The sequence below is a fragment of the Epinephelus fuscoguttatus genome, linkage group LG19, assembly GCF_011397635.1.
Source record: "Epinephelus fuscoguttatus linkage group LG19, E.fuscoguttatus.final_Chr_v1".
Classification (NCBI taxonomy): Eukaryota; Metazoa; Chordata; class Actinopteri; order Perciformes; family Serranidae; genus Epinephelus; species Epinephelus fuscoguttatus.
In genome coordinates, this window is record NC_064770.1 from 17,320,733 (window position 1) to 17,464,911 (window position 144,179).

The window sequence follows — 144,179 nt, forward strand, 5'->3', positions numbered from 1 at the left end:
CCGGATGGGATGGCATGTCGCTGCAGGATGCTGTGGTAGCCATGCTGGTTCAGTGTGCCTTCAATTTTGAATAAATCCCCAACAGTGTCACTCAGCAAAACACCCCCACACCATCACACCTCCTCCTCCATGCTTCACAGTGGGAACCAGGCATGTGGAATCCATCCGCTCACCTTTTCTGCGCCTCACAAAGACACGGCGGTTGGAACCAAAGATCTCAAATTTGGACTCATCAGACCAAAGCACAGATTTCCACTGGTCTAATGTCCATTCCTTGTGTTTCTTGGCCCAAACAAATCTCTTCTGCTTGTTGCCTCCTTAGCAGTGGTTTCCTAGCAGCTATTTGACCATGAAGGCCTGATTCGCGCAGTCTCCTCTTAACAGTTGTTCTAGAGATGGGTCTGCTGCTAGAACTCTGTGTGGCATTCCATCTGGTCTCTGATCTGAGCTGCTGTTAACTTGCGATTTCTGAGGCTGGTGACTCGATGAACTTATCCTCAGAAGCAGAGGTGACTCTTGGTCTTCCTTTCCTGGGTCGGTCCTCATGTGTGCCAGTTTCATGTAGCGCTGATGGTTTTATGACTCCACTTGGGGACACATTTAAAGTTTTTGTAATTTTTCGACTGACTGACCTTCATTTCTTAAAGTAATGATGGCCACTGCTTTTCTTTAGTTAGCTGATTGGTTCTTGCCATAATATGAATTTTAACAGTTGTCCAATAGGGCTGTCGGCTGTGTATTAACCTGACTTCTGCACAACACAACTGATGGTCCCAACCCCATTGATAAAGCAAGAAATTCCACTAATTAACCCTGATAAGGCACACCTGTGAAGTGGAAACCATTTCAGGTGACTACCTCTTGAAGCTCATGGAGAGAATGCCAAGAGTGTGCAAAGCAGTAATCAGAGCAAAGGGTGGCTATTTTGAAGAAACTAGAATATAAAACATGTTTTCAGTTATTTCACCTTTTTTGTTAAGTACATAACTCCACATGTGTTCATTCATAGTTTTGATGCCTTCAGTGAGAATCTACAATAAATAGTCATGAAAATAAAGAAAACGTATTGAATGAGAAGTGTGTCCAAACTTTTGGCCTGTACTGTATATATAATAAATTATATATATATATATATATATATATATATATATATATATATATACACATATGTATATATATATATATATATATATATATATATATATGTATAGCAAGCAACACAAAGCATGCCTGCATCTCCTTTAAATGTGGTAACTGATGCTTTGTGGCTGTACATTTGTCATCTACCTACCATAACCGCATATCAAGGCTGGCCATAAACATTGTCTGTGACCCCAGTCATGTCCTGAACACTTACTATGAACTACTGCTGAAGATACAGGGTCCCACATTTTAATAGGGTTAGACTGAAGCACTTGTGTGAAAAAAAATAAAATAAATATGGAGCTTAATCTCAAATCAAATGCATGTTGAAGAGTCTTGAACGTTTTTAAATATATGGATCTTTGTCTCCTGTCTTAAATTTTTGTCCTTTTGAAGTTGCAAACAGAGTTGCTTGGGGGCAAGAAAATTTTTAGACTTGAGCTGATTTTTTGTTGTTGTCATCGTCTTTAGATATCTCTCATAACTAATTTTAATTGGCAATATTGCTGATGCACAGCTGTTTTTATTAGTCTGCAGTTTTCATGGTATAGTTGTTATTTACAGATTTTTATGTCTCTGTTGTCAGTTAACAGAATGAGTATGTAAATACAGTAAATCTATCAACACAGTGTTGACCAACAGTCATCACCAAGCTGCTGAGCTACAACACTGTCAGACAGAACAAACAAAAAAGGCAGATACGTCTGGTTCCTCAACAGTTTAAACAGATTTCCAGCCATCCTGGCCTGGGTCCAGCCAATCACGGCCATTTATCTGATATGGAGTGGGTTTGATATGACTGACTTGTGGAGTCTTAGTACTTATGCATAATATCTAAATTATTTCATTTCTGGCTTGCACACACTGGCACCAGGGATGCTACAACAAGCATAAACCTAAGGAAAAGCACTGATGAGGCATTTTTAAAACAACCAGCATGGCTGCAGCTGGTGTGGAACTTTCTGTTGCAGTGCTATGATCAAATTCTGATGGCAAAAATGGCAGCACATGTGTACAGACATATTAGTGCTACACTACGATGTCGTCTCTGCACGCTATAATGTGTTTACATTTGTACATTGCCCAGTGCTACATCACATTTCGTTGCTCTGATTGATTGTAGGTCTATCCAGCTGCGTCAAGAGGCGTTTTGGTCTATGGCTGTTGATAAGATCAGAGGCAAAGGCGAGCTACAAATGCAGTGTTTTAATTGAGAAATGGAATTCACAGTATGGTTGTTCATTTACAGATTTTTCTGTTTCTGTTGTCAGAAAACGGAATGTGTTAAAGCCAAAAATGACATCATAGCGTGTTTTGCATGAAGTGTGAAATCTCTGCAGATATTCAGTCATCCTACCAAACCTGCCCTGTAACAGATAAATAGTCATGATTGGCCTGATTGGGGCCAGGATGGCTGGAAATCTCGTTGAATGGGATGGGGAACAGACGCTTCTGCAAAAGCAAATACAATAAAACATGAACTAGCAGATTCGTCTGGTTGCCAGGCTGATGTATTATGATCACAGAGAGCTTTCTCCTTACGTCCCTCTCGCTTCTCTCACTAACTGCAAACAGAGTAAAATGATAATAAATTTAAACATCCATATACATTCTAGGGGTCAATATGAACAGAAAGGAGGCATGAAGTGTAGAAATAATATAAAGGTTTGAGTTAATTTGGTAACAGCGTCTCTATTACATAGTTTCTCCACCACAGAGCACTGATAAGTTGTTTTAAGCCTCCATGCTGGTGATAGCCGTAGCCACAGGCATAATGTTTTCGAGTTGTCCGTCTGTTGTATTCTCTTAAACACAATATATCAAGAACGCCTTGAGGGAATTTCTTCAAATTGACCTGATTCGAATTTGGTGGCCGTAGGTCAAAGGTCAAGGTCAGTGTGACCTTCCATCTGTCTCATTCTCATGAACAATATCTCAGTAATGCCTTGAGGGACTTTCTTTGAAATTTGGCACAAACATTCACTTGGACTCAGCAGTGAACTGATTTGATTTTGGCGGTCAAAGGTCAAGGTCATTGTGAGCTTGCATCTGTCTCATTCTCGGGAATGCCATATCTCAAGAACACTTTGAGGGAATTTGGTCAAATTCAATACAAATGTCCACTTGGAAAGAAGAACAAACTGATCAGAATTTGGTAGTCAAAGGTCAAGGTTAATGTGACCTCACAAAACATGTTTTGGGCCATAACTCAAGAATTCTCATACTAATTATGACAAAACTTCACACAAATGTCTAATAGGATATGATAATGAAGTGAGGACATTTTATATCAAAAAGGTCAAAGGTCAACTTCACTTTGCAAACATAATATTCTACATTAAACACTTTTCTGGCCATTACTCAGCATCATATCTTAGGAACAGAACTCAAGATGTGCTCAAATAATCAATTGACGACATTCATTTTGGGTGCCCTCCTCGAAACTGTGAGCATCTATGTTTTTACAAACATGGATGTAAACTTCTGAAACTTGGCTGATGCACAGAGGCATACAACCACAGAGCGGTAATTTTAGTTTGACTTCAAAATGGTTTGCTCATTATGTATCTTAGTAGAAATTTAAAAAACACTAATATAAAAGATTCATATCAAGATTGTTGAAATGTTACTATCAATTCATACATTGTTATTAATTTTTTAAAAACTGATATCAGTATTGGCCCAAAAAAATCCAGTATTGGTCGGGCTAAAAACAGACCCAGCTCATAACTGGCAGAATGGTGAAAAGAGCAGTGAGCAAGACAGTCATGTCACATGTTGATGGACATTTCCACTCTGGCTGGGATGGCAGCACATTGTCATCGGCAGCTGAGACGGAGCCTGAAGGCACCGCAGCCAGATTCAGTGGTCAATGGCTGTTAGCCTTTAAGTGATTCTGGCCAGAAGTCATAATAAAGATGCTGGTGTATACTGTATGTGCACCCTTAACTTTATTTCACAGTACTTTGTCTGAAAGCAGATAACATAGTATTTAGAAATAAAATAAAAAAAAACACACATTTTTGTGCTCTTGTTTGTTTTGATGCACTTGAACAACAACTGTTGATCTTTCTAAAGGTTTTATCAACACTCTTATTAGACACAGAAGTGCTACAATATGCAGTATAAAAAACATGTTGCTAAATAGCTAAATGAACTAGAAACCTGACAGCTCTCAGAAGATACTGAAATGCTTTTATAAAAATAACAACAAATGGAGACTTGTCAACAGTATCAACATTGAAATGAAACAAAAGGAAATTTACACTTGTACACATATCCCAAAATCTTAAGGCGGTTGAAATATTAAGTCAGACAACCAAGTTAACACTTTATAAGGTGCTTACATAACAAATTCACATCAGGCTCATGAATGCTTCATTTCACATCAATGAATAATATCAGCGCCATGACACACTTAGATGAAATGGACGCAGCATTATGACACAAAAAAAAAAAAAATACAAATGGGCTAACCAATGCCTGCAGTTATACTTATATACTCAATGTCTAATGTGACAAAAAAGAGTTGATGGAAAAAAAATGATAAATTCACTCCCTCAGGTCAGCTCTGCTATCAGATTGCAGAGTCTGATCCTCACATGAACACAAACTACAAAGAGTATATTTGCCCTACTTTTTTTCATTTTTGGATATTGAAGCATTTGTTGTTTATTTACATGCAAAGGACTGCACATTTTTTTAATGTGCAAAATATGCCATGTGACCAAAACTGGCTTTATTTGGGAAAATGCAGCAAGAAATAAAATTAAAAAGAATGATTTGCCCAATTCTGGAATTATTTTAGCTCTAAAAAGTGGATTATCATCTTTCATCTGTAGATACTGGATGTGTTTTATTTAAAGCACCACAGATTCCGGACAAAGTCATATTAGGGTAGCAGCTTTATGCAACATAATAAAGTACTAATTGGTTTTATATGAATTTATTAATCAAGGATGATAATAAGAGTGTCTCTGTCCACCTGTTTTTTAAATGCACTTCAGTTTGGACAGTATAAAACCTGAGGGGAAATGTTCTTTTAATTATGTCATCTAGTTGCACCCTCTGCTCTTATGCAACAGTTTAATGCAGGGGTGTCAAATTCATTTCAGTTCATGGGCCACGTACTGTACAGCCCAATTTGATCTCTAGTGGGTTGGACCAGTAAACCCGTTGCATAATAATCTATAAATAACAACACCTCCAAATTGTTCGATTTCTTTTAGTGTAAAGAAGTACAAGTACATTCTGATGATGTTTCCATTTCAGCAATGTGTCTCAGTTTTTCTACGTTCAGTCAGTCTACTAATCACTGTCATTACATGTGCAGTTTTCCATGCAGTTCCATTCCTATATAGTAATGTAACCATGTCAAACTAAAGTGGTAGCTATTAAGGGAGGAGGTTAGGTTATCTCTTGCCTTACAAACCATTTACAAATCAAGAACATTTTGTATCAAAGCCGCTGATTGACACTGTTTTGCACAGTGTTTATTATCTTTAAATATGACCACAGTCAGTAGCCTATTTATTATTTTTTTCAAAGAACAGTATTCTGCTAGTTGTAGTATTATCTGGACAGTTTTAAATGATTAATGGTACATGGACTGCACTTATACCTTGTACAGCACTTTTCTAGTCTTTCGACCGCCGAAAGCACTTCTACACTACATGTCACATTCACCCATTCACACACACTCACATACCGATGGAACAGCCATTGGGAGCAATTTGGGGTTCAGTATCTTGCCCAAGGATACTTTGACATGAGGACTGAAGGAGCCAGGGACTGAACCGCTAATCTTCCATTTAGTGGACGGCCCCCTCGACCCCTGAGCCACAGTCGCCCCTTTTATGCTCCATCTGCCAGACTTTGCCTGCTTGCTGTATGTTAGAAAGTGGTGTTAGACTTCACAAGTGCATCAATATTAGATATGCAAAGTCATCTAGAGGTCTGGATTGGATCCTTTAGTGTGCTGTATGTTTGACACCTCTGGTTTAATGGCTCTTGTCTGGAGATTTAGTATCACCAACTGTTAGTGTGATCTAATATTGGCTCATCAGTCGTGGATGAATACATGGGCTAAATTGCATTTTCTTTTGAAGATTTTTCTGGTAATTAGGTTAATTTTTTGCTAAATTTGGATGGAAATTTGACAAATGAGAACATGAAAGTAAAAAAGAAAACCTGCTGCTGCTTGGGAAAATTGTTAATTTTGTTAACTTAAATTAAGAATTTACAGTTCAGGATCTATGATTTCTTAATATCTCTGCAACCTCAGAAATGTATGACTCAACTGTTTAACCTGCTGTTCTCTAATTTTGACATTAGGGCTTACAGTATTACGAGTCTTAAATGAGTGGGAGTGTTGAAATACAAATTTATTGCTCATTCATGAATATGCAATGAATCATCATGAGCCCATTTGGAATAGGTTATATAAACGTCTTACAAAGAAAAAAGCGTTAATATTTACTCAAAAAATTTCATGATATACAAATTCACAGCCAGTAAGTCAGAGGATTCAGTTTCACATTCTCAAATTTTACTCTAGCACGTTGATATTCGTCTGGTACGTAGCTTTCATAATATACAAAAAGATTTAACAGCCTAGCAGTTAAAAATCAAATGAAACCTCTCAGCAAGCAACAAGGCCCATCTGAACAACAAACTACTTTCCTGCTTTATCGGATCAGACATTATGCAATATAATACACTGGAAGAAATATTAGCAAAGGAAAAAAAACACAGTCGTTAATAGCATTAAATAAATATTTCCTCACATAAAAGCTGCCATAGACAGATCAGAATATGTATCTGTTACATTCATCCATCGGGCTCTCTTGCAGGGAAGAACAGCTGTCTGTACCTAAACAACAGGTGACAAAGTACAGCTGCCTTCCCTTTTGAATGTTAGTGATTAATAGTAGGCTTTCAATACCATATCCTGCATGTGGATATTATTGTTTCCCAATGTTTCACTTAGTAACCGATACAATAAAAAAAGGAAAGAGAGTCAACATGGACCTACTGCTGTATGTTTGTACGATTCCCAGACCGTGCAGAAATATTGTAAACATTTCAGCTTTTTCTACTTTGGTACTAAAGATACAAATGATGGTTCATGAAACTGATGATTGAGACTTTCATTACAGCATGTAATATACTGCATCTTGCCTGCATGAAGTCTATCAGATTTCATCCAGTGAGTACTGCGTTGTGTGATTAAGGGGACATTAAAATGAAGTTGTCTGTATCTTTTAAACGCATGTAAAAGCTTTAAAAAAAGAAAGAAAAGATTTTTTTTTTTTTTTTTAAAAAAGCAGGCGGTGATGGTTAAAATGACAAAGTGGCTGTTTTTCAGCAACAAGTTATTCTAAATGAACAGCGCTCCATTTGATAAACCTGATTCATCCACTAATACTTATCCATTTACACAGCAAACATTGCAAATATAGATACCCATATCTGTACATAGTTTCGTTGAATTAAATATATGCAGGGAGGGAGAAAAACAAAAGTTCTTTTTGAATGAAGGGTCCAGATAGTTCCTCAAAAAAATATTGAGGCTTCGGTAGACATATCTTCATATAATAGTTTCATATTACACAACAGCAAATCCACTGTCACAGGACTTGGCCATGCGATACCCAAAAACCTATAATCCATTGTAACATATATATTATTAATTTGCAATATATTTTCTCTTTAATAGATAAAAGTTTTCCCGATGAATGCTTTACATAATATGACAAATTTAAAGACTCTTTACCCCATTTTCCTCACAGTCAAAAGAGAATGTGATACACGTGAGTGAGTAGTTGATTATAATATGGAAGTATCCATTGATTCAATTGTCAGATGAGGTTCTTGTGTCATTTCTGCAATGTGTGGTCCATTTTAAAAACACCTAGAGAGGTTATGATTTCTGTTGGGATGATACACCTTTCCAGTAGTCTAAAATATCATGCAGGTCCTCATCCTTTGCAAACTGGACTTTCTTACGCAGTGCATGGCCCGCAGCCATGTACTCCTCATCTTTGTGCCGCTTCCGGTGGAGCTTGAATCGCTCCCAGATGCTGTGTGAAGGTTTGCAGTAGTATTCAGGACTGGAGGAGTAGCTTAGATTATGATACTGAGATGACAGCTGGGAATACGCTAAGTCTCTGGAGCGGGAGTGAGTGAGAGGCTCCAGCATGGAGGACTTGTGGCTTTCAGGTCCTTCAAGCTCCTCTATCTGGGCGTCAGGATATGAGTGCCTGTGGTCACTGTACTGACGGATCTTCTCTGCCTCAGCCCTCAGGATGGCGGCAGCAGGTGTTACAGTGAGGATGGTCTCTCCTGTTGGGGAGGTTTTCTCTATGTACTTAGATTCAGAGCGATAAGGCCTGGGGCTTCGCATGGGCCCTCCAGTGGCAGTGCTGGGCCTCTTTGGCGAGGCATCAGAGGACCGATGCCTCTGCAGAGAGTGGTGATAGCTGTCCTTATACACTGGGGACAGAAGGCCAGATTTACTCTGTGGGTGTTCTGATATTAGTACGAGCTGGGGCTCTGCAGTGGACACTGCTCCAGATTTCCCTTGGAAAGAGGTGGATTCTGACTTAAGAGCATCTATGCAGTTGTTAATTATCTGATTGACTTTATCTACCTCTTTTGCAATGGTGGAAATCTCTGCCACTGACCCCTGGCTATTCCCAGCCATTCCCATATCACACTCCCTGCGTTCATGGTGATCCACGCTTCGCACCTCCATGTAATTTCCTTTCATCATTTTAGGAGTATCACTTATCTCTTGAAATTTGTACTGCTCCATTTCAGCTGCAGATGGTAAATATGGCATACGTGCCATGCTCTCCCCGGCCAACAGCTGCTTCTGTGACATTCGAGATATAGTCCCTCCCTCCAGTTCTTGCCCATATTTGAGTTCTATTATATTTTTCTTCAGGCTGCCTGCTTTTTTGTGCTTCTCATCTTGCTGTCGCTTTCTTCGCAAGCAATAGTAGACCACACCCAGGAAAATGACCATGCTAAAGAGGCAGCCCAAAATTGTCATAATGTAGTGAGTAGCAGTTGCGTTGTTTACAACTCTATCCTTTCCATTCCAAGGGCCAGTAGTGATTGTCAGACAAGTGTGGTTGTGTCTAAGAGAATTACGTATTGAAGCGACACAGTATGTGTAGTTAGTGTGGGGTTTAAGGTTTTTCAGTTCAATGTCCTCCTTTATATCTTTCAGGTTTTGAATATCTGTGAAAAAGCTGTTGTTGTACAGAACCAGGATGTACATCTTCTTGTAGGGGTAAGGTATCTGAACCGTGATGGTGGCACCTGTATTTGATACTTGCTTCAGTTTCATGAAAGGGTTTACTTCCACATCATTGTAGGTTGTACTGATGGTAATGTCTTCTGGTTCAGTGCCTGAGGGACAATCTTCCAGCCCACAGAGTGTGGAGTCGGGTGGGGGCGTCGTGGGCTCAGTGGGCATGGGAATAAATGGTGTCACATAGTCATCCGTACACACAGTGGTGAGCATGTGGAGCGCATTTCGATATGTTGGATTGTTTGGATTCTGGCTCAGTAAACTATAACCAGAGACGCCAGGTGGGGAGTCGCAGACCATTCGCTCATTCGTCCTGTTGGGGAAAACTGAGAGCCATTTGACAAAACCGAGTAATTCACAAGAGCAGTTGAAAGGGTTGGTGTACAGCTCGCAGGTGGTCAGTTTAGTCAAACTGGTAAACGTGGACCCATCTAATTGCTGGATCCGGTTCATGGAGAGGTCGATGTTCTCAATGTTGGGGCATTCCCAAAAGGCATTGGGTGTCACAGTCTCAATCAGGTTTGCCTGGAGGTAGAGGTACTGCAGCTTTCCTAAACCCCTGAGGATCCCTTCTGTCAGGTTCCGCAACTTGTTGAAGCCCATCTGAAGGACTTGTAAGTTAAACTGAGCAGAAAAGGCCCCATCCTCTATGTAGGAGATTTCATTCTTTGTCAGGTTCAGGTAGGTTAAGTTGGCAAAGCGACTAAGGGCAGAATAATGGATACTTTTGATTTTATTTTCATTCAGACGAAGGTCCACAATGGTGCTGTTGATATGCTGTGGGATGGCCTCATAAGGTGGTTGGTTTTGGCTACAAATTGCAAGCCATACAAAGCCCTTTTCACCCTCAATTAACCAGCAGTCTCCGCTGACTCTGCCAATATGAGTCAAATATACAATGGCTACAGACCAAAACAAGGCACTCATCACCATGCCTAAGCTGCAGGCCATTGGTGCTTCTCTGAGAGTCATGTGCAGGGCCAAAAAAATGAGGAGGGTGATACCGCTGTGGTTTCAGTGCAGCTGAGATGATCCTTTTGGAAAATCAGCTGGATGTTCAACTGTTCCGGGCCAAAAACAATCCTTTTATTTGTCTCCTCCTCATTGATGGATGGTATTGTCCCCATGTACCAATCAAAAAATAGTTGAGAATCTGCCCTTACACTGAGTTTCTTTCATTGAGGTTTGCCTGCAGTGAACTTGTGGTGAAGCTTAAAAGAGATTTCACCGCCTCAGGTTGGCTTGTGCTTTTCTCCTTAGAGGTTACCATCATTGAATGGTCTCATCTTATTGTTCCTGCCACTGTCTTCCTTTCTGTGTCGTTCTCATGTGCACGGAGGAATAACCTGCAAAAGACGAGAACACATAGTTGACATTAATTACATTTTATCAGAATAAGAAGTACAATGCAGTTTAAAAGCTTGGGATCGCCTATGACAAAAGCTCCATTCAGTACAGTCAGATGTCTGAGAGGACAACTCTATACCTCTGAATAGTCTTTCATGCATTTAGATTGTAGAAAGTACTCTTTACGAATATATGTTATTTTGTATGAAGGGTTTGTTTTGCACATGGGGAACAAATCGCTGTATGATCCAACCAGACTGACAATTGAAAGGGCAGGCAGAGGCAAAGATACTTCTGAACAACAGTTCAGTAAGACATTGGTAAAAGAAACTGGAAGCTTGACATCAAAATGTGTGAAGGTTTAAGTAGGATTGAGTTCCTTTTTTACTGTCAAGTGCACAATAATACTTATAAAGCCCCTTTTCCATTGCACAAAAAAAGAAAAAATACCCGCTAACAGCTGGCTTTTGCATGTAATGGGAAAGGCTACAAAAGGCATTCACTCCTGGGACAGATGACTCTGCAGTAATTGTAGAAAGTTATCCAGCTCCAATGGGCTCCGATTGGCAGTGATGGAAATACGACTCTCAGGTGAACGCGCTTCTTTGATACAATGGCATGCTGCCACCTAATTCTGTCTACCCAAGCAGCGCTCAAACATTGTTCAAAATTAGTCTGCACAGAGTTTGAACCACCAAACCATTTTCACTAGTCTCTATGCACTTTCTTATATTTACGAAACCTGTTTTCCAGTGTGTCCATGATGTTGAACGTGACATACCAAAAAGAAATAGAAAGGCAGATTGTCTACTGCTGCCTCATGTATACTGTTCTGATCTACTGGCAATGTGAAATCAGTCTATAACTCGTTTAAGTGGGTTTTTCACGTTTAAAAAAAATCTGCATATACCCACTAATTTTGGTGGAATAAGGGAATTAACAGGTGTGCTGCTTTAGCAAAGTGATTCTCAACACTTAACAATAGAAACAGAAGGTTGGTGTAGCACTGTTGGAACTGGATCAGGGAATATCGCCTGAACATACTTTGGACTGACACTTCACAGTTTAAACCTGTTCAGTCTAACCACTAAGTACACTGCGGAGAGCTCAAAGAATAATGGCTTCCCAAAATATTCAGAACCCAGTTGCATCAAAGTGGTTCAGTAATGATTTAGGGTCACTTACAGTTTTCTGGGGTGGAAAAAAAAAATTCAAGTTTAAGCTCCAACAGTATTTTCCTCTGTCATGCCTCACTGTTGGGACTTTGACTGAATTTAAGTTTCAGTCATTAAATTCATCTTATTCTGGGGCCAAAACAATTTCAGATGTAATCACAGCATTTATTGTCTGAATTATACAGCTTTTTAAACCCTGTTAAAATAGCTATCATCAAAGTGAAGAGGAAAAACATAAATATAACAGGTGATTCCAAACTTTTGAACGACAGTGTATATCGCTTTTGTTGGTATTGAAATGTTGCATTCAAAGCCTGAGATTCATGTTTACCGCTTGCCCTCCTTGTTCATTCCCCACCAATTATTTTGTACACAATTTAAGAGGTGTTTGCAGTCCCTGTGGCAGACTGCAATTTCAGGAAACTGTTGGCCAATTACCACTTGACAGGTTGGGGAAAGCAGGGTCCCTGTTTTCACACCATTAACCTGAGGACTGTCAGACACAACTGAGGCAGGCCAATGTTAAGAAGCTGCATTAAATCAATTATAAAACACTACATGAAATGACACTTTGGATCAGTGTATTAAGGGTTTTCCTCCAAAAACCTTCATGTGTAAATTAAAATTCTTTTGAGCAGTGATTCTGCAAGAGAAAAGAGGGGAAATTGAGCACAAGGTGTGATTACTGGATCATCCTAAATTAAATTAAGATCTTTTGTGAAAGGGAGGCAAGCCATGATTGTAAAAATGGGAGCAACAGCGCTTGCTCTCTAATCTGCAGAGGCCACTGCAGAAACAAATTCCCCAAATTGTATTTTCTTTCTTCTTTTTCTTTGGCTTCTCATTAATCTTGCTTCTCGAAAACAAAATACAGCATATGACATCCTTATAAAAACTTTGTTTGCTTTCCAATACTCCATCTGTTTTTGCTGTTTGGGCAGTTTCATTCAATAATACCAGTTTATCCACTCAGTAGTATAGTCTGCAGTAACAGGTAAACTGTTTGGCTAGGCAGAAATCCTTTTTTTCTCTAAATATTATATCTAAAGCAATTCTATGTAATTTTTGCTGAATAGCAGCCACTGTCGCCACCAGTGACAATTACATAATGGTAAATAGTCACTTGTTATGCATATTCATGTTTCCACAGGAGGCTACATTCCTGTTGCATTTCAACTTTTCATTCAGCTACAGATTTCTATCGCTTTACTTCATATTTATCTGTTACATTTTATTGTTTATTTAAATTTGCACTACTTTCAACTTCAACTTACACTTTATTTTTGTCCTTGGTTGTACAGCAAGTAAAAACACATGAAGAGGCATGAGTGAACACATAAGAATGTACGTACAAAACAATCAGGTGAGCTTAAACAACAGTGAACACGAAGCAAATTGAATCATGAGCAGTAACTGAAGTGAACAAGGGTAAGTTAAGTGCACTGTGACCCTGCAAGATGGATAAGATGGGTTACGAGACAGCAAGGCTTTTTGTCCCCCCCCCCCCACTTTCTGTGCACACAAGAAGACACTATGGGCTCAACTATTGTGAACCAGGCGGCGCGGCCAGATTGCAGTCAGGTGCACTCTGCCAATTGGGAACGCCTGTGGTCAGGCTCCCTTGGTGCTCCTGTGGCACATTTGGACGCAGGGTTGGATCAGAAAGAAGGTAACATTATAAGTGGGTGCATTAAAAGCTGTGACAATCACGGCTTGTTACATTCACTGCTTTCTCCCCTTTTAATCACTGAGCTCTCCCCATTATGAGGCACTGACAGTTTGGGAACCCTGCACGGAGTTTTCCTCAGAGGAAACTTATCATTGTGTGGGATGTGGATTGGAATTTGTTTTTAAGACTTTAGTTTGAAACCCATACAATCTCTATCACATCATTTTGCCCATCATAGCCTCCCATTCACCTCTATTAAAACTAAAAATATGGAGCTCCAGGTGACATTTTGGCCAGTCTCATTTAAAAAAAGATGACACACAGCCATTACGCCGCTTAAATGGTGTTTTGGATGGATTCACCCGGGTGAAAGACTGACAGGAAAAGACAGTTCTGAGTTATATGCAGAGTGAGAAGTTTTTTTGTAGGTGTGTGAACTGTTTTAAATGCATCCTGTCTCCAACATGCCTGTTGATATGCAGAAGAAATTGTGGAGAATTATTAGTCAAAATAACGTGTTTAATGCACACATTAAGCATGAGGGGTCCGTGGTTATTTTTCAACAGTCTGATGCTGGTTGCAAAAAATATAACCAAGGGATCTGCTTTGCGCAATAGTAATTTGACAGTATTGGTAGCACTAAGGCACACCAGACAACAGGAGTGTTGATATTTACATGTTTGAAGAACCCTTCCCAGCACCTGCAAGCTATTATAGCGATAATTACCAAAAAAAAGCCCCAACTCAGTCAGAGCATGCAATCTCTGACGTGATGTCAGCAGACGTCACCTACATTTTTGCCCCTCCCCCAATATTAAACCCAAGGTGGCACCTGTGACAACTGCTCTTGTAATTGTTGTATAGTTGACTATAAATGACTTTGAACTTTGCTGTTAAAATGTATTGAAACAACAGAAACAACAGGAAGTTAAAAAAGAGGCAAACCGGTTGCACAGTTGCACAAGAATATTTATTAAACGTTTGCTAACATTAGCCACTGTAAACTCCTTGTCATACCAGGCCAAGTAAGGCCATAGCAGTAAAACTCCTGACTGTATTAAACTTAACGGGTGTGTTTTATTGCTTAAGCGTTCAACTTTAAATTTGTGAAAGAATTGATGTGCTATTTCATCTTTCAGAAGTTACATAGCGCTGCTTTACTTCAGCAGAAGTTGTTAAAGGGTCACCATTACGGTGACCAGACATCCCCGATTTCCGGGGACAGCCCGCGACTTGGGTGACCTGTCCCTGGTAAAAGCTGTCCCTGAACATGTCCCCGATTTTGACATTGAATGGGGGAAAAATGCGTGCAGACTCAAACACCAGTTATTACGGTAGTCAGTAAACGCATTGCCAGAGAAGACATCGTATGACTTACAGACGTTATCAGGAAGCACGACCAGATGCAGCAGCATCAACAACAACAATCTAGAGGCGGCAAAAAGAGAAGAGGAGACCAGCGGCCGTGTGTGTGTGTGTGTGTGTGTGTGTGTGAAGTGAGGTAAAGTAAGTATGATTGTAACATACAGTGCGTAACATGCAGGAGAAGAAATAGAAGGAGAAACTGGCTGAATGTAGTCTGTCCCCCTGATGAGTGACTTTTGTGAGCGCACTTTATAAATGTAGGCTATTTTTTATTTTAATAAAGTAGCATTTTGTTGATGTTGTTTAGCCTTGCTGATGCTGTTGCATGGGTGATACAGTTATTTTTATTGTATGAAAAAAATAGAGCAGATAAAAAAGAGCACAATGACTAAATTATATAAGTATATTACCAAAAGTGATGTTATTTCTTTAAGAAACTATTGATGTCACCCATTTTTTTGATTGCCACCTTTTGTGTCATAAATATCAGTTCAGTATTCAGGTATGAGTAGAAAACTTTGACCAAAAAAAATCCATCCTCAAGTTAACAAGATTAAGATATTTTTGTCTTCCTCCGTGGATGTATGGTTGGTGATGTCACTCATTTGTTTGATTGCAACCTTTTGTGTAATAAAAGCTGGTCAAAATACATGAAAAAGTACTTGTCCCCGTTTTTTATTTCATAATGACAATATTTAATGATTTTTCACCGCCGCACTGAAACAATTTTCATTTCAGAAATCTGGTCACCTTAGTCAACATACTGCTACCGACATGGACATGAAACAAAATATTTCATGCTGCCTGCGGCTCAGGTACGCAGCAGTGCTTGAAAGACTGCCCTTACCATTAATAATGTCTTTTGAGGCAATTTGTTGGATCAGTTTTAAAATGCGGCAAGGGGATGTTTATACTAAATTGCGGGGTGAACTATGTTTGTGCAGGAAAGTAGTATCTGAACTTCAATGATTGTTAGAGGAAGGATTTTATCCACAGAGGAGTTAAAGATGTACTGTCATCACAGTGGAGTCTTCAAATCAAATTGGATATTTCTCTATTATAGTTAGAATACAATTAAGTAGACCATCCTTCCTAAAGGAGAGATTTTTTTCAATTATTTCCTGCACTGTTTAATGTCATCTTCACCATATTTATATTAGTTACATATATTAGTATTTACAGTGATCTTGTAATAACCATTCATTTGTAATTAATGAGATTATAAATCCTAATGTGCTTGAAATGAGCGCATCAACCCAGAGATATCGATATGTGAATTTTTCTCTTTTAGTTCACCAGCTCTGCCTCTGACACAGTCAGAGTGGGTTGCCTTGTGGGGGGGACACAGGGGGTGAGGAGGTGCTATTGTGTGTTAGCGGTCATGGCTCCTCACAACAGGGATAATCACTGTTAGAATAGAATAAATGTGACAGTTTGTGGCAGAGAGAATATACTTCAAGTTGAAAACCCCACCTGCAATCATGGACCTAAAGGCCACTCCTGCTGTCATATGACCTTTTTCTGAGTTTAGTTTATCCCATTACAATCACGAGTGTTGTGGTTTTTCTCATCTTACGTACGGTTGTGACACTGGAACATAATCACTAATTTGTCAGCAGTCCAGGGGCCAGTGCCTCGAGGTGCTGCGTCCAGTCTGAATTTATAAGATTTCTGTAGGAATACGAGTTGGGAGTTTCCCCTGTCCACCTAATGAGGGTTCAATCCCAGGATCCTCTTGCATTGAGGAGACACTGCTAACCACTGATCCACAGTACCATCCAATAAGAAATCCACACTTTATGTTCCCAAACAAACCATAACACATTGACAAAAACCTACAGAATGGCATGCTACGTGTTAAATCAGAATTACACTTTAACAGAAGAATAATAGCTGTAACAGAATGATTCTACATCATGCTATTGGGGGGAAAAGGCATTCAAGCTCTCAATCTTCTCCAACAGTAAACACTGTGCTGTGTGCTGATAAAGTGATACATTGGAGCACTGATAGTTTAATCTGAAGCTTTGCATATGACACATAGATTTGAGTTGGCCCAGAGGGTTAGGTTATATGTGAATCTATAGCTTAGCCTATTTGTGATTTATGTTCCACACATTTACTGTAATTGGGGAAGCTGGTATGTCTTCATTGCCAATTCACTATCGCCGCCTTCCAATTCCCACTCTATACCAAATGTGGGAAACAAATGTGCAGCACAGCAAGCTGTTTTGCGATGTGCTGTATGTATGTAAACTCTGATAGTTTGTTTAGTGGCTGTTAGCATGAAGATTTTCTTGGCAATATGTGAGGGATATATGTTCCACAACTGATGGCAGACCCTGTTACTGAATGTCAGTCCTGTGCAACTACAGTGAACTGCAAGGTGTGTCCATTAGGGCTGCAAAGGGTTGGTAAATAGATATATATATATATATTAAAAAAATAAATTAAAAAAATCAAGGGAAGTTAAAAGGATACTTTGCAGAATTTCAACCAGTTTTGCATTATAAGAATGGGTAATATTTTAGTGCATTGTTTAACTGTAATATGAGAATTTGTGACCAGGAAGTGGGTGGCATACTGTTTCCTGTATTGTAAAAACAGAGACTTAAAAAAATGAGATCCCAGGTACAATTAAGAAGTGCTGAGTTTTACATGTTTTCAGAAACATATTTTAGCTCACTGTTAAACTGCAATTCGAGAGCGTTTGTTACCAGCTGGCTGCCATATTGATTCCTTTGTTAAAATCATAGGTGTGTGAAGAGAACTGGATACAGTTTTTGAGGCGGGGCCCCATTTATTCCTGTCTGAGTTGCTCAGTAGCACATGAACCCATAAACATTCAACTGCCAAGTATAAAATTAGAATTTTATAATTAAAATTATAAAAAAGACTTGTGTTTTGCACTTTGCTAACTTGAACTGGGTTGAAATGATTTAATGGTGCAGCGCTTTCTTGACTTTCCAAATGTTTTAAACTGAGCAAGGTATGAGTAAAATGAGTCATTCAAGGTGGTTGTGACGCTTGAAAAAGTGTATTCACTTATTTACAGATGTCTCTTTCACAATGTAAGTTCTTGGAAAATGTCTCTTTAGGCCTAGCGGCATCACATAACGGACTCAGAAGTTGTAAGTCCACTATAAGGCCACTATAAATATTGGATTTAAAGCCCAGCACACTCCCTGGGGGCCTAGTCAAAATGGACAAGCTCACATTACATCACCTACCAGCAGTCTGGTGCGATGCAGCACATTCTGGTAGTCGTAGGTTTTCTACCCCTTGAGTGAAAGGTCATGCCCAATGCACAATGTGAACTTATTTGGGAGGAAAAGCACATTTAGAAATAAAAATTACTGGGTGTTTTGGCACGATTTGGTTAGAAATATGTCATTCTAATTGAATTATTACCGTGCATTGCATTCAGTAGCGTACTGTTTCATCACATATACTGATTATGTGCCAGCATCCCATTAAATAGGAATTCAGCCAAATTACAACCCTCTGCACACAGGGAGCATTCTCCCTTCACGTTTAAGCTACTCCACTGCCAAAACTCCTGCACTGTCTGAGCCAAAGGACTACATACTTTCATGCAAGTTTTAATTATATTACTTGCTATTAATTGCAGATAGTAGCCTAAAGGAAAATACACAGTTTATAACCTGCTAATTGTTGCTTGCTGGCTGTGACCATGTGGGATGTAGCTTAAGCATGCTGATTGAGGAGTTTTAATCAATCTAATTAATACAATTTCCATTAACACTTTATTGTCAAGCACTTAATTTCATTTAGTTGTTCAATTAGTTGTTTACTTTGAACCCTAAGTTTGCACACAGCTCACATTGTCAGCTTGAATTTTTTTTCCAAAGTACTTTTCTCCTTGGTAGATAGCTAACTCCCCACGATACATTTCACATTGTATGTATGTAACAAATTCATGATTTTATTTGGCATATTCGTGGATTTTTTGTCTTCAAAAAGTGTTCTGTTCACGAACATAGGGCTTGGTCTTCAGAGGGTAAATCGACTGATTAATTGGCTTTTTCTTTTCTGTTAGACGGATTTATAGTAATGTCTGTATGATATGGTAGAGAGTTTGTTTCTATCTGCATATGTCATGGTAAATACAGTGTGAGCCAATCACCCCATTAACTCACCCATCACTCCCATGGTCAATTTTCAACCTGAATGGCAATTTTGCAGCCCCCATGTGCATCCATGCTTTAAAAGTGCATGGTCCCAATGCCATTCAAAGGTACATACAAGACAGTATTTTAAGGTACAAATGAAGGGAGTTTTTGGCGCATAGACTCTGTTTTTAAAATTGCAATTCTCCTTGGGTCACACAATGCTAACAAATGATCTGCAATCAGGCTGAGATGATCTAGTAAAAGCATTGGTCAGCTATTCAAGTGCGGATAAAGAGGAAAATAAATGCTGTGGTGGAGGACACAGCAACAGAATGCCAAAGGCTGCCATTACGAAACCACCTTCATGACGACAAAAGAGCAGCGGCAGAGGAGCATTGAAGAAAAGAACACTCTCACAGCCCCTGAGAGAAAAGAGGTTCCAAATCAAATGTTCCATGAAATGAATATGAAAAAACACAGCTCTGCAGAATATCTGGCAAGGCAAAGGATTTCTTAAAGAAAAACGGTGACTTGTTATTATTCCCCAGTCTCTGACCTTTATCACAAATACCACATGGCAGAGAGCGAGCTCATCTGACCAGATCTCCATCCGCTCACAGCGTGGCGCTGGTACAAGATCCTTTAGCAGTTAAATGGAAGTTAAAGTTAAACCGGAGAAGTCTCGTCTCATTTACAATGCATTGGCTGTGTTTTGTTTGTCCACAGTGACTCACTCTAGTGAGCCTCCAACTGATTCACTGCCTCACCACTGAAAGCCATGCATAAATTACAGCCAGGCTAGTTTCCTGTGTTAGGGTAAACACAAATACACAAGTATGCTCACAATGATAGGTGATACCGTAGTTTTGGCATGCCGATTTTGAATTCAAACACTGTATCTTCACTCTTGCACTCGCGTCTGAATGAATTCGCAGCATATGCCAACAACAACACCTGTGGCGCTAAGTTGTTAGGGGAAAAAACAAAGCAACCAACTACATTGAAATATTTTTTTTGTGCTTTGCCTTCATGCAAATTACATTGTACTGTATATGCAGATCTTCAAATGAGCCTAGGCATCCAGCGGGGTGTGTTGCCTTATGAGAGCTTAGGTCTATTTGCCACCACAGACCCACTTTCCATAATGGTAGCAATCTGTATGGTCCAGTGCTAGCCCTGAGTGCAGCAGGCCAGAACACCCAAGGCATCAGAGCTGAGTATATTCCCCTATCAGACACAGGCAGCCATTCCGCAGTCTCTTTTCCATTTAGGCTTTATGCGCTGGGTAATGAAGGCTTTTCTTTTTCTTTTCCTCTTCTGTGGATAACCTATTGAAACCCTGCTCTTGAAGAATGATTCAAACACTGCCTTGTAAATTCTGTTCCAGCTGCTCAGGGCCTGTTCATACTTCACTTATACTCAGTAAATCATCGGGTTCTTTTTTATTTATTTTTTTTTTCCATGAAAAAAGACTAGAGAACATCACAGAGACTGTAAATGTTTAGAAACCGAGCTCTGTCTTTATTACAGACATTTCTGGTTGCACGCACCCATACTACATTTGAGTCAAGAATCGTACTTTTTCAGAGTTGTTTACTAAAATTCACATAAGCATTTGAATGTTGATGCGGCCTTTTAAAGGAGAGGGTTGAAGCAGGTGTTGTGATAGTGACAAGTTGGATCGTACTTTAAGGGGAATCTTTCAGATGCAGTGGCTCTCTGTGTCTGGCTGGAGTCTTTAAATGTGATGTAGAAGAGTCGTCCTCTCTCACACAGAGCCTCAGGAGTGCATCTCCGCCACAAGAACCCTTGCTTCAAGGCAAAGTTTGACAGGAGCTGCAGATGCCACATTGAGAAAAACGATCTTGAAACTACTTCGTCTCCCTCCCCCGTAAACAGCCGTATATTGTATGCAAACCAACCAGACTGCACCTCCACGCCCTCTCTGGCTATCTCTGCCTCTCAGTCCCCTTCTGTTTGTCAGTGTGTCCGTCCAAACAATTTCCTCGTGCATACTAAATGAATATTTTTCTGTTCTATCTCCAAGTGTCTACAAAAGCGTGATATCAAAGGATCTGATTTTTTTTACAGTTTGAGTCCCTGCTTTTTCTTGTTTCCCCCCGTGCTTCCTATCTTGTTCTTTGTGACGGTGAAGGTGCCTCAATCTCTATGGACCCTCCTCATCCATACCAATGACTGCCCTTTATTTGATGTCATTGAAAATGCATGCGCTTCTTGCTGTGAAGAATGAAAAAGAAGTAAAGATTGGAAACCAGGAGTGGAGAATCAATTGAGTTTAAATGGAACTTCTTCTCTTGGGGAAGGAAAACATTGTGCTCATTGAGGTACTGAATTGCTTTGGAGGGAAGGAGAACGAGGGCACATATGCTTGAGTTATATCAGAGGATATTAAACTCATACATTAATTACTCTGAGAATATTGCCCAGAAAAGAAGTGATGGTCCAATCTGCATTGAGTACTGTTTGCTCAAAGTTCTCTTTTAATGCCATCACTGATATACTTGTTGGACTTGGTGTGTGTGTTTTTCAGTAGACAGGAGCTCAGCAAATGTAGTTCTTAGATAGAATAACCTAAGTTTTGAGTGAGGAGTATTGCATGCCACCTTGATGCACTGAATCCATTTGTTTTCTAGACAAAGCCTTTCATTCCTGCATGACAACTGGAGTTACTTCCACATATAAAACAGAGCTAGAGAGCTTTCAGCACCTCCTGAGGCTGAAATAAAGTTATAAATGTAGTGATAAAGTCCTGTACTTGGAGTTACATAATAGAGGTGATTTGAGAACATTTGACAACACTCATTTCCTAAGAACTATTTGAATGACAGGGTTTATGAGTCGGCCTAATTCCCTACAGTAGAGTGACAGCAATTCACAGAAAAAATGAATGTTGTTGGAGGCATCGGATACAAACCAATATGGCAAATAGTTGCTTATTTAGCAGTTACAAAGCAACATTATTATTCTGGTATTCGTAATTTGGTATCAGACGTTTTCTGTTTTCTGTTTGTAGTTGGAGCAGTAGTGATCAATCATGTTTGAGCGACAGGTAAACAGGTCGTGTGGAGAGGCAGAATGCATTGGCCAAAATTCAATCTTAGAATCCATCAGCTATCATTTAACAACAATTTAGCTTCATGTCAGCTTTTTTAAAAACTGATCTCCATTCATATGTAGATATCTTTGTGATAGAGAATAGCTGACAGACTGGCACCTAACAGAGAAATCCCCTGGCTAGACCAGATCTCCAGTAATATTGTCCCTAGAGGCTCATCGTCAGACCGATAGCCGAAAGGTTCTGAGATTGGGTCTCTACCAATTTATGGGAGAAAAATCTTTCTCTTTAGCTTCTAAATGCCCCAGTATGTCCACCAGCTAGTCACTAAATACAGTTTGTCTGTCTGCTGTGTGATGCTGAGCAGGTAATGTACAGTTTTTAGAACGTTTTCACTGAACCAGCCGCCTGCTGATGTTGAAAACAATGCTAAGAGATTCAAACAAACCAGTGAAGTTGCAACCAGACAGCTAAACAAGTGTATTGTTAGTGTGTCACCTGCAAATGTATGGCAACAGTTATTATAGTGGTATTGTTATTCAATGTGTTTCGTGAAATTGTGTAAAAAGAAAAACAAAATATTGATATAAGCTTAATTTCTCAAATTGCAATTCCTGAAAACTACCACAAGGGGGAGTATCCAACAAAATGAGCGCTAATTGTAGTTTCTGAATAACACTCAGTAATAGTTAAAGGTTTCTTATCAGAGAGCAACCTGCTGAGACAACATAACTGACTTTTCTTTGCCATTTCCTGTCAAACAGAACAAAAACAGCTTTTGCAATGTGTATGATATCATCACAACAAAAGCAAAATGGTTTCCTTTCTCTCAGTATTTTGATCTATCATCACTGTAAAGGCTCCTTGACATCTGTGCCCCTAACACATCTCTTTACCAAGGTTTGTGTAAATGCAACAGGAAAAAGCATGTTTGCTTGAGTGAGTGATTTTGTGGTTGTGCAGAATTGTGCAGTGTTGGATGTATAAGAGAATGGGCTACAGTGTTGGAGGCGGGGCCCTATTTATTCTAATGAAAGGTGCTCAGTGGCGCATGAAGCCAAAATGGTTTAACTGCGGTGTATAAAATTACCTGAATGACAGGCACTGCTCCTGCACTATGCAGGCCATAGAGCAGACACTCTAGAAACGTATGTTGGCCAAGCCGCCTACTTTGGGTTTAGCGCTCACTTAACTTGAATGGGGATAAAATGTCATGCGGCTCCTCTGGATTTTCCAAATGTTATCGGACTGAATGGTTAAAGTCCTGATAGTGAAACGAGTCATTTGCAGGGTTTGTGATGCTCAAAAAATGTACCCACTGATTTACAGACATCTCTTTGTCATGTAAGTCAGTGAGAAAAGTCTTTTTGTGCCACAGGGCATCACATGATGGTGTAATTACACTGTTTGGCCACTACAAAGTTTGGCTTTAAAGCCTGGTGCACTTCCTGCATGCATCAATTTTGTAACTAATGAATTTGAGCTTGAGTGTCGTTCAATCTTGCAACAGTTGCTCGTTTTACAGCAGCAAAGGATTTATGGCAGAATAAACAGCACAATTTTCCCTGGTTCTCCTGACCATCATAGGAGCCTATTCGCCCATATCCGAAGAAAGGTTATACAACATGAAAATTACACAGCATAGCTTACTGGTGGCTGGGAGCTGTACTTTTGGAGTGGAAAAGACACAGTCCTGATTGTCGTTAGCTTGCAAACCCCTGGCAACCACCTGGCTCCAAGGCCATCCCTCCCCGTTAGCCAACTGCAATACACCGGCCGGAATATGTTTCCTGGAGCTTGGCTAAGCGTGTCCATTTGAAATAGATATCATGGGCCATATTCACAAACATTATGAGAGTACTCTAAGAGAGCTCCTAACTCTCTCTCTCTACTAAAACTTTTAGTAAGGAGTCTTAGCTTAGGAGTGATAAAGGAAAGTTCTTGGAGCAACTCTGACAGAAACGTTTATCTTAGTGAGGGGGTGTGGTTGACCTTGTTGCTAGGTGTGATGCTGTGTTTTAACAGATGTGATTGGTTGTCACAGACACGCCCTTTTGTGAGCTACAGGGTGTGGACACCCACTGGAAGTGAAATGAACTGCATCACAATATGAGATTAACAGTGTTGTCATTGTTAGTGTGATCACTCTGCTGATGGAAGGTTGAGACAGACCCAAGTCATCACTGCTGCACTGTTGTGTTTTTTCAGTTTTTCAAATATCTTAGTATTGTGATAATTTTATTTCTCGTGTTATAGCATTATTTTGTGAGGTGGGAAATGTGTGCATATCCAAAATGAGATCGACCACAAATATTATCCCTGCACAATCTCATCTGTAGCATTCCATTTATTCACTGTCATTTTTTGTTTGGAGACCATTTCTCCGACCTCTTTGTATTTCCACGATTTTCTCCTCAGCTTAGAAAACTCTTAAGCCTCTTAAATGTCCTTCTCCCTGCTCCTAACAGTTTTTCACCTCAGGAGCTCTTTTAAGGTCTATGATGCTCTGTGAATAACTTGTATTTTTACAAGGACCTAAAACAACAATTCTAAGAATTTTCTTAGAATTTTGTCACTAGGAGCACCTCGTAGTGCTAGGAAGCTTTGTGAATACGGCCCCATGTTTTGTTTTTGTTGGACACATTTTGTAATAAGTGTTAAATTGAGTAATTCTGGGCTACTCCTATGAAGGTATAATGATTTTACTTATTTGTTCTTGTATATATTAACAAGTCTTAGTTTTTAAAAAAAATATGCTATATATTATGTTTTAATGTCTGAATACTCTTGAGAATTGCTTTCTCTAAATCACATACTCTGCAGAACTGAAATTATAACCCATTTTTGAGCTATAGTGACTGTAATGAAGCCAGTGGTAGAGCCTTTACCAGCTTGCTTAGAAACATATGGATATATTCTATAATTTTTTAAATGGCTGCATAATTTGGCTAATTTTAAATTAAATTTTATCTACAGTTTACCTTTACTGCACCTCTTTTCCTACTATTTTGCATAATATGACACATTGCTTAAGTGGTCAAACATATACTCATTTGTTTTTCTTGGCTTTTGAAAATAATCTCTATCTCTAATTCTGTAGTACTGTAAATAGTAATTCATTTAATTTGGGAGGGGGGAAATAGGTATGAATGAGTAAGGGGTGGTTGTAAAAAGAATAGCTTGAAGCAGCTGATGAAAAAAAGGGGGAAGAAATGGACGTTAGTCATTTTTTGGGGCTGTGAACTCAGCTCAAAATTCACATTGTGAACTATGAACAAGTTTATTTTAATCTGTGTGAACTGAACTTTGAGCCAGCTTTTGTGAAATTTGATTTTCCACAACACTGTTGGTGTATATTACAGTATGTTATTTACATGTTTACAGTCAGTCAGTAAAAACATTTTATTATAGTCATGCTGTAAAATGGATCACAGCAACACACTTTTGTCAGAAGTTCAAGTCTGCTTTTATATGTGCAGCAAAACGGTAAATCGGTCAACAGGCTGGCATAGTAACAGTATTAAAGTTACTGATACAGTCAAGCTGTTTTCATGGACCGTTTTCATTTTCGTTTTCCCATTAAAAAGAATGCATTAAAATTTAAACATATTCTACGTAACTTGAGCTCGTCAATCATGTATATCCCACATATTTGGGAAGGCTGTAATCATGTGTCCACTGAGCTGATGGGAGTAAAGAAGGGTGTGATCTCAAAAGAAGGCAGGTTGGGATGCTGGATAGATCACAAAACATAGGACTTTCGCCCGGGACTTTCCCCTAGGGGAACTGTGCGAACTTTGAGTCATTTTAAGGTATGTCGCCACCATGTTTCTTTTCCTAAACTTAACACACCTCACTTGCTGTACCCTAATAACTTCACATTAGGCATGCAACTTGACATTAGTAAATAACGTCATTAGTGGGGCTCTTATTTGTAGGATATCATACGAGCTATTGTATGTGGACACATAGATATAGTATATTTTTGTTGGTTAAAACGGCATTAACTGAATTTCAGTGTACATTAGGACTTTACAGCAGCACTTAATTAGACTTTGGTAAACAAACTTGTGTATTCAGAAGCTGTTAGTCGTTACTCATCTCATCGGTTTATTATGTGACCACCTCATGTGTTGCAAAGTAGAGAGAGACATTACTGTAATTGTTGAAGAACAAAATCTAAAATAATACATATAAATCTTTATTTTTGTTATCTTGCCCTGTAATCAAACATGCTAGATTCATTGGAGTTTTGCAGAGATAAAATAAGGACAGCTAATATCTTCTTGCTGCCAATTAGTACTGGGCCCTGCTAATTAGGTGCAAATTAGCATCAGGGTAATAAGTATTGCTGGAGTGTGGATTGATCTCAATTAATGCTGATGATACATTTGTGCCAAATGTCAAATAACAGATCCTTTTTGGATAATTAAGGTCTTGAGTGCAAAGGTTGGGCTGATACAGATATGCACTGGCTGAATTTGAAACTGGTCTATCAGAAAGTTACATTCAGCCCACTTACTACTTGGTATTCCACACAGGTGTCATACTTTGTAAAACTTTAAATGACTTACTGCCCTGCCATCTCTTGTAAATTCCCAATATCTCACTCCATTGTTCTTCAGTGTATCAAGAGTCCTTCAGCAGGCTCATGACCTAGTATGATTCAAGCTTAGACGAGAGCAAAAAATCTCATTACAAACTAAAAGCTCTACTTTGGGTGACACCTCTTATAAAGATGATAAGCCATGGAGAATGGTGTGGAATCACACCGCACTGATGGAGACAGATGCATCAGTGAAACCCTGCAGGAGAATTAAAGCAGCCCGGCGCAATAGTTAGCAGGACACTGGGAAGCAGAAAAGTGCATCCGGCTCAACCTTTCACAGTTTTTTTCTTTAAAATGAATGCTGTGATCTCTGCACTGTACCGAATTCTATAACAAAACCATAACAGTTCAGCTCCACGGGACGCATACTGAGCAGGGGGAAAAGGCATCTGGGCTACGGAGAGCATTTATCAAAAGGACAGGAGCAAAGTAGAGTTTAATTTAATTCGGTACGTTTGAGAGTAAGATACAAGTTGGAATAACACCTGAAGGTTTAAATGCAATTTTCCAGGCCATCAACTGACCATCAACTCGGCACGTTATTTTGGCCTCCAAGCCAAAGCATCTGGCAGCAATGTCTCTAGCTGCTGACTCATGACATGTCGAACCAAAGTGGGAGCTACTGCGCAGCCCTGAGTGTGACAGGAAGTTATGGAAAAATTACTCAGGTGGCTTTAACAGGACTGCTGGGTGTCAACTTCTTTATTTTTTTTTTTTTTTATTAATATCTTATATTTTTTAGAGAATTGATAAAAGTTCACATATGCTGATAAAATCTGTGATAAGACTCGCTTTCCTTATCTTTCTCAATTACTCGCCATGCTGAGCCAAGGTTTCCCCACCAATTAACCTTCAGAAAGTGACTGCAGCTAATTCAATTATGTTGTACTGCAGGACCGTGTGTCTGACTGACAGGTCAACCTGCCTCACTGTTCTGATTGACAGGCTGCGAACAGCGAAGCGGCTGTTCCCTGCGCAGAATGTTTATATCTGTCCGACCCGACGGAATATCTGACACATTTAGGCAGAGGACATTATCACTTGGAGATTATCTCCACAAAGAGTTTAACTCAAATGATCTACATCTTAAAAGAGTTAACGTGGCTTCAAGGGAGTTTTACATTTTTATCTTCCTCCCCAGATTTACCCTAATTCAGTCAGGACTCTCACGTCGAGATTTTAAGCATTTATCGCAGCGATCTGCATTTTGGTTTGGCAGTGTGGCTCTGCTCATGCGATGCTCTGGGACAGGTTTGACGCAAAGGAGTGAATTCACAAAGAATGGCTTGTGGCTGCTGATAGTGTCATGAATTGCACATGGTCCAAATCACAAAAGATTCTGTGCTAAAGACATTTCAGTGCAAATATTCGCATGAAGTTTTGCAGCTGAGTGCAATTATCCATTCGGCATGAGTGTTGCCTTCACACCTAGAACACAGTAGGCAGAACAATGGCAAAGAGGAAACTGAAATTTTTAGGCCGCGGGCATCCCTTAAAACTTCAGGCATGGAATTTAAACATAACAGAGAGACCGTACTGGGGATTTAATTTCCCGATCTATCAGTGCTGTTGGTGCTGCTTGTGGGCATGACACCCCTTAAAAATGCACTTCAGTTACCACCAACTCTATGAAGACGCTAATAATTTCACTGTAACTGCATGTGGCTGTTAGCGCCTTGTGAATTGAACTGTTTTGCAGTGAGGCTCATTTCTAAAGATGCACTGAGTCTGTCCGATGTTTCTGATTTCACTCTATTCCAAATTTCTGTCTATCTAAGAACTAGAATTTACAGCATACAAACACATTTTTGTAACTTTTTGAAGCCACAGGAAACTTGGCTTGAAAGAGTAAAAAAAAAAAATCCATAAATGATATCAAAGATGAGCGACTCATTAAGCATCCAAAAATCTGAGTGAAAATAAATGTTGATAACTAGAAAACCTGATTCAAAAACAGCTCATTTAGCTGCTCAGACTATTTCTCAGGATTGTAGGAGAATGATCAGATCACGCTTGATTGACAGCTCCATCTCAGCTCGAGTTATTTTACCATTTTATTTTCCTGTCATTCACTAACGTTATAGAGTTTTGCTGCCTTGGAATAGAGCACAATATCTATCAAACAGACCCTTCTTGGGTAGAAAGCCAACTAGACTTAGTATCTTTAACTGGGCATCTCAACTCATTTATATAGAAAGGGGCCCAATGTATGCATATTACCTCATTTGAATACATGCAAATAGCACAGTTGGAAGCACAGTTAGGGGTGCATTTCACTCTTTGCGGGTGCTTTGAGAATTAAACTGATCCTTTTTGTCATATTCATGCAGATCTAGCAGCTGTAAAAGCCACGCAGTCCTCTTGTAAATTTGCACAAGACTGTCTCTACACTCACAACCCCCCTGACAGAGATACACACTTAACATTTAATGGACGTGCAATAATCAGTTATCTATCCATGGGTGGTGCTTTGAGCTTGTGGTGGTCAGTGACAGCAGATCGGAGCAGCAGTAGCAACAGATTCATGAAACAGGAGTTCAGTACATGAGTTTGCTATGTGAATGTGTGTGTGTAGGTGTGTAGTTGGAGTTCAGAGAGATGATTATCTGATTTTGGGGGGGATAATGACTTTATCTTGCTCTCTGAACCTACACTATGAGCTCCTTTTTACAGAGCCCAAAAGGAGTATTAGAGTTGGACAAGGTGACAGGAAAGAAAAATCAATCGGTGCTAGCGAGGATTTTAAGTCCCGACTTTCCTGGCGCTGCAATTTGATCCATCTATGATGAGTGCTGGAATGAAAGGAAACAAGGGGGAGGCAAATGGAAACAACCATCTTGTGTGATGGCCATGTTGAGAAATAAAACTGTCTCTGCCTTTGAAAGGGAAGTTATTGTTTCTGACAGGGCAAATTCTCTCAGGCTCTATAAGGGGCAGAGGATACAACAGAGAGCTCGTGCTTGACTATCACAGGAGTGAAAGGTTTTTTGGTGCGCCACAGAAAGCGAACTGTAGACTTGAAGGAGATCTCAATGCGAGATGACAGGTACACCACTGGGAGGACTTTTATCCCAGTTAGGTTAGAGGATGCAACAAATAAATGCTTTAAATGCTAATGGACATTAGTGGAAATAAACGGACATAAAATGCTCAGATAACTTTGTGTCAGAATTTGCATTTTTATTGCTGCTGTCCATTCAAATTTTCCTCCACAAATGCACATTGGGGACAAAGGAAGTATTTGCTTTGCTTATTTGGAAAGAAAAGCTACAGTTTCTTCACAAAGGAAAAACACAGCATTCTAATGCGTATGCTGTAAACAGCAGTTAAAAAAAAATCACCTTGTGCTTGAGTAGCTCTCACGTGTAATGCTATAGTGGTCACAGCCATAACAGTGCCATTCACTTTCTTTCACACATGCCTTCTCCCTGGCACAGATTTTCTTAGAATACATCAGTCTCTATTTAAAGAAGCAGAAGCTTTTAAGGAGGGTTTTAACAGCAGGTTCCATTACCAGCATGGATAATACAAGTCCTCCATATAAAAACAACAGCCTCTGTTTCACAGATGCTCCTCATCTACATTTCCTTTTTGCACACTTCTTGTAAAATACTTGTACAAGGGTGTCTAGTCAATAAATGTCATCTGTGTCATAACCCACTAAGGAGATGAGGCAGAGGCAATTATCATTCTACAACAAAGTCGAAAGGTCATATGACAAGATATATTACATAGTGGACAGATGCCTTATGTGATGTGATTAATCATTGTGCAGATAAAAAGCCTTCAACTTCTACCGAGCCCTGTTGAAATGACTGCTGTCAGTGTGGCCACACAAATTTTATTTTCACTGTGACACATTCAGACTTTAATGTTCTGTTAAATAGATGCATCGTTTAGTAAAAGGTGCAAGTTTGAAAGAGAAAACTGTTTAGCAATGACTTTTGGAAGACTATTTCAGCTGTTTATACATACATTTTAGCTTAGTGTTTAGACTGTGTGCTATGTGGTTTCCACATGCTCTTAAATGTGACACATAGTGACCAGGTGTTACAGCTGACTCAATATGTGCATAATACAAGAGTGTTTCCCAACAGGTGGGTGGGATCATGAACTAATGGCTAGGGAGAAATCTGGATGCCATGGCTGCACCAGTTGCTGCCCCACAATATTTCCATATTCACCTTAGCAACTGCACAGGTAGTCTGGAGTACAAAGGTACAAGTACCCATCTGGGATACAAGGGTATATGTACCCCTCTGTCCTCGGGCTCTCAGTCAGATCCACCCCTCACTCCTCCACAGCTCCTCTGATCCAAATATGGCCACTTCTGACTCCAAAAATCAAAAGAAGGTGACGGCAAAAATGCCAAATTCAAGGCTTCAAATCGCATGTCTACAAACCAACAATTGATGTTCCTGGGAAACTGGTGGAAATGCTGTGAAGGCCCACCAACAAACAATTGGTGGTGTCGTTTGTTGGTGTTTAACAGTGGTCTACAGCTTGGCAGGTGTCTCACCAAGGTGACAAGCCATCCACCGTTCCCTCCGCCTCCCGTTGAAGAAGTCAGCTTATATATAACTTGACCTTCGAAACATTTTAAGGATATGGATGAAATGTGGAAATGTTACACATTCATGGTTTTCAGAAGTACAATGCAAACATTTTCTTCTGGCATCCAGGCTGCTCTATACTCCCAATTACTGGGATCTATTCATTTTTAATTCGTCCAGTATTGTTTTATCGGCCTTGAAGGGTTAAAGATACCTGTCATCACATAGCGTCAGCATCAGTTACTCTTCTCATCAATGCCATTTTCCAGTAGCCTTGCCACCTCCATGTGATGTCACACTCCTATGATTGACAACTATTCCATTTATCTAGACGTCATTAAAAAATATTCACTAACTAAAATGTGCTTGTGGTTAAATCAGCAGTTTTGTATGTGTTCGTGTCAGTTTGTTTTTTGTTTGACACAGTAACCTCATCCTTGTGGAAATAATCACTATACATGAATGTCAGTGGTCTTTATTCACGAAGCACCCACAGCTGTGTGTATTCAGGTATCTGGGTATTACAACCAGTACATCTGTTGATTTAATTGCTCCATTCCCTCTCACTTGCTGAAGGTGAATTAATAAGTAAATGCAGCTGCTGTATGGCAAAACTGGATACACATTCATCTTAATCACATACATTTGGAGACGACTGATGTCAGTGACACGGATAAATGAAAGTTAAACAGCATTACTAACTCATTTACTGACATCACGCATATCACTTATATACTGTTTTAATATAGTAGATGTATTACACCTCCAACTAAGTTTCCAAAACACACTGGATGAGTAAGTCTTTGTCGCGACTGTGCCACAGTCCTGACACATTACCGCCCTAGTTGGACAGTTAGACACTGATACTAATCTATAATCCATTTGAGGTGCAATTTTCAGCTGTAGAGCTATCTTTCCAAAGGGATAAGTGAATAAAGAAGCACGGCGGCGATGGAAAACACATAAATCAATCCTGAAACAGTGAGGTCACTTCCTGTTAAACAGAAATAACCAAACACAGCATATGATGGGAAATACAGATAATGACTTGTTTACTGTCATTAAAAAGTGATGGGTGAAATAACATTGTAAAGGAGGACGTGTGGCAGGCAGATTAAAAGCTAATAAAATGAGTGCCTGCAAATGGTTTATCAAACGATACTGTGACAAAACTGATACTCTGACAGTTTTCTCATTTGAGCACCTCACCTCCTGCAATCCTGTTATCTTTTAGAGCACAGAAAACTTCTTAAGAGAATCACTATACAATATTCAAAGTGCCATAGGCAGCCTCTATGCCTGAAACACTTCAGTTTTAGCTCCTTTAATAAACAGTGAGTCATTTAACATTTACTTAATTCAAGGAGGTGAACAATTGAAAGGCAAAGTCATCAAATGTATTTTAAGACAGGTTTATCACCTTCGCTCTGTTATATTAATAATCTTTAGGAAATCTAATACTAGTTTAAAGGCTTAGAGACAATGCATTTTGGAAAACATCTTATGGAAGAAATAAAGCGGTAAATGTAAGAGATTTGACAGAAATGACGAATGGCGTTTGATAAGACGAAACAAAAGCAGATGGTCAGAGATCCTTCTTTAAAGGTGCGTGGCCTCAGGTTTGTAATCCTGCTCTGTAGGCGATAAACCAAAGCCTCAATTATCTCCTCATGTCTCACTCAGGAACACGCCTAACTCTGTGTTTTTAAAACAACACGTGCATTATACATGGAGTCCCTGTGTTTTATTGCAGTCATTTTTCATTTCGACGACACAGACAAGCGGCTTTGCCTTCTGCAGGTCTGACTGCATGAATGGCACGCAATAAGAGGGAAGAATTGAGGTGTCATGATTTGAGAAAAGTCCCCTGTCACGCTGGGAAAGGTGCTGTGGCATTTTATCAGCGATGTGGAAAAAAAATCATTAGGGAGTCTGTAATGAATGGCTGACAGCTGTCTGTCAAATCTGTGTAGGCCCATTTTAACTTTGATTCATTTTCTCCATGATTGCCTTTCTCATCGCTAAGTCACAGCCTGGCTGCTGGTGCAAGTCGTTATTAACAAAATAATATGGGATTTGATTAAAGTAATGGAGATGACATTATAAGAACTAACCCTGTGTTGACTTGCTTTATAGGTTTTATGTTGGATCCGTTAGACAATCACTGAAGTGTCTTTTTGGCTTCCTTTACATGTATTCGTTGTATAGATATATGTGTGGGCTGTAATGGTTTTTAACGTAACCCTTTTGTTCCATTTGAGGTTCTTGAGACCCCAGACCCACTTTATCAGCTGACAAAACATACTTAAACCCATTTTCCACTGCACAAAACAGCGCTAGCCTCCATTAACTTCTGTTGTTTTTTTTTTAAAAATATAATACTAAAGGTTACAATTGGCATTCACACCTGGGTCAAATGACTCTGCAGTTGTCACGTGTATTTATTGGCTCTGGCTCCGATTGGCATTGATAGAAATACATCATCCAGCTGAACACACTCATTTTAGCCTCTTTACCCACGAAATGTAATGACATGGCACCGAAAAATACTGTTCGTCTCCGCCCAAGCAGCGCTTACACATCGTTCTAAATTAGTCTGCACTGAGTTTGAAAGACAGACTGAATAAAATTCTCTCTGCGCATGCATGAAATCAAACACATACTTTCCAGCAGCATCGTCTGTGGGAACCATTCCAGACAATATACAGGCGTGAGGGCACTCCTCATAGGTACACATAACTTTTGAACAAAACAACAATTGTCTCTCAGTCAAGGTTAAGTTACAACTCTGGACTAATGCAGAATGTAAAATAATGGACTGACATTGACCACTGATTAAATATTGAATTTAGAATGTTGATTAGCTGGGCGTGCTGGGCAATACAGACGCATATCTCTCAGTAAATAATAAGCATCATGTATTCAGCCAAGCAACAGATAAATAGCATTTTATATTTGATAATGTATAAAAAAAAATCTCGGTGAGTCAGAGCAGCTGAGGTGATAATGTGATATTGTGAGGACTAGACTAATTAAAAGACAGGAAGGCCAAAGCTCAGTGTTAAATTTAATTAAAACGTTTCTTATTTATGTTGATGTTAACACTAAACACTAACTTTAAATATGCTATGGAAAAAATGCTTTAAAAATGCTATAGAAATGTTCTGTTCATTAAAAATGGTGTGGTTAAACCTTATTCTGTTCTTCTGACTTTTTTAAAGGAGGGAGGATCACAGTCGGAGCAGTGGTGTCTGGTGTGACCTTTGGCAGTGGCAATGCTTTACATGGCTCACGGCCCAGGTCAGGTAGGAGGGCTCTTTAGCAGACTGTTACATACGGCCTCAAGGAGGTCACTGTATTTATATTTACATTAGAGTTTGAGTATACATTGATATAGATCTGATCATGACTCTGACAACGCTCTAGTTGCCAGCTGTCATTTTGCCAGATATTTGTGCCATCTGACTAGGGATTTGAAACGGCAACCATCAGGCTACCAGTCTGCTTCTATAACCTCTTGGCTGCCTACCGCCTCAAGTTGCCCACCATAAGGGCCTTGACACTTCAAGGCAACAGTCGGCCATTGGTCAATATCTGGCCATCGGTGAGCGTCCCTAGTTTTGGTGGTGTGTCCTGCATTGCTGTCACTAATTGGCCCCTGTAGGCCTAAATTCAGCTGATTCAGCATGTTTATTCAGCATCTGTGCCAGCAGAGCCCATCGGTGAATCAAATCGCTGTGACTGGCAGTTCAATTCAGAAGACAAGAAGAGAAACAGAAGTGAGGGCGTGAAATTTAAACAACTTGTTATATTAGGTTAGATTGTTTTTAAGCCATTGAGCTTTCAACATCTGGGTGTGTTTTTAATGTGCTAACAAGCTAACTAGCATCTTGAATCTGTCCTTTCAGTCTTCCAGTTTCCCTTTTTGATTGACAAATACAGGTTACGGCCACCTGCTGGTACGAAGAGTTATGTCTTCTTACACAGGCGAAGAATGTACATGCTAGTTGGCCATTGGTTGTAGTCTTAGCACTGTGTTTACCTGCAGCTTTTTGGCCAAGACACAAGCAACCTGAGGCAACACAACAGTCACCTTTTGTCACCACTGATTCTTGATATTAGTTCGATGTGTCTGGGCATTTATATAGCAGGCTAGAACCGGCCCAGTCTGTGAGACTCCAAACAATGGGGAAACAAAGCCAATGTAAACAACGCAACAGTTTAGCATTTCACCACAAGAAAAGTGTATCATGTAGAAATCTGAACTACTTTTTTTCAAATCTCAGCTTCTTTTTCTTGAATTAAAACACTCCTAACACTGAGGTTTTCACACTGACCAATGTGGAGAGAGCTGGGCATGCACAGGATGTTTACTGGAGACATTTTTGGTCTGATTTAGATCCGCTCATCTTTTACAGGGCAAAGACTTTAATATTATGGCAGCCATATTTGTGATAGATGTAGCTCTCATCACGGAATTAATGGACTGAGGGAGCATCAAGTGAGTAAAGTGATCACTAAAAATTACAGTACATTAGGACTGATGACAGCCCAGGCAGGGCAATTGGATGAGTTCAGTTCTGGGAAATGCACCAATACAGAACCACAACAGAACCACAGAGGAGGCGCTATGTCGGATTCTCTTTTACTCTGATTGAGCACTGCAGTAATAATGTAATCACATGAATCGTTAATCAAGAAGTGTAAAACAGCCATTTAGTCTTTTAAGATGGCTTGTGCTGCCATGAGGGGTGTTGTATGTTGCACTGATCTTGCTCAAATGGATAGGTTGGTTTTAGTCACTATGTGTTACCACCTTGTAACTAAGTCATAAATGGAACTACAAAAACCAATGCTATATTTACAACTAGTTGTTTTCCCACCCTGAGGGCATTGATCATTGCACTGCCTAGGCACCAACAAACACCACCGCAGCCCACGTGAGATATAACAGGCCAGAGTCGAATCGATGCATTGAGCAAACTTGGAGGAAGGGTTAAATTCCTTTGATGAGAAGGGAGCCCAATAATTGCCAACCATACGGATGTTTTATAATCACTTTATGTGACCAATTTAAGGCTCCCTCGGGATCCATGTCTCTCTCAGGCTAATCCATGATGCTCTTTACGGTAATCCATTCAAATAACTCTTCTCTAGTGCCATCAATTAGGAATCCAGGTTGACGGAGGAGCTGGCACTATAGAGCTTGATGGGGATAAAGCTGCTGTGACCTGGTCAGGAGAATGATCATCACAGTGATCAATGGCTTTATGATATTCTGGATCCCAGGACAAATTTTCGACTGCCTTGAAGGCAAAACTGAAAACCATCAAAGTGAGGGATAAAAACAAAGTTGCTTCAACAGTAACACTTTAGAGGCCGTAGCATTTATTTACAATATAGCGTTTGGGCCTCATGCAAGAACTACTCAAATGAGCATGTTCAATATCATTTGGTACATACATGTGATTTAGGAGAATTTGTGTTCACCTGATTTGTCATACGTTTTTGTAACAGTAGGTATGAATGTCATTTGTTGTATGAGTCATGCACACGCCTAATATACTGAAATCAAGGTATACGTATAACTACATGAGCCTTAATGCAAAATAAATATTCTGCTCACCAGATCATCATGATGGTTTACCTATTCACTGAGAAGCTTTTATCATCTTTATGCCTATGTGCCGGAGATAGCAGTGGCCAAGGTCAGTGTGACCTTGAGTACGTCTCTAGTGAATGTTATATCTCAAGAACACCTTGAGGGGATTTCTTTAGATTTGGCACAAACATCCACTGGGACTTAACAATTAACTGATAGAATTTAGTGGTGAAAAGCAAAAGGTCAAGATTATTGTGACCCCCCCAAAACACACTTTTGCCCATAACTCAAGATATCATGCCCTAATTGTGACAAAATTTCACCCAAATGTCTAATATGATATAATGATCTAGTGATGTCATTTTATACCCAAAAGGTCAAAGGTCACCTTCACTGTGACATCATAATGTTCTGCAAAAACACTTTTCTGGCCATTACGTAATGTCATAACTCTGGAACAGAAGGGGAGACATTTGGTCAGATACTGAATTGGTGGGAAAATTTTCTCATGTCAAAAGTTGTGTGTTACCATTGTGGGTAAACTCCATAAAGAAATATCTGCATGTAAATCCTGATTAAAAAAAAAAAAGCTAATGTAAAGCTGCATTCTTGTCAGACAATAGCTGATGGGTTCTAAGATTGCATTAAGGTCTCTCCACATGGACTGTTTAGCTGCTGCTCAAATGTGATTAGTCAATGCTACTCAGACTACAAACAGAAAACAGACTGCTTCTGATACCAACATCTTGTCTGCTTACCTACAGATTCTGCATACATATGCAGATATCTGTGGAGATTAATATCACTGTGACAGTCACAGCCCCTTGACTGGTTCTCATATTTGCCATGTACCAGTTTGCTTTAGACGGACGTTTTATAGCATCTAGAATCATGTCAAACCCTATACTTCAGTCACAGTACAGTGCTGCTTTGATGATGCGTCCTTGGCAGCTGTATTATTAATGTTTGTTTAAATAGCCTATTTTCGGGCCCTCTAACACCGCTACTGACACTGCTTAATTTTTTATGGTTTTGTCTGTTGATGTCTGACAGCAGGGCCTGAAACTTTTGTGTGAAATTCTTCTTACTGTTAACATTTATGCGACTCAAACTTTCCGACAAATGGAGGGGAAAAGTTGGCCTTATTTGGCAACTCTTATGTGTATTGATTACGGTAATGCTGAAATCTCAGGAACACACACCACCTCGTGAACAGATGGCACTCATTAGATGGAAACAAGTTTGTGAGGTTAATGCTGGACCTGCACCAAAAACTTTGCAAGCAATTTTACTGTCACAGACAAAATCCTGAGATTTTTCCCATAGTTAGTGCACACTCCCATGATCTTGATCATTTGGTGCAGGGTGGTCATAAAACTCAGCCTGAGCTATCTTACATCAGTCTTTTCAATGTCTTACTCAAACATGTTGAGTGTTGTAAATTTTTAGCCCTGGCACATGTGATAGTTGAAGAATAGGTGCACTCTCTCCAGCACTAAACAAGAAGTAGCAAACCAAGGAGACAGTAAACATGGAGGGGACCCTGGGGAGGCAAGAGTGGTAAGAAGTCTCGACTGTTTGTGCTGTGGAAAAGGAGGAGAAACTGGTGGAGTTGTGGAGTGAACAAGAGCTGATGTTTAATTTAACATGTATCTCGTTGTCTATCTGTTGTATTCAGGGATTATGCTGAATTGACAAGAATACTGTCGACTTATGACGCCTTGTATCTTATGTGTCTAGAGTTATGTGTCGTAATCCCGACATGTAAGAAATTGTGAATATGTAAAGGGAGTTTGGCATAATATTTTCCCCCAGGAGCAGGAAGGCAAGAAATCTCAAAAGGAATCTTGTCGTAGTCTTGAAAATAGTGACCCTGCAGGATCCCTGGTCTTTGCAAAACCTTGTGTGAGACTAAAATCTCACATTAGCCTAAGATGTGGGACGTCAGACTTAAGTCTCTAAAGTCCTCTAGTGTATAGTAGGAATAAGAGTGTCTAGTAAATCTGACTAGGAACAAACTATCAAGCGATAAGAATACAAAAATATTCCTGCCTCTGGCCCTGTGTTTCAGTGGGCCGGACTTTTCCTCTTGTAGTGCACATTGCACATCCTGTATAAATCAGTGAAGTAAAAGCACATATCTCTGCAGGGAAACTAGGAATTATGGGTCCCCTTAAAGAATATTGGTCTGGACACTTTTTTTAAAAAATGAAATAATTAAACTGGGAGTTTTGTGGTCCCTCTCCAGCTCTGGGCTTACAGACTCGTCACTAACTTTCACCAGCGGCAGCAGCAGCAGCAGCAGCACATCTACAGTTTTAATGACAGTAGTTAAAGCTGCTACTCTTTCATGGGTTGCCAAACTTGTTTTAGGATGGCAATAAATAGGATGTATATATCGGCTTGTTGTTCCTCTCATGCATAATGTGGTTTTATATTTATACCCTAAGAATTGGTGTAGCAGAAATATTTCTGGACAGTTCGACATAAGAAAAATCCCTCTGGCCGTACTTGAAAGGCAGTGAGGATTAAATCAAAGTCATTCAATTGATCCAGCACTCGAACACATATTGGATGTGTCCAATTGGGGATTTTATTCTTGAAGTCTGTCCAAACCTGCCTTTCCTTATATGACGGACTAGAATACATACAAAGGCTCATTGTCTCTCAACTTCTAGTTTAATAAAAAAAAAGCCATAAATAGCTGCTCCCATTTAAAACAAAAAACTGAAAATGATGTGAACATGAAAAAGATAGATGAAAAAATACAATAAAGAGGATTTCTTTGGTTAGTGGCGGCACTAAAACAGCACATTCAATATCCATTCAACTGCTCTCTGGTAGATCTCTTACACCAAATGCCTTGTTGCAAGCTTATTAAGATGATGATATACAGCAAAAAGCACTGAATATATTATCTGCACGGTAAGGAACAGTTTCCAAACTAAGTCTTTATTATTTCTGTATAGCTTTGTTTCTAAAGCATGATCGTTATTATCATTCTTCTCTGGGGCCCTCTCCATTTTTAGATTGCATCTCTATGTTTGGTGTTGTTTAATTTTTCTTTAATGGGCACTGGGACTTCAGCCCAGTCAAGTACAAACAAGTAGGTCTTTTTTTTTTTTTTTTTTTTAAAGACCAGAAGTTTATAGCTACACTAGCAGCCACATGAGGTTAAAGTTGTTAGATGCATAGAAAATAAAGAAACTTTCTGGTCTTTAGGTCTTTATACTTAGTGCGAGGAAATGCTATTATTCTTTGTCAGCCCCTCAGGCTCAGCTGGGCTTTAAACCTAATGCTATTAACATGCTAACGGTAATAGAGCTAAGGCGTTGACATATTTACCGGCTAGAGTTTTATTTAAATACATTTAAGACACAGAGAGCTGTAAGATTGAATTTCCAAAGCTTAAAATTTACTTTTTTTTTCTTCTTCTGCTACAATTAAATCACAAGAGGAAAGTGTTAAATTTAGAACAAACTCTACTGCTGCTGACATGTGCCTTAATGAAGCCATAGGGCACTTCCCATCTGCTCGGCTTTACATGACAGACTAGCTGAGTTACTAGTGAGCCACTTGAATAGAAGGTTTATGCAGGTTATGAAAATGTATTCCAAAAAAGTGAGTCAATGATGATTAAAATTCTAACGCCACGTCCCTTTTGTGAATGGCCTCTTAATCAGCACTAATTGTTCAGTGTGCACATACTCTTCCTGTCACGGTACACCCTTGCAAATTAAAGTACTCATTTGTTGTTCACAGGTTGAGAGAAAAAGGAGATAATGGAGCAAAATTAAAAAAAATCCATATTTTTAAAAAGACATTTAAAAGGATCATATGTTGGGTGGTATGTGAAAGATTAAATGTACTTATTTATGCCAATATGCAGATGTAATAACTGTCAGAAAGGTGGTTTTGCTCTTTTTTCCCGTCATTAATATTTGGGCATTAAATGAATACTTCACCCCTCAAATGACCGGTTGTATAACAGTTACTCACCTCGTGTTACAATGAATTTGAAGAACACTTTGTATTTCATGTGTCCTAGGGTGAACGAAGAATCCAAAAACTGAGAAAGTTCTTGATGAATTGGGAGTGAAAGTGGGCTACGTATAACAACAGCAAAACTGTATCAAATATCTGTTTACAAACTCTCACACAACTTGTGCACAGCTCATTTCTCCAGTTGTATACTCAGTACTTCTGAAACAGACAGCTGTTTTGATGGAGAACTGAACTAAAAAAGCCAGACTCCATTGACCAAAACAATGATACTAATACGCTGAACAAGGCAGCTGTTGGTCTACCACAGTTGGTTTGTTTGTGTTATTGTGTGACTTTACTGATTCTGAACCAACCCTTTAACACATCAAAGTGACCCAATAACACAAACAAACTATAGACTGAGGCAGCGGTAGACCAGCAGCTTCTGTGTTCAGCAAGGTAATATTACTGTTTTTTTCAGTGGAGTCTGGCTTTGAAGACAGCATAGACAAGTTTTACTATTAGTCCAGTTTCCTGTCGGATAGGGCTGCCTGTTTGAGAAAAACTGAGCATATGACTGGATAAATAAGACTTGGATTATACTGAATGAGTTGTGTGAGAGTTTGTAAATAGATGTTTTGATATAGTCTCACTGTTGTTAAATATGGACCCCTATGACTTCAATTAATCAAGTATTTTCTCAGTTTTTGGATTCTTCTTTCACTGAGGAGGCATGAATTTTTCATTACTTGTGGTGAATAACTGTTGTACAAATGATCATTTTGTGGGTTAAACTGTGATGAATTCAAGTTTAGCTGGTGAATAAATCATTTCAAAGAAAGATTACAGCTATTAGGGGAGAAATAGAATTTTTAACATAATGTTTGTGATAAAGAATAAAGTCATTTGTCCTCTGACCAGGTGGTTGGAGTTGGGTTATAAAATCAGAGCTTGGTAACAAACAAGACATCTATTGATGTTTTATTCTAATACTCCCATTAAGATTGCATAAATAACAAATGCATTACCCAAAGCATTTAAAAGACTCCACCTTCTAAACCCTATAATATATATTTTAGCTTTTAGTGCTGACATGCTAGTGTAAATAAAAAAGCAGAGGCAGAAACAGGGGAACGTAAACACAACACGCATATACACAGACTGATACTGAGACTGTCCACTCTCAGGATGACATGTCCTTTTGAGTGACTTGTCTTTGACACTGTACTCGTCATGTGTATTGACCAGTGGATTAGCGATGGATTCTCTCTGATCCTCTTAGGGGGCGTTTGCTCATGCAGAGCTGCAGTTGACTCAAGCTAGAAGCAAAAATACCTTCACTCACCTCTGGAATCTAGGTTGAAGTCCTCACTGTGCATCCCTGGTGTCCTCCTATAGCAGTGCAGATGTTCACTGATTTCTATTCTTGAACTCTGAGGATCAAAAACAAGATAGTGACAGATGTGAATATGTAATTTCCAATCAAGTGGTTTGTTTACTATTTTAAGCATGTGAATGGATTTTCAGTATTAAACACCTTCATATAACATACAGGTATTTAAGCCAACATGTTGAATCCAATCCATAGAGGCCAGTGTTAATGAGGCATGCAATAAGAAGCTGCTTCTTCAGAGGATAACCTTCTTTTGGCATTGCAGTCGTTCCTTTTCTTCCTTTTTTTTTTTTTTTTTTTTTTCCAAAAATCGGAACCACCTCATTAACCTTATCTAGCAAGCAAAAGCTAATGAAATCCTCTGTTTCAGTGTCCAGTCTTGCCAAAGTTAGTTTTACTAATTAATCAAACATCATTCCCCCCCACCTCCCCCCCCTATCATCTTAATGACTCCCTGGAAAAGTGAATGAGAATGTGCTGCACACGTCGCCCGTAGGGAGGCCGCAATGCATGGACACGTCTTCATGCATTTTTATTGGAAGTTAAAATAAAAGAGGATGAGAAGCTTTGTGCTGAAGAGAGAGATGGATGTTTTGTATTCACTACAATAAGTGACACAGAAATGAAGCATGATTTCTTCATCTTCTTTTAACCATGTTTCGTTCCTTGCTTTCCTGATTCTGTTTACCGAGCCTCCACAGCATGCAGCGATGCAAAGCTGCAATTTTCCCACCTACATACATATTAATATCTGCCTAAGACGAGGCCCAGATTACTGCACAATCAGTATTCACATTACTCCTCTTGCTCTAATGAAACAATTCTGTGTTCTCATCCCTTGTGATTCAGAGTGTATGACATGCTGTATCAGATAAAAAGCACCGGCAAAATTCAATCTCCAACAATCAGTAATGGAAATCTGCAAAAAGGCTAGATTTTCAGTAAATGAGAGGACAATAGATAATGCAATTCAATTAGCTGCTAAGGCTGCTATTTGCATCCCAGTGAAAGGGGTGATAGTTTAAGTGGCCCAAGGCAGCTGCCTTTCAGCAAAGGCCCTGTGACAACACAAAAAGCAGCGGAACCAAGAGAAAAGGCGAGTTTGGGAGTCTTCAGCAGTATTCTTTTAATTACTCATCATAATGACTCCATTTAGCTGTTCAATGACCCATTTTACGCCATTGAACAGGCATGGGAAGCTCTCTGTCCTTGGCAGGGTCAGTCCTGCAGCTGCCCCTGCCTGCCATGCTTTAACCAAGAGGGAACATTTCTTCCCCCCCGACCACCGGGCTTTAACAGACAGGTTGAGAAGTTTGTGCTGTGCTTTTACCTTTATCAATAAACAGCAGCTCTTGCAATGAATCTTGCACTTGGGCATGTTGCAATTTCGATAACATTTTGATTTATTGTGTGGCCCTACTCAAGGCACGTTCACATGTTCACTTGAACAGGGAATTCAATGCAAAGAAGAGCTCATTATAAGACAAGGAAGACAGTTATTATTCCTCATGAAAGTTGTTGTGCATTAGATAAAGATGGGTTTGTCACTTTGGCACCTACCATTAATTTGGCACATGGAAGCCTCTAGGTGTAAGATGTGTCATATAGTGCTAGTAATAATTATGCAGGTGTTGCTGCAATAGCAACCTCACTCAGGTCACAGTTAGAGAAAATCCATTCTTATGTGAATTTACCTTATTAGAATCATTTTTCTGCAACAAGCTACCTTATTTTGTGACACTCTTTAAAACCACAACCTAATGGCACATAATTTGAAACTGTTTCCTGTAATAATCCTTTACTCACACTGACTAGCTATGTACAGTGACTCTTAAACATGCCGTCTGTGAAGTATTCATGTTTTGTATGGAGACGAGGAGCAGCATCCGTCCACCATGCTCTCTCTTGTGAGCGGAAACAGCATTACTGTCCAAAGACTCTCTTCGTCTTTGTTGCTTTTCATAAGACATGATGTATGTGAGGACAGGTCAGGTTGCAGCCCTGGAGTAACGGGTGCAGGAGGGGAAGAGTGGAGGTGCTGAGAAGAAACAGACCCCATATGGTCTTGAGGAGCTGGAGTTTCTGGCACATCTCCAGGATGCTGACCCAGAGCATTGAAAGGTTGAGCGCTGGCACCGATCTGACTGATTCTGCCCAGCTGCTGACGTGCAGAGGAGCACACATGGATATGAGGACAAAAATAGCTTGCTGGGATCCACAGCTTGACGCAACTGTCCGGAATTTAAATCACTGCCAATTTATTCTGTCCCACGTCAACTTTCTATGAGACGACTACCATCACAGTGTGGCAATATTTAGTTATTGTGCATAAAGGGTGTTACAGTTAATGTGATCTGTGCTATTACTGTCCTAAGTGGATGATTTAGAGAAAAAAAAAATCCAATTTGTAACACATTAGGAGGGTGATTTTAGATTTGCTTTTCAAGACTGGCAGTGTGTAATCTATTTAAATAAAGAAAGCAGTTAAAATATTCAGTGAGTGTGGTGACCCCAAGTCAATTTATGTGCGCCCTCCTCATCTTCCTGTGTAAAAAAAAAAAGGCAAACCATCTTGTTGTGCCCCCTCATTAATTGAAGAGATTAGTGTGCTTAAGTGGTTTGCAGAGTAAAGGCCTCCACATTTTAAACAAAGATAGGAGAGAGTGAGATTTTCCAAATGAACGTTATATTTAAGTGTTGAGAAAACAATCAGGAAGTTACATTCACCTCATTGCCCTGCTTTACCATGTACACCAGTCTGCACTAACTTATTTTACTGTTTGATACATTTGATAAAATTGGGCTCATTAACAGCAGTGCGCATAATGTGTGTAACGTATTATGGCTATAATTGTTAGGAGGATGGACTGGTGTCATTTTGGCATTAACTAGATCATCTTGATGTTATGTCATCTGTAGGGCGGCAACTAAAAATTATTTTCATTATTGATTACTGTTGGTTGTTTATCAATGAATCGATTAATTGTTTGGTCTAATTAATACGAGAAAACAGTGAGAAATGCCAGTCACAATTTTTTTTACAGCTTAAAGTAACGTCTCAAAATGTTTTGTTTTGTTGGATTAACAGTGCAAAACCCCAAAATATTCAACTTACTATAATGTCATCTTTGAAAGGCTCAAATATTCAACAGATTGGCTAGAAAACTAACCTCAATGATTAATTGATTATCAAAATAGTTGTCGATTAATAATTGTTCTACCATACCTGCAATGCACACATTTGGAACCATCATGGTGCTGACTATTACTTGGAGTTTACCAGCCTTTTGGGGCTACAATCTCAAATTGCTCATATGGCATTAGAAAATTGTTTGAAGCACAGCCTTTCTCTGCCTCCTAGTTTAAAACATTTTTTAAATCTTTTTTGTTTTAAATTACTTATTATTCTTTTTCCTTGTCCTCTCATTTTGAATGTCTGATAGCCCCCCACTAACATTTTAGTTGTATCTTGTCGTGTCCACAAAAACAAAGCATACATTTTGTTTTTGTTTTTATTACCAGTGGTCTTTTTTTTAGCTCATCATCTTGTCTTCATCATGTATAAAAGGTCGTTGACAAACATTTTGCATCATGTTGTTTGTCAATGAAATTAACACTGCTCATGATGTGCAACCAATCACGTAGTGGTGTGGGCGGGACATTGTGCAGAGAGGTGACTGCAGATAGATGGATGCATCAGAGCCAGAGTAGCACATTTTTAATGAATTTATTATATTTGCCTGGAAAAAATATGGTGGTGATGGTGATGACGTCATCGCCACGGTAGTGTCACATGACCATGGTATTGCAATAATGTAGTTATCGTCACAGCTCTGGCAAATATGCACATTTGAATTATCTTCCAGAAAGGGAAGCAGCCACAGACTCACACATTTCTTCAGAGGTGAAGGAAAGTTAAATGCAACATTTTGAGCTCAGCTTCGAGGAAACTATCTTGGAAATGAAAGCGGTTTAAATTTACTGGATGCAGCTGTGAAGCCGATGCAAAGTGTTTACATAAAGACATGATTGCAGCTCTCCCTCTACCTCTAGTGGAAGTCATCTCAAGTGTTGTACACCTGGGCGAACCCAGTGGACACCAGGTGCTGCCAACAACCATCAGCAATTTGGAGAAAACGTCCTTAAAAATGTATTGACCTTGGCACCATGGGCTATTTCATGCTGAACACAGCTTCCTGTGGTGTCCAGCTTCAAAATGTATCTAAATTCAAATTACTCTATTTTCTGAACATGAGAAAAAAAGAAAGCGTGGCATCAATCACAACGGTTTTGGTACAGTAACTTGCTTAAAAATGAAGAATGAGCCCCACACTGATGTCAAACACATCATTCACTTTGATTTCTTATCTCCGTCTCTCATGATTATGAAATCAAGTTGTATAAGCCGAAAATACACTGACAGGGTTATATTATCTTCTAATATTATGCATTAACTTCTGCTGGCCAGTAACCAAACCACAGAAATAAATCTTGGTGTTAAAGTGTAAAGAAGTGACAGAAGTGTTGATTTTACACATGGTTTGCTCTTTTCCTGGCACACTTCAGACAGAGTAACTTGTATGGGAGGATTTTGACACGATGACGAGGTTTAGATGGTGAATACACCTCCTGTTATGCACTTTACTGATCCTGAGCTGCCAATCAAGGAGTACCTCACTTTGGAGCACTTAAAAGCATGGCAGCTGGGGTGGAGGAGGGTGTACTAAAAAGCACAACCAATCTTTGTAGCATGCTGAACATAGTCACAAGCAACAGACTGCAAAGAGGGAGCAGCAGACCGGCTGAAAGTATCACTGCTCTTTCAAAGGTCCACTCTGATGTCGAGTCATAGAATCATAATTACTGACAATACTAGATAAAAAACAAACATAAAAACTGTTTCTATGTTACACAGTGAAATGAATCACTGACTTGAGTTGTGCATGGTTCCATCTGACCATGAAATAAGTAAACGGGGGGTAAAGTTATTAGATTTACATATTATTCGCCAATACTCAAGATGTGAAGTTCCTGGTTTTACATCTGAGTGACTCAGTCAGACTCTCAGTTAAGCCTGAAGGTATGGATGTGGAGAGCAACACAGCTAGTTCCCCCTATGGAGAATAAGAGAGTATGTGCTGCCTGTTGAACCCACAAACAACAAGCCCTGAGCAAAGCAACAGACACACACACACACACACACACACACACACACACACACACACACACTCACAAGAACACTTCCATTTAAACACTTGGCCATGTGCATGCGTATGCACACAGTAAACTTTGAAATTGCCTTTCTAAAAATAGACATGCAGCAATACTTACTGTAGCCTCAACCATAGCAAATGCTATCTACAGTAAAAAACACATTTGGAGACAGAATGGGTTTCCTGATAGCTTCATGAAAGCAAGATACTGGTATGCTATTCCTTCACTCATTCAATATTTAAGTAGCATGGCATGCTTTCTAGAGCACACATAATGATGTTGTAATGGCTCGACGGAAAATAGAACATGGCTTGTCGTAGACTTTGTTGTTAAAGTACAAAATGACCGCACTGCTCCGAGTGTGTGTGGACCCTGCAGCCCACAGAAAGCCAATAAACAAACAAACCAAAAAAAAACATGACACATTATGAGACGTTATTGTTCTGCTGAGATTTGCTTTGCTTTAAATGTTAAAATCACATACATCTCGGGTTAAAATTGTACATGCTACCTTATATAAAATTAAATAAAATAAATGAAATATTCAGTTTAATGGCATACTGCGAGTTAACATGCAATTTATTTATGATTTAAATTGTACGATCCTGCCAACAAGGCACCAAATAATCATATTTTGTATATTCTGTATAAACACATAGTGACATCACATATTGCTTGATCATCAGTTACATATTTACACTATTGTTAGATGCCTTTTCCTTTTTTTTCCTGATTTAGAAATAATGAAGGGACAGTGTGACAGTTATTGGTGTTGAATCGTATATATTTTATGTACAAAAAAAATAAAGCTCTTCCAATTGTTACTAATATTTTCTATGGCCTCACTATTCACACAAAGAAAAAACTGCAATACCTTCCCACTAATATGTCTAAATAATTTATTTATGCGAAAACTGTAACAGAAGGGTGACAAACAGATGTCACAGATATTACAGTCTGCTGTAAGGTAGCTGGATTCGTGATTATGTGAGAATAGAGCCCTGATTTGCTTCATAGCTTTCCTCAAATAGCTCCCAGGGTTGAAGTCATATTACCAAATCTCTACTGGTGGACACATTCCTACAGTCACATGGCATATATTGCCATAGTATCCAATCCTACCCCACCCTGTATCCTCTGCATTTGCTAAAACTCACATTTTCATCCAATAAATATCACAAATATGAAATAAATTTGAAAAAATGACTGTAAGAAAAACTAAAATACCCTTCCCTAATCTTCCGAAAACTTAGACTACCTTCCCTTCAACAAAAATAAAAATAACAGTACCTTACCCCTATTCTACACCCCTCCTCCCCTAATAATTTTTACACAGTCCCTATATTTACTCTGTAGATGACCAGAGTAGCTTGTTGTACTTGTAAAATGCAAAGCTCTTTTCTCATCTGCTCACCCTAGTTCCAAATTCAGTCACTACAAATTTAACTAGTTAATATTTTCTTAATTATTTCTAAAGAAATAAACATCTTGCTGTATATTTCATAACATTTAACTCCAGTGTGCAGTGGTGTAAAAATCTACAGCCTTTCCTGATCTCAAAGCTGAGAAGTAAACATGCTTTTGCAGACAGAGACCCTGAACTCTGGAGCAGCTCAGTGAGGAAATATGGATAGCAATCAAGGCAGCTTAAATTAATTTGGCAACCCATTCCTGTGTAGATTGGATGTTTAGCGCAATTTTCAAAGCAGTATTCCCTGTCAGTATTTTTATTATGTAATGTTCTATTTAAGAGCCTGACACTCTTAAGTGCAGTACCTCTGGTGTTGTTTTAACATATAAAAGCTGTGCACTTAACCTTTGCCTCACTGAAGGAAACCCTGCTGTTGACACTTCATTTCAGAGGTGCATTCATAATCTTTTGTTCGAGCCATTTCTGTGCTCTGTGAACAGACCGGACCCTGGGGTACAGAGGCAGGAAAGCTATTAAATGGCACAAACTCTGGTGCTGTATTGTTTTGCCTGGGGAATCATTCATTTAATGTCTGATCTTTGCCTCATACGGTAGTTTCTTCTGCTTTGCTTCCAGGCAAGCTCTGAATAGTAATGAATAGTAACAGAATGGCACTCTGTGATGAAGAGTGGCCTGGCACACATGCATGTGACAGAGACATTAATGTACTCCCATGTCTGTTTTTGCTCTCCAGGATTGTTCATCAGGAACATGTTGTGAAGAACCATAATGACTTTTATTCTCGGTCAAAGTCAGATCTCTTGAGTGACGCGGGTAGTAATTTGTTATTATCTGGAATAAGTGGGGTGGAATGATAAGGATGACAAGTATAACAGGGGCTCTGCGTGGTTTTACTCCACTGCCTTTATTGCTTTTAGCAGCTTTTCTTCGGGGCAGGACCAGCTAAAGAGGGCATTGTATGCTGGTATTCTAGGACTGACTGAGAGGAACAGTTGCGAACATGTGCACGCTGAGAGCAGACTAATGTACAGAGGCTCTTTTCAGGAAAAGAAAGGATTCATGCTACATTGTGCACTTTCAGTACAGAGATTCATGAAGTCATGTAAAACACGTATTGCGTTTCCTTTCAGCTCAAATAATGTTCAATACCTTGGAATGTTTGAAATTGGAACAACTCGTGCCAACAGTATATAGGCCCTTTGCTTTCACAATAATTGGTATGTGTAGACTGCGGCGAGGTTGCTTCGTGTGAAGCGCTCTCTCAGACATTCTTACGAGCAAACGTTAAAGACATCTGGGAAGACATATGGCGCAATGAAACACTGATGTTACCGTGACACTCCTGTCCAGCGGCTTTCTCTTAATTCCAAATAAAGATCATATCAAGAAACAGTGGCAGAATATTCTCAGCACTGCTGCCACAATTAAATTAAGACCCACAGCAGAGCAAAATCTCACCAGCTAGCTCCAGCATTAATTTAAAATGAGTCCTGTCATCAGTGCCATCATGAGACCTGGATTCAAACTGTGATTCTGAGGCTTGCAAAGAAGTCCACAAAGCATCCCACGGTTCACTCTGGGCATTTCATAGTCTGCCTAATGGATATCATCTTTGGAAAAATCAACATTTTACCCAGAATAAAATGGACTATTCTTCTTCAAATTGGTTTATTTCAGCATTTAATAGTAGCCACTCCTTACTCTTAATGTAGTTGTAAATAGAAACACTCTCATGTCAGTTTGCTGCGATTGACTCAGTCGCTGTCAGGTTATATGGATAGCTTTAAAGGCAGGCTTTACTGTGTAAAGGACAAAAGGTATAAGTCGGCCATAAAGAGGAGCTTGCAGTTTAATTGATGGGATCAGAGGAGACTTAGAGGACTGTGAGATGTAAAAGCCTGGAAATGCTGCATCCCTGGTGAGCACCCTTAAGGCCTTAAAGTTGTTTGCAGAGGTTGTCAAGATGACAGAGTGCTTTAAAATACTTCTGTTTGAGTTTATTATTATCCCTAAACCAGTCTGGATTGAATTTTTTACTGTGTAGAACTGAGTGCCTGCATTATGTCAGAAATCCAAGCATGAGATGGGAAACACACCCTACATTTACTGGTAGGCGATGCATATCTGGGATATGATCTGACATGAAAAATGGCACGAGTTATCTCGCCCTGTTTAGCTCACGAAGCTCAGTGTGCGCAGGGGAGGAGTGTCGGAGTGTCCCATGGCGCTGCACTATACATATGTTAACATGGAAACCTGCGAGGCCGCAAACCAGGGAGGATGCAGTGTGCAGAGTGCCCCTTGCACTGAGTGTGTGTTCAAGCAGTTTACAGGGGCACGTCCCAGCCACTCAACTGAATGTGCAGGAGAGAGATAGACCTTCCTCTGTACACATTCCCTCTGTGTTCATTATTTAGAGAAAGTGGTCAGCGCTCTAACCTCCTGCACACTTGCTCTTGTCCATTCATATATTCAAGACTGGTAAATGTTAAGAATCAATTTGGCGCTGCAGACACGATTCCTGCGACTGTTCATTCATCCTCTCATGAATATGGAATCACTCAGACCTTACTGGCTCTTTTTACAGTAATGTGAGTTGCAAAGCCTCGGAAAAAAATCTCTCCTGACCACAGCGAGCCTCACTTTCCAGGTGAGAGCACTTTATTCTCCCAGCTTCCCTCTGCAGTGGGCCCACTCAATAAATCACAGTACAACGCTCCGCCTTTACTCTGCAGCCGCTAAGACACCAATGTCAGTGGCTGCGAGGATGTATTGTCATGACTCAGCAAACTCTTGGCTGAAAGAGACCTGCTTTCACTTTCTATTTCAAGAATTCTCAAGCAAATAGGTACAGTACATCAAAGTTAAAATCCATATAGAAAATGACCACGGAAGGGCATTTTGACAACCAATTCCTGCAGTATGAGAGTAAAGTAATTGCCTCCTATGACTGAATTGAATAATTAAAAAGGGAAAATGAACAGACATCATCTATAATACAAAGAGTAGAAAGTAACTTGAGATACGGGCATGTACAGGTATTGTTGTCGTGAGAGACCTGGTCAAAATAAATAAATAAATAAATGGTGTAGTATTTCATGATTCAATTTCCACTGTTCTTTTAAGGTTCAGTGAGTTTGATTTAGGGGGATATATTGGCAGAAATGGAATGCTACATTAATGATGTTTTCTTAAGTGGAAAATAAGCTGAAACTAGGAATTGTTGCATTTTCATTACGTTAGAATGAGCCATTTTTATCTACATAGGGAGTGGGTCCTTGTCTATGGAGATTGTCATGTTGCACAGCCGTGTTTCTACAGTAGCGAGAACAGACAAACCAAACAGTGGCTCTGGACAGGGCCATTCTATCAGCCACTGTGGTTAGCAGCCCCTCCGAATCAGCAGTGTTGGCAAAATACAGAAAAACCTCCTAAACATCTGGTTCTTAAGTTATTGCAGAAAAAGTGTGAGCACACATTAGCAGATGCTGGGCTAGCAGCTGGTCTGCAACAGGCTGAACTCTGTTGACAGGCACTGATTTGTTACCTGAAACTGCTTTTTTCACCAGTTTTAATCATCTGGTCTGTTTGTTTTAGAGAGGAAGAGACCTCTGTGGATAAATCAGCTCCTGGTAAAAACCTTCTGAACACTGAACACTGTGGAAAGGCAATCCTCACTGCTAGATGCCACTAAATCCCCCTACATCTCACACACTGCTCCTTTAAAGAAGAAAAACCTGATTACGAGTGTTGCCAAAGCATTTTATGTTACACTGTTGAAATGGCCACACATTGCATGAATCAGACTAATTCTATTAACCATAAATGCATTGAACGTTGACATCATAAATGAGTCCAACCTGTGCACTGCAGCTATTTCCCCTGTTTCCTCAATCAGCACTTATAGAATGGATAGGGTAACAAGCTAAGTGTCTGCACTAAAGGCATTATTCAGTGTCTTCATATTGATGGGCCTTGCCAGAGTTGATTCATTAAAGGGTTTGAGTGCAGCTGGTAATGCACTTTGGGGTCTGATGAAGCTACAGTGTCAACGCTGAAGCCAAGCAGTCAGTTCATGTCTTTGCATTGTGCATTCTGCTGTGCAGTGGAGAACGTTCATAGAAATGAATTGGTTGAAACGCTTAAACAGTTACCTTATATCTTAATAGAAACAACTTGTAAATGTACAAAAGTGCTTCAGGAACATAATGATATCATATATTTTACTGAACACAGTATGTAGAGAAATTGCATAGTGTACAGTAATAAAACAAAAATAGTTCTTGCTTAAATTACCTACAGTATGAGTCATCCAAGAAGTGAGGTTATTAAAGTCTGAGCAGCAGCCAACTCATTGCCCAGAATTATTCACTCAGTTATTCAAGCAGAATTTATTCAACCACTAAAACTTTTTTGTAAGTGCTTATTATAGCACATTAACTTCATACACTTAAACTTACTTTGTATTGTTGCACCATTAAATGTAGCCCACACACTGTTGTTTTTATTTTAGAGATTGTCATCAAGTGCTTGTCATTAATGTAGCTGCACTCTAACTCTGTTACTGTGAGCTAAGACATAGCGTTCTATAGAATATGCCTAGAAAATTAATATTAAAGAGCCTTGTTTAGTGACCAGAGTGATGATTGTGTCAATTAAAAAGTGTCACATTCTGCAGTATCTGCAGTATATCTGAAGCACAATTAACTGACAGTATATATGTATGATAAAGGCCAACATATGCTGAAGTCCAAGCTTCGCTGTTACGCTGATGACGCTGTAATTTAATTTTATGTAAATTATTAATGCTTCTATTAAAATGTAAGTTTAATATAGTTCAGCAAACTTTATGTCAGTTGAAACTTGTGCTGAATGTTGATTAAGCTAAACTTTTGGTGTTTTCTAATTCTGGAAATAGGTCACCAAATGTTCCATTTTTTTACTACTTTCAGAGTAATGCAGTCAAGTCTGTTCCACAGTGTGAATATCATAAAGGCCCCCTCCAGTTTTTCAACCTTAACATGCCCATATGCTGTTTTTTATATGCCATAAGATTGACATAGGGAGTCAACGCCATGGCTGAGCATTTTCACCCTAAACCTGCAGTGTACCAATGACAGTCTCAAAAACACAGATTTAGACAGCCAGGGTTTCATACGTCACTTATCTACTAAACCAATCATGTCCGCTTGCGGGGAGAAGCTAGGTGTAGCTCTTTGACTTCAACTTGTCAGAGCTGGCTATTGGGAACAAGGTTTCTCTAATACTGGCAACACATTATCGGCTGTTTGACATGGTAGCCAAGCCCAGAGATGTTCCGATACCATTTTTTACAGTGTGGTTTTCGGTATCAGCCGATACCTGAACTTGGAAATCAGCCAATACCGACAACAACAGCTGTGTACTACTACCTTGGTATGGATGTGAAATGTTATCACTGTTGTATGGCATGGCTCAGGTTAAACCCTTTGTAGAAGGTGAACAAATACACAGAGAGAATGAATACCATAGAACTTCTGTCCAACAAAAATAGTAGCATATTTCTAACATTATGTTTACGACTAACATTGTGCTATTTACCCCAAATCATTGCTTTGTCACTGCACTAAAAAAACAGTGGTCGCCAGCAGCTGCACAGTGCAACCTGCTGTGTATGGTACTGTTTTTTAAAAAACTGCTGTTTTATCCAGGTATGAAAGTAAAGCATATTAATAAATAATTTGTTATTGGATTGGTGTATAGACCCACAACGTCACTGATACCAGATCCAGCATTTTAGTCAGTATCGGAGGCATTTCAGTCGCTGGTATTGGTAGTAGTAGAACAATTCTATACAGGCCCAAGGCTCATGTTATTTATTACTGTTTACAAGCAGGGGTTTGTGTGTTCGATGAGCAGAGTCGAATGGGAGCAGGTATGCTTGTAGGCTTGCAGGTAAGGGATGGGACTCATTTGCATATTCATAGATTTGCGCATCCAAAAGTTACGTCTAAGCCATTTTTTTTTTATTGAAAAAACTTCTAATATACTATCTAAATATGTAATTTTGATGAACGTAGATGAGTTCAATGCTAGGACAGGAACTTTAAATGATGATGGTCTGTCTTCAAAACTGCATATTTAGCAGCTTATCAAAAAACTGCAGTTGGGTTTTTATTCAAGAAACAAGGCTTTGGTTTGTTTTTTAAACCAAAATGAGACACTTGAGCAGACAGTTGAGCAGTAGAGCTGTTTACTCAAACACTCATCTGCCTAGTGTCTTCATTTTTGTCTTTTGACACTTTTCATACATCAATTTCCTGGTCTGATTTATTTGTATTGTTATTATTTGCTATACTTAGGTCAAATAAATGTCAAAATAAAAATTTGGGTGCAGCTTAGTAAAATATTTTGAGTGACAAATAATCACAAAAAAGATGATTGCTTTATATTCAAAACCACCATTCGCACTGGAGTCAAGTCCATTATTTTTGTTTGTTGTGTGCAGATTATGTTATTTGTTGTATTTATTGGTGTTTTACCATGATGTGTTTTAACCAGCCAGTGAGGCCAAAGGCAAATTTCCACATTTATTTACAATAAAAATTATTATTATCATTATTATTATTATTATTATTAAAAGTGTGTCATGATCCTAGCTTTTGAGTGGCATTGCTGCTAATGTGTCAACTTCATTAGCATGCAAGAACAACATTACTATACTACTAAATAAAAGATGACATGCTGTTCGCTGTGATGGATTGCCCACCTCAAGTAACATAAACACAAAGACAAATCCACCTGAGGGCTCTCACAAAGATGATTAAAATCACTGAATTTAAAGAGGCAGGCAGACAACATATACTCTCTGTCTCAAGGCGTAAAATTGTGTGTAGCTGTGTGGGGATTTAATCATCATTAACTAAAGTCGAAGTACAAATATTACTGCATAACAATTGCGTTGTTTTCTTAAATTTCTACATCACATAAGGGATGTTTTGTCACATGTTTTATATTCTGTTTCTTTAGACTCATTCGCCAAGTCCCTTAAGACATTACAGGTGTCATTACTTTAAGAAATTATGTGCAATAAATCAAGCAAAATTTCTCTCTCTTAATTTAAAGTAAAATATAAAATATGAAAAACTGATGCTCCAAATCTACTCCTGATTCACGTGTACAATTTGTGGACATGCAGTAATATATTCTCTAATCTTTGATTTCTCGCCAGCATAGATGGTTATAAAATTTGACACTGAAGGTGTCAGACATCTATAACATCTATAATTCTTTATCAGGTCCCTAGTTACTTGGGTTATCTGAGGGCTCCACGTACATTGAGGCTAATGTCTCATCACTAATGCTCAGGCGCAGAAGCAGACCCAGTTTCCCCCTGCTTGCCTCCTTCTCTCTCATCTCTTCCTGATTTTGTTTTCCCTCAAGAGGGTTCACTACCTAATAGGACTTGAGTGGTAGTGAGAAAGGGGGAACAGAAGTGTGATATTTTGTGGCATACCTTGACCTTGGACACCTTACAAAGCTATGTTAAAACTAATTTTAGTTTTTGTTTTTAAGAGTAAAGATTAAACATAGCATCTGTGGTTGCCTTGCAGTGAATGTAGCAGACTGACTTCTTAAAAAAACTTGCAACTGTCAAACTAAGCTGCTTTTTTGATTATCAACACAGTGACACCCACAAGCGTAGGTAAGCTTTTTGTTTACCAGTATTTTGATTTACTCCTCTTGATAGCAACCCTTTCCTGTGTGCTAATCGCACAAGTTCACATCAGAGTGATAATAAAAATACCACATGTCATGCAGCATCATTGAGCAGCTTGCACTCTAGGCTGCTTTAATGCAGTGGGATTTGCCAAAATCCACTAGCTGCATCAAGGGATGAGATGACTGCTGCAGATAGCTGGGTGATGTCTGATGTCTCAGTGGGAAACATTATGTGCTTCTTTTCCAGTTATCATTTAGCTTCTTCAGTCAGACATAACTTCTGCCATCCCCTTTCATCACACGAAACATCTGTGCACACCAGTTCATCATTGGCTGTCGCTGTCTTTGTCACTTCATGATCCTTCGCTCTCTGTAATCCTGCATGTATCTTTGGCAGTCGTGCATAATGTAGTTCCACTCCCTTTTTCAGATACACTGTATCTGAGCAGATTGAGCCTTTAGTGTGGAGCAGTCAACAAAACCTGCTTCACTGTCTCTCGTAGTTCTTTCATTGTACTCTCTACTCAGCTCAGCTGCCAGAGTCAGATGTTGGGTTTGTACCTTTCAGCAAATCAGGGACATGATACATTTGAACATTTTGTACATATCATATCAGTGTTTCTAAAGTGACACAGTTCTGATTGAATGTATATGAGTTCACTTTGTTGTGGGGAGGTGGAGGGGAGGGTCACCTCTAAAGCTTGATCAATTGTCTCAGACTCTCAACATCCCCTCCATGTTGAGTTTCAGATGTCTCCATCAGGGTGGAGGTTTTGCCTCCCTAAAGGTAGTACTAAGCATTACAGATCATCCTTTGTCCTGTCTGCTATCGCTTTTCTTAACCAGCAGTGATCACTGATTGTCCATGATTTACCCCTGACAGTGTGTGATACTGGATTCTGTGTGTTGTACTGTACTGTCGGTTTTGTTTTACTTATGACTACTGTCTGTATCCCAAATTGCCCTCAGGGACATGAAAGTTTTACCTCACCTTACCATACTGTGGGTGGCATGACATTTGGCAGACAGGCAAACCATGCTCTTTCTGGCGAGACATTAGTTACATTTCCTGAGTGATTGTGCCACCAAAAGCGGGTGTTTTTAGCGAGACATTGGCAGCATTTCCAGCTGTGATTGTGCCACCAAAAGCTGGTGTTTTTAGCATGACATTGCCGGCATTTCTAGTTGTAATTATACCACCAAACACAGGTATTTTCAGTGGCGGCTCCCAATCAGCTGTATTTCTAGCTCTCATTATGCCACCAAATGTGGATATTTAAGCTAATGATTTTTCCTAACCATAACCAAATGGTTTTTGTTCCTAAACCCAACCAAACATTAACCACAGCATTGTTGAAACTTAAAGTTTCAAACATATCTGCTTTATGACAACGTACAAACGTTACATATCTGTAGTTTGCAGAAATGCTCAATGCCAACATTTATTCTGGCGATGTTTGCTCAGCTCTACTCTGCTCTTTCAAGACTGCTCGCTGCGATCCCTCTCGTTGCCGGGAACATACATTATATTCTCTCCATGTAAGAACTGCTGGAGAGAAAAAGTCCAAGCCAATCAAACCAACCACTCTGAACTGTCTTAGGGTATAATTTGATCAACTCGTCGGATTCTAGGGCTTTGTCTGCAAAATAATAGTTGCATTTAGTTTCTATTTTGAATTGACTGACAGGCATCATATTTTCTCTTCATCTTCTATTCCCACTCTGTCATAATGTCTCCATTCCTTGTTTGCCATGTCTTGGTACACTTGACCTGCAGTGGCAGATTTTTTTCCCAGTGATCTTTGTTCACAATCTTGCATTTTTATTCTGCCATCCAGCACCTGGCTTTGTGTGGGATTTTTTGGTACCTTTTCCAACATCTGTTTGTGCTGGCTGTGTTCCTGGGCTTTGCTTTTCTGTCTCTGCCTCCAGGACTCCTCTGGGCTGCTCACCTATGAGACATTTCCTGCCCGATGCATGCGTGTTCCTCCTCCTGTTGACTGCAACAGGAAGTTGGCCCAATGCAAATCCCATTTCTTAACCTGAATATAACTTTTTCATAGTGTTGCACAACAACATTATTGAATGTGCTCATCACTATAACTTCTGTTCTATTCTTTTATAAGGAATACTTGTAAGGGGTAAGATGTAATACCTGGTCGCATGCTCCAAACTAATAGGGTGCAGCATTTCACCTCCAAGCCAACAACTAACTAACAGCAGGACTAGAATGCACAATGACTAAACCAAACTACAGAAACTCTGAGCTGGTTAGAATAACACTATTTTATAATGCTCACGTGTTGCAGTATTAGCAAGAAAACAACCACATCCAAACCGCTGAACTTTATGTTGGGGCAGCTATCTCAAAACAGTAAAAACTAATACTGGACATTACTTCTTTGTCCTCTCTGATATTGGACTGAGTGCAGACTGGTTGCTACAGTGACTCATTATCCCCTCTCAAGGTATATGTGGTATTACAAGACAGGACAGGCCAGAGCTAGCTGGTTAGCGTGCTAATTTCAGCACATTACGTAGACGCCTTTGACATAACACCGAGGCTGTTACTTCTTCACACTCTTGATAATATTAGTTCAATTTTGCATGCTTTAAACTGACACTCTGGCCATATCTTACACATTTGATGCCATCTCTGACACAGGCAACACCAGTTATGGTAGCTGGACAAAACAATGATATCATACTCAATGAATGAACTAAATTCAAGAAAGAGCCAATAGAAATGGTAAGTGATAAGGTTGTATATTGCAGTGTTGAATACCACAGAAACAATACTGTTCTCTCATTTTCTTTCCAGCCTCAGATCAATACTAGGGAAGTTGGTGTTTTGCTCATTGCTTTATTGTGGAAATGGAAAACTTAAGTGGTTGGGGAGCTTTTAATGCACTAGGCTGCAACCTGGAAAGTAAGTTTTTAAACCAACAATCTAATTTTAGAAAGATATTGCTAAGTAATCAGCAAATCCTCCAACCTATACAACCACATACTGTACACTGTTTGCTCCTACTCTCTAATAGGACCCATAGGAACGTTTCCTAAATTAGCACCCCTCCTGGTTAGGTTAGGTAAGGTTTAAGAGAGGAAGAATTCTATGGTGGTCGTAATAAGCTGCTTGTCCAAATATGTATGGTGTAGTTTTTTGCAAAAAGTAATAATTGAATTAGGTTTTATCAAACACAGCAAAACTACAGGTATAGTATGGTCCGAACATGCTACAACACATTAGATGTAATACTTAGCGTCCCTTCAAAGGTTCTGAAAACCCATTTTATTACTCATCTTCTTACTCTGAGAGGGATCCGAGAAATTGCTCTTCTTGCTGCTATGGAAGACCTAAACTGGTTCTGCTACATCCAATTAAATGCTTATTTAAAACTGTCCATCTTGATTCTGACAGCTTTATAGGAGTGCAATGCTAAATCAGTGGAATACATTTTAAGAAAGGCTAACATTATTACGAGTGCATGGCATATTGTACATAATTTGGTTAGGTTTTTTGGTCTTTATGAAGGCAGATGAAACTGTGAAGAGAACTGTAGCATGCTAAATCAACATGTTGACAGGCAGCCAAAACTGTGATAAACTAACCGTCTCATGTCTCTGGGCTATGAAGGTCAAAGTAGAGCTAAGAACAAAAAACATTACCATGGAGGAAAAGGCGGTACTGGAGATGTGTTCACGGGAGAGATTAAAGTATCAGGTCTGTGGACCTAACGTTGCCCATGGCTGCTCTAAAGCTACACTTCATAACAGCCTCTCAGTACTGCAGCTGCCTCTTCTCTACCAGGATTAACGGGTTTGGAAGCACCACTAACAGTCCCTACAATGTAAACCTCTCAGAGCTCTCCTGAATAGCGCCGACGCTCGATATTACTCCATGGTCGCATTAGTAAAGTATGATAATAAATGAAACATTCTCCTGAACACCCCATTAGTAAACCTTATCTTTTCACAGCCTCCTACAGCCACCAGCTATTGCACAAAAGCCCACATGCTGTCCGAGGCAGAAAAGCCTCCCTTCTTTTTTTTTCTCTGTCTCTTTCCTCATTTGTCTCTCTCCCCCCTCCTTTTCACTCTTGCTCTCATTTATTCATTGACTTTTTTTTTCAATGCTACAGTATGAGTGAATGCAGTACCTTACGTGAAAAATCTAAATCCAGACCCATTTGAGTTAAGATATGTATAATAACTACATTGTCCTAAAAAGTGATACTAGCGATTACAACAAAAAAAGTCAGCAGTGTTTCCTCATCTGAATGAAATATTCTTGGACACCTCATGTTCCCAAACTATTTTGTCATACAGGGGGGCGGTTTTTCCTTTCTCTGCTTGTGTTGTTTTTGATTTTCTGCATTGTTACCTGTATTTGTTGGTTCTCATATCTCTGCTGTCGTGACCTACTCATGCCTTACCAGGGTTCTTTCAGTGTCACTGCCCTTTAAATCAGCTCTCTGTGCTGAAGTCAGGCTGAACGAAGGATAAGATTGGGAGGCGGAATCTCTACTCATGTAGAGTCTCTCTTCTGGTACATTCATTCGAAGTTTCAAGTGTTTATTTGTTATTTCCACATTGGGAGTATACAGAAATGAAATGTTGTTTCCCATTGCCCAAGGTGCTGACATAAAAGACACAAATACAGCATAATCACGAACATACACAGGAAAAAGAGGAAAGGACAATTACAAACCAAAGAGAATAAATGGCAGAATAAACAGTAAGATTATCTCCCAATGTGGGTTTTTTTGGCAGTCAACTTTGTGAACAATGGAACTGTTATTGTGGTTATATGACTATGTAGATACAGATATAATGCTGGATGACTGAATTACAAAAACTACAGGATTAGTGAGCAGGATAAATAGTGCAGTGGAACAAAGAGAAGAATAAATAACGGTGCAATTATCTCACAGTCTGAGGAGTTTTTTCGTGGCACACTCGAAACTTCATCCACAAAATGACTACTTGCAGATCACTTACTCAGTGTGTGTTACCTTGACTTTGAGAAGAATCCAAAAAAGGCGAACATTCATCAAAACATCTGTTTACAAACCCTTACAGAACCCCTGCATTCTTAGTGTGCCTGAGCATGTGCGCGCATATGAGCTCAATTTGAGCAGAGTTCAGCGTTGCCCTGCATGAGACTGTTTGTACTGATGTGTTTTAAATTGTTACTTGAAAATGCATGTGTCTGGAAAGTACTGAGCATACGACTGGATAAATGAGACTTGGATTATACTGCACAAGTTGTGTGAGAGTTTGTAAGTGGATGTTTTGTTATAGTTTTGCTGCTGTTAAATGTGGCCCCCTTTGACCTCAATTCATGAGGAACATTTTTGGATTCTCAATTCACTGTGGAGGCATGCAAGAAAAACAGTTTTTTTTTAATACAAAAATTCAAGGTAACATGTGGTGAGTACCTGATATACAAATGCTCATTTTGTGGGTGAAGTATTCCTTGTAATATATTTAATAGTTCTTTACCATTCAGTAAGGAAAAACATTGTTTTACCTGACAACACCATTGTCCAATTTTTCATAAATGGCTGTTTTAATAAGCACATTTATGGAATCCAAATTATCTGAAAGACCAAAACCCAATTTTAAGGAATACAGTAGACCATATCTTACCATTTAAAAATCCTAATCTTCCCATCTCAGTCATTCCCTTACTTTCTAACAATAACAATAATCAAGACACTGAATATTTTCACACGCTTTCACACTATTTTTCACACTATTCTGTCACGTGAAACTCAACTTACGTCCCCTGATGCAGTAGTAAAATTATCAGTATGGACTGTTCAAAGAATGTGTGATTTATTATTATTAACAACACAATTCTCAACGTACAGATGGTTTTTAATCGAATTGTACCAGCCTACTTATTTTCAGTTCCGATCTGATACATGAATTTGGATATGTGATACAATAACCTACTGATACTGATACCAGAGCACTTTTTGCATTAAATTTGAAATGCATTGTACCTCTAGTTTGAAACAGAGATGAAGACATTGTGAATGAATGTGGCTACTGACAGTCTGCTTGAACTCTGACCACCTGGACAGCTCTGACAAAGCCTCAAGTCCCAGACGTGCCCAGGCTGGATTTATGTCTTGTTTTAAAATAGACAAGTGTTTTTCAGGTCAAAGTTGAACGGTCGAGTGGCATTTTCAGACTACTCTGGCTATAAATGTTTGAACCCTTGAGTCATCTACTATGGTCTAGCAACAAAGAAGCTTAGCCTCAGTCGATAAGAATATCATGCCTTTGCTTTTTTTAAACAAGTGCACTTAAAAGTGGAATTTAAAAGGTATTTGTCTTTGCTCCTGGGAAATCCAAATGTTTTCCGTTGCCTGCACTACATTATTTATGAAACCTGAAAGTCAAGGCAGAGATTGTGTTCACCTAAGTGTGATTTGCAGCACATTTCTCATGCCTCCTTGCTATATGTCATTCTACCTGGCTGCACACCAGCCACCTAAAAGCCTGCATGCTTACATCATCATTCTACTGGGAAGAGATGTTTGCCAAAATGTCCAGAACCACCTGATCCAGAGGACCTCGACTGGATTGAAAAACACGGGCTATTTTACTACAGACTGCAGCCCTAACTACAGACTCATTATCTACCATCTGATATACTATATAGGATACACATTACGTTCTCTTTATGGAACACCTGTGGTACTTCCCAACCTACCAATATGGATTTAGTGTTGTGTAGCATAGAGTGAAACATTCTTCAGGTGGTATCAGCACTGTGAATCTTTCAGTCTTATGATGACGACTAATGCAAGATTACCGAAGCAATAAAAATATGATGTAAAGAACTTTCTTTCCTCACTCGGGGGCTGTTAAGAATCCACTGTTCAATTTATAGTATGATACTGTAAAACCTCAATTTTAGCAATGTTACATGAGAGAGTAATCTGTAAAACGATAGTCTTTAAAACACTTACAAACATTATTACTGGTAAAAACACTCTTGAGTAAAATATTGCATTGTTTACCAAGAAAGGGTTATGTCTTACTGTAAACACACAGATTCTGAATAGGGAAAACTTACGAGTCAAGGAAATGTTTTCTTTAGGTGTCAACCAGAGACCAAAGCAGATCCTAGAAGCTAGAATATGTTTTGATGTAATTGTTTATACTGCTTAACTCAGCACAAACAATTTCCCCTGTATTGTCTTTATTAGTTACACAAGCTAATGGCATTAAAGGAGCAGTACACTTGTGAGCCATTCTGCCTCAGTAAGATCCATTTTTTGCTTTTTGTGCAAAGATTGAAGGCAGTCGAAAAAGAGAAGTTAAAGACAAATTGCCTCTTTTGAACAACTGCATACTAAATTGCTCACTTCTCATGCACACTTATTTCCTATAGGCTACCTGCAGGTGCTTGATTTTTATCTGGAAACAGTACCTTCTAGAGATGTTAATGACAAACCCCCCAACAGGATAAGCAATAATGGAAAATGACAGAATCTCCTGAATGTGATCACTTTTCTCTTTCTCTATCTTATATTGTGAACTCCACTGCCATTATTTCAGTGTTATTGATCATACCAAAATTGTTCACTTTACAGGGAAATTGGGTAAAGTTGTTTTATTTGAGTTTGATGCATTTAGTCCTTCCTCCCTGTATTCCTACTGCTTTTTTATTACTTAACTTAAAAAAAGCAATAAACAAAGTTTTAAAAAAAGGACAAATACTCCTTCCAGCAGCTACAAGGGTGTTTTAAACATAATGTCTTCTGTAATTAATAAAGACATCATGGTGTTAGAAATAGTTATGTAGGTGGAATTAGATTTTACTTATCTGCCCAGCATCTCTGGCAACAGCAGGTGTTGTCAGGTGCAGTAGGTGATATGTCAAAACAAAGCACTTGATACTAAAATATTAGAAAACTAAAGCCATGTGTTGTAGGTGTCTTGTAGAAACAAGGACTGAAGTCACTACCCAGTGGATTCCTTTGTAAAGGCTGTGTTTGTGTGTTTCCTGTGTGCCATCCTGCACAGTGGGGCTCCTGAGAGAGTTACGTCAGGCCAACCATCAACTTCCTAACAAAAGTGGGATGTGTTGGATTGTTCCTGCCTGACTTGTTAGGCAGTTGTTTATCGTCAGTCAGGCTTGATACAGGCCCTTTCCTACCTATCAGGAAAGATGGGGAGTGGCAAAACATCCCTGCTGACCTGTTACACGAGGGTTAAAAAATGAGAGTTCCATTGGGCCAACTTCAAAGATAATTATGTTGCTGTGTCAGTGTCAGGGCACAGGGCACAGTAATTGCACTTTACCACATAAGCTTACTGTAAGAGAAGTGGTGTTGCTGCTCCCATAGGACTGAGTTGGATCATCGTGAGTGGCTGAAAATATGCAAATTTCACTGAGGAGAGTTTCAGGGATAAGTGGCAAAGAGCCCTGTTAAAGGGCTCTGACTTTGATTGAAGAACTAGAGTTACGATTCGTAACCATCGTCACCATGGCAACGTTTTATCGGTCTGCTCAGTCTATAGAGTTGTACTTAATGGATGCTTTAGAACAATGAATCCACAAGTGCTGTCAGAGCCAGCAGGACGCATGCTTCCACAAATGGCTTGCCTCCCTAACAGCCGCCCAATTGGTGGCTTTTATTTCATGATGTCTCATTCATGCAATCAGTAAATAAGCCTCTAATTTAACCAACTAAGCTAATGATGAGTACTGAATGTCCCCTTGAACACTGAGTATTATTGGTGTTTGCTTTAGATCATGACTTTGAATGTAAAGGACGAAAGACTGCAAGATGACAACATATCAACACAATAGAGATGCACTTCAAATCTGTAGTATTTTAATCACAGTTACAAACACTGTTACCAAGGTGGACCAAATTAGGTTCAGTCCATGGTAATTAGCACTTTTGCATACTACTATAAATAAACCCAGTATCCAGTAAGGACTCCATTAAGTTAAACAGTATTTGTTTCACAGTGTTAAATGTATCTCTGTACTGATGTCTTACATTATATTTTACAGTTTGTTGCTAATGTGGTCACCCTCTGATTGCTATAGACAAAAATTAATTGGCATGCAACCTGTATGGTATAAGAATGTTTTATATATAAACTCCTCTGCCATCTCACATCTCAAAGGCGCTGTTACTGTGATAGAATACTGTTTATTATATTACATGTATATTCCTGTAGTATGCTGTATACACTGTATATGTTATGTATCTAGTAAATGTTTTTGTTAATCATTTGGAAAAACCATCAATATGTAAACGGGGATGTCTAAATGTCCGTTTCTGATTAATCAACAGAATTGAATACCTGACCAATCAAGGTAGTTTGTGACACAGATGAAAGGCTGCAACTATAAATTATTGTCATTATCAATTTATATTTTTTTGTCCAGCATGTCCATTTAACTTTTTGTATATAAAAAGTCAGAAAATAGTGAGAAATAAATAAAAGTATAAAAAAAAAAAAAGATTTCCATAGCCTAAGGAGGTTGCTTCTAGTTTGTTGATTTTTCTGTCATAGAGTCCAAAAACCAAAGACATTAAGGTGCAGTTTGCAATTCTGGAGAGAGATAGTCGATTGTTGAGTCGTATTCTCAGGTTGCAAAATAGAAACACTTTTGGCCTGTTTCCACCTGATTACAACCCAAGTACCTCAACTACCCACTTGTTATTTGACAGAGTGGGAATGGGACTCAACAATCAACTATCTTTCTCCAGAACTGCATACTGAACCTTTAAGTTAACTATCATATTATGGGAAATACCAGCATGAAATCACATTTTTAAAACTGGAACTGGAGAATATTTGACATTTTTGTTTGAAAAATGACTGAGATGATGAATTGATTATAAAACATAGTTGAAGACTTATTTTCTGGCCATCAGTAATCGCTTCATCTCTACATCAACCTGTCCTCACTCTCAACTCGTCCAACTCTTGGTCAGATACTGACACACAGAGGCACCCTTTAGAATAAGAGATGCACCAGGCCACCTAATTATTTGATGCTCAGAGCAACGGCCCAAGTACAAAACAAGGAAAGTCCATGTAGAAAGGGTGGAATAGGTAGAGGATGGGTCAAAACAAAGACAGGACTTTTACCCAGGAGACTTGTGCTTGTGTCCTATGTGAAACCAAAAGTCAGCGTTGTGTTATAGCCTAAATCAAGGGAAGTAAACCTACATTTGGATATTCCTTTGAAATGAGACTGTATTAATTTAACAATGGAAACTGTACATTTCCTGTGAACACAGACGCTTATTTTGAAAATACGCTATGCATGTATTAAGTGTATAAACACGCTGTCCAAAAGCATCCAGAAGTGATGTTAGTGGGGAAACCTAGAGCACCATAGTTTGACATGTAGGGTCGCTGACCAAACGACAGTATTTGACGAGTTGGGAGTGAGAATGTGTTGTCGTTATTGATGGAAAAATTCTCTCAACAAAATATTGCCATAAAAGTAGAAAGTCTCTACCGATTTTCAAAGTTTTCTGTAATGGCAAAAAGAGATATATCATCATCTCACCAGTGTAACATGGCTGTTAAAACTTATGTTTGGTTTTGCCTCCCAAAGGCCAAAAGAGCCTTGCCTGAAACAGAAATCATGGTGCAGTGTGGGATTGTACTGAATGACAGCACAAATTGTTGGAACACTTGTTTCTCTGAGCAAGTTAAAAAAAGGAGCCTTCTCTACAAACCAACGGAGGAAAATGCATCCCTCAGACCAAACAAGCAACATACTCAGAGGAATATCGTACAAGAAGCAGTGTTTCAAAAATGGAACGTTTTCACACCAGGCAGACGCAGACTGGAGCTTCTTTGAGGAAGAAAAGAACTGACTGTCAGTTCAATGAGTATAACAGCTGATCTGTAGGAAGAGGTCTGTCTTCTCCAAGAGAACTGAGCAACACTTTGCTTCTGTCTATCTTTCCTTTTACATGGACCCGTTAAACTGCCAAGCTGTAAGCCAGCAAATGACTGGTGTAAGTCGCTTGACTTTTTCTCGCCACCTGACACACGTCCATCACTGTAATGTATTGAAGGAGCTCAGGGGAGATAGGACATGCAGAGATGTCTTGTGCTTAGAGTTGTGATTGACTCATGCCTCAGTGCTCTGGAAGGTACGGCACTGTCTGTCAGGGGCTCCTTTGTGTGACAGTTTGCTGCTTCTCCCCCTCCACCCCAGTCCTTCTTCCTCAACTTCCTCAACTATGTCTGCAAGCAGCAGAGGACAAGCACATTATTTCTGTATGCAGGTCGGAGCTCAACATGTCGAAGTTTAAATTCCTGTAAAATTATATTGTAAAAAATGAAGGGGAATAAGTTCCCTCTGAGCCTCAGGGGAGGCGTGCTGCTTAATCTGAGTCGCAGGTGAAATTTCCATAAAATAACCATAAAAGATTCCTAGTAATGTCACCAAGCTCAAAAGGCTTGGTTCACCCCATTGTCTTATATCTAATGAAGCAAACCCACCTGTGCAATTAAATTGTATAAAATCTAAATGATCATGTAGGACGAAACAGAAAATTCAATAATTAAAACAATGCTTGCCGTTGCTTGAACTTACAGAGCTTTTACTCCACCTGCAGAAGTTAGAAAGCTTGTGAGAACTATTTTCTTTGGTTTCCATTACTTTCAACACTAATATTTAGAGCAGATAATATCATACTTTAAGGTTATTTGCCACTTCATGGATAAATCACAATTATCCACCTGCAGAGCACAGACTTAGCGAAGCTTCAGAGTAACGCAAGGATTTTCCAAGTGATTGTTTCTTTCTTTCTTCGCTTGCCGGACGTCTCTGACTTTCAGAGTTCTCTCAAGTAACTTCCACAAGTTTTTCAATGAATTATATAGTTTGGGACACTCAGGAAACAGACTGCAATAGGATCTGGAGGAGAGTTTTATCAGATATAACTCTGACTTGCAGTAGTAGAGTTAGGCAACAGCAGTTGTTTCAGCAAATGCCCCGAAAACAGTTTAAGTGACAAAGCCTACTATTGGCTGAGGGACATATCGCACCTGTACTTCTGGAGCAAAGCAGGAAGTCAGGGGCCTTTATTATAGAGCTTAACAGTTTGCATAGGAGGACGGGGTGAATGGATGGATGGGTCACCTACATGTTTGAGTTTAATATGGTAGACAACTGTTGTTTCCTGTTTCCTACCTACAGTCAATATTTATGTATTTTTAACCCTGATCCGTCTAAACTGCTTTGACGTTCTAAGGTCCTTACACATCCGGTGCATATTGACATGCAAACAATTTTCTTTCTTTTCAGAACGAGCCATCACACCACAAAGAATAAAGGCTGCAACTGTCGCAAATTCACATTGCTGCCAGTATGAATTATTTTGATATGATAATAATGCTACTTTAATCAAGTAGCTTGGCTACCTGAAATAACCATACCTTACCAATGGGCCAGCAGATCAGAAAATTACCATGAGTCATTTATGGAACAATCAAATGGCTCTTGTCACATTATGGCACATTTATTGCTACTTTTTACTATTCTTGTACATGTGAAGTGACATTTTTGTTTGAAAAAGTACTGTTCCAATTATTTTCTCTTAACCTTTATTTTCCTCATAGATTCTGCTGCCTTTTCCACCCCAACTAAGTGCACAGTCTTTTTTACATTACATGTTTACCCCTCAATTTCAGCCACTTTAAGATTTCCAAGTGCATATTCAAAAACATACCTGAACAGCAAGAATGAGGACTAGACTGCCCGAGGAGCCAGCTAGAGACAATGTAAACACACAGTGTGAGGAGGTGGAAATAGAGAAGTCCTACAACAACGAGTGAGGTGTTTTTCTTAAGAGGCTCCGGCTGCATACGTGTAACAGACTATTAAGCATTCTCTCAGTCAGCGGTGGTCAGTACTCCACTCTCTGTGGAAGGAATCTGTGGAGGCAGGCATAAACAAACTGTGAGAGAAGGCTGCTGTGTTGTAGGGCTGAGGCAAGGCAGCCTGGAGGCAGCAGCAAAGAGGAGACTGAGGTCTAAACTGCATCTTAGACAACACCTGGTGAGCTTACGCAGCTACAGAGCACCTCCAGCCTCTGGCTCAGCACCTCAATGTGCTATACAGAGCTCTTTGGGGGCTCAGCAACCAGCAGTCTTTATGGTAGTACTTTATGATAATGCCTGGCTCTTTTTCTAACTTTGGGTGAAAGTTCTGCATGTAAAGAAATCCCAAGCTGTTCAAGATCGTGAAGACACAATACAGAGATTGAGCTCTGCTTTGCTGAGGATTTTCTCTCTAATCCTCTACACAAGACACAGTAAAAGGGATTTACCACAGAATTCCAGTGTTGCATGTTATTCTAACTAACATCATAGTTATTCATTTGTACCAAAAAGGAACAGGTTATTCTGCTCATCCCTGATTTGTTGTAATTATGTGCACATACGCAAGATCCAGAAAAGACCAATTCATCTGTTGAAGCAAAAGTTCAGCATTTTGGGGGATATGCTTATTTGCATACTGGCAAAGAGATAGATGAGAAGACTGTTACCACTCTCATGTCTGTACAGTAAATATGAAACTACAGCAGGCAGCTGGGTAGCTTAGCACAGCACAGCAACTGGAAACAGGGGGAAACTGCTACATCACGCCCACCTTCAGTGCATATTTCCCTAAATGTCTAATTATTCCTTTTAATCATTCAAGATGATAGTCCAATTACAAACATAGACTGCACAAATAATAGATGTATCCACTATGACATGACCCACTGGTTTGTGGACTCCTGTTTTGAAGAAGAGTTCTGCGTTTCCCATATTGTTGTCTTGGTTTATTTTGAAACAAGAAGCGCCCATATTTGGACGAGAGGCTGGTGTTGTTGGGGAGTGAGGGGTCTGACTGAGAAGCCGAGAACACTCAAAGTGGCCCGGCTCTTGATTATGTGTAACTTTAAGTCTTAATAAAATGTAATTGGGTGAAATATATAAAAATTCATCCCATGTACAGTTGTCATGAACGCAGAAATGAGCTATAGAGACCAAATACGTTTTTGTACCAGGCTGTAAATACGTTTATTTCTGCTGTAAAGCTGGGCATTTGAACATGGGGATCTATGGGTATTGACTCGCTTCTGGAGCCAGCCTCAAGTGGCCATTCAAGGAACTGCAATTTTGGCACTTCCTTGTTGGCTGGAGGAGGCTGCAGCTTGATTACAATAAATATTCATGTAAACATTAAAGGGATAGTGCACCCAAAAATGAAAATTCAGCCATTATCTACTCACCCATATGCTGACGGAGGCCCTGGTGAAGTTTTAGAGTCCTCACATCCCTTGCGGAGATCGGCAGGGGGAGAGGCCAGCACACCTAATGGCAGACGGCACCCCAGACTAACGTCCAAGAACACAAAATTGAATCCACAAAGTACCTCCATACTAGTTTCGAAAGACGTCGTATGAACTCTGTTTTTAGCCTCACTGTAGCCTGTAGCTCTGACTGCTTCTCTGTGCTCCTGTGTTCCGCATTCACGTGTGCGCGCCTGCGCGAGACCAGCGAAAGCATGAGCTTTGCTCACCCTTGTTTACATCACGTGACACGTGCACCACAGGGAGAGACAACGGTAGCCACAGTCGCTAAAAGATAATTTGCACTACGGTCTTTTAGCAAAGGACAGCCCAACATGTCTGAAGACTTTGAAACTGTGGAGGAACAGCATTTCTTTGTTGAGCCATATTTGTTTGAGCCCGAGTATACGGACGGAACTCAGGCTACTGGACGAAGCAGCCGCCGCAGCTCATGAGCCTAGCCCTCAGCCAGCCGCAGAATACCGGAGTCGAGCACTGGAAACCTGGTGGTGTAGTTGTTTCAAATGCAAAGCAGTGCCAGCGAATGAGGAAACTCTTTGCTGCTCAGACTGGGAATTGGCGATAACTGCACTTGAGAGTCTGGATTTCAGTACCGACGAGATTGCTGCTCTTCAGAGACCGTGTATCACCGATCACCCTGAGCGCGCACTCGTGAGTGCGGAGCACAGAGAAGCAGTCGGAGCTACAGGCTACAGTGAGGCTAAAAACTAAGTTCATATGACGTTTTCGAAACAACTTTTTATGTCGGGGCTGCAGCAGACTTGGATCACTACAGATGAGCAGTATGGAGATATTTTGTGGATTCAATTTTGTGTTCTTGGACGTTAGTCTGGGGCACCGTCAGCCATTAGGTGTGCTAGCCACTCCCCCCGCCGATCTCTGCAAGGGATGTGAGGACTCTAAAACTTCACCAGGGCCTCCATCGGCATATGGGTGAGTAGATAATGGCTGAATTTTCATTTTTGGGTGCACTATCCTCTTAAACATAGTTATAGTCATAAGTTATATTTGTATAGCTTAGCATATTATTGTTTGTATAATATAAACATATTGCACTAATCAAAACAACAAAAATTGCTGTGAACAAAAATTGTGGCTGGAGCTGGAGCTTTGGGAGTTGATGGCACGAGGGACGCCTTAACACTTTTCATCTGCTGACACTCTCCACAATGCCATGACACTGACCTGATTGAAAATGACATAGTATCCCTTTAATATTCCTTTAAACTATAACCAGACTTAGATCTATGTTATGCTGGGTAGTCTATGGAAAAGTAAACTATGGTATTATCTAATTTAGCCTCTTGACTATTCAGTAGCCAATGAGATTTGAGCATCTCTGTGTTTTCTGCTGCAGTAAGACTGCACTATAAAATCCCCTCTGGACAGCTGGCTCATACACTGGCCCTCAGAGTGAGCCTGGACATATTAGATCAGTGATGGCACTAAGGAGATGATGTCAACCTCGGGTGGGATGTGCTCAGGGCGGTGTTGACTATCATCTGATAACAAAAGCTGCTGCGGCCTGGAGTCCTTTTCTCCAGCAGTATCACTCGATCCTACTGAAGTTCAAATACAGCGAGCATATTCTGAGCATGGCAAATAATGGATTAGGGGGATTAGAGGCAAGCAAACATGAAAAGAATCATACTTTTTGAATTTCCGCACGACCTAGATGTATCCTTGCACACAGGGGGAGATAAAGTGTGCAGCATGACACAAAGGGAGAGAAAAGGTGTGCTGGACTGAGTGTCTTTATGTGCATGTGTTTGATGTACAACTCAGTGTGTGGCACAAATCAATTTACAGAAGCTAATTGTTCATTTCCAAGGGGAGAGGAGGAGGCGATGAAAGATTGAGACTACAACACTGTACACAAATGGCACTAATGGGGACAATGATCATCTCCAAATGAATCCAATTATGGGGCTGTTATTCCCACACCTCACCAGTCTTCGTGTCTTCAAATGGGGCACAGTTACTCAGCCAGCAAAAGCCAATGGAAAGTTGTTGACCACTTTGCACCTCGTTAATAAACTCATATCTGTCCCAACAGTTTGACAGTTGAATAGAAACAGATGACAGCTGTCCAGGAAAGCTCAAACAGGGAGGTTGTGGCTGCAGTGAAGTCGATGGGATTACCTGGGGGATTAGGAACTGTAAGTACAATAACAAAATGGCTTGACGAGGACACAATTACCCTGCCATGTTTGAGACCAGCTGATAAAGACTCGCAATGGGGATGTGGGGGCCTGAGGACTGTCACATTTGGAAATGGGCTCCTGCAGCCTGCTGACGGTGGAACCCAAACTCTAAATATGATTTGACCCAACATCAAACTAAAAATCAAAAGTTTTACCATAAAAGGATCACAAATGTAGATATATGACATTCAAAACTGTGAAGGTTACACACATTATCAACAACCAGTAAAAACTAAGGACATTTAAAGGGACAGTATTTATCAGTCTTGACTGCTTTGGTGTGAGTTTCCGAGTGTTGGAGGTATTGGTTGTAGAGATGTTGAATCATGCCCCAAGATAATCCACAGACCTTGTTGTGAGTTGTTTCATGTAGGAACTATTTTCTTTCTCCTAAACTACACCTGCCAGCTGTATCACCATGCAGAAGGAAGCATGCATCTACTCATGGACAAGAGGCTCGTGCTTGTGGCAGTGCAACATGTAGACATTAACTCCTCAGCTGAGCTATAACGTTAGCTAGCTCGGTGGTGCTAAGTGAGCTAGCAGTTGATGCACGCTTTCCTCTACACACAGATACGGTTGACGGGTGAAGTACGGTAGAAAGAAAATGGTCCCTACATGAAACTGATCACAGCAAGGTCTGGATTATCTTTGGGCATGACTCCTGTAAAGAGACATTGCTGCTGAGTGCTTTGAGCACCACAAGCCGAGTGCCATCTAGTTCCATGATATTGAAGAGTAAGCAGACATCTCCAATGCCGATATCCCCAACAGTCAGGAACTCACACCAAAACAATCTAGACTGATAAATATCACTGACACTTTAAGTTTAAAAAGAGAACAGACTTGAACTGTTTGCAACTATACCACATTTGGTTTTGGATAAATAAATTATATGAAGACTAACACTAGCTTAATACTGGGTCAAAACAACCCCAAAGTAGTCCCAGTTACCCCAGTAACCCCTCCCAATCACCACATATGTCCCAGAAGTGTGTGGCGGTGTATTTTTATGCAGAGGCCCTGTCCTCTGCCTGTATTTTTTTATTTTCTGTGTAGACGTGTTGCCCCACAGTGCTCAGGTGATGTCGGGGGCTTTATATAAAGGTAGCCTCAAGGTGCCAGACCTTAAACAGCAGGCATCCAAGAGGCACAGTGCAGAAAAAACACAAATACAGCGAGGTGAAACACCAAACAAGAGTGAATCTGGGGTTGACTTTTACTTTTACTTTCGCTGGTGAGCGTGTAACTGGCAATCTTGCACAGTATAACTTTAATCTTTGAAGATAAATACATTTTTAAATCAGCCCGTTTCCCCAGATGAAGTTTTAAGAGTAATAAGTATTAAGAGTTTAGGACAACACCTCAAAGTCACATCTTATTTCTTCGGGCATTGAAAACCCCTATCATTATTGGTGAAATTGAAATCCCTCAGAAGAAACCTAAAAATATTTTCCCAGTATCTACTTAACTCAACATATTGAAAAGTCTGCACCCCATTTAGAGTGTAATCAGCCCTCTGCTGAAATTATATTAGATCCCAGACTCCTATCCACGAGACTCTCATCAAGTTAACATTAGGCTTGAAGCTGTGCAAATTATGAAAAGCGTTCGTTTAAGGACCAGCCCTCTCTTTCCTGATGAAAGCTTTTGCTGTGGTTTAGGGAACACCACAAAGTCACATATCATTTTCTCAGGGCATTAGAAAGTCCAATCAGAATCTATAAAGATGAAAAACTCCTTCTCAAAGCCAGAGGACCAATACTTAACTGCAGTGCCATATTGATGCACGGCCTAGAGCTCTACCCATTGATAATGAATAGGAAACGGCGTTGGATGACTCATAAATAGTTTGTCTGAACTACAGCTCAAGGAGCTTTACAATTTTCTACTAATACGAAAAGAGAAAATTGATCCGTGTGCTAAGAATAGAAGATTCTCTGTACCAGCACGGTCACTTTTTCCATCTTTTAATCAATTTCTGTCTCTATCAGACTATGTTGAAACACACTTTGCATTAGATTAAAGGTCAGAGAAATCTCTTTCTCCGGCTGGCATTGATAATAGAAAATATTAGCAGGTCAAAGTCCTCAAAAGTGGAAATAATTTCTGAAGCTGTACTCTGATCTTCGACAGTCTCGACCAGAGATATGTGTTTGATTATCTGAAACTTCATCATGCATGAATGTTAAGTGGAGACAAACGCTAAAGCCTGCAGCACAGATTCTCTTTTGCTCTTAAAAGCAATGGGTTAACTGTGTTTTGCTGTGGTGCTGATACAGACATTAGGGAGCTATTATCATTAAGTTTGTCAAGATTTCATTTGATCATTGCTTTTGTGCTGAGTTAATTGCCTGCAAACGATTATACCACTTGTGTGGCTGTAAAAATTGGCTTGTAATTCATTCTTCATGCAGACAAAAATGTTAAGTTGTGGTGTGGTCAGCTTGAATCAGCGGTGGAAGAAGTACTCAGATCTTGTACTTGATGCACTCATGTGTTCATCATTTAATGTTGCTGCTGCTAAAGCTGGAGCTCACCTTAACTATCTTATCTTCTTCATACAAATGGGAATTGATAAGATTTTATTGATACCAATGCCATTACCATTTCCCTAAAGGATTCCAGATCAATTTTCTAAGTGGGACTTCACAGGTTTTCAGCATCAACGCAGCTGCATTATTATCTCTGAGTCTGAACACAGTGTGGCAACAGTAGAATAAAGGCATGTATGTTATTATGTAAAAAAGATCAAATGAGAGAATATTTACTTAATATTTATTTAATATTTACATACATTAGATTTCTTCATCAAAGAAAAAAATCTGCTAAGCCTACCTGTGCGGCACTAATGTAATTCTAACATAGGGATATTTATCCTTGGGATCAGATTTGCTGCTTGGTTGGGAAGTGGTGGCGATGGTGCATACAGTGTCATGTACGTGACATTCCTGGAAGTTTAAGCCAATGTTGCGCAGAGAGGTGTTTCACCCTTACTAAAAAATGATCATTTTACAGACATTACAGCAGCACTGTTGTCATCTTTCTTGTGAAATGAAGCCATGCCTTGGACCGTGTCTTCCGCTCTGTCGTTACACCTTTTTGCAATTTTCCAGCAGCATAGACGCACAAGTTTCATGTCGAATTGCAATGCACAGCTGTCAGAAAAACATGAAAGCATTGATAAAAGGAATTAACAAGCTTGGAGGCAAACTACTTTATATATGTGCTGGGTAGCTTGAGAATTTAGCCCTGCGGATTAATAAAGTCTCATCCTAATTAATAATATTACATCATAATTTAGCTGTTGATTATGTTTTGTATTATTCATCCAAATCCACAAAGTAACTAGTAATTAGTGCAAGGAGTGCAATATCCGCCTCTGAGATGTAGTGAAGTAAAGATATAAAGTGGCACAATAGGGAAATACTTAAGCAAATTACAAGTACTTGAGTAAATGTACATAGTTTCTCTCCACCACCAGCTTGAATTTATGTTGAATCCAATAGATTTTAATAATTACTGTGCTAAAAAGAATAAAAAACATCTATAAAAACCTCCCAGAGCTCTAAGACTCTTTTCAATCAACCACAGACAGGGTCAGCATCTTTTGTCTTTTTAAATCCTCCATGTATGATAGTTATTATTTTGCCATTATATGGATAAATATGCATCAACTTGTCAGTGAAATCTTACTGTGAATATTTTGATGCTTCTTTTCTGCCGTGACAGCTTATTACAATTGATATCCTTTGTAACACACATAAACAGCCACCATTGAAACAGGATGAGTGTTAGATAATAAAACGACAGACTTAAAGGGAAGTATCACTTTAGATTTGAACGGGAAAATATTTTTACATACAAGTAGACATTTATTGTTTTCCCAAGGAGTGATAGATAGTATGGTGTGCTCTAACTATTGGGAAATGGCCTATTTAAATTTATATATTTCCAATTTCACAAACTAAATGAGCAGAATGTTTTATTTCTGCTTGGATAACGGCAGAAATAGGACATTCTCTTTGGAATTCGCTGTCAACGAGGTGTGGCAAGAGAGATGAGGTTGAATAAAAGCAGACAGATAGCTTAGCAGAAGGGGTTAGAGAAGAGAGAAGAAAAACAAGGGGTGAAAACAAAGAGACGAGGAATGGGGGCGATGGGAAGAAATGAACAGATGAGGACAGTGAGTGCTGCCAGCTCGGCGTGAGTGCATGTGTGTGGAGCAGGGGGATAATATGGCCACAGCGGCAGAACACACATCTCACATCACACTCAACAGGTGGGTCAACAAGGGGCATCTCAAACAGGCAGGCAGGAGCTTATCTTAATTCTGAGGGAGAGAAAATCCAAGATCCTATCCACAGTGACTCCCTGTAATCGATGCTGACAGGTAATTCAGAGCAGTGCATGGGAGAGCTTACAGCTCGCGGGAGTGGCAGGACATTTGTGTGGCCTTGGTTTGCCATACACTCCATGCAATCAAAGTGCTTGGCAGTTCTAATACATGTCCAGATAAACACGTATTTTATAGGAGCTAAAAACCAATTCAGCAGGGCACTAATTGTGATGGACAAGACAAGACAGTGAATCTCGAAATTCACAGGAAGTTATTTGTCCATCTCTCAGTGACTTTAAGACTACCCTCAGACTGCCAAGTAGGATGATATCAATATTAGTGTGGCTCCTGTTATACATATTAAATATATACAAATATATATATGAATAGTATGAATGGATGGAAGAGAGTGTCATGTCTGGTCCACATGTGCATGAGTATATTTTAAAATGTAGTTTCATCTTTGTGTTTCATTCACATGCAAACTGTGTTTAACATCACTGGAAACAAACCCTTCGCAAAATTCTCTCCAGCGTTGATATTTTTAGGAACTTCTTTAAAGTGTTGACGTTCAGTTTTCAGCTTGTAATGTCAGAGTCAGGCGCCGTTATCTCCTTTGTGAGGTGTCACAAATGAGGCAACATTTTATGCCAGATGTGGCCAAAATAGCGGTTGTTCGAACCTTGCTAACAGGACTTTTTACATGCATATACATAAATTTACAGTTACTCCTTCACTACATTGAGGAGCAGAGACGTCAGAATGTGCTATGGAGGTCACTGCTCCAGGCAACCTCCAGTAATACCTTTTTATCGCACTTCTGATTGGCCATCATCTTCTCCGTTTTCTTTGCTTGCCTTGGAGTTACAGTTATATCGCCATTTGCCACCTGTTGGTTTGGCATGCTCTCGACAGTGCTTCAGTTGTGTTTTTGCGTTTTCGTTTTTGGATGTTGACTGAAGGAGGGAAACGAATGAATGAAGCAGGTAAAAACCTTTTTCCAACAATACCTGTGTAGATTTGGACCATGCTGATGGGACGTTCTAAGCTTGAGTCATTTCAAAAGTATATTGATAGGTTTGATAAGTGTAATGCCACATTTTTTTGGCAATATTTTGGGAGGGACATAAACAGGAAGTTCTGGCAAACTGCCACCATTCTTACTCTGCTGAATTAGCAGAGTAAGAAATTAGCATTTCTTGTTTGCAATGCATTTATGGACAAAGAGCAGAGACAGCTATAACTGGATAACTTTGATCATAAAGAAAACATCATCAATAAAACACAGTAATCCTCAGCCAAGTTCTGGGATTATAAATGATTTTTAAGCAGATTTATGGACGTTTATTGCTGATATCCTCAGACAGCGTAAATCACACTGAATCTAAATATATGTGTATTGTGTCTGTGTGCTCAGATTTTACTGTGTTGTGATGGAGTCCAATGTTTGATGAAAATTGCTACAATGCCAAAAAACTTGAAATTAAAAGCTTTGTAAATTAAACAGTGCAACATAGTCATTTGCGCTGTCCTTTAATTTGAACGTTTTATATGTGATATTTGCAGTTACTGTGGTATATGTTTTGATATCAGAAAAATATACATTGGACAAAAATGCTTTGTCACAGTATTTATATTTTATGTTTTAGATTTTTTGAAATATTTTTTCCCTTTTATGAGACAGTACAGATACTTAGGAAAAGGGGGAGAGAAAAGTAATGACATACAGCAAAGGGCCGTGGGTCGAAATTGAGCCCGTGCCACTGCCACAGGCCACGCTTTACCAGATGAGCTGCTGGGGTGTCCCTGTCACTGTATCTATTGACGAGCCTCAGACAAAGTACCTCCAGTACTATATCTGACACCTCTGCCTCTGTTTCCTCTCCAAGTCTCTCACTCTGTGCTTTACTACTGTCTGAGTCAATAAAAACAATATAAGGAGGTGAGTGGTTCTCCCACTTGTCCATTTAAAACCAATTCTGGTGTTTTGGGGTAAAGTCAGACACTGCATGGATGTAGAAGCCAAACCCAGAGGACAAAAAATGGAGGAGAGTATATGCAGACTACCCAGGGAAGTGTGATGGCTCATGGCTGTGTATCCAGAGCACATTAAAAAGAGAAGAGAAGCCCGGTTCAGCTGGTCCCTCAAAGCTGCCATTGGCATCTCTCCAGCTTTGTGAGAGGACTTGTTATGTAATTCCACAAGAGCCTGTTTTCTCATACTTAACTATTGCTAAAAACCAACACGACTGGCAGTTCACAAAATGCCACGCGCCGAATGACAAGAATACGACCAAAAAAAAAAAAAGTTGTGAATGTGAACCTGTCGAGTGAGATGTAAATCTGCATAAATCTTCTGCGTCTTCTTTGCAAACACAAGCAGGCATGTACATGAATAATATTACAAAAAATACAACGGAGCATTGTTTTGAACGTGGGCCACATATGCATTGTAAGAAATGCTATCACTCAACGGCTGAGCTGAGATTGTGAACCATGCATAAAATATTCTGCATGTACTGTATTTCACTACGAACATAAATTCCAAGACTCATGAAAAATAAACGCTACGGCACAGTATAATGTGTTCTTCCTCACAGCCACTGCTGGCTGTGTGTCCTACTATAATGTCATTCATGTAAGCAGTAGCGAAATTTAAACCTCCAATATGACACCGAGTAATTACTGGATACAGTGTGATGACCGGATGCAATGGACAGTGGTGCTTCTGAATTCATTAATAAAAAAATAAGGCCTTAATTGTTATTTATGTCTTAATCATTCTGTCATAAATCTTAAAAATGCTAAGACATGGCAAGTAGGATTTTCTGAATTTTGTTTTTTCTTTTGCATTACATAGCAAAATCTCAAAATAATTGTTGTCTGTTTAAAAAAATGATGGTAACACTTTACCTGAAGGTATCTACATAAGGGTGATGACATTACCAGAAGATGTCTTTTTATCAATCATTATGTCAACTTGTCATAAACACATTTCTTGTTAATGTCAAGTTGTTATGACAAAGACATCTTCTGGTAATGTCATCCTGGTTAATGTCAAGTCGTCATAATAAGGACATCCCAAACAAATTTAATGTTAACTTGTCATGACAAAGACAACTTCTGATAATGTCTCTTTAATTGATGTCAAGTTGTCATAATCAATACAACCCAAACAATGTCAACTTGCCATTACAAAAACAGAATGATACTTAATGAGCAGTCATAAACGTTCATGACATGTCCATAATGTTTATGACAAGTTCACGACAGTGTCATGTCTTAGTTATGACAGTGTCATGTCACCCTTATGTAAGTAAAGTGTAATTTACTGAACACCTCTTGCATTAACTTTAACTTAAAATTGTCCATTAGCCCATTGATGGCGGTCATTGTGTCCTTTTTCCTTCAGGTTTTGTTATGTAAAATTGGACTTCAATTTCATTCCAAGAGGCATTGAAAAAGTCTGAAATCTAACTGGCCTTAAACTGTACCTTGCAGCTGAAACTAGAAAAAAACATGCTCATATACACTGCTGTAACATAAATCATATAAGTTGTATTAAAATGCAATCACTATTCTATATTATTTAGTGCTGTTTTGCATTATTTTCTGACAGTTCACAGTGACAAACGACACAGGGGGAAAATCCTAGCCATGACACGTGACAAAGGCCCTCAGCCAGATTCAGTCTGAGGACATTGTGGTAACATGGTATGTGTCTTATATTAGGAAGCCTCATGTGGTTGGGGCTTGCATGGTTTGTGATGCATATAAATGCAAATGAATCATGGCAGGGCAGTTGTGGCTATAGCACACCCAGGCAGCTGGCTTTGTATTGTAAAATCCAGGGAAGGAAAAACACTTTTTCTTGGGTCGTTTTATTATAAAATATTCTTATTTTAAATTAAGGATATTGCAGGGATCTTAAAAACAAGAGAGATAAAACTAAAGATGATACACAGACACAGATAATGATAATACACAGCAGAGGTTACAATTTACAATGTTTAAGCAAATTAATGGTTTGATAGTAAATGTTTTGTGCAAATAATCAGATTAAGAGAAACTAAAGGTTGTAATGAGCTCAAGATAGTTTAACAAAACACTTTAATCTTATTACAATTTGTTTCACAGGGATTACAGAAGCCTTTAATTATGTCATGTTAAATTTCTGAAGAAAAAAAAAAAGGATGACAACATTAAAATGATCAATGCGATCCTTTGTGATACTACACGCTATTATTACACGACCATAAATGAACCAATGGCATGTGAGGCTGTATCTTTAATCTTTTCTCCACAGCCCAAACAGAACATAAGCCCACTAAGTCCATTTGCAGGGGTCATTTTACTATAACAGGTGTCTGACGCAAAAAGGTCACCTGACCTCTTCAGTCCTCTTTAGAAATTCTTAGCGAACGTCTCAAAAATGATGGCCCTTCATCTCTTGCGTGTGCTTCATTGTATTGTTTACACTCAGAGATGAAGATATTCATGAAGCTCACACCTGGCGAGGCTCCAGCCACTGTTGTGCAAGTTCACACTTCACAAGAGCAAGCTCAAAGTCCAGTTCACACAGATTAAAATATACTAGCTCCCATTCATAGTTCACAATTTGAATTTTCAGCTATTCTTAAGTAGAACCTCCTCCTACCGACACATCCATCCCCTGCCCCCTGATACTGTCACTGCCCACTTCCCAGACTAAATTCATTACTGTACACTTCTTGAGAATCACAGACAGAGATTACTTTTAAAAGCCAAGCCAAGTATATGTATGACTGCTTGAACAATCTATCCTGTTATGCAGATGCAGTGGAAATTTAATTGAGCCTGTATTAACCAAATTATGCTGTAGTTGTAAATACATAAAATGTAGACTTCAAATGCTTTCAAGTGAGCTGGCTCCAGCACTGTCTTCATCGCAGTCGCTATGGCTGAATGAGTTATGATTTTAGTTTTGTAGAGAGCATGATACAGAAAACCATCCTTAATAATATTAAGACATTGGAATTGGAATATGGGAAAAATGTTTTACATTTCTGTTTAAAAAAGTTATTAATATATGTTAATAGTATACAAGAAATGATAAACATTATTATGATATCTTTATAGGATAAGAAGCCCAAGTTTACTTTGACTTAATGCAAAATTTAGCCAACAAAAACAAAACCAAGTGATGCCTTTTGATGCTAATAGACAAGCTTAGCAAAGCTCCGGGAACACAGCTGTTGCCTCCATAATCTGGCGGGTGTGCTGCCGGGGATGGACGGCCTTGGTGTCGAACAGTTTGCTAGTGGATTTACGGAGTGGAAGAGGAAGTTATTTGAGGGGAAAACAACAAACAAGAAACTTTTTTTGGCTCGTTGCCAAGTGTTGGCAAGCTAACGACTATCAGGACTGTGCATCTTCCACTCCAAAAGTGCAGCTGCAAGTTATTGCAATACTTTAAATGCTGCATTCATATGCTCCTTGAATGACCCCACTTCTGAGTTGGAAAGACGTTCTGTCTTCAGCATGTTCATGAGCTTTAAGTCATAATGTGGAGGCAACATGGATACTACAGAAAGATGTGTTTTATTACTCAGAGCATTTCAAATATGTTGATAGCAGTTTAAAGCTTTACAGTAAGCTACAGAGATTTTGTCCCTGACTTGTGCTGCATCAGTACATCCTCTGAAGCTACTAAAACATTGCTGCACCTGAGTGATGCTAATATACAACTTTTCCAACTAGTCTAGAGGTGTGTCTCAAATCACATACTTCCGTAAGTATACTTCTATGTAGTATAATGTGCTCACTATGTACTCATTGGCATAGTGCAAAAATTTCGAAAGGGTAGTGTTGTCTCAAACCAAACACGGCCGTTGTGCACACACCGGACGTGACAACCGCAAATTAGCTAGTTAGTGAACTAGCATTGGCATTCGCGTTATCGTTTGCGGTACCAAATCATTACAGACTGCTAAATTAACCCAATAAACATACTGCTGGCTGATACCTGACAACAGTATAGTGGTGCTTAGTGCAAAAAACACATGTATTTGTACAATGCAGCAACGTTCATGGTTGCACAGTCCTCGGCTGCTATTTCCAGTTTGAAAAGTGGTCTTTCCCCTTCCGCTACATAGCCAAGATGGCGACCATTGAGGGTGAGAACTGTCCATAGTTCGACACTCAACTTCTTGACGGTTTTGAGTGCACCATCCGGGTACTCATAGTGCACTGTATTTTTCCATACTTCTCAGTGTGAACGCACTTATACACTCAAAATACTAAGTGTAAGTACAGAAGTATGCGATTTGAGACACAGCATAGGTCACTCTACGTGGACAGCAGCTAACGGTTACAGGTATTAAGCTGTAACCATTAGCTGCTGTCCACGTTAATACCATATTACAAATTACATGTGAGCAAAATAGGCATTCATGTGAATTTTCCTAGTCGCAAACTCATTGTGAAGATTATTATTCTGAAAACACATTAATGCCGGGTAGGTGTTGTTTTATTTTTCCTCGGACACACATAAGTAGGTGGGGGTAAAGAGGGATAAAAGGCAGAGTCTCTGCGCCCAGGTCTTGTTGCAAGTTGCAAAGTGGATGCATTCATCAAAAATATGGCCATGTTCAATGAACAGCGCTCTTTTAGCTTGTTCATGCACAACATTGGCAGTAGCCCGTAATGAGTCATCTATAGTCACTACTGTCAACTGTTGGACAAAACTGCAAGTTTGCACACTTTGACGAGTTGAGAATTATTCCAGGGGAAAAAACTTCTGATGAAAGCTGGGACAAGAGTACAAAGTCACCTCGTATCAGCGAGTTCATTCTCCCAGAAAACTCAACTTTTAATCAATGAAGCAGAATTGCAACAAAAGTTCAAATGTCTCTCTCTTATGGGAGGTCCCTTCAAACTTTCAAGCCCCCGCCTCAGACCAAACCCTGGCTGCAGTCCGAGCTGCAGGACGACAGCCAAGATCGCCTGCAGGACCCATCTCCAATCTATGAGCTTTTACTCACTGATGTATTCAGACACAAAAAACTTTAAAAGCTTTGATGTACACGCTGGCCACCAGCGAGTGACGTACTTTTAGTCTGTGTTTCATTTTTAACGACTGAGACATCCTGTGCTCTTTGTATGATAGAAGCTGCACAGTGTCACCACTTTGAACACTGTCCACATAAAAGATTTACACCTCATGACACATTTTTTTTTCTCATTTCTATTGCAGGTTTCACACAGGCAATTAATGTAGAAAAGATAAGTACGCTTTGAACTATATGTGCTCTGTAACATAAGTGAGTCCACTTCAGTCTTATAGTGGCACTGTTTCTAAAGCAACGTTAGAAGTGTGTTGCATACAAGATTATGGATTATACTGTGTACATTAATTCAATGAATTAATCAATATAGCCAGGGTTCATTTACATGTTCCACTTATTAATAGCACAGTGCCTGAGATGTAGTTGTATGCAGTACTCAGTGTCAGTCCAGCCAGAGTCATTCACACTGTATATCTTTGTAATGAGATCAGATCAGCCAAATGGGAATACTGAAAATCCCTAAATAGCAAGAATAATGAAAAGTGAAAGATCTAACATTTTTTAATTATAAGTACAGTGACACTGGCACGTAGCACTAGGCATAAGCATTTAGCTTAGCAAATCAGATTAGACAGAAAAGGATACAGTTAGTCAAGCTTGAACCTCTAATAACAGGGTGCAGAACCCAACGTTCACCACAGTGTGCACTTTTCTTCACGGACATATCCACGTCCTCTGATGTGGATTTATACGCTGGTCAAAATGGATTACACTTTTTAATCAGGCTCATATCTTAGAGGACTATCAAGGAAAATTAATTGAAATTTCAACCTCTTTTATGCTGTGATTATTGTAATTATAATAAACCCAATTTTTGCATTACATTGCTATATTGATGGGTTGTCTCCCACGCATTTCCAGGAATATGTTTTTCCCCATTACAGAGATGACTTATACTCTCACTTAAATACATAATTAATGCTGGCAAGTTGAATTTATTATTGATTAATGGAAAAACCTTGTAGCTCCCACATGAATAAGGCTGCTCAAGTCAAATTTATATGTAGTAATATTACAATTAGAGGAATCATCACAGTAATGGTTCAGATGTGGGAGATTTAGTCAGTGGTGGAAATGCTTTTGATAATTTCCAAAGAAAAACACAAGTTCATCATCGTGTAAGGACTGGCATTGCTGTGACATAACAGATGTACCTCTTTGAAAACTTCCCTGGAGGAGGGACCGGAGGCACAACACAGAGGATTTGACAGAGGGACTGTGCCTGCGGCAGATATGATTGAAGTCTGAGCAGGCACACCCGCAGGGCTAATAGGCACTCTGGCCCTCGAGGGAGGCCCTGTCCTCGAATAAAACATACAGTATACACTGTAGTAATATTCACTGCTCGGGCTTCTTCCCGTAGTTCATCCTGCACTCCACAGAGGATATTGAAGGGCCTGAGTGGTGGTCTTCTATTTAAATGTGACAGAGAGTTATATTTGCAGTCCTTACTTTAAGACTGTAAGATGATACTGTAAAACTATTAGCTGAAGAACGGATGGCTACAGCGCAGACAGCTCTTACTTATATTCCTCTTAAACACTTCTCGTTTTCCCAGGAGGTGATCTAGTACTGCAAGGTATGTCTGCTTTGAGAAAGTTTTCCCCTCTCTGAAAGCATCTATAGTACTTGTCTACTCCCAGTGTGACGTGTCCTCTGGAGGGAGGCAGTATTCATCACTCCCAGGTCATAAGGTGCCTTCGCTTTCTGTATCAAATCAGTGACAAGAGGTTCCAAGCCAAGGAAAGAAAAAGAAAACAGCATGCTCTTCCTCTATTGTTTTGTGCACTGCTACATACATCAATGTGCAAAGACACTGTATTTCATCAGGTGTATTTCACTGATGAAAATCCAGGGCGAGTGCAAGTGAGCAGAGATTTGGGTACAATATATCATGAGGTGAGCACTCTGCTCCACCCTTCTTTGCAGGTTATTTCCTGCCATGACATCATGAGACTTTGGTATTCATCAGCTTTCTGAATAGCACTTTGACCACGAGAGAGCCATGATTCTCTCCATTCGTTCTGGCTCTTGTAATGAACTACTTAAGAAGAAGATCATAAAACTCAAAAAGCCCATAAATTTAAAGTTTGAATGGTCAGATCCTTATTTTCCCGTGTAACTGCAGGCTAATCAGTTTAGTCGCTCACTTGCATGGTAGCCTGCAAATTGCTTTTCCGAATGCATACCTTTATAGTGATAATCAGCCAGCCTCTTGATTCAGCAGCAATGTTCCAATCAAACACTCAACAAGCAAAAAATACGGAGGCGAGGACATGCAATGATTGCCTCTGTCCCACTGTGATGTAGTATATGGATTTAGCCTGCACATAGGCTATAGTGTGGAGGGGTGAATTATAATTTACTTCAATAATATGATTTAACTTGCATGATCAAAACCATGCACAGGAAACTGGGAAGTCACACACACCTCAGTAAAGGCAGCAGAAACTGCTGTACACCATACATCACTGTCAAGGTGTTTCTGTGCTCTCTTTTATCATTTTGATAATTTTATTGAGCCTCATGATTTTGATTCTCTGCTACATAATGACATGCAAACATGCATATGTGTTTTGCATTCTTTTCTTTCAGGTGTATGTGGAATTTGCCGGTGGTTCTGTCAGCAGGTTGTAAATCTGAAGCTCCTTGGCACCTGTATTTTGCCTAAAGTGGTAGGAGAGATTCTATATTCAGACAGGTTATGGAGAGCACCCAAATTTTGATTTTTCTTTTTTTAAATGGAAGCTTCCAAGCCGACAACAGACTAAATCCAATACCACTCCTCCCTAAAAATGAACATTATACAGGATATACTGAATAATAAGCATGCCTTAATCTTGTTATTTCTTACAAATTGTCTTCATTCTACACATTTCTTTGTAAAATTCACCTAAATGAGGCTGAGTTTTACTGAGATTTCTATGCACAGAACAATATTAAAGCAATGCGCTCTCTTCATTCTTCTCCGCTGCACTGCTGGAACACCTGAACTTTCTGTTTGTTTTGTTTTCATATTGCAGACTTAACTCATCTTAGGGAAGGGCAGAAATCCATTTATTGAAATTGCTAACGTAGGGAGCACCTCTATTATTATTTAGCTGCTGCAAATTACTGAGTACAAGATGGCTGATGATAATAATTTGGTTCCAATGGTGCCTGCTTCAGTTTTTGATCAATCTAACTGAATTTGACAGGCTGCAGCTGAGTTTTGTTTCTGTGTAGGGAGACTTTACAATAAGACAGGACTGACAGATCTAAATCCAGTGGACACTGTGGCTAGTTCTAATTAGGGATGTCAACTAGAGATACTGATAATATTTTTGACCAGTTACACATGTCGGTCTATGAGTTAATTTTGCTAGTTTTCAGTTTATTGTGCACCAGCTGAGTCTGGTGGGATCTTGCTAGGAGCACTGCTCATTTGGTGATTACCGCAAGTAATGTTACCCAGCCCAACAGCATTGCTGTGGAAACATGGTGTCCACATTTAGGTCTCCCCTTCGCTCAATCCAGTGAGTGACAGGTCAATCTTGACCCTCAAACTCCCTTTAACATTACCCATGTTATCGCCGTTGGCTCTGTTAGCACCATTAGCAGCATCAGCAAGGCTAGCGGTGCTACTATTTTTGATGATGCTAAAGTGGCTTTGCACCTTAAAATGAAGCTGTTTTTTCACCAGTGCTACCTGGGAAGACCTAAGGGTGGGCAGTGGTCACAATGTTTCCACGTGTTAATGCAGCTAGCCGCCCGTCTGTTAGCAAAACCAACAGAAAACAAAAAAGGCAAGACATTTATGACACAAAACATTAAAATGTACCCCTCTCTAAATGGGTATCGCTTTGAGATGCAGCACTGAATCTCACTGAGTCAATGGAAATCGAAATCATTTCACAATTTTTTTTTCTTGAAAATGAACTGGTTAATTAGCAGTAAATGGGTGTCAAGCTATTTAAAAGCAAAATTAACCAAAACTGACATCACTAGTTGTAATGCTAAATTCTGCTGATTTTCAGTGGTTGAAGTTCTGACGTTGGTTTAGTGATGATATGCACTGAAGGTGGTAAATACGTCCTACACTGTTAGCTAGCCTCAAGCTCTTCTCTAGTTCCTATCCGTTCTATATGGCACGCATTCATCAAATCGCAAGAGACCCTGATTGTATATTGTATTCATCGTGCATAGCTTCACACAGATTCCAAGTGGTCTCACTAAAGAAGTGGGAAAGCATAATTGGCACACAGGCTTTACACATAATCTCCATATTTATTTGAGGAATAACACCTCACAGGCCTGACAATCTGGCACCCCAGATCCGTTCTCTCTCTGTGCTCTGGTCTCACAGTGGGTGATCACCAGGCAGAGCTGATTCGGCCTGAAAGACAGCGCTGTTTAATGAGCAATGGAGGGCGTGAGCGAAGAGACAACAGGTGGGGCGTCAGATTGATGCTCTGCAGCTGGGAATGGACCACTTTTCTCGCCAGCTGTCAGCCTGGATAATAATCATTAAAAAAGTATGTTCGCAAAAGTGTTCATGCCACCAGGACATTTGCTCGTGAGCTGTTGGGAGAAATAAGTTATATTCACAAGATGTTCATATTCATCTGGCTGTTGTTCAGAGACATCAACTCTCAGCATGGCACTTATCCAGGTAAATATTGATATGTTTCTGATTCGCTGCTGTAAGCAGCAAGCAAGCTGCCAAGAAAGGTCCTGCATCCGATCTGAATCATGATCTGTAGTATTTGGTAACAGCACTCTGAAAACTTGGCACAGTGCAACACTGACTTCATTGCTCTGGGCACACCAAATATAGTGATTTTTTCCAGTTGATGTGGCTCAGTTCAGTTATTGCTTTGAAAGTCCAGCGTTCTGCCTCGCTTTGTTGCTTTGCAATCAATCTTCTCTGTAAAGGACACTTTTTTTTTCTCTCCAAACAACTACATTGTTTAATCAGCCACAAAGCTAGAAACACAAGTGACTCAGTGGGATTCTTTACAAACACTGTGAGTCTTAATTAATTTATCATGTTAGTTGTTTCAGGGTCCCTTTTGCAAGTCATTGTGGAAAGCACTTACACCAAGGCCTTTTCAAGACTGCATTTAAATGACTGGGTGGAAATCAGGCTCTTTGAATAATTTGCATCATATTAAAGGCTCGGATAGTGTCAATGAACACTATGTCAAGTATGCAGCGACGCTCTCCAATATGAGTGTTATGGTACACTGTGGCCTGCTAATGGTGTGAATGCTGGCACATTTTTTATAAGTGGATGCTAGTATGTTTGCTCCAAGTTTGGAAGCAGTTTCTATGGTAACACTGTCCTATCTTCACTTTCTCACTGACAATCTGTAGATTTAGTCAACTGATTCACTGATTAGAAATGAAGTAACTCTATTCAAGCCTGTGAACAGCCATTGCATCGACACTCTGGAACATGCTGCGCTCTTTAATCATGACAAGACACATGTGCTTAGGTAAGCAAAGTTGCTCTCTTGCCAACACTTAAAAGCTATTCAGCATCTTGACAGAGGTGCTTAAAGGCTTTTAAGTATGAGGAGATGCATTAGAGGCATTCTGGCAGTTTCCACACTGTAAGTCAATAGCAATCAAAAGACGTTTTACTTAATTATTTTCTCACAAAACTGACCTTTGATCCTCGCAGTACAAACAACCAAGGTCATCCTCGGGTTGCAAAGGCTAGACATACTGTAAGACTGATGCATTTATTGATGAGTCAGTCTCCCTATTATTTACAACCTGCCCTTCTCAGCTGCTCTTTAAAGCATCTATCTTCTCATTGAATTAAGCTTGACTTTGTGAATCCGCACTCCCTGATATTGTGAGCTTATGGTCCCTGTAAGAGGCTCAGTTGAGGCCTTGATGCCTCGCTCACTACAGTTGTGATTGTCGCACAGTAACAGAACAATTAAAAGTCTCAAAAATAAAAAAAAGTGGGGAGTTTGAGTTCTGCTTTGCTGCCGTCTTTCAGGCAGCAAATATACAGAACTTCAATAATAAAGCAGATGCCGGCATTGTTGTGTGATAAAAGCCTTCTGTCACAACAGCTGCACGCTGAGTCAAGAGGCTGTTATTGCAGGAAATGGAAATGATCATTCACAATCACGTGTGTAGCGTTATTCTTCATTATAAATGAGAATTAAATATCCATGCCACAACATATCTCTGATACAATCAGCAAAAGTTAAATAAGGAAAAAAGTATTTATGCCAAAATATAGCAGTATGTAAAAGGATGAAATGTGGTGGAGTAGAAATATAAAGTACAAATAACTCAGATTTGTACTTGAAGGGACACTGTCAATTTTGAACCAGCTTTGCATCATAACAATGTGGGTAGTGTGTGTAAATGAACAATGGTGCGCCAGATCTCCTTGCTCATCTGTCAGATCAAATCCGCTCGATGACGCATTTTTTAGATGATGCTGGCTCTTGGGCTGTTACTCAAACTACAGATTGTACTTTGGCGTTTTTTTTATGCCCGTCACCATGGACACAAAGAGTAGAGAAGCAGATCAGGAGAGATATTGAGCCCCCTCCCCTAAAATGTCTTCAGAACAATATTTTAATGCCCTGCTAGGTTGTAACATGACAATCTGTGAACAGGAAGTGTGCGCCATATTGTTTCCTGTATTATGAAAATGGAGGCTGAAAATACTGAGATCAAATGGTAAAATCAAGCAGTGTTGATCAAATATGAACAAAGATTCTGTGTTGCCTATTTCTCACCTAAAATGTTTTCAGAAACATATTTTAGCTTACAGTTTAACTGTAATACTATATTGTTTGTTACCAGCTGGCTGCCATATTGTTTCTTGTGTAAATAAAAAAATGGACAAGCTTGCATTGTGTCACCCACCAGGAGGAGCATTTATTGGTTCGGTGCAGTGCATTCTGGTAGTAATAGGTTTTCTACCTCTTGAGAAAAGGCAAATTCCACAGCCCTTTTTCTCCATTTCCTTTGGTCACAGCACCAATTTCAAGTATGTGTCTTTCTTCTGCATAATCGGCTAGTTTTATGAGAAGATCATCTTTCCAGCAGTGAAATACCATTTTAAGTGTAATGCTTGAGTCAAACTGACTTTAAAATACTAGATGATTTGATGTTTTAGCTGTTTTGTAATGTCCTGATATTGTCCTGATGTGTTTTATGAAGGCTTCCACTTTCTTCGTTTTGATTATGACCCAGGTGTCATCCACATACAGTACAGGCCAAAAGTTTGGACACACCTTCTCATTCAATGCGTTTTCTTTATTTTCATGACTATTTCCATTGTAGATTCTCACTGAAGGCATCAAATCTATGAATGAACACATGTGGAGTTATGTACTTAACAAAAAAAGGTGAAATAGCTGAAAACATGTTTTATATTCTAGTTTCTTCAAAATAGCCACCCTTTGCTCTGATTACTGCTTTGCACACTCTTGGCATTCTCTCCATGAGCTTCAAGAGGTAGTCACCTGAAATGGTTTTCCAACAGTCTTGAAGGAGTTCCCAGAGGTGTTTAGCACTTGTTGGCCCCTTTGCCTTCACTCTGCGGTCCAGCTCACCCCAAACCATCTCGATTGGGTTCAGGTCCGGTGACTGTGGAGGCCAGGTCATCTGCCGCAGCACTCCATCACTCTCCTTCTTGGTCAAATAGCCCTTACACAGCCTGGAAGTGTGTTTGGGGTCATTGTCCTGTTGAAAAATAAATGATCGTCCAACTAAACACAAACCGGATGGGATGGCATGTCGCTGCAGGATGCTGTGGTAGCCATGCTGGTTCAGTGTGCCTTCAATTTTGAATAAATCCCCAACAGTGTCAGCAGCAAAACACCCCCACACCATCACACCTCCTCCTCCATGCTTCACAGTGGGAACCAGGCATGTGGAATCCATCCGTTCACCTTTTCTGCATCTCACAAAGACACGGCAGTTGAAACCAAAGATCTCGAATTTGGACTCATCAGACCAAAGCACAGATTTCCACTGGTCTAATGTCCATTCCTTGTGTTTCTTGGCCCAAACAAATCTCTTCTGCTTGTTGCCTCTCCTTAGCAGTGGTTTCCTAGCAGCTATTTGACCATGAAGGCCTGATTCGCGCAGTCTCCTCTTAACAGTTGTTCTAGAGATGGGTCTGCTGCTAGAACTCTGTGTGGCATTCATCTGCTCTCTGATCTGAGCTGCTGTTAACTTGCGATTTCTGAGGCTGGTGACTCGGATGAACTTATCCTCAGAAGCAGAGGTGACTCTTGGTCTTCCTTTCCTTGGTCGGTCCTCATGTGTGCCAGTTTCGTTGTAGCGCTTGATGGTTTGTGCGACTCCACTTGGGGACACATTTAAAGTTTTTGCAATTTTCCGGACTGACTGACCTTCATTTCTTAAAGTAATGATGGCCACTCGTTTTTCTTTAGTTAGCTGATTGGTTCTTGCCATAATATGAATTTTAACAGTTGTCCAATAGGGCTGTCGGCTGTGTATTAACCTGACTTCTGCACAACACAACTGATGGTCCCAACCCCATTGATAAAGCAAGAAATTCCACTAATTAACCCTGATAAGGCACACCTGTGAAGTGGAAACCATTTCAGGTGACTACCTCTTGAAGCTCATGGAGAGAATGCCAAGAGTGTGCAAAGCAGTAATCAGAGCAAAGGGTGGCTATTTTGAAGAAACTAGAATATAAAACATGTTTTCAGTTATTTCACCTTTTTTGTTAAGTACATAACTCCACATGTGTTCATTCATAGTTTTGATGCCTTCAGTGAGAATCTACAATGTAAATAGTCATGAAAATAAAGAAAACGCATTGAATGAGAAGGTGTGTCCAAACTTTTGGCCTGTACTGTATCTGATATGTGGGTAAGTCCAGCCATCTAGCCATCTACTTGATGTAGATGGCTAGATGGCTGGATGACTGGAATAGTCATCATTAAACAGGGGAGATGGCTTACGACAACCACTTATCACCAACTTACAGTGCAGTCTTGAGATCCCTCCTTAGACAGTTTAACACCCCTAACAACACACATGATTGCCAGGTGGGTCAACGACCCACCTGCGACTTCCCAACAGTCTGTTAGAACTGAAGAAGACTCTTGGATGAGAGGTGAAACATCTTCAAGAAACTCAAGCAAGTCCAGTTGCCTACGATATAGCACTTATGATCCTCTATTGAAACATGCCTTTTCTATTACACATAGCAGACTAGCTAAAACTAAATATCTTAAGCAAAAAGAACAGGATATTTATTTTAAAAGGGGGGTTCTTTTTTCTTAGACTATCTGTAGATTAACATGAAAGCCTGTTTCTAAAGTAGCAAAAATAACCATCCAATCTAAGTTGATAATGTGAGCAAGTGACACATTTGGTCACAGAAGTCTCTGCATTCCTGTGATTAGAGGAACACTGTCTGATGCTGACCAAGATAACCTTGTCATTTGGGTCAGCTGGATGTTTGTGGGGGTTGCCCATCAGCCATCAAGCACTCAGGAGCATTGCAGCCTGTCCCCTATATGGCTTCTATAGAGCTGGCTCAATGGGAAGCAATAGGCTTGCTCAAATCATCCATCAGACGTTTCCACGACAATGCAGTCGGCTGTGGTGTGAAAGAAGATTAAGGGATGACCTTCACACAACATCAATGTGTAGATGCATCCTGGACTGATCATCTGATTGCTCCTTGTCTTCTTGGCTTTCACTTCAGATGATTGTACACTTAAATGTTTGTTCAGTCGCTGAGGGGCAATTGGGTGCAGAGAAAAAAAGTTCCCCAATCAGTCCCTAGAGTTAGTAGAGACATTAACCAGTGACAGTGTGAGTTGACTCTGAGGGGCGAGAGGTTGTTGAGTTTGTTTATGAGCATGACAGGACAATGCTGACATCATTTTGATTTCTATCATTTCTTGTAGTCTTTTGCTTTTTAGTGTTGTTTTTTAGAGTATATAGTTAGAAACAGTCTCCAGATCAGAGGCGAGGCCAGAGGGAAGGCCAACCACTGGTGCGGCCCCACCAGGGTCAGAAGGTCATACTGTGGGTTGGCTTGTTAGTATCACAACCTCCATATGATGTGATTGTTAACATTTTTGGGAGAACATCCACAGAGAGATGAAAAAGACCACAAAGAGACACTAAACGTTTTGTGTCAGTCTGGGAGTCTTGCTTTTACGCAGCATTAGATGGAAGGATTCTACGTGTGTGTGCGAGGGCTCATTGTCTCATAATCTGTCAATATTTATCCTACAGTTTAAGGCAAGTTAGATTTAAGAATTTTTGAGACTTTTTAAAGCCACTCAGAATGAAATTAAAGACCAATTCCATAATAAAAAGCAACTGTGTATGGTTAGGGAAAATTTTGCCTAAATGCTATTGTAAAATAAGACACTTTTTGATGTTGTGGCAGAGACAAGGGAAAAACAGAACTGGGAAATACCTGACATTTGTTTTCACATGAGTTTTCTTGACATGCAGGATTCCTCTGCCTTGGTCCCCATCATGCTGAGTGTGAAAAACTGTTTGCATAAAACACTGTAGCCTGGTAGTCCTTGTTCTGGTTTCCGCCATGCCTTTTGGAATTTTAGTTAAATAGCCAATTTTCATCGAATTTGCACCATGTCGTCTAGAGTACATTGACAGCTAGTTAGCAGACAGTGGATCCTCTGCTCTGAGCATCCTGGCTGGAAACAAAACATGAGTGTTGCTGGTTCTGCTGTCCTAATATGGTGAAGTTAATGTGAGTGGCATTTGGAAGAATTTACCAATGACTGTTAAGCAGGTTTATGCTTCTGCATACCTACAACGCAGAGGGCTTTGTGGAAGCTTTGCGTCCCTCTGCGACCGATGCAGAGACGTGAATGCACCTCCAAAAAATTGTAACCACGTGTCGAGGCAACGCAGACCCAACGCAGACCGCAAGAGCTATGATTGGTCCTTCAAACTACATCCTTTCAGGCATTTTGCAAGGTTTCACTTCCTGCTGCAGTACCACAACCCCGCCTTTACAGACCATCAGAGCAGTCGCCTCTCTCTTCGTCGTCATTGTAACATTTGTAAATAAGAGCATTTGTTGTTCAATGTCAATCATTTCGAGCTCCAGCAACAGTCCTTCTCTCTCAGTTGCCATCTTCACTGTGACTAGAGCAAAGCAGGAAGATAAACAAACAATGAACAAGCAAGGACCATAGACGTCACAGAGTCTAGGTAGGTATATAAGAGAACACCACGCCCCAAGCGCTCTGGCGAGGAATTGCATAGCGACATAGACCAACAGGATGCAGAACTATGACACATGGCACACAGCAACTGCAGAGCAACTGCGTGCACTTTGCGCCGAGTATACGCAGAAGTATAAAAAAACTTTTATAATGCAGCGTCAAAAAAAAAAAAAAAGGTTCAGGAAATCTGTCTTACCATCTCTTGATATTTTAAAGACTTCTGAGAGATTGATTTAACACATTTTAATGCAAATTAATACCTTAGTTTTAGATGATTAGATTCAGTGCCTCTTAAGACTTTTAAAGGATCTGCAGGGAACCCGCTTATTACGCTTTATAAACATAAGGACTAGATCTAGGCAATGTATTGATATTATGATATGATGATATGAGACAAAACATTGTGTTAGATTTTGGTTATCCTATTATTGAAAGTGTTGTCTTTTCCTGCTTTTAAAGGCCTTTTAGTACAGTGATGTAATTTTCTGAACTTACAAGATGGTTCTAGCTGTTCTATTATTTGCCTTTGCCCGCTTTATCCCCATTACAGATGATTATTTATCAAAAATCCCATTGTGTAAATATTTTTGTGTTAATAATCAACCTTAAAATATCATTACAGTATTGATATTGAGGTACTCTGTTGGAGATATCATGATCTTTGATATTCTCCATATCACCCAGCCCTAATTGTAACTATTCATAATGTACAGTTTATTATTGCCAAGAAGCAGGGTGTCACATTTTTACCAATTTCCCAAATGTGTCCCCTTCACTGAATCTGTCCTACCCACAATTCAAAAGTTTTAAACCCGCCCCCGCTCCAGATGTTATGAGTGACTACTACTTAAGACGTGCAGCAATTATGTGCTGTGATTGTATGCACCAAGCCATATTCACTGCTCGATTGTACAGCCTGTAGCAGGCAGAATAGTCTAACAAACTCAAAAGTTAGTGCATTGTTTTTGACTTGAATGGATTGTGATTGACAGGCAGACTTTCTAACATAATCACAAAAAAAAAAAACTATAGCTGTTGGTTGAATGATTTATTTTGGAGACAAAGACATAGAAATGGGACACATACCTGGAAGCAGTGTGACTGTTTACAAGCAGAAAACAGAAGTAAAACGCCCCCTCCTGTCTCGTCTTCGCTCTCATGCTGTGCGTGAATTAAATTTGAAACGGTAAACAGTGTGAGCTTCTTACTTATAGAGATGAGTTACCTTTGCTAACTGGATTAGAGGTCTTCAGAGTTGTTTTATTTGCATTAGGAGTTTGACTGAATGACTCTGGGAGGGTGGGCAAAATCGATCAGAAAAAAAATACGTCTCGCTGTGGTGCATGTAAGGATAAACTATGAATTAACATTAAAAGGATGAAAAACTGTTGCAGAAAAAGATGATCATTTAACAGTATTTGGAGATATTGAACACTTTTGCTATGCAGAGACAGAGGAGAAGCTGCGAGTGGGGAAAAGAAACACTGAGGGTCAAAGTATTTAAGTGTTGCTGGCAATATTGAAGACAAAGAACACATTTAGTGCTTCTTATTTGCAGGAGATGTTTGCAAAAGTCATTGAACAGGTTAATTTCCTCAGTGCATCATTAGTGTGTCATGTGTTTACCATCGCTGACTGGGGTTACTTAACACTCATGGGGAGGAGGGCCGTGTTTTGATTACCATGATGCGACTTTTGGCACTTATTGACCTCAAAGAATTTTTCTCACCGTTTGATGAAAAGCATTTTGCCTTCAGTGTGGCATGTGGGAGCGACTTTATTCACGGAGCATCTGTCATCTATAAAGGCTGTTGGTTTAAATTTCATAATTGGTAGGAAACTGCAAACTGCCTAATCATGCTGCATTACCAATCAGGGATCTAATCAGCTACATTTTCTAACACTGTTTGTAACTGCGCTGAAATCTAATATAATTATCTAAACAAAAGATGTGCAGCTCGCAGCGAAACACAAGATCCAAAGTCTGCCATATAAAATGACTTTAATTTGATAGACTGACAGCTTAAATATATTTTCTTATTTGGTGGACTTTGAGTGCCTTGGACTTTGCAGACCTACTCCTTGGGTTTTATATTTCCCCAAGGAACCAATTAACGTGATCGGTGTCCTGTCTTTTCAGTGAGAGAGAGGAAGAGTGTGTGTATTAGATAGAGAGAGAGTATGTTTGTGTGCGTTTTGCACATGTGTGCCCATTTCGGTGTCCTCGTGGAGAGAGAGTACCAGGACTTCCTTAAAGAACTTGTCAGCCATTAAAATGATGGATAGTGAATGTAGTCTGATCATTTTTATGATCGTAAAGATGTTAAACTTTAATCTATGCTATAAAACAGCGTTTCCACTCAAGATGATCAGCTACATCCAATAATAAAATATACGTCATAATGGCACATTGGCACCTTTGTTCATTCACACCTGACAACACCATCACACTGAGCATGTTAGATGTAATTCGTGAAAACCTTTCTGCATATTAAGCAGGTGAGATCAGCACTATTCAAACTCAAGTCTGCACCAAAAGCTGTTAAAAGAAATTAGGGATGCACCGATCAGACTTTTTCAGTCCCAATACAGATACCTGTGTTTAATTAATAAGTCACTGTGTGGAAGTGACTTAAACAGGAATTAAATTTCCAGTAAAAACAAAACAGCTGCATAAAATTATAACAAAATGCAAACATTAAAGCTGGGGTACACAGTTTCATTTTGGTGTCATTGGGCAAAAATCTCATAAAAACAGGATTCCCAAGATCATGAATTAGAAGTAATGAATGAAAAATAACAAAAAATGCCCTCCAGGTCTGTAAATAGTTTAGAATTAACAGAATCTTTTGGAAAAATGTATATCTGCATTCTTTTGGCTGTTGTTAATAGAGGACAATTACTACTGATGGATTGCTAATATGCTGCTGCAGTACAGTTACAGTCCTACAGTACATGACTGTTGTTATTGCCAAATTGCATTGACATCTAAAGCGTCTTCAGTTGTCTATCCCCCATAAAGGGGTGTGGCCTTGATGTTTTGCACAGTACCCGTGTGTGTCTTTTTTGTCTATTGGCATATGCAGCTAGTTGGTAGTGGGAATGTCTGAGTGAATTTACAGTAGTTAGCAATTGCTCGCAGTTTGCTTATCCACAAACACCTGGGAAGTGTGTGTTTAATATTGTGTGGATGTATCGCTATACAGACCTGCCCATGTTAAACTACTATATTAGAAAGTCATGGAAATAGTGGGGCGGCACGGTGGTGTGGTGGTTAGCACTCTCGCCTCACAGCAAGAGGGTTGCTGGTTCGATCCCGGGCGTGGGAGCCCTTCTGTGCGGAGTTTGCATGTTCTCCCCGTGTCAGCGTGGGTTCTCTCCGGGCACTCCGGCTTCCTCCCACAGTCCAAAGACATGCAGATTGGGGACTAGGTTAATTAGGTTAATTGATAACTTTGTTGCGATAGTCTGGCGACCTGTCCAGGGTGTACCCTGCCTCTCGCCCGATGTCAGCTGGGATAGGCTCCAGCCCCCCCACAACCCTCAAGAGGATGAAGCGGTTAGAAGATGGATGGAAATAGTGTAAAATATTTTTAAAAATATGGTAAAGTTTGGAAAATGTATCCATAAAAATGTGTAGGAACCCTGTACAAAATTTTAAGCACATAGTAATCTGTCCCTTTGGTGAAAGCCAGATTCAGTTGCAGATAATACTGCAGACATAGTTGCTTTTCTAGCACTGGCAACAGCTGCCTCAATTGCAAAGCAACCCAAAAAAGACAAGATGAAAGAGTCTAAAAGAGAGTCCGAGAATAAATGAAACAGAGCATGTGCATCAGAATAGCAATGAGGCGTTTCTAAGATGAAGAGAAAATAGTTATCGCCTAATAGTTTAGCCTTTTGCTAGCTGGAGCTAAAGGCTCATGACTGTGGCTTCACAATTACATTTATGTAGCTAATGTTCGCTAGAGGCTCAAATCACAATGTGTCCTCCACCTCACTGCCCTGCTGCTATGGACCACCTCACTAGGTGGAGAGTGGGCAGCAGCTCCGGAGACAGACCCCAGTTGGGCAACCGACATTTCTGACACCTGGCTTGCTAGTTAATATTGTCTCATTGGTAAACAGAGACAGAAGGAAAATGGGCAAGAAGCGCTGAGCGAATAAGCTGCGTTCAACTGTATAATAACGTAAGATAACATACATTTAAAGAATGTGAAACACTGAGTTACTTCATGGTCGTCTGGTGGGAGGGGCTTAGGACAGAGAGGCAGGAGCTGCAGGAAGAGGGTGTATTTTTCAAATTTTGTCTTATTTTTTCTTGCCTTTTCCAGATTTCTGCCAATCCCAGCTCATAATAACAAGTCCTAAACTACTGCAAAAAAACTTTATAAAATCTTTAGTGCATGCAGCAGTGAAAACTGTAAACATTGAACAGTATCGTCCTGATACCCCATATCAGTAACAGTACTGGTGCATCCCTAAAAAAGTAAAACAATGCAGGCCTCAGACCTGTCAGGTGAAGCTACTTTGCATTGAGAACTCAGGACGCTGTGTTATGATACATAATTTCCCTCATCAAGCTGCAGTATAATACAAGTTGGCCCTTTATTTTTATAGCATCCGTCCCATGATTGATGAAGCACGGTTGCAGTCTGGACTACATGGCGTATGAGACTAATTCTCATATCCAGCTATTCATTCATCATCTCTTTGTTTGTCTTGACTGCCACAGAAGGTAAAGCCTTTGAACAGTCACCAGATCACACTTTGTTTTGATCCTTTCCTGGCATGATGTGAACCAAAGGAAATTAATTATAGACATAATCACACCTGTATCTGCAACCCACGTAAGTACTGTAATGATAGGTAAATATGGACTTCATAATTGCTATTACCTCATGATTGACACCTTATATGTGACTCTGAATAGAATCCATTCATATGGGTCTCCTCTGATTATTTGTTTTGTATTTTTAATGTCTATAAATCAATACAGACAGATTGTATTCTTGTGTTATACCATTAATTTTGCGATTTCACTGTATTTGGGCTTTAAGATGTCATAAATAGGAGATGTATTTGATCAGTTGTACATATTCACTCTCAGTCGTTTTGATCTATTGTGCTGCGGGGCAAGGAGAAAAAACAAAACAACAAAGCTTTTGCATTTTAAAGAAACTAGCCACAGCAATTAATTATTAAAACTATTGAAACTAATGTGATGAATAAAAAGAGTTCAGTTTCATAAAAAGAAATAGATAGGATAAGAGCTTTTTTTGTGCCACTACTTTGTGTATATGTGTGTGTTTATGTACAATGTATTGGTGTGTGCTGTGTTCAATTCACAGAGGAAATATGTTGCATACTGGCCTCACAGAGCTCCAGCAGCCCTGCATATTGTGAACCAGCTCTATGTTTGTGTGCAGAGTATATCTACAAACTTTACTTTATGTGTAAGGTTTAATGTTAAAAGTCCCTCTAAAAGGTGACCCACACACCATAAGGCGCAGCGCATTCTGCTACGCTCATCAACATATGCATAATCTGATGTTACAAAAAGCAGGAGTTTAGCAGAGGCGTTCAGGGACGTCCCCTGACGCACTAAAAACCCTGCTTCTGAAGTGAGCTTTGACAGAGCTGTTATGTATCGCCAGCTTTAATGGGCTCTCATGTACAGGGTATTCATCAAGCAGAGCAGGTGCCTGCAGATACACTGCCATGGTGTTTTGCATCCCAGCATCTAATTACTTTGCCGAGAAGATGGCAAAGAAGAGACAGAGCAATGTTCAATACGCCTCACTCTGCCATTTCGTGATGCTTGTTTACTAAAGGGTTTCATCTATCATAAGGCAGCCAGCAGGTGGCTGGGGAAACTACACAGAAACGTTTCTGGCACTCTTGGGTGGATTAATTTTTGTGCACTCCTAAATTAATTATGACTGATTCACACCCTCGAGTGAATCCCTACATCACGGGGTTGATGCCCACAATCTGTCAATGGCACAGCAGCACATTCCAACTTCACTGTCTCCCGCCTGCTTCTCATGTACATATATTCTCTTAAGCTTATGTGGGTTGATTGGGTGTCGAGGAATATGTAAAAATCACCTCATATGGCAGTTATCTCATTTTCTCCTGAACTGTAATCAGCACATAAGATGCAATAAGTAGGAGAAATGTAAGCACTAAGCCATAATGTTACACCTGCCATGTTTTTTTTTTTATTCTAAAATGCACCTGGAATTCGAAGAGCCATCGCTGCCATTTCCAATAAACTCTCCTAAGTAAACTCAAATACATTCTTCCCTGAGATGAGTCCAGGCCACAGCTCTGTGAACACAATGAGCAGTTAATGACTCATGAGCTGCTGAATCAAGGTGCAGTTTGCTAATGTTTCTTTCTTTTTTTTCTTATCCCAGCAAAGGTGCATCTTTGTTTTGCACTGGCTGAATAAAATGTACAGGACAGCTGTATTTAAGAGCCACTGGGTTTTCAGCCTTATCTGCTAGCTACAGCCTTTATTAGATATTGGAAATCTTCAACCAATTGCCTCCTTTCCTGAATGTTAAGTTACTGTCAATAGCATTTCCTTTTCATGTCTGTTGTCCTGAGGCACAAGTCAGACAGTGTCATTGATGATGCTGTCCTTCGCCATAAAGAACCCTTCACAAGTCTGGCCACTGCAGAAACTGAATTTGAATCGCCAGGAAATGAAGAGTCAAAGCATATTTCTGCAGTTCTAAAGCATTCATGGCCATATGTTTTCAAAACTAAGATAATAAGTGGCTGACAGCTCCGGTTAGCCACTACACCATCAGACAAAACCAATGAAGGTTATCAATATTCAACGATGGACAGCAGCAGTACTGTAAAATGTTACATAACACCACTTTTTTAAAAAGCTTTAGTCCTTAAGGTTTCAGTCCTGGTTGGTTTGGTGACATTTATGTTTAGTAGTCATGGCTTTAAGTGCAGTTCAATACTATTGCTCTTTTGCCTTTAGAAATATGACAAAAAGCAGACACCCCTAGATCACCTGGTAGAGCGTACACCCCATTTTCTAAAGGCAAAGCCTAAGCAGCAACTTGGGTTCTGTTCTGACCTGGGGCCCTTTGTTGCATGTCACCCCCACTCACCCCCTTTCATGTGAGAATCAAATATCACAATATTTTCTTTTACCAAATACCTCAATATCGATATTGCAGATTTTCTCAGTGGGATTTTTGGTAAATAATCATCAGTGATGTGGATATAATGCAGCCCCATCTCCTAGAAGTTGTAATTTGAGATGATGCTAATTAATGTACTTGACAAGTTGCAAAAATGTTGATACTGAATGTGTAAGCAAAATGGACACAAACCTGGGGTTCTTGTGTCAAGGTCCTGCACTTTGTACTGCAACAACATAATTAATACAGCTCATTTCTAAGGCACAAGGCTGTATAAAGGTGAGTGGGTAAAGCCAAATAATAGAACAGCTAAAACAGTCTGGTAAGTTGGTAAAATAACTTCACTTCACTGGTTGCAGCCTTTAAAACCAGGAAAAGACAACACTTACAATGTAACGATATCCATAATCTAAAATGAGTCTCATATCATGATGTCGATATATCAATATATTGCCCAGGCCAAATGAGCTAATAAAAGACAAAAAAACTCTCAAAAAATAAAGAAAACAAAAGAACCACGTATGTATCTGTTTACATCCCAGCCAAACAAACATCTTAATAATTTAAGCCTTGCATTTCCTGCGAGTACTTCACAATAAAAGCCACCTTGTCTTCTAGAGTTGGATGCTTTTAATGTGAAGAAGCAACAGTAACTTCACTTAACCTTGATACAGCGTTAGGAGAGTGAACAGTAAACACTGAGGCTGATGTTAATGAGATAACATTGAAAACAGCAACACTGGATTACATGCATGCATCATTTCCTGTAAATCCCTTGTGCGTGTGAAGGCAGGATGTATACACAGTGAATGACAATCGCTGACAAGATGCAGGCCATAAGTAATGATACAAAACGTGGTTTGATTTCATAAAAATTTCTAGGATTATAACCATAACGTGCAATGTCCTGTTTGGTTCAGTGTGACTATAACTAAATTACTGTATGTGGGCTTTTCCCTGTTCAGACATAACTATATATCTGCTGCATCCAACCCACACATTTAGCACTTACTGAGGAGGAAATTACATTTTTGCCTTCCTTTCTTTTGTTTCCCCTCTGTGTCTAATTTCCACACCTTACCATTCTTCACTACTGAGGGAAAAAAAGAGCTCAGTCCTTCTTTTATAAAACAGCTGAGTGTCACATGGGACTCTTGAGACTGAGGTGGTGCAACAGCTCTTGTAAAATAGCACACACACACACACACACACTCACAGCACAGGAAGTTGCTGTTTGAATCTTTACGGTTGCGGAGAGCTGTGGAGCTCCAACTGAAATATGACACGCTGTTCTGCCATATGTTCCACAACTCTGTCTGCAAACCCTGACTGGTCCCTTTGATTACACTTTGCACATTGTTAGCCATATAACCAGAGCGTTGCAAACATGTGGTCGGCCAAGCTTCGGTAACTTTTCTGCAAAGTGACATCAGTGTGGCAATGTAAATATATTAGCACAAACAAAACTGAAGAGGCTTTTCTCTTTTTCTACCGACGTGTCCAGCACACAGCGACTTTACACTCACAATGGGAGGCACCACTGAACCTCAGCACACACACGCAAAAACACCCACATCATCACTGCTATATACTGACTAAGGAGCAGCAGTACACGGTAGATAAGAAGATGATTATATGGCTTATGGAAACATGGGGAGATACAAAGGATAATGACATCTGGTCCCAAACTGGGGGTGCCACAGTTACATGCAGAATGTGTTTAGATTTTAGGTTTTAATTCTCCCAATTCTCCCAACTATCTGTGTATACTCACAGCACAGAATGACTCGCTTCTAAAATCTGTCTCAATTTAGAGGAATGGGTTTATATCACACTAACTCGCTAACAAAGAGTTTTGGATGCTTCAATTCAAGTCGTCCACAGTATAGAGCTGTGGAAAACTGTAATGTGTGCTGCCATTTCCATTTAGAAAGGTTGGTCTCATTTCCAAAACCGCTGTCCCCCTAGGATATCTGTCTCTCTCAAACAGCAATTTATCGAATAGGGCAGCCTCGTCTTTTCCACTCCTCACCGTCATGAGAAGCTGTAATTCTCTCTCAGTATCCTCAGCACGATCTCTCCCTCTCTTTCTCTCTTTCTCTCATTCTCTCTCTCTCTCCTCCACAAAGAACCAAGCTAAGGCAACTTGCATACAAAATAGCTGACTCAATCATCCAGCTGCATAATCAAGATAAGGGAGACGGGGACAGGAAAAGGGAGATGCGGAGGCTAATGCGAGAGACAGCTTTAGCAACAGCAGCAAAACTAAGATGTTTTGGAGCAGTCATAACTCGAGACATTAAAAGTTGGGAAGAAGTAAGATGGTGATTCACACTGATGGTAAAGAGGGCTAAGCTGGGGCTGATCTTCTGTATGAAATGACTGGAACGAAGGCAGCCGCTGACAATTAATACAATGCCTGCAGTTCAGTGGTATGAAACAGATTGTTTGGGCTTTAAATGCGCTCCTGGCTTTAAATGTCACTAAGACAGAAACATTATTTAACTGGAACAGAGATGATACAGCACTCCTACACCTACGTCTATAGTGCAGCTGAGTGGAAAGCCAAAGAATTCTTCCTATGGGCTTGTCATTTCTTTGGCTGTCGTGTGACCGCAAGTGCAGGTTATATTAAACCTGGCATTGTTTCAGCATTTTTTTAATAACCCCTCTATGCTTTGGACTCCAGATCCCTTCCAACACCAGCAACACCACCTCCTCCTCTGACAGAGAGTCTTCACTCAGAGCTGGCTAATCATCTTTGGAAATAAGGCCTATACTGACCCTAAAAAAAAGAAATCAATACATATATACATATATAGCTTTGAGCAATACAAATAAATTAACATGCCAAGCGTGCAGTTCATAGTATGCATTTCCCAGACAGATGGCACAGACGCAGCAAAATCCTCAGCTAATCTGAGTGAGACTGCACAGGACTGTAAGTACAAGACTGGGTAATGACAGCATAATAGGTTAAGGCCATGCAACACCCTGATCATTTATTACTGGTGTTTTAAACTGTTTGGATCACACAGATTTAGATGACATATATCGGATTCATTAAACTGGCTCTCACTTGTAGTGTAGGCTGAGTAGGCCTAATGCTGAGGCAGGGAAGCTGTTTATTTATTTATTTATTTTGACAAATAATCAGACAAAGTACAAGATAATGTTCACTCAGATGTGGATCAGTGTCTTTGTGTGGATCTGAAATAAAGTTCAGCCCGTGCAGGTTGAGTAAAGCAGCCAGGGAGCTGTCCTTGGTGCTGAAGCCACATCTCAAGCGGGCGGTGTTAGTGGAGGTTTACAGTTGCAAAGTACTACTTTCCCTGGAGCTGTATCAGGTGAAGGCTAATCTGTTGTGCCAGAAAACGCACCAGCATTCAAGTAAATGAATATTCAGAATCATATAACTAAAAAAAATAAACTTGAATAGAATATTTGCAGCATATGAATCGCAGTGGAAGCGTAAAAGTGCCCTCATGTCCCGTCCATAGTGCATGTCAGCTTGCAACGCTCGCAAAATCCACCGACCTCGGCGTGATGGTGCACAAGTTCAGCCGTGCATTTCGTAAGCTGTGTCTGCACTTGATAAAAGAAGTGTTTCTTTATCCCTGCACACAAAAGCCGAACAAATATCCTTTAAAGCATTGCATTTTAAAGATCCACCGCTCCCCCTGCGTGAATGCAAGACACATAAAGTCCAGTGTTCTGTCTGTAAAGTCTGCGATATTAAAAACATTCACCAACACTGTAACAGCTTACCTGCTTGACGATCGCGCAGCAAGAGCCTCTTCTCATACAAAGCTGGCAGCTTACTGTATGTCACCACGAACACGAGACATGTTCAAAGACACGGGAGATGTTTCTGTTGGATAATATTTAAAAAAAAAAAATGAGTAAAAAACAAACAAAAAAAAGAATCCCAGTTTTTCTGTTTTCGGTTTGCAGACGCACAAACCAGCGACTGACTGCGTCAAGGGAGAGTCTCAAAGATCCATTTAGCGGTGAGTGATTTAATTCAGGGCTGAGCTCGCCTTTATGTATGCTGAACAGACCCGGAGCCCCGCTTGGCTTTTTCTATTACACCGAGAGCTGACACCGGCGTTTAACCACAATCAGAGGAGGCGGGTATAGTCAGGAAGGTATTACTGTATCAGTTGGGGGAACTGCGGGGAACGAGTGCGAGAGGAGCGCATGTTGATCCTTCAGTCTAGCCGAGGCAAAGTTTAAATCTCATAATAAGATTGTTTGTCACCGCGAGGCTATAAATGGTGGCGGGTTCATCACGAATGCCGGGAGGGTTATGGCAACTCCTCCGGTTGAAGTGAAAATCGCATGATAGCCCGGTGTATTATAAACACTGAATAGGTTTCAAGTTAATGAAGACAGTTGGAGTGAAAAGTATCAGCTACGTCACACGAGCTCAAGGGCTTCAACAGCCAATCTATGAGCAAACTTTTGCTCCTTTCTTTTTTTTTCCTCCCTCTGAGTACTGGGCTGCACCACCACGCTGGAAATGGTTTTGAATTGCTCAATTTCACAGTCTGGTTGGGGGCATGTTTAATTTGGTATTGCATGAAAGAAGATAATTTTCCCCCACGCACACATGTCCATTGGTCCTACCAGCAGGGGGCCTCTTAATAACCAAAAGAAGTGCTTTATATGTCCATTTATTACTGTTTGTTGACTGAGATTCCTAAAACATGTAATGAGACTGTGTCTTTCTATTTCCTGTAGCATCACCTGGACATTTTTGTAATATTCACATGCACATCCGTCCAAATTGAATAGGATTGCATGCTGTTTGTGTCATGACAGTGCACAGGCACACTAATGTAAATGGAAACCATTAACTAGTCCCCTTAGACAAGTAAAAACTGCCACACTGTGATGGCAGTGGTCTGTAAATTTCAGGATTAAATGGAGGGGGTTAGTGAAAGGGAGGGGCTGGGGCAGCTATTGAAGTAGCCCATACTTCACTGAAGAGGTCAAGCCTTGGTCTCTGTGATAGTAAATCAATATATATCAGTGATAAATTATTAAATACAAAAAACCTGCAGAATACAAATTCCCACCCTTATGGACCTGAGCCCGGGCATTGTGATACAGGAGGGCACTTAAGAAAAATGAAAAGGTGAGATTGACATGCTTAAGTGCAGATATATTTTCTTGACTCTCCCTTTGAGTTCCTAAACACAATCCAGATCATGTAAGGGGCAATACACAGATGTGATCACGACATGGTCAAAGCTGCCATGGAAGTTACTCAACCAGGGTTGGTGCAAAAGGAGCTGAAAAATATGTAAAACAGAAGAAAAGATGACATTTGTCTTGTGTTATGGTTGTGACAAGAATCTGATCCGTTCCTCAAGGGTTAAACCCACATTGTCTGTCCCTGTGTAAATGCAGTCCCAGATTTAATTTATGGAGAGTGCAGCCTGATGTCCTCTGTAATGACGTAGTCTGGGGGATGACCCGAGCAAGTCGGGGAAGCGGCAGCCAGGCTACAGATGCTCTTCTCTGAGAGGGAGCAAGTGGCTGTGCGAGGACTTGGCACAGACGCTGCAATGTCTTGTCTCATTGCAGCAGTCACGTTGGAGCTGTGAAATGTGGATGTGGACAGCCCGGCCTAGGAAGTCACACAGCGGTGCAGCTGCAGCGCTGAGAATGACAGACACGCTGTATCATGCTCCTTAATGTCCTCTCGACCCCAGGGCGAGCCTGATACATGACCCCACACAGACACTGTAGCCTTTGAGCCTGGTGTTGCCACTGCACAGCACCCTGAATGGAAAAAAAATAAAGGTTTAAAGATATCAGGACCCACAGCTGGCAGAAATAGCAAGAACAGGTCACAGCCAAAGGTCTCACTCTTCTTTCGAGCAGGCAAAGCTACATGAATTCCTACAAATGCCAATGTTTCTGCTTCAATTCAAAACATATTTCTTAGGGATATTATCGGAGAGGGTTCATGAGTACAAGCTTCTGAAATCTGTTTTTTATTGCCTCTTTGTTTATTTTTTATTCAGATACAGCATGAGGACTCGGCACCTTTCAGAGAGCAGCAGATGGGGTGGGCTTGATGGGCTTTCATAATGAACCTTCCCAGCTGAATTTACCTTGAGGGCACGACTGCTTTAACGTCATTCAGGTACGAGCCTTGCTTCCCATTGGATAGGACTGTCTCTGTTCATAATGTACCCATGATTTATAGTGTATAGTGAAGGATAAGTATATATAAGTGAATACATTTGTTATAATACATCAGCTGTGTAATACCATGGTGTCCTGTCACTTTGTGCCCGGATGTAATTGATTTGTGGGTTTTAAGAAAGACTAGAAATCTAGTCTCTGCTATACAAAGGAGTACTATATGTAACAGATGGGGTGTGCATATAATCCAAGGTGGCAGTAGGTTTGTTTATATTGCTGTGTTTAACCCCATTGTTGTTCTGTCACTTTGCATTTGGGTGGCTTAACCGCATTTTCAGTTTAACAGATGCTTACAGGGGTTTTAGCTTGAAGCTGCACATTATGTTAACATGATTGTCCTTTCAAAACCAGCAATGAATTTAGCATCGATAATAGTCTTTGCATGCTTTAGGCAAAATTTTAGGAGTTGCCCAGCACATGGTAAAATAAAATTAATCTGTTTATGTTTTTTAATGTTCCTTTTTTAATGAATGACGAAACAAAATCAGAATAATGCATTATAAACACCCAACAATAAACATTTTATGTGTACTTAAGATTTCTGACAAATAATTTTAGATATATGTCTAATAGAAATTATTTTACTATCAAAGTTTCTAAACTATCCTACATTAAAATACTAAATTCAACTGAAGAAACAAATAGTAAGTGATATATTTTTGTATTCATTGAGTGCTACAATACACTGCTACTGGACTTTTGCTAAACCACAACTGCACATGAAATTTCAGCTTCTCGGGGCACATCAGGTTTTGTTTTCGTCAACACGGCTTTAAGAGGAAGTATAGCGAAGGAGCAAAGCAGAGCAACACCACCACTGGCATGTTGTAACTGAAATTTTCTGAGACTAACCTCTAATACAGTTATGAAAGGATAAAAATGACAGCAATGACACTTTTGATAGCAGTCGATTTGACTTGTTTTGCATCAGAGAGCATAGCAATGCTTCATGTAAATCTTGAGCACCTGCTAGAAATGAAAAGATAATAATGTCACTAAATGAAGTCCAGGCAGAAGGAAAGGAGGCAGATAGGTGAAATGTACTGTATTATTCAAATCCTTCATTTACTGGCTAAGCCATTTTGGTGCTGAGGCTAGTAACAGGGCTGGCAATAATTCAGGGGAGGAGACGGTGACTGCTGGTTGATATAATGGAATATCTGCTGTCAGTGAAGTGCAGGAGATCCATCTTACTGGCTAAGCAGTGCGGCCGACGTCTACAGCTGCTTCACCAATGATAATGTTATGTGGGAGAAATAGGAGGCTGCATTCGAAGGTGCTTGTTGACGTTTAACAGCCCCACTTACATACCTTGTTATTGTCCACGGCAACACACAAACACGGCGAGCAGATGGAATGTTGCACCTCAGAAAAGGTATGAAGTGACTGCACATGACATGGTGTTATTGTCTCTCTGCTATTGTTTCAAACCTCTCTGTCATCACCCCTGCCTACAGCTAACAAATACATGAACAAAGTGAAACCAAAGAAAGAAGAGAATAAATATTCATATAGTAACAAACAGCTGATCCTGGGAAATTGACAATTACTGACCCAGTGACAATATTGATAACTGTGTAGGCCTTCTACTTGTTTTTGTTTTAATTTTTCTTTGAATAAATGATATTAATGATATGACTATACAGGCATACATGTATGCAGACATGAACACAAATATTAGTAGTGGTGGAGGAAGTATTCAGATCCTTTTTTTAAGTTTAAGTAGCAATAACACACTGTTAAAATGCTGACATCCTGAATTCAAAATCTTACTTAAAGGTCCAGTGTGTAGGATTGATTGACATGTATTGTGTGACATGTATTAATTGGTATTTAATATTCATAACTATGTTTTCGTAATTGTTAATAGTTGTGTTTTTGTTACTGTAGAGTGAGTCCTTTATATCTACAATGAAGTTCACCATGTTGTATCTACAGTAGCCCAGAAGAGACAAACCAATCACTGGCTGCAGTCAGGGACATTTGCATTTTGCGTTTATAGGTTTTAGCTTCAGCCACCGTAGCTCTCCTCTTGGCACATGGGGGAAGTGTCACTTCCACCGTTGGATGCCACTAAATCCTGCACACTGGACCTTTAAGTAAAAGTATATAACTATTAACAGGAAAACGTGCTTTGAGTATCAAAAGTACTCAAGGCAGAGTAATGTTCCTTGTGAGTGTATATAGTGTGTCTAATGATATGCATTGAGTATATACCATTATATAGAACATAATTAGATTATGATTACTAATATGGCCATCACTATTGCCCATAGCTCAAAGTGACATCTTCAAACATTGTTTCATTTGGCCTTCAGTCTAAACCTCAAAGTGATTCCTCGTGAGAAGTAGCAAACTGGAACATTTGAAAAGCTGAAACCATGAAATGTTTGACGTTAAACATTCTATCATAATTGCTGATTAGTTTTTTGCTAATTGAATATTCAACTAATTGATGACTTGACTAACAGGGTTCCCAGGAGGTGTATATCTTAGGTTTGGTTTATTTGTTTGTCAGCAGGAAAAACAGCAGTAAAACTGGCCTGATTTTCATTAATCTTGGTGGACAGTTATAGAATGGGCCAAGGAAGAACCTATTAAATTTTGGAGCACATCTGAATCACGAGGCAAATACCAAATAATTTTCACTTCCGTTGACATTATGAGACAGAGCAAATGGCCTTGGTGGAATAAATGCCATACATCTAAAAAATCCAGGCTGTTCTCATGAACTGTTCATACGCACACCTACAAAAAGTAATGCACCAAAATTCGTAAATAACCTACAGAATCATGAGCCAGAAAGTCGTGTATGAACGGCATATTTGGGAAGGCTACGATCACATGACCAATGTGCTAAAGGGAGTAAAGACCAAAGCAGTACAGGCTGGGGTGTTGGATGGTTCACAAACACAGGACTTTCACCCAGACAGCTGGGGATCAGAACCATGTGGAACCAACCAGGTGAATTTTGAGTTATTTTAAGGTACGTCATTACCATATTTCTTTTCCTAAATCGTACCTAAGTGACTTTATGTTAAATATATAACGTCATTTGTGGGGTGCTGATTGGTTAGATATCATACAAATACAATAAGTATATAAAATATTCCCAATTTAGAAGTACGTAATATATGTGCAGCTGAGATGAAAAGGCTTCAGCTAGGCACATCATTTTAGGTTTTAGAAATATATCCAGACATATGGTGGTGGTTGTGCTTGCAGATTTACATACTATTGAAGGCTGGACTGTCGGCCTTGGTGGAGGTCTGTGCTCTTCAGGTGCCCTTCTAGCTCCCTCTGAAATGTAATGAAGTGAAAGTATAAAGTGACACGTAATGTAAATACTAAAGTTCAGAGCCTTAACATATGCTCTGAAGTACAGTACTTGAGTAAATCTACGTTGTTACATTCCACCACTGAATATTAACACAGCGATAAGTAATTCCATGAAAATCTGTGAAAGCCTTCGCATTTAATGGCTTCATCTAAAATTCTATTGAGCGAACAATAACAAGCAGTGACAGATTGACGGATCAGAGTGATAAAAGGAAGCAGAAATATGTATGTAGGCACCAGTTTAACCTGCACTGCACTAACCAAAGAATTGTAATGAGCAAACTAACTCTGAAGAATGATTTGCATAAACACTAGGTAGAGCGCTGAGTGGGACTACTGTAGGTTACGACACAGATCCCATGCCACGAACCTTTGTGGGAGTACCATTTGCATTCATTTAAATATTTAGTCAGCACAGATAAACTGCTTGAGGTAATAATTGATCTCATATTTCTCGATGTAGGTTTCCAAAAAGTTCTAAATTGCACCAGGAAGGGACTTGCAGTCGTCACTGAGCGAAGGATTGGTTTTCATTTCACCCAGCTTTATGCAGGTTTGGGTTGTGCCAGTTGCAAACTTCTTTTGTTCCGTTGAAATATCAATCACCCGTCGCCCAAGACAAGGAGACCAATTTGAGATTTTATCCTCTTATCAGTGGCTCTGCAGAGGTAGCGAAATGTCGCTTAAGCCAAGGTAATAACCTCGGTGAAGTTTATTGTCTCTCTGCTTTCCCTGTGTCCACGCTCATTATGGAACAGTCAACGTGTCAGACTTACCTCATAATTTCCCCAAGAGCCAGAAAAAGAATTAGCGCGAGGGTCATACTTGCTCTGTAATTTAGTGAAAATTATGTCCCCTCTCCGTTCCCCTCCTCCTGTATGTTTCCTGTGAAGATATTTGACAGCTTGGGTACCGGGAGAGACAGACAGCTCACAGTGGAGAGCAGAGCGTGGGCAAACTCAGCCAACACTCAGCGAGGAGGGCTGGGGCCCCATGGTGGCTGCCTCAGCGTGACCGGTGGGATAAACACACCACCTACACTAAAAGCCTTACAAAAGAGACACGGCTATTCCAACAGCTGTGACATGCAGCCTGTACCCTGCGACTCTGAAATGAACAAGGTTTATTTATGGTTGAGATGGAAGAAAGGCTGAAAATACCTGATGCTGGTACTTTCAGCTCTCCCAGCTGAGCTACTCTGGTTTAGGTTTAGGGTTGGCCGCCCTCCCTTTAAACCAAGGGAATGGAGCTCTATGTCTGTAAATAGTGTCCAGCTCATATTGATACACTTACAGGGAATGCGCAGTGGGAATATTTTGACGGGGAGGCAAGACATATATAATTAAAAAATGGCTAAGTGCCTGTGTGGCTGCTTTGGTCATTTTTTTTTTAACTCCCTCTCCATCCATTAGCTTGGAGGCAAGAGGGGAAGTAGGGTTATACCTATATTCTACACACAGCATCAAGGAAAATTGCACCACATGCATGATTCAAAGGCTTGTTCAGCCTTGTGGGCTCAATTTTTCCACGGTCAACAAGTACAATGACTTGACTCAGATTTGAGGTTCTGTGACAGATTGATTTAATTTGAATATCACGACAATTTGACATTGTAGTCAAAGGAAAATGCCTTCTTCGCATGTCCTTTTCCATCAAGCTGATGACAGTAACTATACGCCTGAGATCCTGACTGCTTCATTAAGAACCCTGCAGTGAGGAACATTTCCTTAGACTTCCCCCTAAAAATGATTTTATTAAGAACAGCAGCTCAGGGTGTAGCACAAACTATCCAATACCTCTGTATTTGAATTATTCAAATTTGAGAGTCTGAATGCAGAGCAATCCCCTACTATGGCCTTTTATTAACAAGCTTGGCTGCACGCCTGTGAAGTCATGAGATCTACTGACTCAATGCCATCGTTTATACAGTCAGCAATCCTCTCACCTGTCTGCACACATACTGGCAGCCGCTTCATGCCCCAGAGGGGTAAAAATAACTAGTTAATTATTCATCTTGTGGAACTGATGCCGTCTTTCATCATCGAAAATGTCTTGAGAAACATCTCAAGTAGACGGTGCAGACATACAGTATACCAGTGGAGATGGGGAAACCCTCACAGTTGTGAAGGATTTGCTGCCTATTCAAGTTATTTATCTTTTTTAGTAGTAATTACATGAGCTAATATAAAAACCACCCTGCTAATATTAGATAGTACTTTTTCAGCCATGCAAGCCTTTTCTCCTTGTCTCCAGTCTCTATGCTAAGCTAAGCTAACCAGCTGCTTGCTGTAAAACAAGTGGTATCAGTCATCTTCATCTAAATGTGGGCAAGATAGTTCGTTCGTTCGTTCGTTCGTTCGTTCATCTTCTAACCGCTTCATCCTATTGAGGGTCGCGGGGGGGCTGGAGCCTATCCCAGCTGACATTGGGCGAGAGGCAGGGTACACCCTGGACAGGTCGCCAGACTATCGCAGGGCTGACACATAGAGACAAACAACCATTCACGCTCACATTCACACCTACAGACAATTTAGAGTTATCAATTAACCTAGTCCCCAATCTGCATGTCTTTGGACTGTGGGAGGAAGCCGGAGTGCCCGGAGAGAACCCACGCTGACACGGGGAAAACATGCAAACTCCGCACAGAAGGGCTCCCACGCCCGGGATCGAACCGGCAACCCTCTTGCTGTGAGGCGAGAGTGCTTTTACATGTCACCTAAAAGGTAACACCACCTAAAGTCCAGTTTAGAGCAAATATTTGGGACTAGACAAAACCATTTTAGAATGTTGCAGAGAAATGTTGCAGCTGTGTGAACTGGCCAGTCTGAGCTCGACTCAAGCCAGCTGATGATGTCAGCTGCAACTCAGCTGGTCAAATCGCCGGTGGCTGGTTTTAGAACATAAAACACATCACCTGTTTCAACATCCAACTGGCTTGTAGTGAAGTCTGCTGGTCAAGTCAAAATGACCGCAGACTGAATGTTCACTTGCTGGGGCAGGTGCTCTGTCGCTGCCGAGCCCTTTGTTTCCATCCTTACGGTGTGCTGTGTCGGACGGTGGGTTGCTGCTGCTGCTGCTCGCTGTATGTGTTTATGCTACCCAACATACACACACATTCTCACTGACTGAATAGTTGGCACTGGTTATTTATATTATTGTGGCATAGTCATCATAAATACAGTCCATCTGATGCTCGTTTTGTTTCTATTTTTCACTGTTTCATCACTACTACAAATGCAACTGTAGCCAATATCTCGCTATCACTATCCTCATTCATATTTTAAGAAGCAATAAATTGTATTCAGCCACAAAATAAGTCTGAACAACTGTAAATCAGAGAAGTACAGAGAGTTGTTGCATAGAGATGATTTACTAGTTGCATTGGTCTGAACCAGCATGTTTTTAAAAAGTTGCAGAATGGCACATTAGAAGTAGCTGCGTGTTTCAACTCGTCCCGTCCCAAATCTTTGGTCTGAACACTATTTTTTCTGTGGCCTAGGGGAGTTCAATCAGTATTTGTGAACATGAGCTAACCTCTCTCAAAGCCAGAAACCAGACTAGGAAGTCTCAGACTTGTGATGTCATCAAGTATAAAGTCTGGGCTGCTCAGTAAACAATAAATGGTGTTAGTTGTTTTTTTTATACCCAAATAAGCTTTATTCTACTGTAGTATCTGAAACAGAAATGTACCCATTAACTCAGAACATCTTCCTGGGCTTTCCCTTTGTACCCCATGACATCACAAATTTGAGCTTTAGCACTCTAGGTTTTGGATTTGGGAGGGATATGTTCATGTTTAGTTATATATTTGGAGTGTCTTAGACCCTAGGAATAATATGTATGAATTTTGAAAATCGGCATAGTTTCCCTTTAATTAAGCTAAATTAGTACAAACAACAAATAAACCATAATGGCAATAATATCTGCACACATGCTGATGGAACATTCCCCATCCTACACAGTTTTTTTTTTTCATTCACAACATCTGACTCATGATAGAGGATGTAAACAGACTGATGGCGGGTCAGAGGCCAGGGAAGTGGACTGCAGGCACACATGTGCTGTATATTCACATCACTCTCGCAGCCATTTCAAACCGAGTGCTGGTACACTGTAGCCGCTGCTTGTGTGTCTGTCTGCAGGCAGTTAGAAATGAGGCGCCCACCAGTCTGCATCTGTCTGACTGCAGCCAGGGAACCTGGGCCTTCCAGTGCCCTATCCATAAGAGAGCTGAGCCCAGCAGGCAGCCCACACAGATGCTGTGCATACCGACAAAAGGACATCCGCCTACACTGTGTTGTCTAAATGATTCCCTAGCTCATGTAACGGTGAAAAAAGCAGAGCAGATTGTGAAGTGTATGATCAGTGGAGGTTGGAAAGTGTTTAGAGAAATACTTGCCTCAGTTCCTGTAAAACTTTTCATTACGGCACTGCAGAGTTTCTTGAATAAAGAGAGGAGGGTCAGAGGTTGTGAGCTGGCCTATGATTTCTGACAGATGGTGCAGAGAAAGGGATTGTTTTGATAAACTCTGGCTAAAAGTGTTTCATTCTTCTGAACGCCATTGCATCTGTGAAGGTGAGAAGAGGGCAAATGAAGTGCACTCAAACACAGCAGGCACATGTTCAGCTGTTATTGCAGGTGGTGTTGTTGAAGCTATAAAGCAATAAAAGCATGACACACACACACACACACACACACACTGAAATGCATGAACACATACACATGCTGTATTTCTGTTAAGTTGACAGTTGTGCACGGCTTCTGTTTCAGCCGAAATTTTCATTGAGCTTTTGACGTGCCACGAAATCCCTCATAAGCTTATTAGCTTGACATGTTAATTACTGCTCATTAACACGGGAATTTATTCATGAACTCATATTAGATTGTACATTATTTGTAATAACTTTCTTCATTTTAAATGAACACATAAGAAAATTGATATGGGAATGCTGTTAAAAATATCTCGCTGCAGCAGAACACCTCTGATTAATAGTGTTTAGACCTGCGTGATGTATAGTGACTGGTAAACCATCAGCATCCACAGGAAGGAAAGGCTGGTTTTGACTGAGTGTGCCAAAAGTAAAGAGTAGTTAGCAACACAGCAGCAAGCTTAACTCATCTGAATTTGGCTTTATGTCATGCCACATTGGCCAAGTCATCCAAAATATTGAAAACAACCATTTGCTGTGCCGTCCACCTGGGTTCCCAGGTTTTTACAGTATAGGGTTTTTGGAGAAATGGGTTCAGTAATCTGTGTGAAGCCCTTTTACAAAAGCTCTTTGCTTTAGTTTCAAGGAATTGGATGACTTTAAACTGTCAGGGCTGTTTAATTAAACAAAAAAAAAAAATAGAATTTAAGAAACTTGTTTTATTAAATCAATGGTTTACTGTGTGCTTAAAATGGCTGTAATGAATGTTAAAGGGGCCCTTTGCAATATTCAGAGTGTATCTAAGATTCAGAGGCTGTCTGCACACGGCTCTCAACATGGAGATGGCTGAGCCGGTGGCTAGCAGTTATGGTATCGGTATTAACACACACACACACACACACACACAGAGCATGACTTCATTCTCTGGTCAGGATGCCATTACTCCACCATATCTTTACCTAGCAATTAGCTGTTTCCTGCTATATTAATGCTTCACATGTCATATAGAGCTCCTTTTGCCTGCACCCAAACTCCAACTGAGTTTTTCTCCCTATCCTGTGAGCAAATATGACACTGCTTACAGTACAATCAAAAAGTAGTTATGAAATTAGTGAAGTCATGCATGAGCCTTGTGCTTTGGCCTTAGTCACCACAGTGTTATACAAATATTGTGCTGGCACAGAGAGCTCTGCAGGGTTTTAGATAGTTCCAGTTAGTGATCTGTGTCATGAAGGCTATTTATGAATAGTCAGTTTATACAAAAAGCGATTTGAGCCGCTGTTACATAATGTATCTAGATATAAGTCCAGTATTCAGGGGTTTGACTTATGTGAACCTTGTTGTATCTATAAATGTTGGCAGGTCTGTAAAGTTTCTTATACATCCTAAGAGACCCAACCTTCTCTCACTGTAGTCATGTATTAACACTGAAGATGGTGTGTATGTTTGACTATAGTAGCTCCACTGTGTTTACATTCTGTCGACGGTAGCATGAAATATTGATCACTCCTCAGGTCCCTAATGTTTAACTGCGGATTATTTTATGAGGTATTTACTGCCTGGCAACTGCTGTCACTAATACTCTGTTGGTATTTCTGACAACCTGCACAGAGACACTGAACAGTGTTAAAACACAGCAGTGGTTGGACTGATACTCCTATGTTGCTACTAAAAGTTTAAATAAAATCCCAGAGAAGCACTCTCAGACCTTATACCCCACATAAAATTTTAAATGCTTGCCTCACTCCTTGCACATCACGTCGTTTGTTTGTGGCAGAATAGGAGTAACACCTGATTCTTGCCATCTGTGCATACCCCGTAGTGCTCTCGCCGCGGTGCATCTGAACTTTATTTTGATTAGGATTGTGACAAGTGGAGATAATCACACATCACTTTCTGAAAGAGCTGCTCCCAGAGGAAAACACTTTGAATCAAGTGACTACATCGCTGGGGGGTCCCTTAAAGGAGACTGTAAAGAAGCCAGAGGAAAAATAAATCAGAAAGTCTCTTCTGGCTTGATGAAAGGCTTGATGTCATGGAATCAAAAAGCAGCTACTGTAAGCTTGCAAAAGCAGCGTTTTTATTAATTACTGTACATTTTTAAAATTGCTGTGACTCCGTGGTACCATTGAGTGTGCCAGGAAGAGCTATGAATACTTCCACATGCAGTATTTACAAAGGTGTCGAATACGCAAATCAGCAGCTATAAGGGCAGCAGCTGGTATTGCTACAATGATCTAATGAATAATCTGCTGCTGGCAAAAGCTAGTTCCTTGTTACATCACGTCGTTACATATTTTGCCCACACATTTCTGAAAATGAGGTTTTTACTTATAGTTTCAGGACATAATTAAGACATTCACTGATGATAAAGGCACTGTTAAGCTGTGAATGTATTTTGAGTAAATGAGGAAGTTTGTGTAAAACAGAGGAGGGGTTTTATCGCTGAATGAGTTTGGTCTCATATGCAAACCCAAGAGCCCCAGAGACAGGAGCAGCATGTAGGAAGGACCGCTGAGAACAGCTCCTGCCTTGTTTCTGGCCTGCAGCTCTCATGTGTGAGGCATGCAGCATATGGAGGCATTCAGCTGAAAAGCCCACCGGCTCCTCCGGCAAATACATCGTAAAGCACTGTTTTACTCAGCATGTATGGAACCATACCTTTCTACTTTCATCCTGATATGAGAAGATTTAGAAGAAATGTTTGACATTTAGAGAAATGTGCTTATTCGCTGTCTTGCCAAGAGGTAGATGAGAGGACTGATACCACTCTCATGTCTGTAAGGAAAATATATAGCTGTAGCCAGCAGCCGGTTATCTTAGCTTAGCATAAAGACTAGAAACAGGGGTAAACAGCTCAAGTGGCTCCGTACAAAGGAAGCAAAGTCCCTAATTGACGATATTTTACCCCATTTTATTTAATTAGTAAAAGAAAGAGAAATGTAAAATCCTCACTTTTTGGTTTTACAAGTATTTATGTGTGTCTTTGTGACTGTTTAATTCCCATTGCATCTTATTTGTTTAATCTGTACACCTAGTAAGTGTGAAAACATTACTAGGTGGTGCATTTGGAGCCAGGCTAGCTGTTTCCCCCATATTATTATTGTTCCCACTGCATTTCTAAACAAGTCCCACCTGACTGTGGTGCGATCGGCTAGTATTAGCCCTAACATGACCTCATTGCCCCAACCTCGACAGCCAATCACAGCAAAGTCCCACTGCTTTTCCAATAAATGCAGTCCAACAAACCATGGACTTTCACCCAGGAGTCCGCTGTTTGTTTCCTGTGTGAATGAAGAGCCAAACCATGATGTTTTATTCTAAACCTAATCATGTGCTTTTGTTGCACAAGTAAATAAACATTAATATGAGGTGTGTAGATGTGAAAGTCCACTAACCAAGCAGCAATATTTGACGAGGCGGGTTTAGAACGCGTTGGGTAAATGGTAAATGGTCTTGCACTTGTATAGCACCTTTCCAGTCTTCCAACCACACAAAGCACTTTCACGCTACGGAGTCACATTTACCCATTCACGCACATTTACACGCTGGTGGCAGAAGCTACTGTACAAGGTGCCACATCAGTTAAACATTCATACACAATCACATACTGATGACACAGCCATCTGGAGCAATTAGGGATTTAGTGTCTTGCCCTAGGATACTTCGACATGCTCACTGGAGGAGCTGGCTGTCAAACTGCCAATCTTCCAATCAGTAGACAACCGGCTTTATCTTTTAGTCACAGCCACTCAAGCCATAGCCTCTAACCTGAAAAAGGGCAAACTGAAACTCATTCATGAAGTTGGTCAGAAGCATGTGGACATTTTTATTCACAGGGGATCCCATTGGTTATACTATTCGTAGTTAATATTCTCCACATGTTAAAAGGTCTCTCCCTACTGAACCCTGAATGGTTGGCTACAACACTGTCACATGAGGTCATAGGGCATCGCTTTGTGTCATGCCCTGTCACATTGACTTTTTTTTTTTCCAGTTTGCTCTAGCTTTAATAATGATGGCCTTCTGTTATTTATATTCACATCAACAAAATCAAACATTTTTGTTCCTTCAGAGGGGCAGCTCAACCCAAGAGGGCAAATAGTTTGTTACTCAGGCAACTTTAGCACATCTTTGTGCATGTTCCTGCTAACCGACTTCAGGCAGTAGCTTTATATTGACTGTACAGACACGACAGTGGTATCAACTATCTTATCTAACTCGAGGCAAAAAATGTCAAACCATACCTTTAATTTTTATCAACAAAAAAAAAACACCCACCTAACTTGTCTTTTAGATTGTGTTTTGAACTACAGGCATTCTGAACTATAAAACCCACTGTTAGATGTTTTAGATCTTTTTCCCGCAACATCTTTGACCTAAATATGATTAAAGTGAGATATTATCTCAAACTCTCAACATGAAATTGCTTTTCAACTTGGATTATCAGGGGAGACAAAAAAATCTGAAATTACTTTTCTCTCTCCAGACTACAGTTTTGTTTTGTAGGTTCGTTAAAATCTACGGTGGCTTCTTCAATCACAGACTTACGTGACCCTGCTGATGCCGCCACACAGACAGATATCACTGGAGCGGGACAGATGCAATCACAGTAATCCTTCCTCGTGTGTCTGAGGCTCCATACGATGAAACCATTAAAATGATTCAGGTGTCTCTGCCGCTCGGAGCGGGTCAGAGCAGAACAATGACGACCCCGATGACTCTGACCGTTGGAGATGAAGATGTCTGCTTGTTGCCCACCTAAAGCTAACACCTGCTTGTGTTCCACCAGCTCACTATGTGTGTGTGTCTGTGATTGTGTGTGTGTGTGTGTGTGTGTGTGTGTGTGTGTGTGTGTGTGTGTGGCTCTCTACTGAATATTTCATTCAGGTCAAGGGCAAAAAACACTTGTTCGCCAACACAGTGAATAACAGACCTGCTAATGGCAGACATATGGGCAGACAAAGCATGTTTTTTAATTGATAAATTAGATGAGTGGTTTTTAGTCAGCTATTCAACATTTAGGTACATTTTCAATTTATTGTTTCCACTGCTAGGATATCATTTCAGTTGTCCCCTGAGCAGAGAAGACCGGCTGAGTATATAAATAAGCCCATTTCATTTCTAAATAAATGGTGGCTGATGGGTAATGTTAGCCATTTGTGCTCTTCCCCATTAACGATTGTCGCTCCCACATATTTTACAGCTGCATCACTTGATGACACTCCAGAGGAACAGATGTGTTCAAATGAATTTACAGAGAACTCTGATGTGACAGAGATGGTTTTTCATTATTTTCCTGTCATTCCGCTCAGTGCAAAGTCATTGGCTGTACAGCGAGAGGTTCAAAGCCCAGGAACAAACCATTTCAAAGTCTTAGTGTAGTTTAACAGCATGTACCGAGCCACACAATAACACATGAGTATTCATTATTATGCAAATTACTGTGGTGTCTTCAGGGGCTCCATGATTTCATTTTCAATTATACAATTTTCTCTGTCACCTTACATTTTTTCTTCCCTCTTTCATTGTTTTTTGAACATCAAATCCGTAACAGCCTTGGCATTAAATTAAAGTCCAAATGGAAGTTTCATAGGATGCCTTAGAGTATTTGGTTATGCTATGTCACGCCAAATGAAAAAAATTCCCATTAAAAGGATTTATAAAACCTGAGTGTGAATGAGCATGCTGTGGGTTGCCTTGCATGGCTCTCTGTCTTCTGGATTTTATTGAAAGCGAAAAATGTTCCTTAACTCACAGGCACAATGTGAGCCTGTTCAATTTGCTAAATGAAAACTTTCTGCAGTCATTCCTTTTGTTTGGTTTCACAAGTATGCAATCACAAATATATTAAACAGCCACTACCATCACAATGTTTGCATGAAACATCTAACAAGCAGCACAAACACTACTAATGTCATGTGACTCTTCAGCCTGACAGTCACTACCACTGACATTATCTGTGAATAAGGCCTGATACGAGGTAAACACAACTACTTAGTTAGCCGACTATACAAAAAGTGCCAAGATAATTATTCAAAACAGATTGTTGGCTACGTCTCCTGGCAAATGTGTTTGCAGCTTGCATTAATATTTATTGTGTTACTGTGTGTTAGACTACTGAGGCATGTGGGACAGCTTAACTTTAACAAAAAAAGGGAGGAAATAAAGTTAACTTTACGGCAGCTTGTAAAATTTGCCCGTAGAGCTGTAATGTCGCATCAAATATAACAAGTACATCTTAAAACTAAGCACACTTGTTGCTGCTCTATATTAGACTGTCTTATTGTCATTGTGTGTGATGCAAACAAGCATCATTATTTCTGTCTCAATATGCAGGAATGCAATATTCAGTGTATCACGCCTGCACTGAGATTGGGGTCACCTTCACTTCAATATTCACTGTAGTGATTTATGAGTCCACCAGTATGGCCCAGTAGAATTTGCACAACCCTGCTAAGAGGCATTATGCAAGTCTACTCAAGGTTGGCTACATGTCCAACACGAGCTGGTGTGAGTTCCCATTACTGCCTGGGATGTAAATGCGACACCCCTCGGTCCAATGCACTTGTCACCTTTACTTTTATTATAAACCACCATGCCTCGTGATTATGAGGAATGATGAAGTTGAATTATAGTTCATGGTTATTTCCTGTAATGGACTAATTTCTTTGGTTTTGAAGCTGTCTGCAATGTTCTTTTGCAATGGCGTGCACACGATGATGTACAAGGAAAACAATGAGATGTACGTAGTAAACTGCAATGCTATGTGATTATGAAGGAGGTACTTCAAATTATCCCGACTAAGGTAATTTGAATGAATGAATGAATCACATTCTTGTACCTCTGGAAATAACAGAAAGTGAGTCATTTCAATTTATTTATACAACATTACTTTACCAATATTAAAGTAACCCCACTTCCAGGCTAAAGCATCACTGACCAATGATCTGTCGTTCTTTGAGGGGCAGAGAGCAGACATCCCAGTTACCTCAGCAGCCTTGTGCTGCTGTTAGGTGAATTCTAAATAATCTGAAAAATGAGTTCCCAATCACCCGATCCTATTCCTTTGCTCTTTGTTATCCTTTTGTTTAACGCTCTGAGCATAAAATACAGCACATCCTCCATCTTGCTTACACATTACAACTTAAAGCTGAAGTTGGAAGTACGACTGTATGTGGAGCATGTGAACGCAATTGGCCTCGGCTGTTGGAGATCTCGGCTTAAATCCGATTTAATTGGTCCTTGTTTGTTCATTCATGTTGCTCAAAAGGATTTGTTTGTTTATGATCGCCCATCACAAATTGTTAGGAGTGCTAAGTTTCATTGGCGTCTGTTATTTGTTGATGTTGTTTGTAAGTTTGTTAGCTTGCATCTTGCAGGAGCTGACACAGTGTTAGTGGTGATGACATACAGTGATATTACAGTGTGTTCACATTGTTATTGCACAATTATAAACCAGAAGTCTCATCAGATTTTGCAGAGATAGATTTTTTTCATTATGTGTAATAAGTCCATGCAGCACTGGAGGTTTCAAGTCGTCAAGTTTCAAGTTGTTGAAAAAGTGTCAATGTCAATTTCTGAGGACTATTTAACATTTAAAGATAAGGTAAAAGGGAAAAAAAATACATAAATAAATACATAAAACATGAACATATAAAAGCATTAGCAATATGAGTAAATAAGCAACAATAATATAGGCCTAATCATAATAAACTAAGAAATTCAAAATGGAAAAAAATATGTATACATTATTTCACAGGAAGTAGTTAAATAAACCCATAAATTTAAATTTAAGTCATACAGATATCAACACACATGGTACACACATGCCTGGTCATACATGCTCGCACCCATGAATATGTGTGTACCCAAACACAGACACCTACAGATTAATGTGATTGATAAAGAACACTTTAAACACGTTATGCTATTAATTTCATTACTTCAGCTGTCATATAATCAAAGATCATTGGGAGCATTGTCTTTTATATATCTCAACCATTTTCCCCATCTTTCGTCAATAACATACACTTGATCTCAAACTCCCATGGTAATTTTTTTCCAGTGTGTATATCTCCATCACAAGATCCTTCCATTTAATATTGGTTAAGTTACCTTTTAACCGGTTCATTTTAATTTGCTTTATCATTGCTACGCTGATTATTAAAAACAAATGAGAATCCAAGTAACAGGACTAGTGGGGGTTTTTTTTGTTTTGTTTTTTAAATGCCAAAGATATTGGACAATTATTGGACAATTTTCCAATAGATTTTTCCCAGAAGCCACTTATCACTTTATAAGACCAAAATATGTGATTGCGGTTTGCTGTCTGCTTGCCACATTCTTTCCAACATCCTGAGGTTGTGTTTTCTTCACAAATATTTTGAAATTGTGGTGTCTTAAAATATTTAATTAATACCTTGAATGTTCTTTCCAGTAGTTTGAATTAGTTCTTTCATTTATGTCTTTGCACATTTGTTCCCAATCAACTATAGATATACTGCATGAGTTCATTTTCCCATTGTTTAAATATTGACACCCATTTCTTCATCTTGATAGTTAACATGAATTAATTTAGCCATCTTAGTTAAGAGTTTTGTGTCAACCCCACAGTCACACACCTTGAGTAAGTATTTTATCAATGGATTTACATCTTGAATAGATTTCTTTTTCAAAATATCAAAAAAGAAAAGCCTTGTTGTCTCACGTCATGTCTCGCCAGGCAGACGTTTAAATCTCAGATTATAGGGAAGTGCAGAGTCATTTCCCCCTTTGGTAGAGGGCTGTGACAAACTTTGCACAGGTACAAGTTAGTATAGTCAATGTCAGACATTTAATGGGACATAAACATTAGAAAAACACATCTTTGAGTGTAGGGGATTTTCAAGTAACAATATACTGTGTGTAAGTGTTATGCCTGAGCATGTTCACCAAGTAATCAGTTTCATTAACCTCTTAGAAACTAACATCAATGATTGGAAATATGAGTACATGATATCAAACGTTCATGTGCTGAAAATAAAACATGCCTGTGATTCACATGTGCAGTACATGTAAATGACTCAATTAGAAACCAAATGGAGCCAACATATGCTGTGACAATTAATCACATTACAGACTGTGAACCTTCTGCATCATATCTCTCAACCTGCATCACTGCATGCAAACCGTGCCATCACTTAGCAATATTCCTTGTGCTGTGGAAGAAAATTACCCATGAGTGCCGTTAATGGATTCTTGAAATTTATCTAATCCCACATGAAAACTCACTGAGGATGACAGTAAGGTTTAGTACACCACAACGCAAGTGTCAGAAGTGCTTTGCATGTGTTACATTTCTAAATCCCGAACATTTGAGCCAGTGCCAGAGCTTGTGCCAGACCTTTCTTTAGCTACATGATAATTATTTTTAGCCACACTAGAGGCTTTATGGATCTTTATCATCTCAACAACTACTGGATGGATTGTCATTAAATTTTGTACAGGCATTCATTGTCCACAGAGGATGAAACCGACTGACTTTCCCCTGTACCCACCAAGGTTGACATTTGTAGTACTGAATGAAATATCTCAGGAACAGTTGGCTAGATTGCCATGAAATTTGGTACACACATTTTTGTGCCCCCCTGGATGACTTGAAAAAACTTGTGATTTCCTGAGTTTTAATTTTTATATTTTCAGTACTTTGGTTTATATGCAAATACCTGCAAAACAGTAGTAGCAGTAAACATTACTGTATATCTGCTAAAAATCAGCATGTCAGCAGTGTCATGAACATATTGGTATACTGACATCAGCATCTGTGCACCCATTTAGAGTGAGAAGGAGGCTTTAATCCTCCTCATGGGGGGCCTCCACGCTGAGGGGTGTGTCCGGTCTGCCCACGGGGACGTCGCCCTGGAGATCCCTCAGGCCCAGGGAACTGGGGGGTCTGCACCATGTGTGGAGTCCACCGCGGTCTGTCTGGGTCGGGGTGGTCTCTGTGGCTGTAGGCTGTAGCGCCTCTCAGTGTGGATGGCTCCCCATAGGTGGTTCTTTCCTTACCTGGTTCCTCAGTGCCCAGCCATGTTATTGACTATATTGACTGTGTGTGTGTGTGTGTGTGTGTGTGTGTGTGTGTGTGTTTATATGTGGGAGTGGGAGGGGCGGGTTTTCAATATGTGTGTATTATTTTTGTTTGTTTTTATTCTGCGAAGCACTTTGTGCTACATTTTTAATGTATGAAAAGTGCTATACAAATAAAGTTTGATTGATTGATTGAATAGTGATTTTCAGCATAAGAAATATAGGTTTGAAGCTCCTGCTACACCATGATCAGAATGCCGTTATCCCCTTATTAAACAGCCATCGGCAGAATTTTATGTTTCTTTATGTCTCAACAAAGCTGTGGTTAACGAATGATTATGCTTAGGCACAAAAAACAGCTTAGTTATGGTTAGGAAACAATCAACATTTGGCTCAAACACCCATGTTTAAGGGCAGAATTGCTACTGGAAAAGCCTTGATGTCTCACTAATTAAAAACTGGGGTTGTTTGTTGGTTTCGTAAAGTGGTCTGCAGCCGTCTCGCCTACATGTCACACCATCCACCATCGCTTCCACCTCACGATGACAGTCAGCTCATACACATGTCACCGCATAACAACAAACATGGCCATTTAATAGCTGATAATGGCACTCTGAACAAAGTTGTCAGCGTCGCAGGAACCTTCTAACCTATATCTGTGATGTTGATAACCAGTTCTAACGCCTGTTTTAATAGAGTGTTAATGAACTGGGTGAGTTAGGTCAAATGTATGACTGCTTTGTCTAAGAACAGCCTCACAGGGCAGCCAGCATGGCTTCAGAGTCTTAGTTTTGTTAGCTTGTTTCGCTCTGTTGAAATAATTTCTTCTCTGCAATGTATGTGCTCGATTTCTCTTTATGGGGTGCTTGACATTTTCATGTAAAATCTGAAGAAAATATCAACCTTTAATGAGTACTGAGCAGATATTGATCCATGACACTTTTTTTTTTAATGTTTACTCATTAAAATCAAACAAGGACTTAATTAGAACCTGGATATCTTTACTTTCAAATACAGCACAAACTGAAGCAATCTCATTAAATCAGCCATCAGCAATTCATTAATGCTACTGAGTGGCTATCATTCGATCTCAAAAGCACGATGCCAGAAGGCTCTTTTATTTAATACTCAGCAAGAATTGCAAGCTGACCACGTCTGCCTTCCTTTAGACTGTGAAAATAAAATACCTATTAACCTTTTATATTGCTCAGTGCATATGTAAGAGTTGGAGTCCCAGAAATCATTAATAAGTCGCACTCAAGTGGCAGATCTAAGACCCTGCGGTTGTGCATGTGCACAAAAACTGACTTCATCAGGTCCCCTCATCTGCATACAATCAAACTGTGCGGTGGGCCATTAAGGAGAATGAAGACAAGGTGGAAGACTTATGAAGGGGTCTATATTGTCTTGACCAACAAAGGCAGGAAATTAATCAGTCAGTCTTGAGCAGTCAATGAGCTGCCTGTTGGTGGTTAAAGCCCCCCTCTCTCTTTTCTGGCTGCTGGCAATGTGAGACAGGTTCAGACTGGATCTCTATCTCTAAACCTCAGGCTGTAACAGTACAGTCAGGACACACTGCTTCAATGGAAAGACATGAAAACTGAGGCTGAGCTTTCGGTGTCTTAAGAAGATAGATAGTATTCTCATAAAAGAAAAACAGACTCATTATTTTGATGAGAAACAGCTGGTGTGCTGCCAATTAGACGCTGAAGTTACATTATTAGTGAAATTTGCTGCTGGCAGTGATGTTTTTTTTTTTTATTTTTTGTGCACGAGTTCAGAAAGAAAATTGGCTCTCTACAGACAGGCTTCCCCGTCCACTCTGCGCCACGGAAAGATATTATTTTGGCAAAAGTTTGGAAATGCGGAACAACATGCATGCAGGAGAAAAAAAAAAAAGTCAGTGTATAAAAGCTGGCAAATCATCATGGCAGATGGAGTGAAAAATATGGGATGTGATTGCGCTCTTCAAAGGCTCAGGCCTGCGTTTTATCCAGTTTTTTAAATCAATAAATCATGAAAGTTTTGTTGCACAGATGGCATTTTCATTCCATTCAAATTAGATCATACATTTCAGTGAATGCTTAAAGTGACACCCCTAAAGTTTAATGTCATCAAATGCATGTCGAGGCTTCTGCACTGAACTCCTACCAAACCTTGAAAGTTGATTTGCTAATAATAACGTGGTCGTCAGTGGCAGTCTCAAAGGCTAAATGAAAAATGAGACCTTGCGACCTTTGCACAACAAGGATCTTCATATTGCTGATTTAAAATTCAGAGGACATTTTCACTCTTTGGGGGAGGTCATGGAGGTGAGTGGGGTACTGAATAGGAAGGCATTTGAAATGATAATTTTATCTGCCAAAACATATTGTTGTCATTTAAATTCATCAACGTGATAAACTTTGCTAAATTAACATTCACCCTGTGTTGCAGAGAGATAAGCATATGTTTCATGTGTCAAAATGAGCTTTTCATTGTGCGGATTTCTAATCAGATGTCCAGTCAAACAAACATGCAGTGGAATCCTTTTGTTAGTCCTCAACCTCCTTTGGAAGTCTATGACCTTTTTGACGCTGAGCTGGGATATGGAAAATAAAATGTTAGTTAAAGAGATAGAAATAGATACTGTATCAGTTCTATTTAACAATGGTTTTAATTATTTATGATGGTAAGAGAACCTCCTGTGGTCCTATGGAATATGAGTGCATTTAATTAAATTATTTGACTCATTTGTTCTTCTACATCTGGCTCTTATTGTGCTTTGATAGTCACGGCAGCAGCTGCTTCATCCTCGTATGCTTAAGATAAAGACAATGTCACAGAAATACATCTGGGTCTTTAATTTGTTGCTTGTGTTTCTTTACAAGCCACTTATTAACATTGGCTCTAATCTATTGCCGTGATGAGGAGTGGCATACATTTGGCTTTTCGAGTGCTTATTCAAGGTGTTAGTTGAGAGAAATCAAGAGCCATGAGACTTCACTATAAAGTCTGTATTTGGCTGTGAAACCGTTTTACTGATCCGCAGAAGTGTCTAAAACCACCACATTGCCACAAAATTAGGTGTTAAAGGAAGGGTTGGACATTTTTAGAAAATGTGCTTATTCTCTTTCTTCCTGTGAGTTAGATGAGAAGATTGATACCACTTTCAATATGGTGAATATGAAGCTACAGCCAGCAGCTCGTTAGCTTAGCTTAGCATTAAGACTGAAAGCAGGGGGACAGCTTGCCTGGCTCTGTCCAACACTCGAAAAAAACAAATAGTAAAAATGACACACTGTGGCTTTGTGTTGTGGTGTTTCTTGGCTGGATGCAACCACTTTCTGGAGTCCTATTCTTACCATGAGGTTGCCAGGCAACCAGCAAAGAAAGGGCATTGCCAAAAATGTCAAACTACTCCTTTAAGTCTGAGGATTTTTGCACTGAACATCCAAAACCAGCCTGTTTTTTTTCTGATGAGTAAAAATTATGAGGAGATTGCCATCATGAGTGAAAACGACAACCATTTTAGGTTATGATGTTGATGAAATGTTGGTACATCAATACTGAAATTGTCGCGTGCCATAATATAAGATTGTAAAATCATTCCTGGTGCATGTTACCCACCACATTGCTGATAGGTTATTCCCTCTGCAATAAAACAACAAGCACATTTTAAAACGTGCGCTTCATATCTAGCCAGAATTGTGTTTTCCTCTCCTCATCTCTGTTGGTTGTTAATCATGTTACATGTGTCCCTAGCCACTGCAGTTGTTGAAACTTTATTTAAATTAGATTGCTTTATAGCTCCCAGTGTCGGCAAATCACCCAATTGCCCAAATATTTGTCTTTCTAACGTCTAATTAGTGACATTAATGATGTAATTTTGTGCAGTTTTGGGAGAAAAATACCACAAGCTTTGCAGCTGGTAAACAGCAGAAAAGGCTTTTGTGAGTTGTGATAGAAAAAGAGCTATTCATGCTTTTCTTGTTAGTTTCAAAATTATGAATCACAGCCTTGACAATATATAAGGTATATCAGCAAGCAGTTGATTGATAGTCTATCAATTAGGGCTGGACCCTTTTTCCAAAGGCCTTCCTCCGTCCTCTTAGGTCCTATTGTTAAAACTTGCCTCTGGGCTGTCTCTACTGTAATAATGGTTTCCCCAGTAAAAGTAAGGAAAGATGATGTAGTGGACTGTGGAACCACACCTTAATTTATATCCCGCATGTAACTGCCAAATCCAGATCTGAAGTGTTCTGGAGATCCCTCCTTGTATGTCACACATGTGAACGCTGCCAGCTTACACTTAAAAGAATATAACCCTCCTTATCTTGTAATGACAGATGTCCATAAACATTTCTTTTTTGTGAATTAAGGCCACATGATGCACTCCTTGCTTCCTTAAACCCTCTTTAGCGGATACCCAGTGCATTGCTTTGTAACATCCAGGTTCCGAGTATATAAATACCACTATGCTGTTATCTTTGAAGTATCTACTCAGGTGGCAGTATGCCCAAAACTTCGATCTGTACACTCTCTGACCCTATGAACACCAACCTCAGCCACATTCTGCAGCACTGACACTGGCTCCTGGACCATGTGTGGCAGTGATACCTGGGGTCCTTCTGCTGTTGAAAGGGAGTACAAAAAATGATTATAGAGTAGCTCAACTAATTTGAAAAAAAAGAGAGATTATGATTTCATTAAAAGAATATATCCACATATTAAATCAGCTGTAACACCTTAATACTACATGAAAAGCAGGCGCAGCAGTTTAAACAGGTAGCTAAAAGTAAGAAAGAAATAGACTAAACAGTTCAGAAGACTACCTCTGTGGCTACATACCACAGAAGTAAACCCAGAAGCTAGAATTTTTTTTTTGGTGCATGCATCAGGCAAGCAGTTCACTTGGATTGAATAGGCGCCATCTTGGAGTCTGGATCTATTATTATTATACATTTACAGGAACAACAGTTGAAACACTCAGCTTTCAGTAGTAGCTAGTAAAAGTAAGTGTTGCCAGCTCTTTTACATCAAACGTAGCTTGCACTAGCTCCAAAGGTTTGCTCAAAGTCACTAGATGACATCATGTGCTCATTTGCACATTGTGACATCATCACACATTCATTCAGAATAATTGAAGCAATTTACAACTTTACTGAATTAGATTTAGTAGAATAATCCCAAACAAAACATTTGAATGCAATGAGAGCTTTCTCGTACTTCCAATTCAGAGAGTGAGAGCATCAACATAACAATAGAAACTCAAAACCACAACTGAACCCCCACAGTGCAGCGAGCGTTGTCTCCTCTCCTGCTGACTGCCCCACACCTACTGACTGGCGCAGGAGAGAGGAAGAGGGGGAGAGACTCGGTGCTATTGGCAGGGGAGCCATGGACTGCAATTACTCTGAGCAGCATGCATGGGAATGAATAACAATATATTTTATTTCTCACATTTCCCCTGGTCTCCCCTTTTCCCCTCATCTTAATAAGTCACTAAATATGTCGCTTTTTAGGATTAAACTCACTAAGAGTCGATAAATAGCGAGAAAATCACTAAGTTGACAACACTGATAATAGTACGATTGCTGAGCAAACCAACCTAAATGTGACAGTTGAACTGTATGAAAAAAGTGCAGTATCCATTTTTGCATAATTAATGATGTCATATATTTGTAACATACATTGGAGATCGATGAAGGGGTACATGAGTCCATCTGACAGAGCTGTTAGGGTCAGAACCCACTGCAATATGGCACATAGAACAAGATTTTCCAGGTTGCCTCTAAATCCTTCCATGGCTTGGACTTCCTTGTTTCATTGACCTCATCCAGTCCTACACACATCACTCCTCGCACACTCTCCTCCTGCCTGTCCTCCCTGATAAACTCTACTCCAGTGTGGTCACAGGACTTTTAAGGATTCTCGCTCTAAGACCTGCAGGGCCACAACCTTACCTACTTAAATTAAACCCTTCTTTAAAAGCTTACATTTTACCATCTTTTAAACCTTTATGAAGAGGAGGGACATGCTTTATCCTTTACGTGGCCACATACTTGAGCCTTTTGTTGCTGAGCCAGCTTCTAATGCTATTCTTGGGGGCGCATGTCCGTGTCAAGCCTCTAATATTGCGTATTAATTCTGTCTCTAGTACTGGCTTTCAGTTTACAGATGGACCTTGAGCCATGCTAATTTGCAGCAAGTATTTGGGTTCAATTTGCTGGAATCCATGTTTGTTTTATAACTAAGAAATTACACTTAAAAACAAAGACTTGCAAAAAAAAATAGTGGGATTTTACACAAATGCATTTTTTGACATCACAGAAGTTGATCCCAAACTAAATATTTCAGGAAATGTTAAATGTTAAGTTTTCCCAAATTAATATTTAACTAAATCCTACACAGAGTTTGCCAAACTAAATATTTAACTAAATCCTAAATTAAGGGTTTGCTAAACTAAAATATTTAACTCAAGTTAAATGTTGAAATTGCCAAACTAAATTTTTCACTAACTGTTAAATGTAGACATTGCTCTCCCCCTCTCTCCGACACACACACATACACACACACACACACACACACACACACACACACTGTTCTTCTGCATTACTATATTTTCTACCAGAGGCAGGTTTCAGGTACCTCAGAGGAAGTCATTTAAGTTTTTACTCTCCAAGAAAAGTGAAAATGGTTGAAATAGAAAAATGTTTGGTAAGCAAAGCAAGCCTGAAAAAAGCAGTTGAACAGTAGTTAACATAAAAAGCTCCGCTGAGTCCCTCCTATCAGTACTACAGACATCAGACAGCTTCATACAAAATATTTTCCTTACATCTAAGACAAAAAGAGAAAAATCCAAATTGAAAACATGAAGAAGCGACACCCATTTTGCAGGTCTTTGATTCTGATAGGAACCAGAGAATTTAATTTTGACCTGAAAATAATATATCCCTGTTCTCAACAACATGCTGCTTTGAGATTAGAGGCTGCTTCAGGCATTTCTAAGCAAGAGACTTTAATTAAAAAACACTTATGTGCAGTCTTTCTCCTGATGATTATATTCAGTGGCAGTCAAAAGAACTAAGCTGCTTTAGTAACAACACTAGACCACATTAGAAATACCCCGCATAATGAATGCAGTACATTTACAAATACCCCTTGCATATTCACAACACAGAAGGGTAAAGATGAAACACTGTTTAATATAAAAACAGAAAGGAAGTGCAATACTTGTATCTGAGCTGACATCACATTAGATAATGTTTCTTATGTTCAAATGTTGGGATAATGTTTTTATTTTCATTGTGTTTATCTGTTGAGTCTCCATGTCAGCCATCATTTGGAAAATAATATTTACTCATAGTAGATGCAAGACTGACCCTTTTTAAATCTCTGCTCTACCTTTCCGCATTATGCAAATCATCCTTTTTTTAAACTTCTAGTGTTTGACTAACGGTGCACTTTTAGAAATGTCATTGTGTTGTTGAAGCTGAACAAACAATATTATAATTCTGCCACAAGTAGGTGTGGCGTAAAAGCTTTTGTTTTGTGCAATGAATGAACAGAGACAACACTAATGCAAGCAAATACAGCACTCCCACGTACTGCCTGAAACTGAATCCAAAAATTCAGTCTACATGCAACAATGGGCCTTGAGGAAGGAGAGAAAGAGTGAGGACTGGTTTGGATGTTCTGTCCAATGTGACAGCGTCACCTTTTGTAGCAATTACATAATCTTGAACACAGCGCAGAGGTCGGGTACAGTGACTCGTGTATTGAAAAGAGTGAAGGCCACCTTTTCCTAATATCCAGTTTTCTGTATAGCTATAAACTGGCTGTTTGTTTGCTGTTGTTTGGCAGGAATTGAGAAACATTTCAGAGGAAGGTTATGAGCAAGCAGGCAGAAAAAGACAGCAGCCCTTTCCCCACAGGCCTTGAAGAGAACATGTTTCAATTTTTTTGTATATGTATTCAGGTATTTGTATGTTAAAATAGAAATTGCCTTAAAGGTATACCATGCAGGATTTTCTTGAAAACCATGTAAAGCCTCAAAAAATTAAGCCTTCCCAGTAATCACCTATGACACACTAGAATTATCTGCAAAAACCCTGCCTGTAATTTCCAATTTTCTTATTATTTTTGCTATGTTCAGGACGTCCCTGGGCCAGCCCATCATCAGGGGGCTACAAATGACCCAGGCTTAAGGCCAAGGAGAGGCCCATGAAAAGGTCTACACTTGACTCACTTGACTCTTAAATGGGATTTAAGGGTATTTTTATAATTAAAACACCTTTCCACCTGCCGTCTGATACTCCCACCCCTCACAATTATTGTGAAATGGTGTGGTCCATCTGACAGAGGGGGGTCACAAGTGTCACCACTGTAAACGTGCGGCTGTTTGCAGGCTGATTCAGAACGCCTCACCAAAAACCAGGGGCTACTAAAAGAAAAGCCAGGGTACAGAGAGAGCAAGAAAAGGAGAGGAGAGGCAATGGCCAAATGTCTAGTTAAAAAAAGTGTGAAGAAGCACCACATAGGACAAGGGAAGGTGAAGGTGAGAAGTGAGGCAGACTAATGTTAGCAAATATTAAACCTGCTGTAGCACGCTCAAGACACAGGTATCATATTAAACTAGAGGACCTAAGGCATCAACTGGCACCAACCATGTTATGCTATCTTGTCAGAAAGAGGACTGAATAATGCTCCAGATTTATACATTTTGGCAAAGGGAAAAAGGAACATACACCATTTTTCAAAATGGTGTATTATAGTGTTCTTGGGGTCCCTTAACAGTCTTGGAAATACATACACTGAATATGACTGGAAAACTGAGAGTTGAAAGTCATATAATCTTTACACCATTTCAGTTCTGCACACAATTTGACCAATATTTGATTAAAGTAGCCCTCAAGATTGAAGAAATCAATGTCAAGTTCAAATCATAAGTAAACAGTCTTCATTGATTTCTTTAATCAATTTTGTCCCCTTGCTTCTATTTCCTAATGGCTGGTCTATTCCTGGGTACAGGGTACAGGTGAAGTTGTGACCAGGTAGTAGCAGTACTCAAGAGGAGACTACGAAAATCATGACACAACACAGAAAAAATGCATATAGTGAGGTACCAAGCAGGCAAAGTTTGTTTCAAAACAAGAATCAAAGTAGGATTGGCTTCACTTTCACAAGTAAGCACTAAGAGAGAATGGTGAAAAAGAGCAATGCAGAGTTGACCTGTTTTCTCTTGGACAGGTGGCAGTTATCTTAGTCAGCTTTGCTAAATTAATTATCCACCAGTATCTGGACTCCACAGAGGGATTTATCTTGCTTATGCTTAGATGTCCCTTGATCACAAAACATCTCCCTCTGGTGTTCAAGTGCCAAAGACTTGTGTTAAATCTTGATCAGCACAAGTAGTAGCAATAGTCGCCATTTTTGTTCCCTGCATTCCTCTTTCTTGTTAAAACCTGGTGCCTACATTACCCACAATGCAACCTGCCAACAGTTTGATCAGAGATTTAGGTTCTTTATTTTAGGAATGGCTGTTGGCCTCAAGCTGCTAGCCTCAAACAGAGATCATTTAGCAAAATTCTCCCTCTGGAGCCACAGAAGGCTTTATACAAGTTTTTTCACACACTGTATGTAGCCTGCGTTAGATATGTAAATGCAGGTCCCCTTTAAATGTACTGTGGATGATTATGCTAACTCAATTCAAATACATGTATTCATCTGCATAGTCTTTGTATTGTAGATACAAATGCAGCACACTGAACGAAATAATAGATTGCAGAGATTCTTAAGTAACAGTTAACCAATCCTTCTCTGGGTTGGGGACAATCCACAGAGACCAGAGGGTCATAGGTTTTCTGGAGGGGTCCAATCCAACTTTAAGTTTATTAGTAACTGTACTTAAGCTGCCAAAAAAGCTCCATAAAATGGATATCAGATGTGTCTCTTCACATGACCCCTGCCTGGGTACTCCGCCAACAACTGCAACGTAACTTCAATATGGAATTTTAGATGTTTTGATGGTGTTAAACCAATAAGTGTGGCTATCATTGACAGTCTGGCACAAACAAAGTCTAGACAGCCAATTATCTTGTGTCTTGTGGATTTTTTGGAACTTTGTCTGCTCCAAATTTTGAAATAATCCTAAAGTGTCAGAAACAAAATACCATTAAGGTGCCAGACAGTGTTGCTTATCACCGAGGTTCATTTAATTTGTCTGTGCAGCTCTAATATTTGAGGTCTAGTCATGAACAGTGACAGGGACTGTGCATCTGAAATAATACAGGTGAAGCTGTATTATTCATACATTTATTTTCTGCTGCTTTTTTGCAATGATGGATCACCTTTCCTTGTGCACTGTAAGTACAAGTTGTTTTTATTAGTTTTTGTTACACAGTGGGAGAGACTGGGGACCGCAAACACAGACAGCGACTCTGTGTACATTAAAGTCACTGGTGTGTTTTCTGCTAGTGTGAAACAGTGCTGGTAATAAGCCAAAAATAAAATTCTACAGTTTCTGTCCTCCAACTCTTGGATTATGAATATTACTGGTCTCTTTTCAGGACGCTGTGTGAATGCACTCTTGCAGTATTTTTTAAAGCACAGAGCATGAAATCAGCCAAACCATAAACCATTTAAATCACCTCACTGCAATTATACTGTTTAATACCTATATTGTAAGCACTGATGCTATTTCTTTGAACATGCACATGCCAAAACATATTTCTTAATTCAATTTTGATTTTTTTTTAATTTTGTCCCAAGATGACGCACAGCAACCAGGAGCCTTGAAGATTAATCTGTTAAGTCATTATTGAATGTGTAGGTTTGCTCTAAAAAGTGTTAATAACTGAGAGGCGTTTAATTGCCTCAAGTAAATGATTTGTTTAAGGATTCCTGCCAAAGTGAAAATCACTTTGAACCATTAAAAAAAATATGAACAGAAAAATGTACCCACATGCCCTTTGAGTGCTGTCATTGCTGTGTTTTTCAGGTTTTCCATGTGATAATACAGATAATGATGCTGCACACTGATATAAATCTAACTGTGGTAACCCAAATAAAAATAACACATTCTTCTCACCTCTTTCAAAAAAAAGAAAGAAAGAAAAACGATAGTGTGCTCTTTATAAATGTACTCAAATCAAATGAGGAGGCTACTGTTATTATGTCATGGTGAATTTCTGAACATCAGCCCACACAGTGTACAGTTCACTATTCATAAACACACAGTATGGCGCCACATACAGTAGTCTACCTTAGAAGAATGTTTACACCATGACAGGCTGCTCTATTTTAGCTGGAGAGAGGTAATTTAGGATATGCATGCGGCAAATGAACAAAGCCCACATGTGTGGGATGCATTTCTCTTCAGCAACACAATGTTTCTTTAGGCTTTCATTGATGGAATGGGCATCTTGACAACTTAATGTGCCTTCAGTAATTCTCTTAAATTGTCCTTTTGGAAACCAGCCCAATACTGAAGCCCAGTAATGCCTGAACTACATTAAAACTGGGCTTTAACCCTTTGGCGCCGTTTCAGGTTATGCAATAGCTAATCATTCTGAGTGCTTAAGAGTTTATTAGGATGCTTCCATACTTAAAACAACATGACGGGGCTACGCTGATGTGCGCGGCTAGTTTACCAGCAATTCCTGCCTTTTATATGGTTGTTAATCTTTGGTGTCTCACGTGCATGTGAGCTCTTCACATTAAATCTGGTTGAAAACACACTCATGTTCACACATGAATACAAGAGCTAAATGGTAATTGTGTGAATGATATCTTTGTTACAGGGGTAATGTTGAGGTGATCATATGTGTGGGTGTTAATCATTAGTTTCATCACAATTTGATATTATGTCAATTCTTCAGACAACGATACAATCTGTGCATTACAATACCCATACTACCATACTACATAGTATGTCAGAAAAAGATTTAGTTTGTCCCAATACATAATATGTCAAATGCAGTATGCCAAAAACACCAGGATGTTCTGCTTTTGATTGGATTGAAGTCAGGGTCCTGCAGTCAGTATAAGACAATATCAACTGCCCAATTCACACAGCACAAAATAATTGTAAATAATTTAAGTGTTTCCGAGTTTTCTTTGAATTGACTCTTCTAACACATAAAACAACACATGGGATAAGATTTGGGAGGAAATCTTTTCATTTAAACCCAAACTATGATCTTTTCCCTAAAACTTCTTCCTATCTGGCTTAAAACCCTGAAGGCAAACTTCTTCTGACAGCCATACAGCATGGATTAATGACAAGACTATTTATCAAAAGTATAACATTTGACTCCATAATAGCTGTCAGGGTTCATGAACAAAACAGTTGTTATTGTTAGTTATCCTTTATTAGCCAAAGCACATTGATAGTGCATAAATTAGCCTAGCGGCAAGCAGACTTTTTCTCCACTCATAGTTTAACAAATTACATGTATTATTTATACTTTTTCTTACTCACCTTCAAGTCATTGCATCTCCCAGCTGAACAGCACGGTTGAATTTCAGCCTGCATGCACATTTCTTTCAGTAGACATTGTTGACACAGAGCAGCTAATGTTGCTGCGTTGCTGCAGCGAGAAGTTAGTGGAGTGAATTGACCATGGAATTGACCCGGAAAGTCCCGCCCCCAAATGCAGACTGGCCAATCATAACGACGCATTGAGCTGGCTCAGACCAGGGTCCGACAACAACACAGCTGTGCTCCATTGACTCTAATGCAATTGTTTCAGATTTCCTTCATTTTCAGGCTGGCTTTGTGGATTTGGAGCTAAATGTTGTGCCTGGGGCACGTTGTGTGTTAATGATATTCGTTACCTGGAGAGGTTGGAAAAAGATTTACGTTTCTTCCCTGTTCCAAAACCAAAATCAGTCCCTGAAAAGTGTAGGGTTAGCTAGCTAGCTACTGAAGATATAGCCTACTGAATGTATACACATGCTGCTTTTGCTTTTTAATGATTATAACAGTGAAACAAAGACCGACCCTGCTGTACAGGAACCAGTGAAGGGAAGCAGGGAAACTTTGCTGGTGTTTGACTTCCCCCGGAGATCCCTGCCTACCCGGCGTCACGGGGGCAATGCCAAACACCGTTCATCTGTACATACTGAGATGCCACACAGCTGGTTCAATATCAGCAAAGTTTCTCTTTATATTCATTGTCTTCTGTGGCGATCAGCAGTGATGTGGTGGTTCACTTTTACACTGTGATCTGTAGCCTATAGTTCGGCTTTAGCTTCTAACTATCTTTGTCTTTTTAACCTGTTGTTGCTGCTGAGTCAGTTTGACATCCTGGATATATCCTTCAAACACAGACTGCAGACCCCTCTGTCTGCTTCTCTCTGGAATCACTGTTTCATTTTTCTAAAAATATGATAATATCTCTTCAGGGAGTGCAGTTAGTTACAGTGTGGGCTCCATGCTTACTCTGACAGCTTGTTGATCCATCACAAAGGGGCAGAGCTTAGCAAAAGGTCAATTGCCAGGTAGGTACATTGTGTTTCCTGAGTATTTGTAACTCATAACGGCATTGTTTTGACATAGAATTTCAAAATAAAGGTGTATCCTAAAGATCATGATGTGGATTGATGTTTTCGCTTTGTATCTATGAAATTAGATCATTGATCACTGAATGATGGAATCGATGGAATGTTGCACCCTATGTCACATTAATTGAAAGCTATATTCAGGTAAGTCAGACAATGTCGCAAGTGAACATTTCAAAGCGACAGCACTCCGGTCAATAGACGTTTCATATTGAAAAGGTGTGAGAGTAAAGTAATGGATCTGGATAGTGACAGGAGTTCAAAGACAGGTGAATTTTGGTTTTAATTTCGACCATGTCAAGATCCTATCAGACTTTGAGGGACAGTGTACAGAGACAGAGGCAGCATGAGGAACACATCCTATCACTTCTGTATGCTGTAGGCAGCAGAAAATCAATTAAAGTGAGAGGGTATTGTGCTGTAATGTACCCACCTTTTATGCAGCGTGCTTTTGTAATTGCATACATATGTTCACATGTGCTCACGCTTCTATATTTTCTCTCTGGCCAACAGTGAAGCACTGGCTTTCATTCCTCTGCTCCAGTCTGGACAACCCACAGCATAGGCCCCGTAGTACATAATTTATACTTAATGTAATAATACACTATGTTTAACAATCACCTCACATAGACAAGAATCAAAGGCATAGTATGATCAATTATATCTAATTATGAGAGTAGAAGCATTATATAAGAGACACAAAGCACCTACAATATGCATTAATTTCCTTTTTGTAAGATAAAATCTAATCATTTATTTAGTCGAATGGCAGACATCAAACCATTTTCATAATTTTAAAGCAGAACACTGCGATTTTCATTTTTCAAACATTTTTCTTACTCTTATTTCCAGCTTGCATACATCTTCTTTATCACATCCTTTCTTTGAACTTCTACTCTGCATCAACCAAACTGTCAAATCCAGCCAGAGGAGTCGGCTGAGTCCAGATATCTACTGGGTACATTCTCAGGTACTGGCTCTTAAAAGTATTATTTGCAAGCACACAGCGTTTCAAGGCAGAGAGGGCAAACAATTTGTGAACTGAGTTGGTTCACATTTTGCTTTGAAAATTGTTTGGATGGGACTTTTTTGTACACATGCTGTATATCAGCCAGTACATTCAACCCACTGGGTTACCTTTCTGAAGAAAACAAGGGAAGCTGAACTGTGTGTGTGTGTTCATGCTGTTTGTATGTGTGTGTTTGTGCGTTGTAGCCCTCGCTTTTGCTTACCCGAGATAAACTATGAGAGTTGTGTTGCTCACTTCAGGTGTCTGCAGAAGTCAGAAAGTAATATGATAACATATTTACTTCAGCAATGAGTCATGCCCTGAATTTATAAACTACTCAGAGTCATCATCTTACTTTCAGTAATTGTGATGTCTGCTGCCATTTCTGTATTTCCCTACACTGATTTGGCAGTTCTTAGTCTTGAAAGCCACATGGGGATTTTTTTTAGCAGAAAAACTTGCAGGTTGCAGCCTTGACGAGAGCTTTGAATCCGAATGCCGGTTTATACTCAGACACAAAGACTGCAAGGTATAAACTATGTGGCAAAGTTCGAATCTCATTTGTTTACTTGCAGCCAAGATTCACATCACACACAGCGTTCATCAAAACACAAGATTGCTGTCATTTGCTGCATGAATGATGTATTCACAATAAACAAAACTGGAATTGATAATATCCTGCTGTTTTTCCATTTGACAGTTAAAATGACATAAAGTTAAATGAGACTTGGTTATGCTCTATATGAGGACCGTTGTTAAATTGGGCACGTTTAACAGAAGCAATATCAAAGAGAAAATTAAAGCTCAAACACAACTTTGTGGCAGATCACTGAGCAATTGTATTTCTATGGATGCCCATTTCCACCAGCGTGATGGAGGGGGAAAAAAAGATTATGTAAGTCATTATAATGAGAAACTTAATATCTCAAAACAATAATTTAGTATCTCAAAATAATTAGTTTAGGCTCATACACATGCTGCGTCTTTATGGCCTGGAAAATGTGAGATTGGGTGCTACTCTTGTGCTGACTTTGAAGGGCGCAGAGGCAGGTTGCTAAGCCACCAGTTGGTTTTTCTTAGGTGTATATCCAAATATTGTCCCTGGGACAGATTGTGAAGCTTTAGCCCTGCACTAAAATAATCAAGTTCTCCAGACTTACCACAGACTGATATTTTTGAAAGAAAGGAAAGATATCTGCAGGCTGTGACTGGTTGTCCTTTGTCCTATGACTTGCAGTACGCACTGCTGAGTTCCAAAAATTGAACCTTATGTATATCAGGGCCCACCGTCATGCACTGAAAAATAGTAGCTCGCTGCGATGGCATGGCTTTCGCGCCTAAATTCCCTTTGGATGAATTCAAGGGCTCAAAAAGCTCAGCATGTGTCCGTTGAAACATCTGGCCACCACCACCAGTATTGGGGATCCTTTTTTTTTTTTTAATAAATAAATAAATCTGATAGGACTGTTTACATGGCAGTGGGGTTTTTTTTCTGAAATGCTTGTTTCATATTCCTTTGTGTCTATGTTAAACTAAGATATCCCAACTGATTTCAGTCTTTTTGCATAATTGTTTCAGTGGTAGTGCCAAGTGGCCAAGGGAGAGAGTTGTCATTGGGCCTATCCCAAAATGAAAAGTTAGTATCTCACCACAATAATATAATAAATTATGACTCAGTATTTCAAACTAATGTGGGACTTCCTCAAAATAATGAGTTAGCATCATTTCTCATTATGTCGAGATAAGTGAGTCATTACTTTGATAGAGTTTTGTTATTATCTCGAGAGGCTGCAAAAAAAAAAAAAAAAAAAGGCATTTTCTCATAATTTTGAGAAACTAAGACATTATTTAAAGAAAGTTTCAAATTATAATGACTTACAGGATCTTGTTTTTCTTCCATCACACTGGTGGAAATGGGCTTCCATACATTTCATTGCATTCCAGTGCAGTTTAAGGTCAGCTTTCATGTTCATCAAATGGGTCAGTATGCAATCGTAAAGGTCAAACTTGATGACAGTTATTTTATGAATATTTAATGAAAGCAGTATAAGTCTCCTCAGCAGGTTTCAGCTAAGGTCATTTTATTGGTGTGAATTTGGGTAATTGTTTTCCTAATGTGCTTCCTTTGAAAATGAAGCTCTTAGCAACTTTTTTTCTAATAAAGACCTTGTTAAAATTACAAATCATATCCAGTGTTTGTTACTGTGTCTTAGTTTCTGTA

The 144,179-nt window shown here is 39.7% G+C and overlaps 1 protein-coding gene across 1 annotated transcript; it reads right to left on the bottom strand.

Moving 5' to 3' along the window:
* Window positions 1-4,408: 4,408 nt before the first annotated feature.
* elfn1a (extracellular leucine-rich repeat and fibronectin type III domain containing 1a) lies at window positions 4,409-107,160 on the bottom strand. The gene is made up of 3 exons (XM_049561335.1): window positions 106,897-107,160; window positions 42,322-42,409; window positions 4,409-10,809 (listed from the first exon to the last, which is right to left on the bottom strand). The coding sequence occupies exon 3, from the start codon at window positions 10,433-10,435 to the stop codon at window positions 8,066-8,068; it is 2,370 nt and encodes a 789-aa protein (XP_049417292.1). The 5' UTR covers window positions 10,436-10,809; window positions 42,322-42,409; window positions 106,897-107,160; the 3' UTR covers window positions 4,409-8,065.
* Window positions 107,161-144,179: the final 37,019 nt, after the last annotated feature.

What these genes read in the sequence shown, in the direction of transcription:
- elfn1a (XM_049561335.1), bottom strand. Translation starts at nt 10,435, where the DNA reads ATGACTCTCAGAGAAGCACCAATGGCCTGCAGCTTAGGCATGGTGATG.